This window comes from Triturus cristatus, chromosome 5_1 (assembly GCF_964204655.1).
Source record: "Triturus cristatus chromosome 5_1, aTriCri1.1, whole genome shotgun sequence".
Taxonomy (NCBI): Eukaryota; Metazoa; Chordata; class Amphibia; order Caudata; family Salamandridae; genus Triturus; species Triturus cristatus.
In genome coordinates this window covers 36,162,490-36,302,373 of record NC_140587.1, presented here as the reverse complement: position 1 = coordinate 36,302,373, position 139,884 = coordinate 36,162,490, and the positions used below count along the sequence as shown (strand labels likewise).

The 139,884-nt window shown below is 49.9% G+C and overlaps 14 protein-coding genes and 5 pseudogenes across 18 annotated transcripts; 5 read left to right on the top strand and 14 right to left on the bottom strand.

Annotated features, from left to right (window-relative positions):
- Nucleotides 1–132: 132 nt before the first annotated feature.
- Nucleotides 133–1,915, bottom strand: LOC146830042 (histone H3-like). The gene has a single exon (XM_085604267.1). It carries the CDS (start codon nucleotides 1,583–1,585, stop codon nucleotides 899–901), a length of 687 nt encoding a protein of 228 aa, XP_085460393.1. The 5' UTR covers nucleotides 1,586–1,915; the 3' UTR covers nucleotides 133–898.
- A 116-nt stretch (nucleotides 1,916–2,031) lies between these two features.
- On the bottom strand, nucleotides 2,032–2,959 carry LOC146830041 (histone H1.3-like). Its single transcript, XM_085604269.1, has one exon. It carries the CDS (start codon nucleotides 2,727–2,729, stop codon nucleotides 2,079–2,081), a length of 651 nt encoding a protein of 216 aa, XP_085460395.1. The 5' UTR covers nucleotides 2,730–2,959; the 3' UTR covers nucleotides 2,032–2,078.
- A 12,710-nt stretch (nucleotides 2,960–15,669) lies between these two features.
- Nucleotides 15,670–16,342, bottom strand: LOC146830040 (histone H4). The gene has a single exon (XM_085604266.1). The coding sequence runs from the start codon at nucleotides 16,044–16,046 to the stop codon at nucleotides 15,735–15,737; it is 312 nt and encodes a 103-aa protein (XP_085460392.1). The 5' UTR covers nucleotides 16,047–16,342; the 3' UTR covers nucleotides 15,670–15,734.
- Nucleotides 16,343–17,360: 1,018 nt separating this feature from the next.
- On the top strand, nucleotides 17,361–17,922 carry LOC146830039 (histone H2B 1.2-like; annotated as a pseudogene). The gene has a single exon (XR_014961349.1). The product of XR_014961349.1 is annotated as a histone H2B 1.2-like (transcript).
- Nucleotides 17,923–18,388: 466 nt separating this feature from the next.
- Nucleotides 18,389–19,595, bottom strand: LOC146830038 (histone H3-like). Its single transcript, XM_085604264.1, has one exon. The coding sequence runs from the start codon at nucleotides 19,263–19,265 to the stop codon at nucleotides 18,579–18,581; it is 687 nt and encodes a 228-aa protein (XP_085460390.1). The 5' UTR covers nucleotides 19,266–19,595; the 3' UTR covers nucleotides 18,389–18,578.
- A 116-nt stretch (nucleotides 19,596–19,711) lies between these two features.
- On the bottom strand, nucleotides 19,712–20,639 carry LOC146830037 (histone H1.3-like). Its single transcript, XM_085604265.1, has one exon. It carries the CDS (start codon nucleotides 20,407–20,409, stop codon nucleotides 19,759–19,761), a length of 651 nt encoding a protein of 216 aa, XP_085460391.1. The 5' UTR covers nucleotides 20,410–20,639; the 3' UTR covers nucleotides 19,712–19,758.
- Nucleotides 20,640–33,417: 12,778 nt separating this feature from the next.
- On the bottom strand, nucleotides 33,418–33,729 carry LOC146830036 (histone H4). The gene has a single exon (XM_085603688.1). It carries the CDS (start codon nucleotides 33,727–33,729, stop codon nucleotides 33,418–33,420), a length of 312 nt encoding a protein of 103 aa, XP_085459814.1.
- Nucleotides 33,730–35,043: 1,314 nt separating this feature from the next.
- Nucleotides 35,044–35,605, top strand: LOC146830035 (histone H2B 1.2-like; annotated as a pseudogene). The gene has a single exon (XR_014961348.1). The product of XR_014961348.1 is annotated as a histone H2B 1.2-like (transcript).
- A 466-nt stretch (nucleotides 35,606–36,071) lies between these two features.
- On the bottom strand, nucleotides 36,072–37,278 carry LOC146830034 (histone H3-like). Its single transcript, XM_085604261.1, has one exon. It carries the CDS (start codon nucleotides 36,946–36,948, stop codon nucleotides 36,262–36,264), a length of 687 nt encoding a protein of 228 aa, XP_085460387.1. The 5' UTR covers nucleotides 36,949–37,278; the 3' UTR covers nucleotides 36,072–36,261.
- A 116-nt stretch (nucleotides 37,279–37,394) lies between these two features.
- Nucleotides 37,395–38,322, bottom strand: LOC146830033 (histone H1.3-like). The gene has a single exon (XM_085604262.1). The coding sequence runs from the start codon at nucleotides 38,090–38,092 to the stop codon at nucleotides 37,442–37,444; it is 651 nt and encodes a 216-aa protein (XP_085460388.1). The 5' UTR covers nucleotides 38,093–38,322; the 3' UTR covers nucleotides 37,395–37,441.
- A 12,091-nt stretch (nucleotides 38,323–50,413) lies between these two features.
- On the bottom strand, nucleotides 50,414–50,725 carry LOC146830032 (histone H4). Its single transcript, XM_085603687.1, has one exon. The coding sequence runs from the start codon at nucleotides 50,723–50,725 to the stop codon at nucleotides 50,414–50,416; it is 312 nt and encodes a 103-aa protein (XP_085459813.1).
- Nucleotides 50,726–52,039: 1,314 nt separating this feature from the next.
- On the top strand, nucleotides 52,040–52,601 carry LOC146830031 (histone H2B 1.2-like; annotated as a pseudogene). The gene has a single exon (XR_014961347.1). The product of XR_014961347.1 is annotated as a histone H2B 1.2-like (transcript).
- A 466-nt stretch (nucleotides 52,602–53,067) lies between these two features.
- On the bottom strand, nucleotides 53,068–54,274 carry LOC146830030 (histone H3-like). The gene has a single exon (XM_085604259.1). The coding sequence runs from the start codon at nucleotides 53,942–53,944 to the stop codon at nucleotides 53,258–53,260; it is 687 nt and encodes a 228-aa protein (XP_085460385.1). The 5' UTR covers nucleotides 53,945–54,274; the 3' UTR covers nucleotides 53,068–53,257.
- Nucleotides 54,275–54,390: 116 nt separating this feature from the next.
- LOC146830029 (histone H1.3-like) lies at nucleotides 54,391–55,318 on the bottom strand. The gene has a single exon (XM_085604260.1). It carries the CDS (start codon nucleotides 55,086–55,088, stop codon nucleotides 54,438–54,440), a length of 651 nt encoding a protein of 216 aa, XP_085460386.1. The 5' UTR covers nucleotides 55,089–55,318; the 3' UTR covers nucleotides 54,391–54,437.
- Nucleotides 55,319–70,157: 14,839 nt separating this feature from the next.
- Nucleotides 70,158–70,469, bottom strand: LOC146830028 (histone H4). Its single transcript, XM_085603685.1, has one exon. It carries the CDS (start codon nucleotides 70,467–70,469, stop codon nucleotides 70,158–70,160), a length of 312 nt encoding a protein of 103 aa, XP_085459811.1.
- A 1,314-nt stretch (nucleotides 70,470–71,783) lies between these two features.
- On the top strand, nucleotides 71,784–72,345 carry LOC146830027 (histone H2B 1.2-like; annotated as a pseudogene). Its single transcript, XR_014961346.1, has one exon. The product of XR_014961346.1 is annotated as a histone H2B 1.2-like (transcript).
- Nucleotides 72,346–72,811: 466 nt separating this feature from the next.
- Nucleotides 72,812–74,018, bottom strand: LOC146830026 (histone H3-like). The gene has a single exon (XM_085604257.1). It carries the CDS (start codon nucleotides 73,686–73,688, stop codon nucleotides 73,002–73,004), a length of 687 nt encoding a protein of 228 aa, XP_085460383.1. The 5' UTR covers nucleotides 73,689–74,018; the 3' UTR covers nucleotides 72,812–73,001.
- A 116-nt stretch (nucleotides 74,019–74,134) lies between these two features.
- Nucleotides 74,135–75,062, bottom strand: LOC146830025 (histone H1.3-like). The gene has a single exon (XM_085604258.1). It carries the CDS (start codon nucleotides 74,830–74,832, stop codon nucleotides 74,182–74,184), a length of 651 nt encoding a protein of 216 aa, XP_085460384.1. The 5' UTR covers nucleotides 74,833–75,062; the 3' UTR covers nucleotides 74,135–74,181.
- A 5,678-nt stretch (nucleotides 75,063–80,740) lies between these two features.
- LOC146830024 (GTPase IMAP family member 4-like) lies at nucleotides 80,741–82,410 on the top strand (annotated as a pseudogene).
- Nucleotides 82,411–139,884: the final 57,474 nt, after the last annotated feature.

Genomic DNA, 139,884 nt, shown 5'->3' with positions numbered 1-139,884 from the left:
GAACTCCTTCGTGAACGACATCTTCGAGCGCATCGCCGGGGAAGCTTCCCGCCTGGCCCACTACAACTCGCGGCGCACCATCACCTCCCGGGAGATCCAGACCGCAGTGCGTCTGCTGCTGCCCGGGAGCTGGCCAAGCACGCCGTGTCCGAGGGCACCAAGGCCGTCACCAAGTACACCAGCGCCAAGTAAGGCTTCGAGGCGTATCCCCAACGAACACAACGGCTCTTTTAAGGGCCACTCACGTCCTCCCCTAAGAGCTAATGTGCTTCATTTATGACCGGAGAAAAAAGTGTTTTAAACGGTAATTTTGAGCGCACAAGACCTGCTTTCACGGGGCTTGCTGCAGACCGAGGGACGATGGAGCGGGCAACCCGTTTTAATAAACATGTTTATATGAATGAGCCCTCTTTGGGACCAAGTGTCACACAAGCTCTGTAATGTAACGGTGACGTTAAATAAAGCCCGCGCGGAACTCGCACGGTTGCCCCCGGGCTTATTGTTTTCCATGTTTCGGGTGACCAGTTTTAAGTGTGTGCGTGGGGCCACGTTCTGTTTGTACTGTAAGACCAAGGGCAACGGCTCCCGAAATCGGAGACATGAACCCGATGTACCGGGAGCACAGATGCCCCACAGCGCTGGCTTGTGACCAGCGGATCCCAACACGACCCTCTACCCAAACAAAGCTCTTTATTAATTGAAGAGGTGGCCGTGCACTGTGAACACGGAGTGCCCTGGTCACCCAGTGCCGGTATAAGTTACCCAGTACTCGTGGTACTCCCAGCCAACCCACCCTAACCTGTAGAACATGCCATGGCAGACAAGAGAAGCTCGTAGGTGACAGGGTGGTGGCCCTTAAAAGAGCCGTTGTGGTGGTTGATCGGGTCGGTGTGCCTCCTTAGGCCCTCTCGCCTCGGATACGACGGGCCAGCTGGATGTCCTTGGGCATGATGGTCACCCTCTTGGCGTGGATGGCGCACAGGTTGGTGTCCTCGAAGAGCCCGACCAGGTAGGCCTCGCTGGCCTCTTGCAGGGCCATGACGGCGGAGCTCTGGAAGCGCAGGTCGGTCTTGAAGTCCTGGGCGATCTCCCTCACCAAGCGCTGGAACGGCAGCTTGCGGATGAGGAGCTCGGTGGACTTCTGGTAGCGGCGGATCTCGCGGAGAGCCACGGTGCCCGGTCGGTAGCGGTGAGGCTTCTTGACGCCGCCGGTGGCAGGCGCGCTCTTGCGGGCAGCCTTGGTGGCCAGCTGCTTGCGAGGCGCTTTGCCGCCGGTGGACTTGCGGGCTGTCTGCTTGGTGCGGGCCATGGCGGGAGCGGTCTCTTTCAACGACGAGCGAGGAAGAATGGCGTTCAAGCAGGCAAGAGCCCTATTTATGCACTCGAAGACGGAGGGCTGCTCTGGTTGGCTGAAGCTCCCGCCCCACGTTCGAAAATAGCCCGCGGTGTGCAACGATTGGCTACTCAACCTGAGGCTGCAGACTGTCTCTCCAATGAGCTGTGGAGAAAAGGGAACCCTCCGGATTGGATGATGTACGTTGGAGCCGAAGCCGGCGCTTCGGTCAGCCTTTGTCTCAGTGTCCATCCATTCATTTGTAGTCACAAGAACCCCTCGCCCCCCTTCTCGACCCTGGTCAACTGGGCGAGGAGCCCAGGATGTTATAAGTGTACCGCCCTTGGTCACCCTGGAACACGCCGCCGTTCACTGCGCTCGATTTCACTTTCACAATCGTCTGCTTTATGCAGACACCACTTCGAGTCTGCCCGGTTACAGTGAAAGCACCAAGGCACACGTTATCTCACATTTATTATGAACTGAGGTCTAATAACTCCCAGACCCCCTTCTTTCTTTGTTATAAAGATTCCAATCCACGCAACACCAAAAGAGCCTTTCATATGACCAAGATCACACACGGCACTCGCGTGCGGAAAGGCGCGCTATGGATTTACTGTGCCGTTTATTATCATAGAGAAGGGTGCACGCGGGGTGCAAGGGTGGGGACGAACAAGCTCTCTTCTGGACCGGGTGGATGGCTCTTAAAAGAGCCGTTGTGTTTGCAGTGTCTCGGTGCAAGCCCTTACTTCTTCTTGGGCGCTGCCTTCTTGGGCTTGGCTGCTTTGGGCTTGGCTGCCTTGGGTTTGACTACCTTGGCAGGGCTTTTCTTGGCCACTTTGGGCTTCGCCGCCTTGGCTTTCGCTGGGCTCTTGGCAGCCTTCTTGGCGGGGGCAGCCTTGGGCTTCTTGGGGCTCTTTGCTGCCGCTGGCTTCTTGACCTTCTTCGGGCTCTTCTTGACCCCCGCGGGAGCCTTTTTGGGCTTCTTGGCGGCTGGGGCAGCTTTCTTGGCCGCTGGTTTCTTGGTCTTGGCGGCCGCCTTCTTGGCCGCCTTCTTGCCCTCCAGCTGCTTCTTGTTCACCTTGAAGGATCCGGAGGCCCCGGTGCCCTTCAGCTGGGCCAGGGCGCCTTTGCTGACCAGGCTCTTGACGGAGGCCTTGACCCGGCTCTTGTTCTTGTCCACATCGTAGCCCTCGGCGACCAGCCCCTTCTTCATGGCCGACAGGGAGACTCCCTTCCTCTCGGCAGAGGCGGTCACCACCTTCAGGATCAGATCGGCCACGCTGGGGCCGGAAGGCTTCTTGGCCTTCGAGGCCCCCGCTGTCTTCTTCTGCTGCTTTTTCTTGGGGGCGACCTCAGCGGGAGGCGCCGCGGCGGCTGGAGCGGTTTCGGCCATTGTAATGCGAGTCTCGGCGCGGGCGCTGTCACTGAAAAGAAATGTCCCTCCCAGACCCGAGCCCCGTGATTATATACAGGGAGGAGCCGGCCTCTGATTGGTCCCGAGCAGACAGGGCTGTGCGAGGCACACTCGGCTCTCTGCTCCCAGCTGACTTTTGTGTTTCCTACCTTCGGATTATCCACGTTTTAAAACACAATCAGTTAAACACGCGCTTCCACGCATACATGACCAGGAGCCCAGCTTCGGCCCTCTCCCGCGCCTGCCCCCGTTTCGGATCCACCCCTCGTCCCTGGCTTGTGATCCGCGGGGAGACTCGGCGCTCCCCCGACGGCGGGCGCCTCCATGCCTGAAATCCCGGGCTCCGGGCCCCTTTTCCCCGGTCCACTCTCGACTCCTGCGGCCGGGAGCGGCGGCCCGCGGGAGGGAGGGGGCTCCTGCAGGGAGCGGGCCCTGTGGCGTCACAGTGGGGCTGCGGGGGCCGCGGGGAGCGCGTTCTGGAACGGGCCAAAGTAACACAGGGCTCCGCCGGCCGAGCGCGGGGTGGAAACAATGCCAGGGAGCCCCCGTCCCGGGGGCCAGGGGGCCCTCCCCGCGCGCCTGCACCCTCGGCTGTGGCACCCTCGGCTCGGGGCTTACAAGCAGCGGGGCACGGCCCTGGCTCCAGCCTCGCACGCATCACCAGGCGGCCGTGTGCTGGCAGCTTCACATGCAGGCAGAGGGCATTCACTGCCGAGCGCCGAGCCAGACTCAATACAATAAATACACAGTGACACAATGAAGGAAGGCGGCCGAGTTAGGCCTACATGTTTAAAGACACCCCAAGTGAGAGCAGAGGGTGTGAATGCACCTGAAATGGTGACCCCAGTACCGGCATGGAGGCACTCTGCTGAGCTGATTTTTACAGCTGGAGCTAGGTGTACGTCTGAGGTGACATCTGTAGACAGAGTGAGTTACTGTATGTCAGACGCTGAGCCTATGACCGGGGGAGGCCCACTGCGGAACTGAATAGTACAGTACAGAGTGAGGCCTGTGACTACCACTGTTCTACTCAGCCCTATCGCCGGAGTGGGGACCACTCCTGAATCCAATGGTATGTCACGAGGGAGACCTGAGACCAGAAATCATATTCTGCGCCCTGTAGCCTGATCGAGGCCTGCTGCTAATTTGGATGGAGGTAGGGGAAGGAAACAAAACACTTCCCATAGTCCAGAACGTACATGAACACCATTCACAGTATCATATCTTAGCCTTCAGGATCTCCGGCCCATCCCTAGCTTCCAGGTACATGTTTTAGTAAAATGTGTGACATTTGGAGGTTTACAGCTTAAAGGGGATGAAGTCGCACCTTCTACCCAGGGTTATGGAGCTCCGCGCAGGGTGAGATTTCAGGGTTCACCCCTGGCTGGAGGTGTGAAAACAAAACAATCCACATAGTCACACCTCCAGCCAGGGGTGAACCCTGAAATCTCACCCTGCGCGGAGTTCCATAACCCTGGGTAGAAGGTGCGACTTCATCCCCTTGAAGCCTAACACCTGCAAATGTCACAAGTATCAGTAAAACTGGTGCCAGGAGGCTGGAAGTAGGCCCAAGGCCTTGCAGGCCTTATTCTGATACTGTAAAGGAGTTAAATACACTTTCCTGAGTGTGTGAAGGGTTTTATTTTCACTCCTCCAGCCTGGGGTGAAGCTTGAAATCTTACCCTGCGCGGAGCTCCATGACCCTGGGTAGAAGGTGCGACTTCATCCCCTTGAAGCCTAACACCTGCAAATGTCACAAGTATCAGTAAAACTGGTGCCAGGAGGCCGGAAGTAGGCCCAAGGCCTTGCAGGCCTTATTCTGATGCTGTAAAGCAGCTAAATACACGTTCCTGAGTATGTGAAGTGTTTTATTCTCACACTTCCATCCAGGGGTGAACCCTGAAATCTCACCCTGCGCGGAGTTCCATAACCCTGGGTAGAAGGTGCGACTTCATCCCCTTGAAGCCTAACACCTGCAAATGTCACAAGTATCAGTAAAACTGGTGCCAGGAGGCTGGAAGTAGGCCCAAGGCCTTGCAGGCCTTATTCTGATACTGTAAAGGAGTTAAATACACTTTCCTGAGTGTGTGAAGGGTTTTATTTTCACTCCTCCAGCCTGGGGTGAAGCCTGAAATCTTACCCTGCGCGGAGCTCCATGACCCTGGGTAGAAGGTGCGACTTCATCCCCTTGAAGCCTAACACCTACAAATGTCACAAGTATCAGTAAAACTGGTGCCAGGATGCTGGAAGTAGGCCCAAGGCCTTGCAGGCCTTATTCTGATACTGTAAAGTAGCTAAATACACTTTCCTGAGTATGTGAAGTGTTTTATTTTCACAGCTCAAGCCTGGGGTGGTCCCTGAAATCTTACCCTGCGTGGAGCTCCATGACCCTGGGCAGAAGGTGCGACTTCATGCCCTTGAAGCCTAACACCTACAAATGTCACAAGTATCAGTAAAACTGGTGCCAGGAGGCTGGAAGTAGGCCCAAGGCCTTGCAGGCCTTATTCTGATACTGTAAAGGAGTTAAATACACTTTCCTGAGTGTGTGAAGTGTTTTATTTTCACTCCTCCAGCCTGGGGTGAACCCTGAAATCTTACCCTGCGCGGAGCTCCATGACCCTGGGTAGAAGGTGCGACTTCATGCCCTTGAAGCCTAACACCTACAAATGTCACAAGTATCAGTAAAACTGGTGCCAGGAGGCTGGAAGTAGGCCCAAGGCCTTGCAGGCCTTATTCTGATACTGTAAAGTAGCTAAATACACTTTCCTGAGTATTTGAAGTGTTTTATGTTCACACTTCCATCCAGGGGTGAACCCTGAAATCTCACCCTGCGCGGAGTTCCATAACCCTGGGTAGAAGGTGCGACTTCATCCCCTTGAAGCCTAACACCTGCAAATGTCACAAGTATCAGTAAAACTGGTGCCAGGAGGCTGGAAGTAGGCCCAAGGCCTTGCAGGCCTTATTCTGATACTGTAAAGCAGCTAAATACACTTTCCTGAGTATGTGAAGTGTTTTATGTTCACACTTCCATCCAGGGGTGAACCCTGAAATCTCACCCTGCGCGGAGTTCCATAACCCTGGGTAGAAGGTGCGACTTCATCCCCTTGAAGCCTAACACCTGCAAATGTCACAAGTATCAGTAAAACTGGTGCCAGGAGGCTGGAAGTAGGCCCAAGGCCTTGCAGGCCTTATTCTGATACTGTAAAGGAGTTAAATACACTTTCCTGAGTGTGTGAAGTGTTTTATTTTCACCCCTCCAGCCTGGGGTGAAGCCTGAAATCTTACCCTGCGCGGAGCTCCATGACCCTGGGTAGAAGGTGCGACTTCATCCCCTTGATGCCTAACACCTGCAAATGTCACAAGTATCAGTAAAACTGGTGCCAGGAGGCTGGAAGTAGGCCCAAGGCCTTGCAGGCCTTATTCTGATACTGTAAAGCAGCTAAATACACTTTCCTGAGTATGTGAAGTGTTTTATGTTCACACTTCCATCCAGGGGTGAACCCTGAAATCTCACCCTGCGCGGAGCTCCATAACCCTGGGTAGAAGGTGCGACTTCATCCCCTTGAAGCCTAACACCTGCAAATGTCACAAGTATCAGTAAAACTGGTGCCAAGAGGCTGGAAGTAGGCCCAAGGCCTTGCAGGCCTTATTCTGATACTGTAAAGCAGCTAAATACACTTTCCTGAGTATGTGAAGTGTTTTATTCTCACACTTCCATCCAGGGGTGAACCCTGAAATCTCACCCTGCGCGGAGTTCCATAACCAGGGGTAGAAGGTGCAACTTCATCCCCTTGAAGCCTAACACCTGCAAATGTCACAAGTATCAGTAAAACTGGTGCCAGGAGGCTGGAAGTAGGCCCAGGGCCTTGCAGGCCTTGTTCTGATACTGTAAAGGAGTTAAATACACTTTCCTGAGTATGAGAAGTGTTTTATTTTCACACCTCCAGCCAGGGGTGAACCCTGAAATCTTACCCTGCGCGGAGCTCCATAAACCTGGGTAGAAGGTGCGGCTTCATCCCCTTGAAGCCTAACACCTGCAAATGTCACAAGTATCAGTAAAACTGGTTCCAGGAGGCTGGAAGTAGGCCCAAGGCCTTGCAGGCCCTATTCTGATACTGTAAAGGAGCTAAATACACTTTCCTGAGTATGTGAAGTGTTTTATTTTCACACCTGCAGCCAGGGGTGAAGCCTGAAATCTTACCCTGCGCGGAGCTCCATGACCCTGGGTAGAAGGTGCGACTTCATCCCCTTGAAGCCGAACACCTGCAAATGTCACAAGTATCAGTAAAACTGGTGCCAGGAGGCTGGAAGTAGGCCCAAGGCCTTGCAGGCCTTATTCTGATACTGTAAAGCAGCTAAATACACTTTCCTGAGTATGTGAAGTGTTTTATGTTCACACTTCCATCCAGGGGTGAACCCTGAAATCTCACCCTGCGCGGAGCTCCATAACCCTGGGTAGAAGGTGCGACTTCATCCCCTTGAAGCCTAACACCTGCAAATGTCACAAGTATCAGTAAAACTGGTGCCAGGAGGCCGGAAGTAGGCCCAAGGCCTTGCAGGCCTTATTGTGATACTGTAAAGGAGTTAAATACACTTTCCTGAGTGTGTGAAGTGTTTTATTTTCACAGCTCAAGCCTGGGATGAACCCTGAAATCTCACCCTGCGCGGAGTTCCATAACCCTGGGTAGAAGGTGCGACTTCATCCCCTTGAAGCCTAACACCTACAAATGTCACAAGTATCAGTAAAACTGGTGCCAGGAGGCTGGAAGTAGGCCCAAGGCCTTGCAGGCCTTATTCTGATACTGTAAAGGAGCTAAATACACTTTCCTGAGTATGTGAAGTGTTTTGTTTTCACACCTGCAGCCAGGGGTGAAACCTGAAATCTTACCCTGGGCGGAGCTCCATAACCCTGGGTAGAAGGTGCGACTTCGTCCCCTTGAAGCCTAACACCTGCAAATGTCACAAGTATCAGTACAACTGGTGCCAGGAGGCTGGAAGTAGGCCCAAGGCCTTGCAGGCCTTTTTCTGATACTGTAAAGGGGTTAAATACACTTTACTGAGTATGTGAAGTGTTTTGTTTTCACACCTGCAGCCAGGGGTGAAACCTGAAATCGTATCCTGCGCGGAGCTCCATAACCCTGGGTAGAAGGTTTGACTTTGTTCCCTTGAAGCTTGACACCTCCAAGTGTCACAAGTATCAGTAAAACTGGTGCCTGGAGGCTGGAAACACACCCATGGCCTGGCAGGCCTTGTTCTGATACTGTAAAGGAGTTAAATACACTTTCCTGAGTATGTGAAGTGTTTTATTCTCACACTTCCATCCAGGGGTGAACCCTGAAATCTCACCCTGCGCGGAGTTCCATAATCCTGGGTAGAAGGTGCGACTTCATCCCCTTGAAGCCTAACACCTGCAAATGTCACAAGTATCAGTAAAACTGGTGCCAGGAGGCTGGAAGTAGGCCCAAGGCCTTGCAGGCCTTATTCTGATACTGTAAAGCAGCTAAATACACTTTCCTGAGTATGTGAAGTGTTTTATTCTCACACTTCCATCCAGGGGTGAACCCTGAAATCTCACCCTGCGCGGAGTTCCATAATGCTGGGTAGAAGGTGCGACTTCATCCCCTTGAAGCCTAACACCTGCAAATGTCACAAGTATCAGTAAAACTGGTGCCAGGAGGCTGGGAGTAGGCCCAAGGCCTTGCAGGCCTTATTCTGATACTGTAAAGGAGTTAAATACACTTTCCTGAGTGTGTGAAGTGTTTTATTTTCACTCCTCCAGCCTGGGGTGAAGCCTGAAATCTTACCCTGCGCGGAGCTCCATGACCCTGGGTAGAAGGTGCGACTTCATCCCCTTGAAGCCTAAGACCTGCAAATGTCACAAGTATCAGTAAAACTGGTGCCAGGAGGCTGGAAGTAGGCCCAAGGCCTTGCAGGCCTTATTCTGATACTGTAAAGCAGCTAAATACACTTTCCTGAGTATGTGAAGTGTTTTATTCTCACACTTCCATCCAGGGGTGAACCCTGAAATCTCACCCTGCACGGAGTTCCATAACCCTGGGTAGAAGGTGCGACTTCATCCCCTTGAAGCCTAACACCTGCAAATGTCACAACTTTCAGTAAAACTGGTGCCAGGAGGCTGGAAGTAGGCCCAAGGCCTTGCAGGCCTTATTCTGATACTGTAAATGAGTTAAATACACTTTCCTGAGTGTGTGAAGTGTTTTATTTTCAGTCCTCCAGCCAGGGGTGAAGCCTGAAATCTTACCCTGCGCGGAGCTCCATGACCCTGGGTAGAAGGTGCGACTTCATCCCCTTGAAGCCTAAGACCTGCAAATGTCACAAGTATCAGTAAAACTGGTGCCAGGAGGCTGGAAGTAGGCCCAAGGCCGTGCAGGCCTTATTCTGATACTGTAAAGCAGCTAAATACACTTTCCTGAGTATGTGAAGTGTTTTATTCTCACACTTCCATCCAGGGGTGAACCCTGAAATCTCACCCTGCGCGGAGTTCCATAACCCTGGGTAGAAGGTGCGACTTCATCCCCTTGAAGCCTAACACCTGCAAATGTCACAAGTATCAGTAAAACTGGTGCCAGGAGGCTGGAAGTAGGCCCAAGGCCTTGCAGGCCTTATTCTGATACTGTAAAGGAGTTAAATACACTTTCCTGAGTGTGTGAAGGGTTTTATTTTCACTCCTCCAGCCTGGGGTGAAGCTTGAAATCTTACCCTGCGCGGAGCTCCATGACCCTGGGTAGAAGGTGCGACTTCATCCCCTTGAAGCCTAACACCTGCAAATGTCACAAGTATCAGTAAAACTGGTGCCAGGAGGCTGGAAGTAGGCCCAAGGCCTTGCAGGCCTTATTCTGATGCTGTAAAGCAGCTAAATACACGTTCCTGAGTATGTGAAGTGTTTTATTCTCACACTTCCATCCAGGGGTGAACCCTGAAATCTCACCCTGCGCGGAGTTCCATAACCCTGGGTAGAAGGTGCGACTTCATCCCCTTGAAGCCTAACACCTGCAAATGTCACAAGTATCAGTAAAACTGGTGCCAGGAGGCTGGAAGTAGGCCCAAGGCCTTGCAGGCCTTATTCTGATACTGTAAAGGAGTTAAATACACTTTCCTGAGTGTGTGAAGGGTTTTATTTTCACTCCTCCAGCCTGGGGTGAAGCCTGAAATCTTACCCTGCGCGGAGCTCCATGACCCTGGGTAGAAGGTGCGACTTCATCCCCTTGAAGCCTAACACCTACAAATGTCACAAGTATCAGTAAAACTGGTGCCAGGATGCTGGAAGTAGGCCCAAGGCCTTGCAGGCCTTATTCTGATACTGTAAAGTAGCTAAATACACTTTCCTGAGTATGTGAAGTGTTTTATTTTCACAGCTCAAGCCTGGGGTGGTCCCTGAAATCTTACCCTGCGTGGAGCTCCATGACCCTGGGCAGAAGGTGCGACTTCATGCCCTTGAAGCCTAACACCTACAAATGTCACAAGTATCAGTAAAACTGGTGCCAGGAGGCTGGAAGTAGGCCCAAGGCCTTGCAGGCCTTATTCTGATACTGTAAAGGAGTTAAATACACTTTCCTGAGTGTGTGAAGTGTTTTATTTTCACTCCTCCAGCCTGGGGTGAACCCTGAAATCTTACCCTGCGCGGAGCTCCATGACCCTGGGTAGAAGGTGCGACTTCATGCCCTTGAAGCCTAACACCTACAAATGTCACAAGTATCAGTAAAACTGGTGCCAGGAGGCTGGAAGTAGGCCCAAGGCCTTGCAGGCCTTATTCTGATACTGTAAAGTAGCTAAATACACTTTCCTGAGTATTTGAAGTGTTTTATGTTCACACTTCCATCCAGGGGTGAACCCTGAAATCTCACCCTGCGCGGAGTTCCATAACCCTGGGTAGAAGGTGCGACTTCATCCCCTTGAAGCCTAACACCTGCAAATGTCACAAGTATCAGTAAAACTGGTGCCAGGAGGCTGGAAGTAGGCCCAAGGCCTTGCAGGCCTTATTCTGATACTGTAAAGCAGCTAAATACACTTTCCTGAGTATGTGAAGTGTTTTATGTTCACACTTCCATCCAGGGGTGAACCCTGAAATCTCACCCTGCGCGGAGTTCCATAACCCTGGGTAGAAGGTGCGACTTCATCCCCTTGAAGCCTAACACCTGCAAATGTCACAAGTATCAGTAAAACTGGTGCCAGGAGGCTGGAAGTAGGCCCAAGGCCTTGCAGGCCTTATTCTGATACTGTAAAGGAGTTAAATACACTTTCCTGAGTGTGTGAAGTGTTTTATTTTCACCCCTCCAGCCTGGGGTGAAGCCTGAAATCTTACCCTGCGCGGAGCTCCATGACCCTGGGTAGAAGGTGCGACTTCATCCCCTTGATGCCTAACACCTGCAAATGTCACAAGTATCAGTAAAACTGGTGCCAGGAGGCTGGAAGTAGGCCCAAGGCCTTGCAGGCCTTATTCTGATACTGTAAAGCAGCTAAATACACTTTCCCGAGTATGTGAAGTGTTTTATGTTCACACTTCCATCCAGGGGTGAACCCTGAAATCTCACCCTGCGCGGAGCTCCATAACCCTGGGTAGAAGGTGCGACTTCATCCCCTTGAAGCCTAACACCTGCAAATGTCACAAGTATCAGTAAAACTGGTGCCAAGAGGCTGGAAGTAGGCCCAAGGCCTTGCAGGCCTTATTCTGATACTGTAAAGCAGCTAAATACACTTTCCTGAGTATGTGAAGTGTTTTATTCTCACACTTCCATCCAGGGGTGAACCCTGAAATCTCACCCTGCGCGGAGTTCCATAACCAGGGGTAGAAGGTGCAACTTCATCCCCTTGAAGCCTAACACCTGCAAATGTCACAAGTATCAGTAAAACTGGTGCCAGGAGGCTGGAAGTAGGCCCAGGGCCTTGCAGGCCTTGTTCTGATACTGTAAAGGAGTTAAATACACTTTCCTGAGTATGAGAAGTGTTTTATTTTCACACCTCCAGCCAGGGGTGAACCCTGAAATCTTACCCTGCGCGGAGCTCCATAAACCTGGGTAGAAGGTGCGGCTTCATCCCCTTGAAGCCTAACACCTGCAAATGTCACAAGTATCAGTAAAACTGGTTCCAGGAGGCTGGAAGTAGGCCCAAGGCCTTGCAGGCCCTATTCTGATACTGTAAAGGAGCTAAATACACTTTCCTGAGTATGTGAAGTGTTTTATTTTCACACCTGCAGCCAGGGGTGAAGCCTGAAATCTTACCCTGCGCGGAGCTCCATGACCCTGGGTAGAAGGTGCGACTTCATCCCCTTGAAGCCGAACACCTGCATATGTCACAAGTATCAGTAAAACTGGTGCCAGGAGGCTGGAAGTAGGCCCAAGGCCTTGCAGGCCTTATTCTGATACTGTAAAGCAGCTAAATACACTTTCCTGAGTATGTGAAGTGTTTTATGTTCACACTTCCATCCAGGGGTGAACCCTGAAATCTCACCCTGCGCGGAGCTCCATAACCCTGGGTAGAAGGTGCGACTTCATCCCCTTGAAGCCTAACACCTGCAAATGTCACAAGTATCAGTAAAACTGGTGCCAAGAGGCTGGAAGTAGGCCCAAGGCCTTGCAGGCCTTATTCTGATACTGTAAAGCAGCTAAATATACTTTCCTGAGTATGTGAAGTGTTTTATTCTCACACTTCCATCCAGGGGTGAACCCTGAAATCTCACCCTGCGCGGAGTTCCATAACCCTGGGTAGAAGGTGCAACTTCATCCCCTTGAAGCCTAACACCTGCAAATGTCACAAGTATCAGTAAAACTGGTTCCAGGAGGCTGGAAGTAGGCCCAAGGCCTTGCAGGCCCTATTCTGATACTGTAAAGGAGCTAAATACACTTTCCTGAGTATGTGAAGTGTTTTATTTTCACACCTGCAGCCAGGGGTGAAGCCTGAAATCTTACCCTGCGCGGAGCTCCATGACCCTGGGTAGAAGGTGCGACTTCATCCCCTTGAAGCCGAACACCTGCAAATGTCACAAGTATCAGTAAAACTGGTGCCAGGAGGCTGGAAGTAGGCCCAAGGCCTTGCAGGCCTTATTCTGATACTGTAAAGGAGTTAAATACACTTTCCTGAGTGTGTGAAGTGTTTTATTTTCACTCCTCCAGCCTGGGGTGAAGCCTGAAATCTTACCCTGCGCGGAGCTCCATGACCCTGGGTAGAAGGTGCGACTTCATCCCCTTGATGCCTAACACCTGCAAATGTCACAAGTATCAGTAAAACTGGTGCCAGGAGGCTGGAAGTAGGCCCAAGGCCTTGCAGGCCTTATTCTGATACTGTAAAGGAGTTAAATAAACTTTCCTGAGCATGTGAAGTGTTTTATTTTCTCACCTCCAGCCAAGGGGTGAACCCTGACATCGCACCCTGCGCAGAGCTCCATAACCCTGGGTAGAAGGTGCGACTTCATCCCCTTGAAGCCTAACACCTTTAAATGTCACAAGTATCAGTAAAACTGGTGCCAGGAGGCTGGAAACACACCCAAGGCCTTGCAGGCCCTATTCTGATACTGTAAAGCAGCTAAATACACTTTCCTGAGTATGTGAAGTGTTTTATGTTCACACTTCCATCCAGGGGTGAACCCTGAAATCTCACCCTGCGCGGAGTTCCATAACCCTGGGTGGAAGGTGCGACTTCATCCCCTTGAAGCATGACATCTCCCAGTGTCACAAGTATCAGTACAACTGGTGCCTTGAGGCTGGAAACATACCCACGGCCTTGCAGGCCTTGTTCTGATACTGTAAATGAGTGAAATAAACTTTCCTGAGCATGTGAAGTGTTTTATTTTCTCACCTCCAGCCAAGGGGTGAACCCTGACATCGCACCCTGCGCAGAGCTCCATAACCCTGGGTAGAAGGTGCGACTTCATCCCCTTGAAGCCTTACACCTTTAAATGTCACAAGTATCAGTAAAACTGGTGCCAGGAGGCTGGAAACACACCCAAGGCCTTGCAGGCCCTATTCTGATACTGTAAAGCAGCTAAATACACTTTCCTGAGTATGTGAAGTGTTTTATGTTCACACTTCCATCCAGGGGTGAACCCTGAAATCTCACCCTGCGCGGAGTTCCATAACCCTGGGTGGAAGGTGCGACTTCATCCCCTTGAAGCCTAACACCTGCAAATGTCACAAGTATCAGTAAAACTGGTTCCAGGAGGCTGGAAGTAGGCCCAAGGCCTTGCAGGCCTTATTCTGATACTGTAAAGCAGCTAAATACACTTTCCTGAGTATGTGAAGTGTTTTATCTTCACAGCTCAAGCCTGGGGTGAACCCTGAAATCTTATCCTGCGCGGAGCTCCATGACCCTGGGTAGAAGGTGCGACTTCATCCCCTTGAAGCATGACATCTCCCAGTGTCACAAGTATCAGTACAACTGGTGCCTTGAGGCTGGAAACATACCCAAGGCCTTGCAGGCCTTGTTCTGATACTGTAAATGAGTGAAATAAACTTTCCTGAGCATGTGAAGTGTTTTATTTTCACACCTCCAGCCAGGGGCGAAACCTGAAATCTTACCCTGCGCGGAGCTCCATAGCCCTGGGTAGAAGGAGATACTGTGTCCCCTTAAACCTGTAAATTTCAAAATGTCATATAAAGAATAAAACAAGCGCCTGGAGGCTAGAAATGGGCCCGAGACACTGAAGTCTTGGATCTGATAATGTAAAGGGCTTTGTGTACCTTTTGAGTGAAGTTTTTTTTCCCACCTCCATCCGAGGGGTAAATCCTGAAATATTACCCCAATCGAAGCTCCATAGCCCTGGGTTGAAAAAGTGACTTTGTTCCCTTGGACCTAAAATTTTAGTACATTTTTGTTATTTTTTTATTAAACATTGTTAAAGGGATGACTGGAGGCTAATAAAATGGACCAGATACTGTGAAGGACTTTATTTCATTTTTGGGCGAAAAAAAAAATATTTAAAAAATATGTATGTATTATTATTATTGCAATTTTTTTTTTTTTTTTTTTTTTTGTGGGCCTATCTCTGGCTAAGGGGGAAAACCTGAAATGTTACCCGAAGCGGAGCTCCATTGCCCTGGGTAAAAGTAGTGCCATGGTCCCCTTGAACCAAAATAATAAATAAATAAATAAAAGTACTAAAACAGGTGCTTAAAGGCCCCGAAATCGGTCACGATCGTTCACAAAAAAAAATTAGGATCCCACACCCCATGGGCCTGCATGGGAACTCTATCTTACCGACTATTAAGCCCCCACGAAGTGGGGGCTTACAGCGCCCGAGTGGGAGACAAAAGTTAGAGTTAGCGCGGCCGTTCCGCCGCCCGGCCATCTGGTCGCGCAACCCGGCGACCAGATGGCCGGCGGCGCGCCCGGCGCCGCCAACTCTACCCTTTGTCCCTCATCCGTGTTCTGTAAGCCCCCACTACGTGGGGGCTTAATAGTCGAGGGGAATGGCCGGCACTGAGCTGGGCCGGGCCAAACTCGCCTTGGGTCCCCAGTCCAGGGATCCAGGATGGCGGGCCCCCGGGCCGGGCTATACCCGCCTTATGTCCCCAGTGCAAGGCTCCAGGATGGCGGGCCCCTGGGCCCGGCTATACCCGCCTTATCTCCCCAGTACAAGGCTCCAGGATGGCGGGCCCCTGGGCCGGGCTATACCCGCCTTAGGTCGCCAGTACAAGGCTCCAGGATGGCGGGCCCCTGGGCCGGGCTATACCCGCCTTAGGTCGCCAGTACAGGGCATCAGGACCCCCGTGGGCTGGACTGGGATGAACGCGCCCCTGGACCCCCCCATGCCGGGGCTCCAGGAAGGCGCCCTGGCCCCGGGACAGTGCCTTGCATTGCAGCGAAATCCCCCTGGTGCCCCCCCCTCACCCGACCGGCTGTGGGCCTAGAAAGCAGCCCTGCGGGAACCCTAGCGCATAGACACAGCTCTCCCATGACATCGTGGTCGGCTCTTAAAAGAGCCTTTGGGTTGTGGTGTTTTGTGTTTTTCTCCGTGGGCAAGCCGAGTGTTTAACCGCCGAATCCGTAGAGGGTGCGGCCCTGGCGCTTCAGGGCGTAGACCACATCCATGGCGGTGACGGTCTTCCTCTTGGCGTGCTCGGTGTAGGTGACGGCGTCCCGGATCACGTTCTCCAGGAAAACCTTCAGCACCCCGCGGGTCTCCTCGTAGATGAGGCCGGAGATGCGCTTGACCCCGCCACGGCGCGCCAGGCGGCGGATGGCCGGCTTGGTGATGCCCTGGATGTTGTCCCGGAGCACCTTGCGGTGCCTCTTGGCGCCGCCTTTGCCGAGCCCCTTCCCTCCTTTGCCGCGTCCAGACATGTTCTCCTGTCGGTGCTGTGACTGAGCAGAACTGAGGGCGAGGCCAGCGGCGGCTGCTTATATAGAGGAGCTGCGGCGGACCAGCTAGGGCGCATCAAGCCGCCCACGTGACTGAACGGAAGGCGAGAGGGAGCCCGGCCCCGGCAGGGAGCGGCCGTTGCCGTTTGAAAAAGAGCGCGCTCCCAGCCGCCTCTTTGTCGTGGGCTCAGCAGCTGCCGCCGGGGCACGGATCACAGTCAAGCACACACACACGCCTCCCTTCCCGGCCCCCACTCGTCACCGCGGCCCGCCTAACCCTGGCGCTCGGTGCCCGTTCCCACTATGAACATAAGGCTCTGAAATGCTCTAATGGAGCCATCACATTAACGGCCTCACCGGCACCACCCCGCTGTGTGCGGCCGCCTGCAACCCCGTAACACTGTCCACATGTCACGCCCGGTTGTGGCAAGTCTGTAATCTGCCCCTATAAAAATTTATTTTTTTTAACAAAAACATTATTGTCGGCCTCAAGCTAGGTTTTGGGACGGGGGTGACATTTATGTGTACGTCAGAGGGCTTGGGCATGCCCTCCTATGTAGCGACGGTGCGGGCGCTGCCGCAACTATGAAGCCGCCAGAGTAACATCTTGGCACGGACACGCTCTTTGATGGAGTCTGTGGTTGGCCCTGAAAAGAGCCTTTGTGTTTAGGGTGTGTTTCCACGGTGGTCTGCGGGCCTTTACTTGCTTGCTTTGCCCCCTGCCTTGTGGCTCTCGGTTTTCTTGGGCAGCAGCACGGCCTGGATGTTGGGCAGGACTCCTCCCTGGGCGATGGTGACTCGGCCCAGCAGCTTGTTCAGCTCCTCGTCGTTGCGGATGGCCAGCTGGAGGTGTCTGGGGATGATGCGGGTCTTCTTGTTGTCCCGGGCCGCGTTGCCGGCCAGCTCCAGGATCTCAGCGGTCAGGTACTCCAGGACTGCAGCCAGATAGACTGGGGCACCGGCGCCCACCCTCTCGGCGTAGCTTCCCTTCCGGAGCAGCCTGTGCACACGGCCCACGGGGAACTGGAGCCCGGCTCTTGAAGAGCGTGTCTTGGCCTTAGCGCGGGCCTTTCCTCCTTGCTTTCCGCGTCCAGACATGGCGATCGATGCAGGGGCTCACTCACACAACAGAGAGAATGATACTGCTGTTCTGCGGGACTCCGGCGATATAAAGACTTCGGGTGCGTCTGATTGGTTGACAGCTAGGCGCTGATAGTACTTCTCATTGGAGGGAGGAGGGCTTCTGTTTCACCAATCAGAGTCCCAGAACCGCAGTACACTAGGAGGTGGGGGGCTTGCCTTTGCCTGCCAATGAGAAGGGAGAGCAGAGAAGCAGCTACTTTACACGCCCAGCCTATAAATACAAGTGCCGGGCACGTCTGCCTTATTTCTCTCGGCTCCACAGGAAGCGGTGCAGATTGTCGACCATGCCTGAACCAGCCAAGTCCGCGCCGGCTCCCAAGAAGGGCTCCAAGAAAGCGCTCTCCAAGCCGCCCAAGAAGGACGGGAAGAAGCGCAAGAGGAGCAGGAAGGAAAGCTATGCCATCTACATTTACAAAGTGATGAAGCAGGTGCACCCGGACACCGGCATCTCCTCCAAGGCCATGGGCATCATGAACTCCTTCGTGAACGACATCTTCGAGCGCATCGCCGGGGAAGCTTCCCGCCTGGCCCACTACAACTCGCGGCGCACCATCACCTCCCGGGAGATCCAGACCGCAGTGCGTCTGCTGCTGCCCGGAGAGCTGGCCAAGCACGCCGTGTCCGAGGGCACCAAGGCCGTCACCAAGTACACCAGCGCCAAGTAAGGCTTCGAGGCGTATCCCCAACGAACACAACGGCTCTTTTAAGGGCCACTCACGTCCTCCCCTAAGAGCTAATGTGCTTCATTTATGACCGGAGAAAAAAGTGTTTTAAACGGTAATTTTGAGCGCACAAGACCTGCTTTCACGGGGCTTGCTGCAGACCGAGGGACGATGGAGCGGGCAACCCGTTTTAATAAACATGTTTATATGAATGAGCCCTCTTTGGGACCAAGTGTCACACAAGCTCTGTAATGTAACGGTGACGTTAAATAAAGCCCGCGCGGAACTCGCACGGTTGCCCCCGGGCTTATTGTTTTCCATGTTTCGGGTGACCAGTTTTAAGTGTGTGCGTGGGGCCACGTTCTGTTTGTACTGTAAGACCAAGGGCAACGGCTCCCGAAATCGGAGACATGAACCCGATGTACCGGGAGCACAGATGCCCCACAGCGCTGGCTTGTGACCAGCGGATCCCAACACGACCCTCTACCCAAACAAAGCTCTTTATTAATTGAAGAGGTGGCCGTGCACTGTGAACACGGAGTGCCCTGGTCACCCAGTGCCGGTATAAGTTACCCAGTACTCGTGGTACTCCCAGCCAACCCACCCTAACCTGTAGAACATGCCATGGCAGACAAGAGAAGCTCGTAGGTGACAGGGTGGTGGCCCTTAAAAGAGCCGTTGTGGTGGTTGATCGGGTCGGTGTGCCTCCTTAGGCCCTCTCGCCTCGGATACGACGGGCCAGCTGGATGTCCTTGGGCATGATGGTCACCCTCTTGGCGTGGATGGCGCACAGGTTGGTGTCCTCGAAGAGCCCGACCAGGTAGGCCTCGCTGGCCTCTTGCAGGGCCATGACGGCGGAGCTCTGGAAGCGCAGGTCGGTCTTGAAGTCCTGGGCGATCTCCCTCACCAAGCGCTGGAACGGCAGCTTGCGGATGAGGAGCTCGGTGGACTTCTGGTAGCGGCGGATCTCGCGGAGAGCCACGGTGCCCGGTCGGTAGCGGTGAGGCTTCTTGACGCCGCCGGTGGCAGGCGCGCTCTTGCGGGCAGCCTTGGTGGCCAGCTGCTTGCGAGGCGCTTTGCCGCCGGTGGACTTGCGGGCTGTCTGCTTGGTGCGGGCCATGGCGGGAGCGGTCTCTTTCAACGACGAGCGAGGAAGAATGGCGTTCAAGCAGGCAAGAGCCCTATTTATGCACTCGAAGACGGAGGGCTGCTCTGGTTGGCTGAAGCTCCCGCCCCACGTTCGAAAATAGCCCGCGGTGTGCAACGATTGGCTACTCAACCTGAGGCTGCAGACTGTCTCTCCAATGAGCTGTGGAGAAAAGGGAACCCTCCGGATTGGATGATGTACGTTGGAGCCGAAGCCGGCGCTTCGGTCAGCCTTTGTCTCAGTGTCCATCCATTCATTTGTAGTCACAAGAACCCCTCGCCCCCCTTCTCGACCCTGGTCAACTGGGCGAGGAGCCCAGGATGTTATAAGTGTACCGCCCTTGGTCACCCTGGAACACGCCGCCGTTCACTGCGCTCGATTTCACTTTCACAATCGTCTGCTTTATGCAGACACCACTTCGAGTCTGCCCGGTTACAGTGAAAGCACCAAGGCACACGTTATCTCACATTTATTATGAACTGAGGTCTAATAACTCCCAGACCCCCTTCTTTCTTTGTTATAAAGATTCCAATCCACGCAACACCAAAAGAGCCTTTCATATGACCAAGATCACACACGGCACTCGCGTGCGGAAAGGCGCGCTATGGATTTACTGTGCCGTTTATTATCATAGAGAAGGGTGCACGCGGGGTGCAAGGGTGGGGACGAACAAGCTCTCTTCTGGACCGGGTGGATGGCTCTTAAAAGAGCCGTTGTGTTTGCAGTGTCTCGGTGCAAGCCCTTACTTCTTCTTGGGCGCTGCCTTCTTGGGCTTGGCTGCTTTGGGCTTGGCTGCCTTGGGTTTGACTACCTTGGCAGGGCTTTTCTTGGCCACTTTGGGCTTCGCCGCCTTGGCTTTCGCTGGGCTCTTGGCAGCCTTCTTGGCGGGGGCAGCCTTGGGCTTCTTGGGGCTCTTTGCTGCCGCTGGCTTCTTGACCTTCTTCGGGCTCTTCTTGACCCCCGCGGGAGCCTTTTTGGGCTTCTTGGCGGCTGGGGCAGCTTTCTTGGCCGCTGGTTTCTTGGTCTTGGCGGCCGCCTTCTTGGCCGCCTTCTTGCCCTCCAGCTGCTTCTTGTTCACCTTGAAGGATCCGGAGGCCCCGGTGCCCTTCAGCTGGGCCAGGGCGCCTTTGCTGACCAGGCTCTTGACGGAGGCCTTGACCCGGCTCTTGTTCTTGTCCACATCGTAGCCCTCGGCGACCAGCCCCTTCTTCATGGCCGACAGGGAGACTCCCTTCCTCTCGGCAGAGGCGGTCACCACCTTCAGGATCAGATCGGCCACGCTGGGGCCGGAAGGCTTCTTGGCCTTCGAGGCCCCCGCTGTCTTCTTCTGCTGCTTTTTCTTGGGGGCGACCTCAGCGGGAGGCGCCGCGGCGGCTGGAGCGGTTTCGGCCATTGTAATGCGAGTCTCGGCGCGGGCGCTGTCACTGAAAAGAAATGTCCCTCCCAGACCCGAGCCCCGTGATTATATACAGGGAGGAGCCGGCCTCTGATTGGTCCCGAGCAGACAGGGCTGTGCGAGGCACACTCGGCTCTCTGCTCCCAGCTGACTTTTGTGTTTCCTACCTTCGGATTATCCACGTTTTAAAACACAATCAGTTAAACACGCGCTTCCACGCATACATGACCAGGAGCCCAGCTTCGGCCCTCTCCCGCGCCTGCCCCCGTTTCGGATCCACCCCTCGTCCCTGGCTTGTGATCCGCGGGGAGACTCGGCGCTCCCCCGACGGCGGGCGCCTCCATGCCTGAAATCCCGGGCTCCGGGCCCCTTTTCCCCGGTCCACTCTCGACTCCTGCGGCCGGGAGCGGCGGCCCGCGGGAGGGAGGGGGCTCCTGCAGGGAGCGGGCCCTGTGGCGTCACAGTGGGGCTGCGGGGGCCGCGGGGAGCGCGTTCTGGAACGGGCCAAAGTAACACAGGGCTCCGCCGGCCGAGCGCGGGGTGGAAACAATGCCAGGGAGCCCCCGTCCCGGGGGCCAGGGGGCCCTCCCCGCGCGCCTGCACCCTCGGCTGTGGCACCCTCGGCTCGGGGCTTACAAGCAGCGGGGCACGGCCCTGGCTCCAGCCTCGCACGCATCACCAGGCGGCCGTGTGCTGGCAGCTTCACATGCAGGCAGAGGGCATTCACTGCCGAGCGCCGAGCCAGACTCAATACAATAAATACACAGTGACACAATGAAGGAAGGCGGCCGAGTTAGGCCTACATGTTTAAAGACACCCCAAGTGAGAGCAGAGGGTGTGAATGCACCTGAAATGGTGACCCCAGTACCGGCATGGAGGCACTCTGCTGAGCTGATTTTTACAGCTGGAGCTAGGTGTACGTCTGAGGTGACATCTGTAGACAGAGTGAGTTACTGTATGTCAGACGCTGAGCCTATGACCGGGGGAGGCCCACTGCGGAACTGAATAGTACAGTACAGAGTGAGGCCTGTGACTACCACTGTTCTACTCAGCCCTATCGCCGGAGTGGGGACCACTCCTGAATCCAATGGTATGTCACGAGGGAGACCTGAGACCAGAAATCATATTCTGCGCCCTGTAGCCTGATCGAGGCCTGCTGCTAATTTGGATGGAGGTAGGGGAAGGAAACAAAACACTTCCCATAGTCCAGAACGTACATGAACACCATTCACAGTATCATATCTTAGCCTTCAGGATCTCCGGCCCATCCCTAGCTTCCAGGTACATGTTTTAGTAAAATGTGTGACATTTGGAGGTTTACAGCTTAAAGGGGATGAAGTCGCACCTTCTACCCAGGGTTATGGAGCTCCGCGCAGGGTGAGATTTCAGGGTTCACCCCTGGCTGGAGGTGTGAAAACAAAACAATCCACATAGTCACACCTCCAGCCAGGGGTGAACCCTGAAATCTCACCCTGCGCGGAGTTCCATAACCCTGGGTAGAAGGTGCGACTTCATCCCCTTGAAGCCTAACACCTGCAAATGTCACAAGTATCAGTAAAACTGGTGCCAGGAGGCTGGAAGTAGGCCCAAGGCCTTGCAGGCCTTATTCTGATACTGTAAAGGAGTTAAATACACTTTCCTGAGTGTGTGAAGGGTTTTATTTTCACTCCTCCAGCCTGGGGTGAAGCTTGAAATCTTACCCTGCGCGGAGCTCCATGACCCTGGGTAGAAGGTGCGACTTCATCCCCTTGAAGCCTAACACCTGCAAATGTCACAAGTATCAGTAAAACTGGTGCCAGGAGGCCGGAAGTAGGCCCAAGGCCTTGCAGGCCTTATTCTGATGCTGTAAAGCAGCTAAATACACGTTCCTGAGTATGTGAAGTGTTTTATTCTCACACTTCCATCCAGGGGTGAACCCTGAAATCTCACCCTGCGCGGAGTTCCATAACCCTGGGTAGAAGGTGCGACTTCATCCCCTTGAAGCCTAACACCTGCAAATGTCACAAGTATCAGTAAAACTGGTGCCAGGAGGCTGGAAGTAGGCCCAAGGCCTTGCAGGCCTTATTCTGATACTGTAAAGGAGTTAAATACACTTTCCTGAGTGTGTGAAGGGTTTTATTTTCACTCCTCCAGCCTGGGGTGAAGCCTGAAATCTTACCCTGCGCGGAGCTCCATGACCCTGGGTAGAAGGTGCGACTTCATCCCCTTGAAGCCTAACACCTACAAATGTCACAAGTATCAGTAAAACTGGTGCCAGGATGCTGGAAGTAGGCCCAAGGCCTTGCAGGCCTTATTCTGATACTGTAAAGTAGCTAAATACACTTTCCTGAGTATGTGAAGTGTTTTATTTTCACAGCTCAAGCCTGGGGTGGTCCCTGAAATCTTACCCTGCGTGGAGCTCCATGACCCTGGGCAGAAGGTGCGACTTCATGCCCTTGAAGCCTAACACCTACAAATGTCACAAGTATCAGTAAAACTGGTGCCAGGAGGCTGGAAGTAGGCCCAAGGCCTTGCAGGCCTTATTCTGATACTGTAAAGGAGTTAAATACACTTTCCTGAGTGTGTGAAGTGTTTTATTTTCACTCCTCCAGCCTGGGGTGAACCCTGAAATCTTACCCTGCGCGGAGCTCCATGACCCTGGGTAGAAGGTGCGACTTCATGCCCTTGAAGCCTAACACCTACAAATGTCACAAGTATCAGTAAAACTGGTGCCAGGAGGCTGGAAGTAGGCCCAAGGCCTTGCAGGCCTTATTCTGATACTGTAAAGTAGCTAAATACACTTTCCTGAGTATTTGAAGTGTTTTATGTTCACACTTCCATCCAGGGGTGAACCCTGAAATCTCACCCTGCGCGGAGTTCCATAACCCTGGGTAGAAGGTGCGACTTCATCCCCTTGAAGCCTAACACCTGCAAATGTCACAAGTATCAGTAAAACTGGTGCCAGGAGGCTGGAAGTAGGCCCAAGGCCTTGCAGGCCTTATTCTGATACTGTAAAGCAGCTAAATACACTTTCCTGAGTATGTGAAGTGTTTTATGTTCACACTTCCATCCAGGGGTGAACCCTGAAATCTCACCCTGCGCGGAGTTCCATAACCCTGGGTAGAAGGTGCGACTTCATCCCCTTGAAGCCTAACACCTGCAAATGTCACAAGTATCAGTAAAACTGGTGCCAGGAGGCTGGAAGTAGGCCCAAGGCCTTGCAGGCCTTATTCTGATACTGTAAAGGAGTTAAATACACTTTCCTGAGTGTGTGAAGTGTTTTATTTTCACCCCTCCAGCCTGGGGTGAAGCCTGAAATCTTACCCTGCGCGGAGCTCCATGACCCTGGGTAGAAGGTGCGACTTCATCCCCTTGATGCCTAACACCTGCAAATGTCACAAGTATCAGTAAAACTGGTGCCAGGAGGCTGGAAGTAGGCCCAAGGCCTTGCAGGCCTTATTCTGATACTGTAAAGCAGCTAAATACACTTTCCTGAGTATGTGAAGTGTTTTATGTTCACACTTCCATCCAGGGGTGAACCCTGAAATCTCACCCTGCGCGGAGCTCCATAACCCTGGGTAGAAGGTGCGACTTCATCCCCTTGAAGCCTAACACCTGCAAATGTCACAAGTATCAGTAAAACTGGTGCCAAGAGGCTGGAAGTAGGCCCAAGGCCTTGCAGGCCTTATTCTGATACTGTAAAGCAGCTAAATACACTTTCCTGAGTATGTGAAGTGTTTTATTCTCACACTTCCATCCAGGGGTGAACCCTGAAATCTCACCCTGCGCGGAGTTCCATAACCAGGGGTAGAAGGTGCAACTTCATCCCCTTGAAGCCTAACACCTGCAAATGTCACAAGTATCAGTAAAACTGGTGCCAGGAGGCTGGAAGTAGGCCCAGGGCCTTGCAGGCCTTGTTCTGATACTGTAAAGGAGTTAAATACACTTTCCTGAGTATGAGAAGTGTTTTATTTTCACACCTCCAGCCAGGGGTGAACCCTGAAATCTTACCCTGCGCGGAGCTCCATAAACCTGGGTAGAAGGTGCGGCTTCATCCCCTTGAAGCCTAACACCTGCAAATGTCACAAGTATCAGTAAAACTGGTTCCAGGAGGCTGGAAGTAGGCCCAAGGCCTTGCAGGCCCTATTCTGATACTGTAAAGGAGCTAAATACACTTTCCTGAGTATGTGAAGTGTTTTATTTTCACACCTGCAGCCAGGGGTGAAGCCTGAAATCTTACCCTGCGCGGAGCTCCATGACCCTGGGTAGAAGGTGCGACTTCATCCCCTTGAAGCCGAACACCTGCAAATGTCACAAGTATCAGTAAAACTGGTGCCAGGAGGCTGGAAGTAGGCCCAAGGCCTTGCAGGCCTTATTCTGATACTGTAAAGCAGCTAAATACACTTTCCTGAGTATGTGAAGTGTTTTATGTTCACACTTCCATCCAGGGGTGAACCCTGAAATCTCACCCTGCGCGGAGCTCCATAACCCTGGGTAGAAGGTGCGACTTCATCCCCTTGAAGCCTAACACCTGCAAATGTCACAAGTATCAGTAAAACTGGTGCCAGGAGGCCGGAAGTAGGCCCAAGGCCTTGCAGGCCTTATTGTGATACTGTAAAGGAGTTAAATACACTTTCCTGAGTGTGTGAAGTGTTTTATTTTCACAGCTCAAGCCTGGGATGAACCCTGAAATCTCACCCTGCGCGGAGTTCCATAACCCTGGGTAGAAGGTGCGACTTCATCCCCTTGAAGCCTAACACCTACAAATGTCACAAGTATCAGTAAAACTGGTGCCAGGAGGCTGGAAGTAGGCCCAAGGCCTTGCAGGCCTTATTCTGATACTGTAAAGGAGCTAAATACACTTTCCTGAGTATGTGAAGTGTTTTGTTTTCACACCTGCAGCCAGGGGTGAAACCTGAAATCTTACCCTGGGCGGAGCTCCATAACCCTGGGTAGAAGGTGCGACTTCGTCCCCTTGAAGCCTAACACCTGCAAATGTCACAAGTATCAGTACAACTGGTGCCAGGAGGCTGGAAGTAGGCCCAAGGCCTTGCAGGCCTTTTTCTGATACTGTAAAGGGGTTAAATACACTTTACTGAGTATGTGAAGTGTTTTGTTTTCACACCTGCAGCCAGGGGTGAAACCTGAAATCGTATCCTGCGCGGAGCTCCATAACCCTGGGTAGAAGGTTTGACTTTGTTCCCTTGAAGCTTGACACCTCCAAGTGTCACAAGTATCAGTAAAACTGGTGCCTGGAGGCTGGAAACACACCCATGGCCTGGCAGGCCTTGTTCTGATACTGTAAAGGAGTTAAATACACTTTCCTGAGTATGTGAAGTGTTTTATTCTCACACTTCCATCCAGGGGTGAACCCTGAAATCTCACCCTGCGCGGAGTTCCATAATCCTGGGTAGAAGGTGCGACTTCATCCCCTTGAAGCCTAACACCTGCAAATGTCACAAGTATCAGTAAAACTGGTGCCAGGAGGCTGGAAGTAGGCCCAAGGCCTTGCAGGCCTTATTCTGATACTGTAAAGCAGCTAAATACACTTTCCTGAGTATGTGAAGTGTTTTATTCTCACACTTCCATCCAGGGGTGAACCCTGAAATCTCACCCTGCGCGGAGTTCCATAATGCTGGGTAGAAGGTGCGACTTCATCCCCTTGAAGCCTAACACCTGCAAATGTCACAAGTATCAGTAAAACTGGTGCCAGGAGGCTGGGAGTAGGCCCAAGGCCTTGCAGGCCTTATTCTGATACTGTAAAGGAGTTAAATACACTTTCCTGAGTGTGTGAAGTGTTTTATTTTCACTCCTCCAGCCTGGGGTGAAGCCTGAAATCTTACCCTGCGCGGAGCTCCATGACCCTGGGTAGAAGGTGCGACTTCATCCCCTTGAAGCCTAAGACCTGCAAATGTCACAAGTATCAGTAAAACTGGTGCCAGGAGGCTGGAAGTAGGCCCAAGGCCTTGCAGGCCTTATTCTGATACTGTAAAGCAGCTAAATACACTTTCCTGAGTATGTGAAGTGTTTTATTCTCACACTTCCATCCAGGGGTGAACCCTGAAATCTCACCCTGCACGGAGTTCCATAACCCTGGGTAGAAGGTGCGACTTCATCCCCTTGAAGCCTAACACCTGCAAATGTCACAACTTTCAGTAAAACTGGTGCCAGGAGGCTGGAAGTAGGCCCAAGGCCTTGCAGGCCTTATTCTGATACTGTAAATGAGTTAAATACACTTTCCTGAGTGTGTGAAGTGTTTTATTTTCAGTCCTCCAGCCAGGGGTGAAGCCTGAAATCTTACCCTGCGCGGAGCTCCATGACCCTGGGTAGAAGGTGCGACTTCATCCCCTTGAAGCCTAAGACCTGCAAATGTCACAAGTATCAGTAAAACTGGTGCCAGGAGGCTGGAAGTAGGCCCAAGGCCGTGCAGGCCTTATTCTGATACTGTAAAGCAGCTAAATACACTTTCCTGAGTATGTGAAGTGTTTTATTCTCACACTTCCATCCAGGGGTGAACCCTGAAATCTCACCCTGCGCGGAGTTCCATAACCCTGGGTAGAAGGTGCGACTTCATCCCCTTGAAGCCTAACACCTGCAAATGTCACAAGTATCAGTAAAACTGGTGCCAGGAGGCTGGAAGTAGGCCCAAGGCCTTGCAGGCCTTATTCTGATACTGTAAAGGAGTTAAATACACTTTCCTGAGTGTGTGAAGGGTTTTATTTTCACTCCTCCAGCCTGGGGTGAAGCTTGAAATCTTACCCTGCGCGGAGCTCCATGACCCTGGGTAGAAGGTGCGACTTCATCCCCTTGAAGCCTAACACCTGCAAATGTCACAAGTATCAGTAAAACTGGTGCCAGGAGGCTGGAAGTAGGCCCAAGGCCTTGCAGGCCTTATTCTGATGCTGTAAAGCAGCTAAATACACGTTCCTGAGTATGTGAAGTGTTTTATTCTCACACTTCCATCCAGGGGTGAACCCTGAAATCTCACCCTGCGCGGAGTTCCATAACCCTGGGTAGAAGGTGCGACTTCATCCCCTTGAAGCCTAACACCTGCAAATGTCACAAGTATCAGTAAAACTGGTGCCAGGAGGCTGGAAGTAGGCCCAAGGCCTTGCAGGCCTTATTCTGATACTGTAAAGGAGTTAAATACACTTTCCTGAGTGTGTGAAGGGTTTTATTTTCACTCCTCCAGCCTGGGGTGAAGCCTGAAATCTTACCCTGCGCGGAGCTCCATGACCCTGGGTAGAAGGTGCGACTTCATCCCCTTGAAGCCTAACACCTACAAATGTCACAAGTATCAGTAAAACTGGTGCCAGGATGCTGGAAGTAGGCCCAAGGCCTTGCAGGCCTTATTCTGATACTGTAAAGTAGCTAAATACACTTTCCTGAGTATGTGAAGTGTTTTATTTTCACAGCTCAAGCCTGGGGTGGTCCCTGAAATCTTACCCTGCGTGGAGCTCCATGACCCTGGGCAGAAGGTGCGACTTCATGCCCTTGAAGCCTAACACCTACAAATGTCACAAGTATCAGTAAAACTGGTGCCAGGAGGCTGGAAGTAGGCCCAAGGCCTTGCAGGCCTTATTCTGATACTGTAAAGGAGTTAAATACACTTTCCTGAGTGTGTGAAGTGTTTTATTTTCACTCCTCCAGCCTGGGGTGAACCCTGAAATCTTACCCTGCGCGGAGCTCCATGACCCTGGGTAGAAGGTGCGACTTCATGCCCTTGAAGCCTAACACCTACAAATGTCACAAGTATCAGTAAAACTGGTGCCAGGAGGCTGGAAGTAGGCCCAAGGCCTTGCAGGCCTTATTCTGATACTGTAAAGTAGCTAAATACACTTTCCTGAGTATTTGAAGTGTTTTATGTTCACACTTCCATCCAGGGGTGAACCCTGAAATCTCACCCTGCGCGGAGTTCCATAACCCTGGGTAGAAGGTGCGACTTCATCCCCTTGAAGCCTAACACCTGCAAATGTCACAAGTATCAGTAAAACTGGTGCCAGGAGGCTGGAAGTAGGCCCAAGGCCTTGCAGGCCTTATTCTGATACTGTAAAGCAGCTAAATACACTTTCCTGAGTATGTGAAGTGTTTTATGTTCACACTTCCATCCAGGGGTGAACCCTGAAATCTCACCCTGCGCGGAGTTCCATAACCCTGGGTAGAAGGTGCGACTTCATCCCCTTGAAGCCTAACACCTGCAAATGTCACAAGTATCAGTAAAACTGGTGCCAGGAGGCTGGAAGTAGGCCCAAGGCCTTGCAGGCCTTATTCTGATACTGTAAAGGAGTTAAATACACTTTCCTGAGTGTGTGAAGTGTTTTATTTTCACCCCTCCAGCCTGGGGTGAAGCCTGAAATCTTACCCTGCGCGGAGCTCCATGACCCTGGGTAGAAGGTGCGACTTCATCCCCTTGATGCCTAACACCTGCAAATGTCACAAGTATCAGTAAAACTGGTGCCAGGAGGCTGGAAGTAGGCCCAAGGCCTTGCAGGCCTTATTCTGATACTGTAAAGCAGCTAAATACACTTTCCCGAGTATGTGAAGTGTTTTATGTTCACACTTCCATCCAGGGGTGAACCCTGAAATCTCACCCTGCGCGGAGCTCCATAACCCTGGGTAGAAGGTGCGACTTCATCCCCTTGAAGCCTAACACCTGCAAATGTCACAAGTATCAGTAAAACTGGTGCCAAGAGGCTGGAAGTAGGCCCAAGGCCTTGCAGGCCTTATTCTGATACTGTAAAGCAGCTAAATACACTTTCCTGAGTATGTGAAGTGTTTTATTCTCACACTTCCATCCAGGGGTGAACCCTGAAATCTCACCCTGCGCGGAGTTCCATAACCAGGGGTAGAAGGTGCAACTTCATCCCCTTGAAGCCTAACACCTGCAAATGTCACAAGTATCAGTAAAACTGGTGCCAGGAGGCTGGAAGTAGGCCCAGGGCCTTGCAGGCCTTGTTCTGATACTGTAAAGGAGTTAAATACACTTTCCTGAGTATGAGAAGTGTTTTATTTTCACACCTCCAGCCAGGGGTGAACCCTGAAATCTTACCCTGCGCGGAGCTCCATAAACCTGGGTAGAAGGTGCGGCTTCATCCCCTTGAAGCCTAACACCTGCAAATGTCACAAGTATCAGTAAAACTGGTTCCAGGAGGCTGGAAGTAGGCCCAAGGCCTTGCAGGCCCTATTCTGATACTGTAAAGGAGCTAAATACACTTTCCTGAGTATGTGAAGTGTTTTATTTTCACACCTGCAGCCAGGGGTGAAGCCTGAAATCTTACCCTGCGCGGAGCTCCATGACCCTGGGTAGAAGGTGCGACTTCATCCCCTTGAAGCCGAACACCTGCATATGTCACAAGTATCAGTAAAACTGGTGCCAGGAGGCTGGAAGTAGGCCCAAGGCCTTGCAGGCCTTATTCTGATACTGTAAAGCAGCTAAATACACTTTCCTGAGTATGTGAAGTGTTTTATGTTCACACTTCCATCCAGGGGTGAACCCTGAAATCTCACCCTGCGCGGAGCTCCATAACCCTGGGTAGAAGGTGCGACTTCATCCCCTTGAAGCCTAACACCTGCAAATGTCACAAGTATCAGTAAAACTGGTGCCAAGAGGCTGGAAGTAGGCCCAAGGCCTTGCAGGCCTTATTCTGATACTGTAAAGCAGCTAAATATACTTTCCTGAGTATGTGAAGTGTTTTATTCTCACACTTCCATCCAGGGGTGAACCCTGAAATCTCACCCTGCGCGGAGTTCCATAACCCTGGGTAGAAGGTGCAACTTCATCCCCTTGAAGCCTAACACCTGCAAATGTCACAAGTATCAGTAAAACTGGTTCCAGGAGGCTGGAAGTAGGCCCAAGGCCTTGCAGGCCCTATTCTGATACTGTAAAGGAGCTAAATACACTTTCCTGAGTATGTGAAGTGTTTTATTTTCACACCTGCAGCCAGGGGTGAAGCCTGAAATCTTACCCTGCGCGGAGCTCCATGACCCTGGGTAGAAGGTGCGACTTCATCCCCTTGAAGCCGAACACCTGCAAATGTCACAAGTATCAGTAAAACTGGTGCCAGGAGGCTGGAAGTAGGCCCAAGGCCTTGCAGGCCTTATTCTGATACTGTAAAGGAGTTAAATACACTTTCCTGAGTGTGTGAAGTGTTTTATTTTCACTCCTCCAGCCTGGGGTGAAGCCTGAAATCTTACCCTGCGCGGAGCTCCATGACCCTGGGTAGAAGGTGCGACTTCATCCCCTTGATGCCTAACACCTGCAAATGTCACAAGTATCAGTAAAACTGGTGCCAGGAGGCTGGAAGTAGGCCCAAGGCCTTGCAGGCCTTATTCTGATACTGTAAAGGAGTTAAATAAACTTTCCTGAGCATGTGAAGTGTTTTATTTTCTCACCTCCAGCCAAGGGGTGAACCCTGACATCGCACCCTGCGCAGAGCTCCATAACCCTGGGTAGAAGGTGCGACTTCATCCCCTTGAAGCCTAACACCTTTAAATGTCACAAGTATCAGTAAAACTGGTGCCAGGAGGCTGGAAACACACCCAAGGCCTTGCAGGCCCTATTCTGATACTGTAAAGCAGCTAAATACACTTTCCTGAGTATGTGAAGTGTTTTATGTTCACACTTCCATCCAGGGGTGAACCCTGAAATCTCACCCTGCGCGGAGTTCCATAACCCTGGGTGGAAGGTGCGACTTCATCCCCTTGAAGCATGACATCTCCCAGTGTCACAAGTATCAGTACAACTGGTGCCTTGAGGCTGGAAACATACCCACGGCCTTGCAGGCCTTGTTCTGATACTGTAAATGAGTGAAATAAACTTTCCTGAGCATGTGAAGTGTTTTATTTTCTCACCTCCAGCCAAGGGGTGAACCCTGACATCGCACCCTGCGCAGAGCTCCATAACCCTGGGTAGAAGGTGCGACTTCATCCCCTTGAAGCCTTACACCTTTAAATGTCACAAGTATCAGTAAAACTGGTGCCAGGAGGCTGGAAACACACCCAAGGCCTTGCAGGCCCTATTCTGATACTGTAAAGCAGCTAAATACACTTTCCTGAGTATGTGAAGTGTTTTATGTTCACACTTCCATCCAGGGGTGAACCCTGAAATCTCACCCTGCGCGGAGTTCCATAACCCTGGGTGGAAGGTGCGACTTCATCCCCTTGAAGCCTAACACCTGCAAATGTCACAAGTATCAGTAAAACTGGTTCCAGGAGGCTGGAAGTAGGCCCAAGGCCTTGCAGGCCTTATTCTGATACTGTAAAGCAGCTAAATACACTTTCCTGAGTATGTGAAGTGTTTTATCTTCACAGCTCAAGCCTGGGGTGAACCCTGAAATCTTATCCTGCGCGGAGCTCCATGACCCTGGGTAGAAGGTGCGACTTCATCCCCTTGAAGCATGACATCTCCCAGTGTCACAAGTATCAGTACAACTGGTGCCTTGAGGCTGGAAACATACCCAAGGCCTTGCAGGCCTTGTTCTGATACTGTAAATGAGTGAAATAAACTTTCCTGAGCATGTGAAGTGTTTTATTTTCACACCTCCAGCCAGGGGCGAAACCTGAAATCTTACCCTGCGCGGAGCTCCATAGCCCTGGGTAGAAGGAGATACTGTGTCCCCTTAAACCTGTAAATTTCAAAATGTCATATAAAGAATAAAACAAGCGCCTGGAGGCTAGAAATGGGCCCGAGACACTGAAGTCTTGGATCTGATAATGTAAAGGGCTTTGTGTACCTTTTGAGTGAAGTTTTTTTTCCCACCTCCATCCGAGGGGTAAATCCTGAAATATTACCCCAATCGAAGCTCCATAGCCCTATGTTGAAAAAGTGACTTTGTTCCCTTGGACCTAAAATTTTAGTACATTTTTGTTATTTTTTTATTAAACATTGTTAAAGGGATGACTGGAGGCTAATAAAATGGACCAGATACTGTGAAGGACTTTATTTCATTTTTGGGCGAAAAAAAAAATATTTAAAAAATATGTATGTATTATATTATTATTGCAATTTTTTTTTTTTTTTTTTTTTTTTGTGGGCCTATCTCTGGCTAAGGGGGAAAACCTGAAATGTTACCCGAAGCGGAGCTCCATTGCCCTGGGTAAAAGTAGTGCCATGGTCCCCTTGAACCAAAATAATAAATAAATAAATAAAAGTACTAAAACAGGTGCTTAAAGGCCCCGAAATCGGTCACGATCGTTCACAAAAAAAAATTAGGATCCCACACCCCATGGGCCTGCATGGGAACTCTATCTTACCGACTATTAAGCCCCCACGAAGTGGGGGCTTACAGCGCCCGAGTGGGAGACAAAAGTTAGAGTTAGCGCGGCCGTTCCGCCGCCCGGCCATCTGGTCGCGCAACCCGGCGACCAGATGGCCGGCGGCGCGCCCGGCGCCGCCAACTCTACCCTTTGTCCCTCATCCGTGTTCTGTAAGCCCCCACTACGTGGGGGCTTAATAGTCGAGGGGAATGGCCGGCACTGAGCTGGGCCGGGCCAAACTCGCCTTGGGTCCCCAGTCCAGGGATCCAGGATGGCGGGCCCCCGGGCCGGGCTATACCCGCCTTATGTCCCCAGTGCAAGGCTCCAGGATGGCGGGCCCCTGGGCCCGGCTATACCCGCCTTATCTCCCCAGTACAAGGCTCCAGGATGGCGGGCCCCTGGGCCGGGCTATACCCGCCTTAGGTCGCCAGTACAAGGCTCCAGGATGGCGGGCCCCTGGGCCGGGCTATACCCGCCTTAGGTCGCCAGTACAGGGCATCAGGACCCCCGTGGGCTGGACTGGGATGAACGCGCCCCTGGACCCCCCCATGCCGGGGCTCCAGGAAGGCGCCCTGGCCCCGGGACAGTGCCTTGCATTGCAGCGAAATCCCCCTGGTGCCCCCCCCTCACCCGACCGGCTGTGGGCCTAGAAAGCAGCCCTGCGGGAACCCTAGCGCATAGACACAGCTCTCCCATGACATCGTGGTCGGCTCTTAAAAGAGCCTTTGGGTTGTGGTGTTTTGTGTTTTTCTCCGTGGGCAAGCCGAGTGTTTAACCGCCGAATCCGTAGAGGGTGCGGCCCTGGCGCTTCAGGGCGTAGACCACATCCATGGCGGTGACGGTCTTCCTCTTGGCGTGCTCGGTGTAGGTGACGGCGTCCCGGATCACGTTCTCCAGGAAAACCTTCAGCACCCCGCGGGTCTCCTCGTAGATGAGGCCGGAGATGCGCTTGACCCCGCCACGGCGCGCCAGGCGGCGGATGGCCGGCTTGGTGATGCCCTGGATGTTGTCCCGGAGCACCTTGCGGTGCCTCTTGGCGCCGCCTTTGCCGAGCCCCTTCCCTCCTTTGCCGCGTCCAGACATGTTCTCCTGTCGGTGCTGTGACTGAGCAGAACTGAGGGCGAGGCCAGCGGCGGCTGCTTATATAGAGGAGCTGCGGCGGACCAGCTAGGGCGCATCAAGCCGCCCACGTGACTGAACGGAAGGCGAGAGGGAGCCCGGCCCCGGCAGGGAGCGGCCGTTGCCGTTTGAAAAAGAGCGCGCTCCCAGCCGCCTCTTTGTCGTGGGCTCAGCAGCTGCCGCCGGGGCACGGATCACAGTCAAGCACACACACACGCCTCCCTTCCCGGCCCCCACTCGTCACCGCGGCCCGCCTAACCCTGGCGCTCGGTGCCCGTTCCCACTATGAACATAAGGCTCTGAAATGCTCTAATGGAGCCATCACATTAACGGCCTCACCGGCACCACCCCGCTGTGTGCGGCCGCCTGCAACCCCGTAACACTGTCCACATGTCACGCCCGGTTGTGGCAAGTCTGTAATCTGCCCCTATAAAAATTTATTTTTTTTAACAAAAACATTATTGTCGGCCTCAAGCTAGGTTTTGGGACGGGGGTGACATTTATGTGTACGTCAGAGGGCTTGGGCATGCCCTCCTATGTAGCGACGGTGCGGGCGCTGCCGCAACTATGAAGCCGCCAGAGTAACATCTTGGCACGGACACGCTCTTTGATGGAGTCTGTGGTTGGCCCTGAAAAGAGCCTTTGTGTTTAGGGTGTGTTTCCACGGTGGTCTGCGGGCCTTTACTTGCTTGCTTTGCCCCCTGCCTTGTGGCTCTCGGTTTTCTTGGGCAGCAGCACGGCCTGGATGTTGGGCAGGACTCCTCCCTGGGCGATGGTGACTCGGCCCAGCAGCTTGTTCAGCTCCTCGTCGTTGCGGATGGCCAGCTGGAGGTGTCTGGGGATGATGCGGGTCTTCTTGTTGTCCCGGGCCGCGTTGCCGGCCAGCTCCAGGATCTCAGCGGTCAGGTACTCCAGGACTGCAGCCAGATAGACTGGGGCACCGGCGCCCACCCTCTCGGCGTAGCTTCCCTTCCGGAGCAGCCTGTGCACACGGCCCACGGGGAACTGGAGCCCGGCTCTTGAAGAGCGTGTCTTGGCCTTAGCGCGGGCCTTTCCTCCTTGCTTTCCGCGTCCAGACATGGCGATCGATGCAGGGGCTCACTCACACAACAGAGAGAATGATACTGCTGTTCTGCGGGACTCCGGCGATATAAAGACTTCGGGTGCGTCTGATTGGTTGACAGCTAGGCGCTGATAGTACTTCTCATTGGAGGGAGGAGGGCTTCTGTTTCACCAATCAGAGTCCCAGAACCGCAGTACACTAGGAGGTGGGGGGCTTGCCTTTGCCTGCCAATGAGAAGGGAGAGCAGAGAAGCAGCTACTTTACACGCCCAGCCTATAAATACAAGTGCCGGGCACGTCTGCCTTATTTCTCTCGGCTCCACAGGAAGCGGTGCAGATTGTCGACCATGCCTGAACCAGCCAAGTCCGCGCCGGCTCCCAAGAAGGGCTCCAAGAAAGCGCTCTCCAAGCCGCCCAAGAAGGACGGGAAGAAGCGCAAGAGGAGCAGGAAGGAAAGCTATGCCATCTACATTTACAAAGTGATGAAGCAGGTGCACCCGGACACCGGCATCTCCTCCAAGGCCATGGGCATCATGAACTCCTTCGTGAACGACATCTTCGAGCGCATCGCCGGGGAAGCTTCCCGCCTGGCCCACTACAACTCGCGGCGCACCATCACCTCCCGGGAGATCCAGACCGCAGTGCGTCTGCTGCTGCCCGGAGAGCTGGCCAAGCACGCCGTGTCCGAGGGCACCAAGGCCGTCACCAAGTACACCAGCGCCAAGTAAGGCTTCGAGGCGTATCCCCAACGAACACAACGGCTCTTTTAAGGGCCACTCACGTCCTCCCCTAAGAGCTAATGTGCTTCATTTATGACCGGAGAAAAAAGTGTTTTAAACGGTAATTTTGAGCGCACAAGACCTGCTTTCACGGGGCTTGCTGCAGACCGAGGGACGATGGAGCGGGCAACCCGTTTTAATAAACATGTTTATATGAATGAGCCCTCTTTGGGACCAAGTGTCACACAAGCTCTGTAATGTAACGGTGACGTTAAATAAAGCCCGCGCGGAACTCGCACGGTTGCCCCCGGGCTTATTGTTTTCCATGTTTCGGGTGACCAGTTTTAAGTGTGTGCGTGGGGCCACGTTCTGTTTGTACTGTAAGACCAAGGGCAACGGCTCCCGAAATCGGAGACATGAACCCGATGTACCGGGAGCACAGATGCCCCACAGCGCTGGCTTGTGACCAGCGGATCCCAACACGACCCTCTACCCAAACAAAGCTCTTTATTAATTGAAGAGGTGGCCGTGCACTGTGAACACGGAGTGCCCTGGTCACCCAGTGCCGGTATAAGTTACCCAGTACTCGTGGTACTCCCAGCCAACCCACCCTAACCTGTAGAACATGCCATGGCAGACAAGAGAAGCTCGTAGGTGACAGGGTGGTGGCCCTTAAAAGAGCCGTTGTGGTGGTTGATCGGGTCGGTGTGCCTCCTTAGGCCCTCTCGCCTCGGATACGACGGGCCAGCTGGATGTCCTTGGGCATGATGGTCACCCTCTTGGCGTGGATGGCGCACAGGTTGGTGTCCTCGAAGAGCCCGACCAGGTAGGCCTCGCTGGCCTCTTGCAGGGCCATGACGGCGGAGCTCTGGAAGCGCAGGTCGGTCTTGAAGTCCTGGGCGATCTCCCTCACCAAGCGCTGGAACGGCAGCTTGCGGATGAGGAGCTCGGTGGACTTCTGGTAGCGGCGGATCTCGCGGAGAGCCACGGTGCCCGGTCGGTAGCGGTGAGGCTTCTTGACGCCGCCGGTGGCAGGCGCGCTCTTGCGGGCAGCCTTGGTGGCCAGCTGCTTGCGAGGCGCTTTGCCGCCGGTGGACTTGCGGGCTGTCTGCTTGGTGCGGGCCATGGCGGGAGCGGTCTCTTTCAACGACGAGCGAGGAAGAATGGCGTTCAAGCAGGCAAGAGCCCTATTTATGCACTCGAAGACGGAGGGCTGCTCTGGTTGGCTGAAGCTCCCGCCCCACGTTCGAAAATAGCCCGCGGTGTGCAACGATTGGCTACTCAACCTGAGGCTGCAGACTGTCTCTCCAATGAGCTGTGGAGAAAAGGGAACCCTCCGGATTGGATGATGTACGTTGGAGCCGAAGCCGGCGCTTCGGTCAGCCTTTGTCTCAGTGTCCATCCATTCATTTGTAGTCACAAGAACCCCTCGCCCCCCTTCTCGACCCTGGTCAACTGGGCGAGGAGCCCAGGATGTTATAAGTGTACCGCCCTTGGTCACCCTGGAACACGCCGCCGTTCACTGCGCTCGATTTCACTTTCACAATCGTCTGCTTTATGCAGACACCACTTCGAGTCTGCCCGGTTACAGTGAAAGCACCAAGGCACACGTTATCTCACATTTATTATGAACTGAGGTCTAATAACTCCCAGACCCCCTTCTTTCTTTGTTATAAAGATTCCAATCCACGCAACACCAAAAGAGCCTTTCATATGACCAAGATCACACACGGCACTCGCGTGCGGAAAGGCGCGCTATGGATTTACTGTGCCGTTTATTATCATAGAGAAGGGTGCACGCGGGGTGCAAGGGTGGGGACGAACAAGCTCTCTTCTGGACCGGGTGGATGGCTCTTAAAAGAGCCGTTGTGTTTGCAGTGTCTCGGTGCAAGCCCTTACTTCTTCTTGGGCGCTGCCTTCTTGGGCTTGGCTGCTTTGGGCTTGGCTGCCTTGGGTTTGACTACCTTGGCAGGGCTTTTCTTGGCCACTTTGGGCTTCGCCGCCTTGGCTTTCGCTGGGCTCTTGGCAGCCTTCTTGGCGGGGGCAGCCTTGGGCTTCTTGGGGCTCTTTGCTGCCGCTGGCTTCTTGACCTTCTTCGGGCTCTTCTTGACCCCCGCGGGAGCCTTTTTGGGCTTCTTGGCGGCTGGGGCAGCTTTCTTGGCCGCTGGTTTCTTGGTCTTGGCGGCCGCCTTCTTGGCCGCCTTCTTGCCCTCCAGCTGCTTCTTGTTCACCTTGAAGGATCCGGAGGCCCCGGTGCCCTTCAGCTGGGCCAGGGCGCCTTTGCTGACCAGGCTCTTGACGGAGGCCTTGACCCGGCTCTTGTTCTTGTCCACATCGTAGCCCTCGGCGACCAGCCCCTTCTTCATGGCCGACAGGGAGACTCCCTTCCTCTCGGCAGAGGCGGTCACCACCTTCAGGATCAGATCGGCCACGCTGGGGCCGGAAGGCTTCTTGGCCTTCGAGGCCCCCGCTGTCTTCTTCTGCTGCTTTTTCTTGGGGGCGACCTCAGCGGGAGGCGCCGCGGCGGCTGGAGCGGTTTCGGCCATTGTAATGCGAGTCTCGGCGCGGGCGCTGTCACTGAAAAGAAATGTCCCTCCCAGACCCGAGCCCCGTGATTATATACAGGGAGGAGCCGGCCTCTGATTGGTCCCGAGCAGACAGGGCTGTGCGAGGCACACTCGGCTCTCTGCTCCCAGCTGACTTTTGTGTTTCCTACCTTCGGATTATCCACGTTTTAAAACACAATCAGTTAAACACGCGCTTCCACGCATACATGACCAGGAGCCCAGCTTCGGCCCTCTCCCGCGCCTGCCCCCGTTTCGGATCCACCCCTCGTCCCTGGCTTGTGATCCGCGGGGAGACTCGGCGCTCCCCCGACGGCGGGCGCCTCCATGCCTGAAATCCCGGGCTCCGGGCCCCTTTTCCCCGGTCCACTCTCGACTCCTGCGGCCGGGAGCGGCGGCCCGCGGGAGGGAGGGGGCTCCTGCAGGGAGCGGGCCCTGTGGCGTCACAGTGGGGCTGCGGGGGCCGCGGGGAGCGCGTTCTGGAACGGGCCAAAGTAACACAGGGCTCCGCCGGCCGAGCGCGGGGTGGAAACAATGCCAGGGAGCCCCCGTCCCGGGGGCCAGGGGGCCCTCCCCGCGCGCCTGCACCCTCGGCTGTGGCACCCTCGGCTCGGGGCTTACAAGCAGCGGGGCACGGCCCTGGCTCCAGCCTCGCACGCATCACCAGGCGGCCGTGTGCTGGCAGCTTCACATGCAGGCAGAGGGCATTCACTGCCGAGCGCCGAGCCAGACTCAATACAATAAATACACAGTGACACAATGAAGGAAGGCGGCCGAGTTAGGCCTACATGTTTAAAGACACCCCAAGTGAGAGCAGAGGGTGTGAATGCACCTGAAATGGTGACCCCAGTACCGGCATGGAGGCACTCTGCTGAGCTGATTTTTACAGCTGGAGCTAGGTGTACGTCTGAGGTGACATCTGTAGACAGAGTGAGTTACTGTATGTCAGACGCTGAGCCTATGACCGGGGGAGGCCCACTGCGGAACTGAATAGTACAGTACAGAGTGAGGCCTGTGACTACCACTGTTCTACTCAGCCCTATCGCCGGAGTGGGGACCACTCCTGAATCCAATGGTATGTCACGAGGGAGACCTGAGACCAGAAATCATATTCTGCGCCCTGTAGCCTGATCGAGGCCTGCTGCTAATTTGGATGGAGGTAGGGGAAGGAAACAAAACACTTCCCATAGTCCAGAACGTACATGAACACCATTCACAGTATCATATCTTAGCCTTCAGGATCTCCGGCCCATCCCTAGCTTCCAGGTACATGTTTTAGTAAAATGTGTGACATTTGGAGGTTTACAGCTTAAAGGGGATGAAGTCGCACCTTCTACCCAGGGTTATGGAGCTCCGCGCAGGGTGAGATTTCAGGGTTCACCCCTGGCTGGAGGTGTGAAAACAAAACAATCCACATAGTCACACCTCCAGCCAGGGGTGAACCCTGAAATCTCACCCTGCGCGGAGTTCCATAACCCTGGGTAGAAGGTGCGACTTCATCCCCTTGAAGCCTAACACCTACAAATGTCACAAGTATCAGTAAAACTGGTGCCAGGAGGCTGGAAGTAGGCCCAAGGCCTTGCAGGCCTTATTCTGATACTGTAAAGGAGCTAAATACACTTTCCTGAGTATGTGAAGTGTTTTGTTTTCACACCTGCAGCCAGGGGTGAAACCTGAAATCTTACCCTGGGCGGAGCTCCATAACCCTGGGTAGAAGGTGCGACTTCGTCCCCTTGAAGCCTAACACCTGCAAATGTCACAAGTATCAGTACAACTGGTGCCAGGAGGCTGGAAGTAGGCCCAAGGCCTTGCAGGCCTTTTTCTGATACTGTAAAGGGGTTAAATACACTTTACTGAGTATGTGAAGTGTTTTGTTTTCACACCTGCAGCCAGGGGTGAAACCTGAAATCGTATCCTGCGCGGAGCTCCATAACCCTGGGTAGAAGGTTTGACTTTGTTCCCTTGAAGCTTGACACCTCCAAGTGTCACAAGTATCAGTAAAACTGGTGCCTGGAGGCTGGAAACACACCCATGGCCTGGCAGGCCTTGTTCTGATACTGTAAAGGAGTTAAATACACTTTCCTGAGTATGTGAAGTGTTTTATTCTCACACTTCCATCCAGGGGTGAACCCTGAAATCTCACCCTGCGCGGAGTTCCATAACCCTGGGTAGAAGGTGCGACTTCATCCCCTTGAAGCCTAACACCTGCAAATGTCACAAGTATCAGTAAAACTGGTGCCAGGAGGCTGGAAGTAGGCCCAAGGCCTTGCAGGCCTTATTCTGATACTGTAAAGCAGCTAAATACACTTTCCTGAGTATGTGAAGTGTTTTATTCTCACACTTCCATCCAGGGGTGAACCCTGAAATCTCACCCTGCGCGGAGTTCCATAATGCTGGGTAGAAGGTGCGACTTCATCCCCTTGAAGCCTAACACCTGCAAATGTCACAAGTATCAGTAAAACTGGTGCCAGGAGGCTGGGAGTAGGCCCAAGGCCTTGCAGGCCTTATTCTGATACTGTAAAGGAGTTAAATACACTTTCCTGAGTGTGTGAAGTGTTTTATTTTCACCCCTCCAGCCTGGGGTGAAGCCTGAAATCTTACCCTGCGCGGAGCTCCATGACCCTGGGTAGAAGGTGCGACTTCATCCCCTTGATGCCTAACACCTGCAAATGTCACAAGTATCAGTAAAACTGGTGCCAGGAGGCTGGAAGTAGGCCCAAGGCCTTGCAGGCCTTATTCTGATACTGTAAAGCAGCTAAATACACTTTCCTGAGTATGTGAAGTGTTTTATGTTCACACTTCCATCCAGGGGTGAACCCTGAAATCTCACCCTGCGCGGAGCTCCATAACCCTGGGTAGAAGGTGCGACTTCATCCCCTTGAAGCCTAACACCTGCAAATGTCACAAGTATCAGTAAAACTGGTGCCAAGAGGCTGGAAGTAGGCCCAAGGCCTTGCAGGCCTTATTCTGATACTGTAAAGCAGCTAAATACACTTTCCTGAGTATGTGAAGTGTTTTATTCTCACACTTCCATCCAGGGGTGAACCCTGAAATCTCACCCTGCGCGGAGTTCCATAACCAGGGGTAGAAGGTGCAACTTCATCCCCTTGAAGCCTAACACCTGCAAATGTCACAAGTATCAGTAAAACTGGTGCCAGGAGGCTGGAAGTAGGCCCAGGGCCTTGCAGGCCTTGTTCTGATACTGTAAAGGAGTTAAATACACTTTCCTGAGTATGAGAAGTGTTTTATTTTCACACCTCCAGCCAGGGGTGAACCCTGAAATCTTACCCTGCGCGGAGCTCCATAAACCTGGGTAGAAGGTGCGGCTTCATCCCCTTGAAGCCTAACACCTGCAAATGTCACAAGTATCAGTAAAACTGGTTCCAGGAGGCTGGAAGTAGGCCCAAGGCCTTGCAGGCCCTATTCTGATACTGTAAAGGAGCTAAATACACTTTCCTGAGTATGTGAAGTGTTTTATTTTCACACCTGCAGCCAGGGGTGAAGCCTGAAATCTTACCCTGCGCGGAGCTCCATGACCCTGGGTAGAAGGTGCGACTTCATCCCCTTGAAGCCGAACACCTGCAAATGTCACAAGTATCAGTAAAACTGGTGCCAGGAGGCTGGAAGTAGGCCCAAGGCCTTGCAGGCCTTATTCTGATACTGTAAAGCAGCTAAATACACTTTCCTGAGTATGTGAAGTGTTTTATGTTCACACTTCCATCCAGGGGTGAACCCTGAAATCTCACCCTGCGCGGAGCTCCATAACCCTGGGTAGAAGGTGCGACTTCATCCCCTTGAAGCCTAACACCTGCAAATGTCACAAGTATCAGTAAAACTGGTGCCAGGAGGCCGGAAGTAGGCCCAAGGCCTTGCAGGCCTTATTGTGATACTGTAAAGGAGTTAAATACACTTTCCTGAGTGTGTGAAGTGTTTTATTTTCACAGCTCAAGCCTGGGATGAACCCTGAAATCTCACCCTGCGCGGAGTTCCATAACCCTGGGTAGAAGGTGCGACTTCATCCCCTTGAAGCCTAACACCTACAAATGTCACAAGTATCAGTAAAACTGGTGCCAGGAGGCTGGAAGTAGGCCCAAGGCCTTGCAGGCCTTATTCTGATACTGTAAAGGAGCTAAATACACTTTCCTGAGTATGTGAAGTGTTTTGTTTTCACACCTGCAGCCAGGGGTGAAACCTGAAATCTTACCCTGGGCGGAGCTCCATAACCCTGGGTAGAAGGTGCGACTTCGTCCCCTTGAAGCCTAACACCTGCAAATGTCACAAGTATCAGTACAACTGGTGCCAGGAGGCTGGAAGTAGGCCCAAGGCCTTGCAGGCCTTTTTCTGATACTGTAAAGGGGTTAAATACACTTTACTGAGTATGTGAAGTGTTTTGTTTTCACACCTGCAGCCAGGGGTGAAACCTGAAATCGTATCCTGCGCGGAGCTCCATAACCCTGGGTAGAAGGTTTGACTTTGTTCCCTTGAAGCTTGACACCTCCAAGTGTCACAAGTATCAGTAAAACTGGTGCCTGGAGGCTGGAAACACACCCATGGCCTGGCAGGCCTTGTTCTGATACTGTAAAGGAGTTAAATACACTTTCCTGAGTATGTGAAGTGTTTTATTCTCACACTTCCATCCAGGGGTGAACCCTGAAATCTCACCCTGCGCGGAGTTCCATAATCCTGGGTAGAAGGTGCGACTTCATCCCCTTGAAGCCTAACACCTGCAAATGTCACAAGTATCAGTAAAACTGGTGCCAGGAGGCTGGAAGTAGGCCCAAGGCCTTGCAGGCCTTATTCTGATACTGTAAAGCAGCTAAATACACTTTCCTGAGTATGTGAAGTGTTTTATTCTCACACTTCCATCCAGGGGTGAACCCTGAAATCTCACCCTGCGCGGAGTTCCATAATGCTGGGTAGAAGGTGCGACTTCATCCCCTTGAAGCCTAACACCTGCAAATGTCACAAGTATCAGTAAAACTGGTGCCAGGAGGCTGGGAGTAGGCCCAAGGCCTTGCAGGCCTTATTCTGATACTGTAAAGGAGTTAAATACACTTTCCTGAGTGTGTGAAGTGTTTTATTTTCACTCCTCCAGCCTGGGGTGAAGCCTGAAATCTTACCCTGCGCGGAGCTCCATGACCCTGGGTAGAAGGTGCGACTTCATCCCCTTGAAGCCTAAGACCTGCAAATGTCACAAGTATCAGTAAAACTGGTGCCAGGAGGCTGGAAGTAGGCCCAAGGCCTTGCAGGCCTTATTCTGATACTGTAAAGCAGCTAAATACACTTTCCTGAGTATGTGAAGTGTTTTATTCTCACACTTCCATCCAGGGGTGAACCCTGAAATCTCACCCTGCACGGAGTTCCATAACCCTGGGTAGAAGGTGCGACTTCATCCCCTTGAAGCCTAACACCTGCAAATGTCACAACTTTCAGTAAAACTGGTGCCAGGAGGCTGGAAGTAGGCCCAAGGCCTTGCAGGCCTTATTCTGATACTGTAAATGAGTTAAATACACTTTCCTGAGTGTGTGAAGTGTTTTATTTTCAGTCCTCCAGCCAGGGGTGAAGCCTGAAATCTTACCCTGCGCGGAGCTCCATGACCCTGGGTAGAAGGTGCGACTTCATCCCCTTGAAGCCTAAGACCTGCAAATGTCACAAGTATCAGTAAAACTGGTGCCAGGAGGCTGGAAGTAGGCCCAAGGCCGTGCAGGCCTTATTCTGATACTGTAAAGCAGCTAAATACACTTTCCTGAGTATGTGAAGTGTTTTATTCTCACACTTCCATCCAGGGGTGAACCCTGAAATCTCACCCTGCGCGGAGTTCCATAACCCTGGGTAGAAGGTGCGACTTCATCCCCTTGAAGCCTAACACCTGCAAATGTCACAAGTATCAGTAAAACTGGTGCCAGGAGGCTGGAAGTAGGCCCAAGGCCTTGCAGGCCTTATTCTGATACTGTAAAGGAGTTAAATACACTTTCCTGAGTGTGTGAAGGGTTTTATTTTCACTCCTCCAGCCTGGGGTGAAGCTTGAAATCTTACCCTGCGCGGAGCTCCATGACCCTGGGTAGAAGGTGCGACTTCATCCCCTTGAAGCCTAACACCTGCAAATGTCACAAGTATCAGTAAAACTGGTGCCAGGAGGCTGGAAGTAGGCCCAAGGCCTTGCAGGCCTTATTCTGATGCTGTAAAGCAGCTAAATACACGTTCCTGAGTATGTGAAGTGTTTTATTCTCACACTTCCATCCAGGGGTGAACCCTGAAATCTCACCCTGCGCGGAGTTCCATAACCCTGGGTAGAAGGTGCGACTTCATCCCCTTGAAGCCTAACACCTGCAAATGTCACAAGTATCAGTAAAACTGGTGCCAGGAGGCTGGAAGTAGGCCCAAGGCCTTGCAGGCCTTATTCTGATACTGTAAAGGAGTTAAATACACTTTCCTGAGTGTGTGAAGGGTTTTATTTTCACTCCTCCAGCCTGGGGTGAAGCCTGAAATCTTACCCTGCGCGGAGCTCCATGACCCTGGGTAGAAGGTGCGACTTCATCCCCTTGAAGCCTAACACCTACAAATGTCACAAGTATCAGTAAAACTGGTGCCAGGATGCTGGAAGTAGGCCCAAGGCCTTGCAGGCCTTATTCTGATACTGTAAAGTAGCTAAATACACTTTCCTGAGTATGTGAAGTGTTTTATTTTCACAGCTCAAGCCTGGGGTGGTCCCTGAAATCTTACCCTGCGTGGAGCTCCATGACCCTGGGCAGAAGGTGCGACTTCATGCCCTTGAAGCCTAACACCTACAAATGTCACAAGTATCAGTAAAACTGGTGCCAGGAGGCTGGAAGTAGGCCCAAGGCCTTGCAGGCCTTATTCTGATACTGTAAAGGAGTTAAATACACTTTCCTGAGTGTGTGAAGTGTTTTATTTTCACTCCTCCAGCCTGGGGTGAACCCTGAAATCTTACCCTGCGCGGAGCTCCATGACCCTGGGTAGAAGGTGCGACTTCATGCCCTTGAAGCCTAACACCTACAAATGTCACAAGTATCAGTAAAACTGGTGCCAGGAGGCTGGAAGTAGGCCCAAGGCCTTGCAGGCCTTATTCTGATACTGTAAAGTAGCTAAATACACTTTCCTGAGTATTTGAAGTGTTTTATGTTCACACTTCCATCCAGGGGTGAACCCTGAAATCTCACCCTGCGCGGAGTTCCATAACCCTGGGTAGAAGGTGCGACTTCATCCCCTTGAAGCCTAACACCTGCAAATGTCACAAGTATCAGTAAAACTGGTGCCAGGAGGCTGGAAGTAGGCCCAAGGCCTTGCAGGCCTTATTCTGATACTGTAAAGCAGCTAAATACACTTTCCTGAGTATGTGAAGTGTTTTATGTTCACACTTCCATCCAGGGGTGAACCCTGAAATCTCACCCTGCGCGGAGTTCCATAACCCTGGGTAGAAGGTGCGACTTCATCCCCTTGAAGCCTAACACCTGCAAATGTCACAAGTATCAGTAAAACTGGTGCCAGGAGGCTGGAAGTAGGCCCAAGGCCTTGCAGGCCTTATTCTGATACTGTAAAGGAGTTAAATACACTTTCCTGAGTGTGTGAAGTGTTTTATTTTCACCCCTCCAGCCTGGGGTGAAGCCTGAAATCTTACCCTGCGCGGAGCTCCATGACCCTGGGTAGAAGGTGCGACTTCATCCCCTTGATGCCTAACACCTGCAAATGTCACAAGTATCAGTAAAACTGGTGCCAGGAGGCTGGAAGTAGGCCCAAGGCCTTGCAGGCCTTATTCTGATACTGTAAAGCAGCTAAATACACTTTCCCGAGTATGTGAAGTGTTTTATGTTCACACTTCCATCCAGGGGTGAACCCTGAAATCTCACCCTGCGCGGAGCTCCATAACCCTGGGTAGAAGGTGCGACTTCATCCCCTTGAAGCCTAACACCTGCAAATGTCACAAGTATCAGTAAAACTGGTGCCAAGAGGCTGGAAGTAGGCCCAAGGCCTTGCAGGCCTTATTCTGATACTGTAAAGCAGCTAAATACACTTTCCTGAGTATGTGAAGTGTTTTATTCTCACACTTCCATCCAGGGGTGAACCCTGAAATCTCACCCTGCGCGGAGTTCCATAACCAGGGGTAGAAGGTGCAACTTCATCCCCTTGAAGCCTAACACCTGCAAATGTCACAAGTATCAGTAAAACTGGTGCCAGGAGGCTGGAAGTAGGCCCAGGGCCTTGCAGGCCTTGTTCTGATACTGTAAAGGAGTTAAATACACTTTCCTGAGTATGAGAAGTGTTTTATTTTCACACCTCCAGCCAGGGGTGAACCCTGAAATCTTACCCTGCGCGGAGCTCCATAAACCTGGGTAGAAGGTGCGGCTTCATCCCCTTGAAGCCTAACACCTGCAAATGTCACAAGTATCAGTAAAACTGGTTCCAGGAGGCTGGAAGTAGGCCCAAGGCCTTGCAGGCCCTATTCTGATACTGTAAAGGAGCTAAATACACTTTCCTGAGTATGTGAAGTGTTTTATTTTCACACCTGCAGCCAGGGGTGAAGCCTGAAATCTTACCCTGCGCGGAGCTCCATGACCCTGGGTAGAAGGTGCGACTTCATCCCCTTGAAGCCGAACACCTGCATATGTCACAAGTATCAGTAAAACTGGTGCCAGGAGGCTGGAAGTAGGCCCAAGGCCTTGCAGGCCTTATTCTGATACTGTAAAGCAGCTAAATACACTTTCCTGAGTATGTGAAGTGTTTTATGTTCACACTTCCATCCAGGGGTGAACCCTGAAATCTCACCCTGCGCGGAGCTCCATAACCCTGGGTAGAAGGTGCGACTTCATCCCCTTGAAGCCTAACACCTGCAAATGTCACAAGTATCAGTAAAACTGGTGCCAAGAGGCTGGAAGTAGGCCCAAGGCCTTGCAGGCCTTATTCTGATACTGTAAAGCAGCTAAATATACTTTCCTGAGTATGTGAAGTGTTTTATTCTCACACTTCCATCCAGGGGTGAACCCTGAAATCTCACCCTGCGCGGAGTTCCATAACCCTGGGTAGAAGGTGCAACTTCATCCCCTTGAAGCCTAACACCTGCAAATGTCACAAGTATCAGTAAAACTGGTTCCAGGAGGCTGGAAGTAGGCCCAAGGCCTTGCAGGCCCTATTCTGATACTGTAAAGGAGCTAAATACACTTTCCTGAGTATGTGAAGTGTTTTATTTTCACACCTGCAGCCAGGGGTGAAGCCTGAAATCTTACCCTGCGCGGAGCTCCATGACCCTGGGTAGAAGGTGCGACTTCATCCCCTTGAAGCCGAACACCTGCAAATGTCACAAGTATCAGTAAAACTGGTGCCAGGAGGCTGGAAGTAGGCCCAAGGCCTTGCAGGCCTTATTCTGATACTGTAAAGGAGTTAAATACACTTTCCTGAGTGTGTGAAGTGTTTTATTTTCACTCCTCCAGCCTGGGGTGAAGCCTGAAATCTTACCCTGCGCGGAGCTCCATGACCCTGGGTAGAAGGTGCGACTTCATCCCCTTGATGCCTAACACCTGCAAATGTCACAAGTATCAGTAAAACTGGTGCCAGGAGGCTGGAAGTAGGCCCAAGGCCTTGCAGGCCTTATTCTGATACTGTAAAGGAGTTAAATAAACTTTCCTGAGCATGTGAAGTGTTTTATTTTCTCACCTCCAGCCAAGGGGTGAACCCTGACATCGCACCCTGCGCAGAGCTCCATAACCCTGGGTAGAAGGTGCGACTTCATCCCCTTGAAGCCTAACACCTTTAAATGTCACAAGTATCAGTAAAACTGGTGCCAGGAGGCTGGAAACACACCCAAGGCCTTGCAGGCCCTATTCTGATACTGTAAAGCAGCTAAATACACTTTCCTGAGTATGTGAAGTGTTTTATGTTCACACTTCCATCCAGGGGTGAACCCTGAAATCTCACCCTGCGCGGAGTTCCATAACCCTGGGTGGAAGGTGCGACTTCATCCCCTTGAAGCATGACATCTCCCAGTGTCACAAGTATCAGTACAACTGGTGCCTTGAGGCTGGAAACATACCCACGGCCTTGCAGGCCTTGTTCTGATACTGTAAATGAGTGAAATAAACTTTCCTGAGCATGTGAAGTGTTTTATTTTCTCACCTCCAGCCAAGGGGTGAACCCTGACATCGCACCCTGCGCAGAGCTCCATAACCCTGGGTAGAAGGTGCGACTTCATCCCCTTGAAGCCTTACACCTTTAAATGTCACAAGTATCAGTAAAACTGGTGCCAGGAGGCTGGAAACACACCCAAGGCCTTGCAGGCCCTATTCTGATACTGTAAAGCAGCTAAATACACTTTCCTGAGTATGTGAAGTGTTTTATGTTCACACTTCCATCCAGGGGTGAACCCTGAAATCTCACCCTGCGCGGAGTTCCATAACCCTGGGTGGAAGGTGCGACTTCATCCCCTTGAAGCCTAACACCTGCAAATGTCACAAGTATCAGTAAAACTGGTTCCAGGAGGCTGGAAGTAGGCCCAAGGCCTTGCAGGCCTTATTCTGATACTGTAAAGCAGCTAAATACACTTTCCTGAGTATGTGAAGTGTTTTATCTTCACAGCTCAAGCCTGGGGTGAACCCTGAAATCTTATCCTGCGCGGAGCTCCATGACCCTGGGTAGAAGGTGCGACTTCATCCCCTTGAAGCATGACATCTCCCAGTGTCACAAGTATCAGTACAACTGGTGCCTTGAGGCTGGAAACATACCCAAGGCCTTGCAGGCCTTGTTCTGATACTGTAAATGAGTGAAATAAACTTTCCTGAGCATGTGAAGTGTTTTATTTTCACACCTCCAGCCAGGGGCGAAACCTGAAATCTTACCCTGCGCGGAGCTCCATAGCCCTGGGTAGAAGGAGATACTGTGTCCCCTTAAACCTGTAAATTTCAAAATGTCATATAAAGAATAAAACAAGCGCCTGGAGGCTAGAAATGGGCCCGAGACACTGAAGTCTTGGATCTGATAATGTAAAGGGCTTTGTGTACCTTTTGAGTGAAGTTTTTTTTCCCACCTCCATCCGAGGGGTAAATCCTGAAATATTACCCCAATCGAAGCTCCATAGCCCTATGTTGAAAAAGTGACTTTGTTCCCTTGGACCTAAAATTTTAGTACATTTTTGTTATTTTTTTATTAAACATTGTTAAAGGGATGACTGGAGGCTAATAAAATGGACCAGATACTGTGAAGGACTTTATTTCATTTTTGGGCGAAAAAAAAAATATTTAAAAAATATGTATGTATTATATTATTATTGCAATTTTTTTTTTTTTTTTTTTTTTTTGTGGGCCTATCTCTGGCTAAGGGGGAAAACCTGAAATGTTACCCGAAGCGGAGCTCCATTGCCCTGGGTAAAAGTAGTGCCATGGTCCCCTTGAACCAAAATAATAAATAAATAAATAAAAGTACTAAAACAGGTGCTTAAAGGCCCCGAAATCGGTCACGATCGTTCACAAAAAAAAATTAGGATCCCACACCCCATGGGCCTGCATGGGAACTCTATCTTACCGACTATTAAGCCCCCACGAAGTGGGGGCTTACAGCGCCCGAGTGGGAGACAAAAGTTAGAGTTAGCGCGGCCGTTCCGCCGCCCGGCCATCTGGTCGCGCAACCCGGCGACCAGATGGCCGGCGGCGCGCCCGGCGCCGCCAACTCTACCCTTTGTCCCTCATCCGTGTTCTGTAAGCCCCCACTACGTGGGGGCTTAATAGTCGAGGGGAATGGCCGGCACTGAGCTGGGCCGGGCCAAACTCGCCTTGGGTCCCCAGTCCAGGGATCCAGGATGGCGGGCCCCCGGGCCGGGCTATACCCGCCTTATGTCCCCAGTGCAAGGCTCCAGGATGGCGGGCCCCTGGGCCCGGCTATACCCGCCTTATCTCCCCAGTACAAGGCTCCAGGATGGCGGGCCCCTGGGCCGGGCTATACCCGCCTTAGGTCGCCAGTACAAGGCTCCAGGATGGCGGGCCCCTGGGCCGGGCTATACCCGCCTTAGGTCGCCAGTACAGGGCATCAGGACCCCCGTGGGCTGGACTGGGATGAACGCGCCCCTGGACCCCCCCATGCCGGGGCTCCAGGAAGGCGCCCTGGCCCCGGGACAGTGCCTTGCATTGCAGCGAAATCCCCCTGGTGCCCCCCCCTCACCCGACCGGCTGTGGGCCTAGAAAGCAGCCCTGCGGGAACCCTAGCGCATAGACACAGCTCTCCCATGACATCGTGGTCGGCTCTTAAAAGAGCCTTTGGGTTGTGGTGTTTTGTGTTTTTCTCCGTGGGCAAGCCGAGTGTTTAACCGCCGAATCCGTAGAGGGTGCGGCCCTGGCGCTTCAGGGCGTAGACCACATCCATGGCGGTGACGGTCTTCCTCTTGGCGTGCTCGGTGTAGGTGACGGCGTCCCGGATCACGTTCTCCAGGAAAACCTTCAGCACCCCGCGGGTCTCCTCGTAGATGAGGCCGGAGATGCGCTTGACCCCGCCACGGCGCGCCAGGCGGCGGATGGCCGGCTTGGTGATGCCCTGGATGTTGTCCCGGAGCACCTTGCGGTGCCTCTTGGCGCCGCCTTTGCCGAGCCCCTTCCCTCCTTTGCCGCGTCCAGACATGTTCTCCTGTCGGTGCTGTGACTGAGCAGAACTGAGGGCGAGGCCAGCGGCGGCTGCTTATATAGAGGAGCTGCGGCGGACCAGCTAGGGCGCATCAAGCCGCCCACGTGACTGAACGGAAGGCGAGAGGGAGCCCGGCCCCGGCAGGGAGCGGCCGTTGCCGTTTGAAAAAGAGCGCGCTCCCAGCCGCCTCTTTGTCGTGGGCTCAGCAGCTGCCGCCGGGGCACGGATCACAGTCAAGCACACACACACGCCTCCCTTCCCGGCCCCCACTCGTCACCGCGGCCCGCCTAACCCTGGCGCTCGGTGCCCGTTCCCACTATGAACATAAGGCTCTGAAATGCTCTAATGGAGCCATCACATTAACGGCCTCACCGGCACCACCCCGCTGTGTGCGGCCGCCTGCAACCCCGTAACACTGTCCACATGTCACGCCCGGTTGTGGCAAGTCTGTAATCTGCCCCTATAAAAATTTATTTTTTTTAACAAAAACATTATTGTCGGCCTCAAGCTAGGTTTTGGGACGGGGGTGACATTTATGTGTACGTCAGAGGGCTTGGGCATGCCCTCCTATGTAGCGACGGTGCGGGCGCTGCCGCAACTATGAAGCCGCCAGAGTAACATCTTGGCACGGACACGCTCTTTGATGGAGTCTGTGGTTGGCCCTGAAAAGAGCCTTTGTGTTTAGGGTGTGTTTCCACGGTGGTCTGCGGGCCTTTACTTGCTTGCTTTGCCCCCTGCCTTGTGGCTCTCGGTTTTCTTGGGCAGCAGCACGGCCTGGATGTTGGGCAGGACTCCTCCCTGGGCGATGGTGACTCGGCCCAGCAGCTTGTTCAGCTCCTCGTCGTTGCGGATGGCCAGCTGGAGGTGTCTGGGGATGATGCGGGTCTTCTTGTTGTCCCGGGCCGCGTTGCCGGCCAGCTCCAGGATCTCAGCGGTCAGGTACTCCAGGACTGCAGCCAGATAGACTGGGGCACCGGCGCCCACCCTCTCGGCGTAGCTTCCCTTCCGGAGCAGCCTGTGCACACGGCCCACGGGGAACTGGAGCCCGGCTCTTGAAGAGCGTGTCTTGGCCTTAGCGCGGGCCTTTCCTCCTTGCTTTCCGCGTCCAGACATGGCGATCGATGCAGGGGCTCACTCACACAACAGAGAGAATGATACTGCTGTTCTGCGGGACTCCGGCGATATAAAGACTTCGGGTGCGTCTGATTGGTTGACAGCTAGGCGCTGATAGTACTTCTCATTGGAGGGAGGAGGGCTTCTGTTTCACCAATCAGAGTCCCAGAACCGCAGTACACTAGGAGGTGGGGGGCTTGCCTTTGCCTGCCAATGAGAAGGGAGAGCAGAGAAGCAGCTACTTTACACGCCCAGCCTATAAATACAAGTGCCGGGCACGTCTGCCTTATTTCTCTCGGCTCCACAGGAAGCGGTGCAGATTGTCGACCATGCCTGAACCAGCCAAGTCCGCGCCGGCTCCCAAGAAGGGCTCCAAGAAAGCGCTCTCCAAGCCGCCCAAGAAGGACGGGAAGAAGCGCAAGAGGAGCAGGAAGGAAAGCTATGCCATCTACATTTACAAAGTGATGAAGCAGGTGCACCCGGACACCGGCATCTCCTCCAAGGCCATGGGCATCATGAACTCCTTCGTGAACGACATCTTCGAGCGCATCGCCGGGGAAGCTTCCCGCCTGGCCCACTACAACTCGCGGCGCACCATCACCTCCCGGGAGATCCAGACCGCAGTGCGTCTGCTGCTGCCCGGAGAGCTGGCCAAGCACGCCGTGTCCGAGGGCACCAAGGCCGTCACCAAGTACACCAGCGCCAAGTAAGGCTTCGAGGCGTATCCCCAACGAACACAACGGCTCTTTTAAGGGCCACTCACGTCCTCCCCTAAGAGCTAATGTGCTTCATTTATGACCGGAGAAAAAAGTGTTTTAAACGGTAATTTTGAGCGCACAAGACCTGCTTTCACGGGGCTTGCTGCAGACCGAGGGACGATGGAGCGGGCAACCCGTTTTAATAAACATGTTTATATGAATGAGCCCTCTTTGGGACCAAGTGTCACACAAGCTCTGTAATGTAACGGTGACGTTAAATAAAGCCCGCGCGGAACTCGCACGGTTGCCCCCGGGCTTATTGTTTTCCATGTTTCGGGTGACCAGTTTTAAGTGTGTGCGTGGGGCCACGTTCTGTTTGTACTGTAAGACCAAGGGCAACGGCTCCCGAAATCGGAGACATGAACCCGATGTACCGGGAGCACAGATGCCCCACAGCGCTGGCTTGTGACCAGCGGATCCCAACACGACCCTCTACCCAAACAAAGCTCTTTATTAATTGAAGAGGTGGCCGTGCACTGTGAACACGGAGTGCCCTGGTCACCCAGTGCCGGTATAAGTTACCCAGTACTCGTGGTACTCCCAGCCAACCCACCCTAACCTGTAGAACATGCCATGGCAGACAAGAGAAGCTCGTAGGTGACAGGGTGGTGGCCCTTAAAAGAGCCGTTGTGGTGGTTGATCGGGTCGGTGTGCCTCCTTAGGCCCTCTCGCCTCGGATACGACGGGCCAGCTGGATGTCCTTGGGCATGATGGTCACCCTCTTGGCGTGGATGGCGCACAGGTTGGTGTCCTCGAAGAGCCCGACCAGGTAGGCCTCGCTGGCCTCTTGCAGGGCCATGACGGCGGAGCTCTGGAAGCGCAGGTCGGTCTTGAAGTCCTGGGCGATCTCCCTCACCAAGCGCTGGAACGGCAGCTTGCGGATGAGGAGCTCGGTGGACTTCTGGTAGCGGCGGATCTCGCGGAGAGCCACGGTGCCCGGTCGGTAGCGGTGAGGCTTCTTGACGCCGCCGGTGGCAGGCGCGCTCTTGCGGGCAGCCTTGGTGGCCAGCTGCTTGCGAGGCGCTTTGCCGCCGGTGGACTTGCGGGCTGTCTGCTTGGTGCGGGCCATGGCGGGAGCGGTCTCTTTCAACGACGAGCGAGGAAGAATGGCGTTCAAGCAGGCAAGAGCCCTATTTATGCACTCGAAGACGGAGGGCTGCTCTGGTTGGCTGAAGCTCCCGCCCCACGTTCGAAAATAGCCCGCGGTGTGCAACGATTGGCTACTCAACCTGAGGCTGCAGACTGTCTCTCCAATGAGCTGTGGAGAAAAGGGAACCCTCCGGATTGGATGATGTACGTTGGAGCCGAAGCCGGCGCTTCGGTCAGCCTTTGTCTCAGTGTCCATCCATTCATTTGTAGTCACAAGAACCCCTCGCCCCCCTTCTCGACCCTGGTCAACTGGGCGAGGAGCCCAGGATGTTATAAGTGTACCGCCCTTGGTCACCCTGGAACACGCCGCCGTTCACTGCGCTCGATTTCACTTTCACAATCGTCTGCTTTATGCAGACACCACTTCGAGTCTGCCCGGTTACAGTGAAAGCACCAAGGCACACGTTATCTCACATTTATTATGAACTGAGGTCTAATAACTCCCAGACCCCCTTCTTTCTTTGTTATAAAGATTCCAATCCACGCAACACCAAAAGAGCCTTTCATATGACCAAGATCACACACGGCACTCGCGTGCGGAAAGGCGCGCTATGGATTTACTGTGCCGTTTATTATCATAGAGAAGGGTGCACGCGGGGTGCAAGGGTGGGGACGAACAAGCTCTCTTCTGGACCGGGTGGATGGCTCTTAAAAGAGCCGTTGTGTTTGCAGTGTCTCGGTGCAAGCCCTTACTTCTTCTTGGGCGCTGCCTTCTTGGGCTTGGCTGCTTTGGGCTTGGCTGCCTTGGGTTTGACTACCTTGGCAGGGCTTTTCTTGGCCACTTTGGGCTTCGCCGCCTTGGCTTTCGCTGGGCTCTTGGCAGCCTTCTTGGCGGGGGCAGCCTTGGGCTTCTTGGGGCTCTTTGCTGCCGCTGGCTTCTTGACCTTCTTCGGGCTCTTCTTGACCCCCGCGGGAGCCTTTTTGGGCTTCTTGGCGGCTGGGGCAGCTTTCTTGGCCGCTGGTTTCTTGGTCTTGGCGGCCGCCTTCTTGGCCGCCTTCTTGCCCTCCAGCTGCTTCTTGTTCACCTTGAAGGATCCGGAGGCCCCGGTGCCCTTCAGCTGGGCCAGGGCGCCTTTGCTGACCAGGCTCTTGACGGAGGCCTTGACCCGGCTCTTGTTCTTGTCCACATCGTAGCCCTCGGCGACCAGCCCCTTCTTCATGGCCGACAGGGAGACTCCCTTCCTCTCGGCAGAGGCGGTCACCACCTTCAGGATCAGATCGGCCACGCTGGGGCCGGAAGGCTTCTTGGCCTTCGAGGCCCCCGCTGTCTTCTTCTGCTGCTTTTTCTTGGGGGCGACCTCAGCGGGAGGCGCCGCGGCGGCTGGAGCGGTTTCGGCCATTGTAATGCGAGTCTCGGCGCGGGCGCTGTCACTGAAAAGAAATGTCCCTCCCAGACCCGAGCCCCGTGATTATATACAGGGAGGAGCCGGCCTCTGATTGGTCCCGAGCAGACAGGGCTGTGCGAGGCACACTCGGCTCTCTGCTCCCAGCTGACTTTTGTGTTTCCTACCTTCGGATTATCCACGTTTTAAAACACAATCAGTTAAACACGCGCTTCCACGCATACATGACCAGGAGCCCAGCTTCGGCCCTCTCCCGCGCCTGCCCCCGTTTCGGATCCACCCCTCGTCCCTGGCTTGTGATCCGCGGGGAGACTCGGCGCTCCCCCGACGGCGGGCGCCTCCATGCCTGAAATCCCGGGCTCCGGGCCCCTTTTCCCCGGTCCACTCTCGACTCCTGCGGCCGGGAGCGGCGGCCCGCGGGAGGGAGGGGGCTCCTGCAGGGAGCGGGCCCTGTGGCGTCACAGTGGGGCTGCGGGGGCCGCGGGGAGCGCGTTCTGGAACGGGCCAAAGTAACACAGGGCTCCGCCGGCCGAGCGCGGGGTGGAAACAATGCCAGGGAGCCCCCGTCCCGGGGGCCAGGGGGCCCTCCCCGCGCGCCTGCACCCTCGGCTGTGGCACCCTCGGCTCGGGGCTTACAAGCAGCGGGGCACGGCCCTGGCTCCAGCCTCGCACGCATCACCAGGCGGCCGTGTGCTGGCAGCTTCACATGCAGGCAGAGGGCATTCACTGCCGAGCGCCGAGCCAGACTCAATACAATAAATACACAGTGACACAATGAAGGAAGGCGGCCGAGTTAGGCCTACATGTTTAAAGACACCCCAAGTGAGAGCAGAGGGTGTGAATGCACCTGAAATGGTGACCCCAGTACCGGCATGGAGGCACTCTGCTGAGCTGATTTTTACAGCTGGAGCTAGGTGTACGTCTGAGGTGACATCTGTAGACAGAGTGAGTTACTGTATGTCAGACGCTGAGCCTATGACCGGGGGAGGCCCACTGCGGAACTGAATAGTACAGTACAGAGTGAGGCCTGTGACTACCACTGTTCTACTCAGCCCTATCGCCGGAGTGGGGACCACTCCTGAATCCAATGGTATGTCACGAGGGAGACCTGAGACCAGAAATCATATTCTGCGCCCTGTAGCCTGATCGAGGCCTGCTGCTAATTTGGATGGAGGTAGGGGAAGGAAACAAAACACTTCCCATAGTCCAGAACGTACATGAACACCATTCACAGTATCATATCTTAGCCTTCAGGATCTCCGGCCCATCCCTAGCTTCCAGGTACATGTTTTAGTAAAATGTGTGACATTTGGAGGTTTACAGCTTAAAGGGGATGAAGTCGCACCTTCTACCCAGGGTTATGGAGCTCCGCGCAGGGTGAGATTTCAGGGTTCACCCCTGGCTGGAGGTGTGAAAACAAAACAATCCACATAGTCACACCTCCAGCCAGGGGTGAACCCTGAAATCTCACCCTGCGCGGAGTTCCATAACCCTGGGTAGAAGGTGCGACTTCATCCCCTTGAAGCCTAACACCTACAAATGTCACAAGTATCAGTAAAACTGGTGCCAGGAGGCTGGAAGTAGGCCCAAGGCCTTGCAGGCCTTATTCTGATACTGTAAAGGAGCTAAATACACTTTCCTGAGTATGTGAAGTGTTTTGTTTTCACACCTGCAGCCAGGGGTGAAACCTGAAATCTTACCCTGGGCGGAGCTCCATAACCCTGGGTAGAAGGTGCGACTTCGTCCCCTTGAAGCCTAACACCTGCAAATGTCACAAGTATCAGTACAACTGGTGCCAGGAGGCTGGAAGTAGGCCCAAGGCCTTGCAGGCCTTTTTCTGATACTGTAAAGGGGTTAAATACACTTTACTGAGTATGTGAAGTGTTTTGTTTTCACACCTGCAGCCAGGGGTGAAACCTGAAATCGTATCCTGCGCGGAGCTCCATAACCCTGGGTAGAAGGTTTGACTTTGTTCCCTTGAAGCTTGACACCTCCAAGTGTCACAAGTATCAGTAAAACTGGTGCCTGGAGGCTGGAAACACACCCATGGCCTGGCAGGCCTTGTTCTGATACTGTAAAGGAGTTAAATACACTTTCCTGAGTATGTGAAGTGTTTTATTCTCACACTTCCATCCAGGGGTGAACCCTGAAATCTCACCCTGCGCGGAGTTCCATAACCCTGGGTAGAAGGTGCGACTTCATCCCCTTGAAGCCTAACACCTGCAAATGTCACAAGTATCAGTAAAACTGGTGCCAGGAGGCTGGAAGTAGGCCCAAGGCCTTGCAGGCCTTATTCTGATACTGTAAAGCAGCTAAATACACTTTCCTGAGTATGTGAAGTGTTTTATTCTCACACTTCCATCCAGGGGTGAACCCTGAAATCTCACCCTGCGCGGAGTTCCATAATGCTGGGTAGAAGGTGCGACTTCATCCCCTTGAAGCCTAACACCTGCAAATGTCACAAGTATCAGTAAAACTGGTGCCAGGAGGCTGGGAGTAGGCCCAAGGCCTTGCAGGCCTTATTCTGATACTGTAAAGGAGTTAAATACACTTTCCTGAGTGTGTGAAGTGTTTTATTTTCACTCCTCCAGCCTGGGGTGAAGCCTGAAATCTTACCCTGCGCGGAGCTCCATGACCCTGGGTAGAAGGTGCGACTTCATCCCCTTGAAGCCTAAGACCTGCAAATGTCACAAGTATCAGTAAAACTGGTGCCAGGAGGCTGGAAGTAGGCCCAAGGCCTTGCAGGCCTTATTCTGATACTGTAAAGCAGCTAAATACACTTTCCTGAGTATGTGAAGTGTTTTATTCTCACACTTCCATCCAGGGGTGAACCCTGAAATCTCACCCTGCACGGAGTTCCATAACCCTGGGTAGAAGGTGCGACTTCATCCCCTTGAAGCCTAACACCTGCAAATGTCACAACTTTCAGTAAAACTGGTGCCAGGAGGCTGGAAGTAGGCCCAAGGCCTTGCAGGCCTTATTCTGATACTGTAAATGAGTTAAATACACTTTCCTGAGTGTGTGAAGTGTTTTATTTTCAGTCCTCCAGCCAGGGGTGAAGCCTGAAATCTTACCCTGCGCGGAGCTCCATGACCCTGGGTAGAAGGTGCGACTTCATCCCCTTGAAGCCTAACACCTGCAAATGTCACAAGTATCAGTAAAACTGGTGCCAGGAGGCTGGAAGTAGGCCCAAGGCCTTGCAGGCCTTATTCTGATACTGTAAAGGAGTTAAATACACTTTCCTGAGTGTGTGAAGTGTTTTATTTTCACTCCTCCAGCCTGGGGTGAAGCCTGAAATCTTACCCTGCGCGGAGCTCCATGACCCTGGGTAGAAGGTGCGACTTCATCCCCTTGAAGCCTAAGACCTGCAAATGTCACAAGTATCAGTAAAACTGGTGCCAGGAGGCTGGAAGTAGGCCCAAGGCCGTGCAGGCCTTATTCTGATACTGTAAAGCAGCTAAATACACTTTCCTGAGTATGTGAAGTGTTTTATTCTCACACTTCCATCCAGGGGTGAACCCTGAAATCTCACCCTGCGCGGAGTTCCATAACCCTGGGTAGAAGGTGCGACTTCATCCCCTTGAAGCCTAACACCTGCAAATGTCACAAGTATCAGTAAAACTGGTGCCAGGAGGCTGGAAGTAGGCCCAAGGCCTTGCAGGCCTTATTCTGATACTGTAAAGGAGTTAAATACACTTTCCTGAGTGTGTGAAGGGTTTTATTTTCACTCCTCCAGCCTGGGGTGAAGCTTGAAATCTTACCCTGCGCGGAGCTCCATGACCCTGGGTAGAAGGTGCGACTTCATCCCCTTGAAGCCTAACACCTGCAAATGTCACAAGTATCAGTAAAACTGGTGCCAGGAGGCCGGAAGTAGGCCCAAGGCCTTGCAGGCCTTATTCTGATGCTGTAAAGCAGCTAAATACACGTTCCTGAGTATGTGAAGTGTTTTATTCTCACACTTCCATCCAGGGGTGAACCCTGAAATCTCACCCTGCGCGGAGTTCCATAACCCTGGGTAGAAGGTGCGACTTCATCCCCTTGAAGCCTAACACCTGCAAATGTCACAAGTATCAGTAAAACTGGTGCCAGGAGGCTGGAAGTAGGCCCAAGGCCTTGCAGGCCTTATTCTGATACTGTAAAGGAGTTAAATACACTTTCCTGAGTGTGTGAAGGGTTTTATTTTCACTCCTCCAGCCTGGGGTGAAGCCTGAAATCTTACCCTGCGCGGAGCTCCATGACCCTGGGTAGAAGGTGCGACTTCATCCCCTTGAAGCCTAACACCTACAAATGTCACAAGTATCAGTAAAACTGGTGCCAGGATGCTGGAAGTAGGCCCAAGGCCTTGCAGGCCTTATTCTGATACTGTAAAGTAGCTAAATACACTTTCCTGAGTATGTGAAGTGTTTTATTTTCACAGCTCAAGCCTGGGGTGGTCCCTGAAATCTTACCCTGCGTGGAGCTCCATGACCCTGGGCAGAAGGTGCGACTTCATGCCCTTGAAGCCTAACACCTACAAATGTCACAAGTATCAGTAAAACTGGTGCCAGGAGGCTGGAAGTAGGCCCAAGGCCTTGCAGGCCTTATTCTGATACTGTAAAGGAGTTAAATACACTTTCCTGAGTGTGTGAAGTGTTTTATTTTCACTCCTCCAGCCTGGGGTGAACCCTGAAATCTTACCCTGCGCGGAGCTCCATGACCCTGGGTAGAAGGTGCGACTTCATGCCCTTGAAGCCTAACACCTACAAATGTCACAAGTATCAGTAAAACTGGTGCCAGGAGGCTGGAAGTAGGCCCAAGGCCTTGCAGGCCTTATTCTGATACTGTAAAGTAGCTAAATACACTTTCCTGAGTATTTGAAGTGTTTTATGTTCACACTTCCATCCAGGGGTGAACCCTGAAATCTCACCCTGCGCGGAGTTCCATAACCCTGGGTAGAAGGTGCGACTTCATCCCCTTGAAGCCTAACACCTGCAAATGTCACAAGTATCAGTAAAACTGGTGCCAGGAGGCTGGAAGTAGGCCCAAGGCCTTGCAGGCCTTATTCTGATACTGTAAAGCAGCTAAATACACTTTCCTGAGTATGTGAAGTGTTTTATGTTCACACTTCCATCCAGGGGTGAACCCTGAAATCTCACCCTGCGCGGAGTTCCATAACCCTGGGTAGAAGGTGCGACTTCATCCCCTTGAAGCCTAACACCTGCAAATGTCACAAGTATCAGTAAAACTGGTGCCAGGAGGCTGGAAGTAGGCCCAAGGCCTTGCAGGCCTTATTCTGATACTGTAAAGGAGTTAAATACACTTTCCTGAGTGTGTGAAGTGTTTTATTTTCACCCCTCCAGCCTGGGGTGAAGCCTGAAATCTTACCCTGCGCGGAGCTCCATGACCCTGGGTAGAAGGTGCGACTTCATCCCCTTGATGCCTAACACCTGCAAATGTCACAAGTATCAGTAAAACTGGTGCCAGGAGGCTGGAAGTAGGCCCAAGGCCTTGCAGGCCTTATTCTGATACTGTAAAGCAGCTAAATACACTTTCCTGAGTATGTGAAGTGTTTTATGTTCACACTTCCATCCAGGGGTGAACCCTGAAATCTCACCCTGCGCGGAGCTCCATAACCCTGGGTAGAAGGTGCGACTTCATCCCCTTGAAGCCTAACACCTGCAAATGTCACAAGTATCAGTAAAACTGGTGCCAAGAGGCTGGAAGTAGGCCCAAGGCCTTGCAGGCCTTATTCTGATACTGTAAAGCAGCTAAATACACTTTCCTGAGTATGTGAAGTGTTTTATTCTCACACTTCCATCCAGGGGTGAACCCTGAAATCTCACCCTGCGCGGAGTTCCATAACCAGGGGTAGAAGGTGCAACTTCATCCCCTTGAAGCCTAACACCTGCAAATGTCACAAGTATCAGTAAAACTGGTGCCAGGAGGCTGGAAGTAGGCCCAGGGCCTTGCAGGCCTTGTTCTGATACTGTAAAGGAGTTAAATACACTTTCCTGAGTATGAGAAGTGTTTTATTTTCACACCTCCAGCCAGGGGTGAACCCTGAAATCTTACCCTGCGCGGAGCTCCATAAACCTGGGTAGAAGGTGCGGCTTCATCCCCTTGAAGCCTAACACCTGCAAATGTCACAAGTATCAGTAAAACTGGTTCCAGGAGGCTGGAAGTAGGCCCAAGGCCTTGCAGGCCCTATTCTGATACTGTAAAGGAGCTAAATACACTTTCCTGAGTATGTGAAGTGTTTTATTTTCACACCTGCAGCCAGGGGTGAAGCCTGAAATCTTACCCTGCGCGGAGCTCCATGACCCTGGGTAGAAGGTGCGACTTCATCCCCTTGAAGCCGAACACCTGCAAATGTCACAAGTATCAGTAAAACTGGTGCCAGGAGGCTGGAAGTAGGCCCAAGGCCTTGCAGGCCTTATTCTGATACTGTAAAGCAGCTAAATACACTTTCCTGAGTATGTGAAGTGTTTTATGTTCACACTTCCATCCAGGGGTGAACCCTGAAATCTCACCCTGCGCGGAGCTCCATAACCCTGGGTAGAAGGTGCGACTTCATCCCCTTGAAGCCTAACACCTGCAAATGTCACAAGTATCAGTAAAACTGGTGCCAGGAGGCCGGAAGTAGGCCCAAGGCCTTGCAGGCCTTATTGTGATACTGTAAAGGAGTTAAATACACTTTCCTGAGTGTGTGAAGTGTTTTATTTTCACAGCTCAAGCCTGGGATGAACCCTGAAATCTCACCCTGCGCGGAGTTCCATAACCCTGGGTAGAAGGTGCGACTTCATCCCCTTGAAGCCTAACACCTACAAATGTCACAAGTATCAGTAAAACTGGTGCCAGGAGGCTGGAAGTAGGCCCAAGGCCTTGCAGGCCTTATTCTGATACTGTAAAGGAGCTAAATACACTTTCCTGAGTATGTGAAGTGTTTTGTTTTCACACCTGCAGCCAGGGGTGAAACCTGAAATCTTACCCTGGGCGGAGCTCCATAACCCTGGGTAGAAGGTGCGACTTCGTCCCCTTGAAGCCTAACACCTGCAAATGTCACAAGTATCAGTACAACTGGTGCCAGGAGGCTGGAAGTAGGCCCAAGGCCTTGCAGGCCTTTTTCTGATACTGTAAAGGGGTTAAATACACTTTACTGAGTATGTGAAGTGTTTTGTTTTCACACCTGCAGCCAGGGGTGAAACCTGAAATCGTATCCTGCGCGGAGCTCCATAACCCTGGGTAGAAGGTTTGACTTTGTTCCCTTGAAGCTTGACACCTCCAAGTGTCACAAGTATCAGTAAAACTGGTGCCTGGAGGCTGGAAACACACCCATGGCCTGGCAGGCCTTGTTCTGATACTGTAAAGGAGTTAAATACACTTTCCTGAGTATGTGAAGTGTTTTATTCTCACACTTCCATCCAGGGGTGAACCCTGAAATCTCACCCTGCGCGGAGTTCCATAATCCTGGGTAGAAGGTGCGACTTCATCCCCTTGAAGCCTAACACCTGCAAATGTCACAAGTATCAGTAAAACTGGTGCCAGGAGGCTGGAAGTAGGCCCAAGGCCTTGCAGGCCTTATTCTGATACTGTAAAGCAGCTAAATACACTTTCCTGAGTATGTGAAGTGTTTTATTCTCACACTTCCATCCAGGGGTGAACCCTGAAATCTCACCCTGCGCGGAGTTCCATAATGCTGGGTAGAAGGTGCGACTTCATCCCCTTGAAGCCTAACACCTGCAAATGTCACAAGTATCAGTAAAACTGGTGCCAGGAGGCTGGGAGTAGGCCCAAGGCCTTGCAGGCCTTATTCTGATACTGTAAAGGAGTTAAATACACTTTCCTGAGTGTGTGAAGTGTTTTATTTTCACTCCTCCAGCCTGGGGTGAAGCCTGAAATCTTACCCTGCGCGGAGCTCCATGACCCTGGGTAGAAGGTGCGACTTCATCCCCTTGAAGCCTAAGACCTGCAAATGTCACAAGTATCAGTAAAACTGGTGCCAGGAGGCTGGAAGTAGGCCCAAGGCCTTGCAGGCCTTATTCTGATACTGTAAAGCAGCTAAATACACTTTCCTGAGTATGTGAAGTGTTTTATTCTCACACTTCCATCCAGGGGTGAACCCTGAAATCTCACCCTGCACGGAGTTCCATAACCCTGGGTAGAAGGTGCGACTTCATCCCCTTGAAGCCTAACACCTGCAAATGTCACAACTTTCAGTAAAACTGGTGCCAGGAGGCTGGAAGTAGGCCCAAGGCCTTGCAGGCCTTATTCTGATACTGTAAATGAGTTAAATACACTTTCCTGAGTGTGTGAAGTGTTTTATTTTCAGTCCTCCAGCCAGGGGTGAAGCCTGAAATCTTACCCTGCGCGGAGCTCCATGACCCTGGGTAGAAGGTGCGACTTCATCCCCTTGAAGCCTAAGACCTGCAAATGTCACAAGTATCAGTAAAACTGGTGCCAGGAGGCTGGAAGTAGGCCCAAGGCCGTGCAGGCCTTATTCTGATACTGTAAAGCAGCTAAATACACTTTCCTGAGTATGTGAAGTGTTTTATTCTCACACTTCCATCCAGGGGTGAACCCTGAAATCTCACCCTGCGCGGAGTTCCATAACCCTGGGTAGAAGGTGCGACTTCATCCCCTTGAAGCCTAACACCTGCAAATGTCACAAGTATCAGTAAAACTGGTGCCAGGAGGCTGGAAGTAGGCCCAAGGCCTTGCAGGCCTTATTCTGATACTGTAAAGGAGTTAAATACACTTTCCTGAGTGTGTGAAGGGTTTTATTTTCACTCCTCCAGCCTGGGGTGAAGCTTGAAATCTTACCCTGCGCGGAGCTCCATGACCCTGGGTAGAAGGTGCGACTTCATCCCCTTGAAGCCTAACACCTGCAAATGTCACAAGTATCAGTAAAACTGGTGCCAGGAGGCTGGAAGTAGGCCCAAGGCCTTGCAGGCCTTATTCTGATGCTGTAAAGCAGCTAAATACACGTTCCTGAGTATGTGAAGTGTTTTATTCTCACACTTCCATCCAGGGGTGAACCCTGAAATCTCACCCTGCGCGGAGTTCCATAACCCTGGGTAGAAGGTGCGACTTCATCCCCTTGAAGCCTAACACCTGCAAATGTCACAAGTATCAGTAAAACTGGTGCCAGGAGGCTGGAAGTAGGCCCAAGGCCTTGCAGGCCTTATTCTGATACTGTAAAGGAGTTAAATACACTTTCCTGAGTGTGTGAAGGGTTTTATTTTCACTCCTCCAGCCTGGGGTGAAGCCTGAAATCTTACCCTGCGCGGAGCTCCATGACCCTGGGTAGAAGGTGCGACTTCATCCCCTTGAAGCCTAACACCTACAAATGTCACAAGTATCAGTAAAACTGGTGCCAGGATGCTGGAAGTAGGCCCAAGGCCTTGCAGGCCTTATTCTGATACTGTAAAGTAGCTAAATACACTTTCCTGAGTATGTGAAGTGTTTTATTTTCACAGCTCAAGCCTGGGGTGGTCCCTGAAATCTTACCCTGCGTGGAGCTCCATGACCCTGGGCAGAAGGTGCGACTTCATGCCCTTGAAGCCTAACACCTACAAATGTCACAAGTATCAGTAAAACTGGTGCCAGGAGGCTGGAAGTAGGCCCAAGGCCTTGCAGGCCTTATTCTGATACTGTAAAGGAGTTAAATACACTTTCCTGAGTGTGTGAAGTGTTTTATTTTCACTCCTCCAGCCTGGGGTGAACCCTGAAATCTTACCCTGCGCGGAGCTCCATGACCCTGGGTAGAAGGTGCGACTTCATGCCCTTGAAGCCTAACACCTACAAATGTCACAAGTATCAGTAAAACTGGTGCCAGGAGGCTGGAAGTAGGCCCAAGGCCTTGCAGGCCTTATTCTGATACTGTAAAGTAGCTAAATACACTTTCCTGAGTATTTGAAGTGTTTTATGTTCACACTTCCATCCAGGGGTGAACCCTGAAATCTCACCCTGCGCGGAGTTCCATAACCCTGGGTAGAAGGTGCGACTTCATCCCCTTGAAGCCTAACACCTGCAAATGTCACAAGTATCAGTAAAACTGGTGCCAGGAGGCTGGAAGTAGGCCCAAGGCCTTGCAGGCCTTATTCTGATACTGTAAAGCAGCTAAATACACTTTCCTGAGTATGTGAAGTGTTTTATGTTCACACTTCCATCCAGGGGTGAACCCTGAAATCTCACCCTGCGCGGAGTTCCATAACCCTGGGTAGAAGGTGCGACTTCATCCCCTTGAAGCCTAACACCTGCAAATGTCACAAGTATCAGTAAAACTGGTGCCAGGAGGCTGGAAGTAGGCCCAAGGCCTTGCAGGCCTTATTCTGATACTGTAAAGGAGTTAAATACACTTTCCTGAGTGTGTGAAGTGTTTTATTTTCACCCCTCCAGCCTGGGGTGAACCCTGAAATCTTACCCTGCGCGGAGCTCCATGACCCTGGGTAGAAGGTGCGACTTCATCCCCTTGATGCCTAACACCTGCAAATGTCACAAGTATCAGTAAAACTGGTGCCAGGAGGCTGGAAGTAGGCCCAAGGCCTTGCAGGCCTTATTCTGATACTGTAAAGCAGCTAAATACACTTTCCCGAGTATGTGAAGTGTTTTATGTTCACACTTCCATCCAGGGGTGAACCCTGAAATCTCACCCTGCGCGGAGCTCCATAACCCTGGGTAGAAGGTGCGACTTCATCCCCTTGAAGCCTAACACCTGCAAATGTCACAAGTATCAGTAAAACTGGTGCCAAGAGGCTGGAAGTAGGCCCAAGGCCTTGCAGGCCTTATTCTGATACTGTAAAGCAGCTAAATACACTTTCCTGAGTATGTGAAGTGTTTTATTCTCACACTTCCATCCAGGGGTGAACCCTGAAATCTCACCCTGCGCGGAGTTCCATAACCAGGGGTAGAAGGTGCAACTTCATCCCCTTGAAGCCTAACACCTGCAAATGTCACAAGTATCAGTAAAACTGGTGCCAGGAGGCTGGAAGTAGGCCCAGGGCCTTGCAGGCCTTGTTCTGATACTGTAAAGGAGTTAAATACACTTTCCTGAGTATGAGAAGTGTTTTATTTTCACACCTCCAGCCAGGGGTGAACCCTGAAATCTTACCCTGCGCGGAGCTCCATAAACCTGGGTAGAAGGTGCGGCTTCATCCCCTTGAAGCCTAACACCTGCAAATGTCACAAGTATCAGTAAAACTGGTTCCAGGAGGCTGGAAGTAGGCCCAAGGCCTTGCAGGCCCTATTCTGATACTGTAAAGGAGCTAAATACACTTTCCTGAGTATGTGAAGTGTTTTATTTTCACACCTGCAGCCAGGGGTGAAGCCTGAAATCTTACCCTGCGCGGAGCTCCATGACCCTGGGTAGAAGGTGCGACTTCATCCCCTTGAAGCCGAACACCTGCATATGTCACAAGTATCAGTAAAACTGGTGCCAGGAGGCTGGAAGTAGGCCCAAGGCCTTGCAGGCCTTATTCTGATACTGTAAAGCAGCTAAATACACTTTCCTGAGTATGTGAAGTGTTTTATGTTCACACTTCCATCCAGGGGTGAACCCTGAAATCTCACCCTGCGCGGAGCTCCATAACCCTGGGTAGAAGGTGCGACTTCATCCCCTTGAAGCCTAACACCTGCAAATGTCACAAGTATCAGTAAAACTGGTGCCAAGAGGCTGGAAGTAGGCCCAAGGCCTTGCAGGCCTTATTCTGATACTGTAAAGCAGCTAAATATACTTTCCTGAGTATGTGAAGTGTTTTATTCTCACACTTCCATCCAGGGGTGAACCCTGAAATCTCACCCTGCGCGGAGTTCCATAACCCTGGGTAGAAGGTGCAACTTCATCCCCTTGAAGCCTAACACCTGCAAATGTCACAAGTATCAGTAAAACTGGTTCCAGGAGGCTGGAAGTAGGCCCAAGGCCTTGCAGGCCCTATTCTGATACTGTAAAGGAGCTAAATACACTTTCCTGAGTATGTGAAGTGTTTTATTTTCACACCTGCAGCCAGGGGTGAAGCCTGAAATCTTACCCTGCGCGGAGCTCCATGACCCTGGGTAGAAGGTGCGACTTCATCCCCTTGAAGCCGAACACCTGCAAATGTCACAAGTATCAGTAAAACTGGTGCCAGGAGGCTGGAAGTAGGCCCAAGGCCTTGCAGGCCTTATTCTGATACTGTAAAGGAGTTAAATACACTTTCCTGAGTGTGTGAAGTGTTTTATTTTCACTCCTCCAGCCTGGGGTGAAGCCTGAAATCTTACCCTGCGCGGAGCTCCATGACCCTGGGTAGAAGGTGCGACTTCATCCCCTTGATGCCTAACACCTGCAAATGTCACAAGTATCAGTAAAACTGGTGCCAGGAGGCTGGAAGTAGGCCCAAGGCCTTGCAGGCCTTATTCTGATACTGTAAAGGAGTTAAATAAACTTTCCTGAGCATGTGAAGTGTTTTATTTTCTCACCTCCAGCCAAGGGGTGAACCCTGACATCGCACCCTGCGCAGAGCTCCATAACCCTGGGTAGAAGGTGCGACTTCATCCCCTTGAAGCCTAACACCTTTAAATGTCACAAGTATCAGTAAAACTGGTGCCAGGAGGCTGGAAACACACCCAAGGCCTTGCAGGCCCTATTCTGATACTGTAAAGCAGCTAAATACACTTTCCTGAGTATGTGAAGTGTTTTATGTTCACACTTCCATCCAGGGGTGAACCCTGAAATCTCACCCTGCGCGGAGTTCCATAACCCTGGGTGGAAGGTGCGACTTCATCCCCTTGAAGCATGACATCTCCCAGTGTCACAAGTATCAGTACAACTGGTGCCTTGAGGCTGGAAACATACCCACGGCCTTGCAGGCCTTGTTCTGATACTGTAAATGAGTGAAATAAACTTTCCTGAGCATGTGAAGTGTTTTATTTTCTCACCTCCAGCCAAGGGGTGAACCCTGACATCGCACCCTGCGCAGAGCTCCATAACCCTGGGTAGAAGGTGCGACTTCATCCCCTTGAAGCCTTACACCTTTAAATGTCACAAGTATCAGTAAAACTGGTGCCAGGAGGCTGGAAACACACCCAAGGCCTTGCAGGCCCTATTCTGATACTGTAAAGCAGCTAAATACACTTTCCTGAGTATGTGAAGTGTTTTATGTTCACACTTCCATCCAGGGGTGAACCCTGAAATCTCACCCTGCGCGGAGTTCCATAACCCTGGGTGGAAGGTGCGACTTCATCCCCTTGAAGCCTAACACCTGCAAATGTCACAAGTATCAGTAAAACTGGTTCCAGGAGGCTGGAAGTAGGCCCAAGGCCTTGCAGGCCTTATTCTGATACTGTAAAGCAGCTAAATACACTTTCCTGAGTATGTGAAGTGTTTTATCTTCACAGCTCAAGCCTGGGGTGAACCCTGAAATCTTATCCTGCGCGGAGCTCCATGACCCTGGGTAGAAGGTGCGACTTCATCCCCTTGAAGCATGACATCTCCCAGTGTCACAAGTATCAGTACAACTGGTGCCTTGAGGCTGGAAACATACCCAAGGCCTTGCAGGCCTTGTTCTGATACTGTAAATGAGTGAAATAAACTTTCCTGAGCATGTGAAGTGTTTTATTTTCACACCTCCAGCCAGGGGCGAAACCTGAAATCTTACCCTGCGCGGAGCTCCATAGCCCTGGGTAGAAGGAGATACTGTGTCCCCTTAAACCTGTAAATTTCAAAATGTCATATAAAGAATAAAACAAGCGCCTGGAGGCTAGAAATGGGCCCGAGACACTGAAGTCTTGGATCTGATAATGTAAAGGGCTTTGTGTACCTTTTGAGTGAAGTTTTTTTTCCCACCTCCATCCGAGGGGTAAATCCTGAAATATTACCCCAATCGAAGCTCCATAGCCCTGGGTTGAAAAAGTGACTTTGTTCCCTTGGACCTAAAATTTTAGTACATTTTTGTTATTTTTTTATTAAACATTGTTAAAGGGATGACTGGAGGCTAATAAAATGGACCAGATACTGTGAAGGACTTTATTTCATTTTTGGGCGAAAAAAAAAATATTTAAAAAATATGTATGTATTATATTATTATTGCAATTTTTTTTTTTTTTTTTTTTTTTTGTGGGCCTATCTCTGGCTAAGGGGGAAAACCTGAAATGTTACCCGAAGCGGAGCTCCATTGCCCTGGGTAAAAGTAGTGCCATGGTCCCCTTGAACCAAAATAATAAATAAATAAATAAAAGTACTAAAACAGGTGCTTAAAGGCCCCGAAATCGGTCACGATCGTTCACAAAAAAAAATTAGGATCCCACACCCCATGGGCCTGCATGGGAACTCTATCTTACCGACTATTAAGCCCCCACGAAGTGGGGGCTTACAGCGCCCGAGTGGGAGACAAAAGTTAGAGTTAGCGCGGCCGTTCCGCCGCCCGGCCATCTGGTCGCGCAACCCGGCGACCAGATGGCCGGCGGCGCGCCCGGCGCCGCCAACTCTACCCTTTGTCCCTCATCCGTGTTCTGTAAGCCCCCACTACGTGGGGGCTTAATAGTCGAGGGGAATGGCCGGCACTGAGCTGGGCCGGGCCAAACTCGCCTTGGGTCCCCAGTCCAGGGATCCAGGATGGCGGGCCCCCGGGCCGGGCTATACCCGCCTTATGTCCCCAGTGCAAGGCTCCAGGATGGCGGGCCCCTGGGCCCGGCTATACCCGCCTTATCTCCCCAGTACAAGGCTCCAGGATGGCGGGCCCCTGGGCCGGGCTATACCCGCCTTAGGTCGCCAGTACAAGGCTCCAGGATGGCGGGCCCCTGGGCCGGGCTATACCCGCCTTAGGTCGCCAGTACAGGGCATCAGGACCCCCGTGGGCTGGACTGGGATGAACGCGCCCCTGGACCCCCCCATGCCGGGGCTCCAGGAAGGCGCCCTGGCCCCGGGACAGTGCCTTGCATTGCAGCGAAATCCCCCTGGTGCCCCCCCCTCACCCGACCGGCTGTGGGCCTAGAAAGCAGCCCTGCGGGAACCCTAGCGCATAGACACAGCTCTCCCATGACATCGTGGTCGGCTCTTAAAAGAGCCTTTGGGTTGTGGTGTTTTGTGTTTTTCTCCGTGGGCAAGCCGAGTGTTTAACCGCCGAATCCGTAGAGGGTGCGGCCCTGGCGCTTCAGGGCGTAGACCACATCCATGGCGGTGACGGTCTTCCTCTTGGCGTGCTCGGTGTAGGTGACGGCGTCCCGGATCACGTTCTCCAGGAAAACCTTCAGCACCCCGCGGGTCTCCTCGTAGATGAGGCCGGAGATGCGCTTGACCCCGCCACGGCGCGCCAGGCGGCGGATGGCCGGCTTGGTGATGCCCTGGATGTTGTCCCGGAGCACCTTGCGGTGCCTCTTGGCGCCGCCTTTGCCGAGCCCCTTCCCTCCTTTGCCGCGTCCAGACATGTTCTCCTGTCGGTGCTGTGACTGAGCAGAACTGAGGGCGAGGCCAGCGGCGGCTGCTTATATAGAGGAGCTGCGGCGGACCAGCTAGGGCGCATCAAGCCGCCCACGTGACTGAACGGAAGGCGAGAGGGAGCCCGGCCCCGGCAGGGAGCGGCCGTTGCCGTTTGAAAAAGAGCGCGCTCCCAGCCGCCTCTTTGTCGTGGGCTCAGCAGCTGCCGCCGGGGCACGGATCACAGTCAAGCACACACACACGCCTCCCTTCCCGGCCCCCACTCGTCACCGCGGCCCGCCTAACCCTGGCGCTCGGTGCCCGTTCCCACTATGAACATAAGGCTCTGAAATGCTCTAATGGAGCCATCACATTAACGGCCTCACCGGCACCACCCCGCTGTGTGCGGCCGCCTGCAACCCCGTAACACTGTCCACATGTCACGCCCGGTTGTGGCAAGTCTGTAATCTGCCCCTATAAAAATTTATTTTTTTTAACAAAAACATTATTGTCGGCCTCAAGCTAGGTTTTGGGACGGGGGTGACATTTATGTGTACGTCAGAGGGCTTGGGCATGCCCTCCTATGTAGCGACGGTGCGGGCGCTGCCGCAACTATGAAGCCGCCAGAGTAACATCTTGGCACGGACACGCTCTTTGATGGAGTCTGTGGTTGGCCCTGAAAAGAGCCTTTGTGTTTAGGGTGTGTTTCCACGGTGGTCTGCGGGCCTTTACTTGCTTGCTTTGCCCCCTGCCTTGTGGCTCTCGGTTTTCTTGGGCAGCAGCACGGCCTGGATGTTGGGCAGGACTCCTCCCTGGGCGATGGTGACTCGGCCCAGCAGCTTGTTCAGCTCCTCGTCGTTGCGGATGGCCAGCTGGAGGTGTCTGGGGATGATGCGGGTCTTCTTGTTGTCCCGGGCCGCGTTGCCGGCCAGCTCCAGGATCTCAGCGGTCAGGTACTCCAGGACTGCAGCCAGATAGACTGGGGCACCGGCGCCCACCCTCTCGGCGTAGCTTCCCTTCCGGAGCAGCCTGTGCACACGGCCCACGGGGAACTGGAGCCCGGCTCTTGAAGAGCGTGTCTTGGCCTTAGCGCGGGCCTTTCCTCCTTGCTTTCCGCGTCCAGACATGGCGATCGATGCAGGGGCTCACTCACACAACAGAGAGAATGATACTGCTGTTCTGCGGGACTCCGGCGATATAAAGACTTCGGGTGCGTCTGATTGGTTGACAGCTAGGCGCTGATAGTACTTCTCATTGGAGGGAGGAGGGCTTCTGTTTCACCAATCAGAGTCCCAGAACCGCAGTACACTAGGAGGTGGGGGGCTTGCCTTTGCCTGCCAATGAGAAGGGAGAGCAGAGAAGCAGCTACTTTACACGCCCAGCCTATAAATACAAGTGCCGGGCACGTCTGCCTTATTTCTCTCGGCTCCACAGGAAGCGGTGCAGATTGTCGACCATGCCTGAACCAGCCAAGTCCGCGCCGGCTCCCAAGAAGGGCTCCAAGAAAGCGCTCTCCAAGCCGCCCAAGAAGGACGGGAAGAAGCGCAAGAGGAGCAGGAAGGAAAGCTATGCCATCTACATTTACAAAGTGATGAAGCAGGTGCACCCGGACACCGGCATCTCCTCCAAGGCCATGGGCATCATGAACTCCTTCGTGAACGACATCTTCGAGCGCATCGCCGGGGAAGCTTCCCGCCTGGCCCACTACAACTCGCGGCGCACCATCACCTCCCGGGAGATCCAGACCGCAGTGCGTCTGCTGCTGCCCGGAGAGCTGGCCAAGCACGCCGTGTCCGAGGGCACCAAGGCCGTCACCAAGTACACCAGCGCCAAGTAAGGCTTCGAGGCGTATCCCCAACGAACACAACGGCTCTTTTAAGGGCCACTCACGTCCTCCCCTAAGAGCTAATGTGCTTCATTTATGACCGGAGAAAAAAGTGTTTTAAACGGTAATTTTGAGCGCACAAGACCTGCTTTCACGGGGCTTGCTGCAGACCGAGGGACGATGGAGCGGGCAACCCGTTTTAATAAACATGTTTATATGAATGAGCCCTCTTTGGGACCAAGTGTCACACAAGCTCTGTAATGTAACGGTGACGTTAAATAAAGCCCGCGCGGAACTCGCACGGTTGCCCCCGGGCTTATTGTTTTCCATGTTTCGGGTGACCAGTTTTAAGTGTGTGCGTGGGGCCACGTTCTGTTTGTACTGTAAGACCAAGGGCAACGGCTCCCGAAATCGGAGACATGAACCCGATGTACCGGGAGCACAGATGCCCCACAGCGCTGGCTTGTGACCAGCGGATCCCAACACGACCCTCTACCCAAACAAAGCTCTTTATTAATTGAAGAGGTGGCCGTGCACTGTGAACACGGAGTGCCCTGGTCACCCAGTGCCGGTATAAGTTACCCAGTACTCGTGGTACTCCCAGCCAACCCACCCTAACCTGTAGAACATGCCATGGCAGACAAGAGAAGCTCGTAGGTGACAGGGTGGTGGCCCTTAAAAGAGCCGTTGTGGTGGTTGATCGGGTCGGTGTGCCTCCTTAGGCCCTCTCGCCTCGGATACGACGGGCCAGCTGGATGTCCTTGGGCATGATGGTCACCCTCTTGGCGTGGATGGCGCACAGGTTGGTGTCCTCGAAGAGCCCGACCAGGTAGGCCTCGCTGGCCTCTTGCAGGGCCATGACGGCGGAGCTCTGGAAGCGCAGGTCGGTCTTGAAGTCCTGGGCGATCTCCCTCACCAAGCGCTGGAACGGCAGCTTGCGGATGAGGAGCTCGGTGGACTTCTGGTAGCGGCGGATCTCGCGGAGAGCCACGGTGCCCGGTCGGTAGCGGTGAGGCTTCTTGACGCCGCCGGTGGCAGGCGCGCTCTTGCGGGCAGCCTTGGTGGCCAGCTGCTTGCGAGGCGCTTTGCCGCCGGTGGACTTGCGGGCTGTCTGCTTGGTGCGGGCCATGGCGGGAGCGGTCTCTTTCAACGACGAGCGAGGAAGAATGGCGTTCAAGCAGGCAAGAGCCCTATTTATGCACTCGAAGACGGAGGGCTGCTCTGGTTGGCTGAAGCTCCCGCCCCACGTTCGAAAATAGCCCGCGGTGTGCAACGATTGGCTACTCAACCTGAGGCTGCAGACTGTCTCTCCAATGAGCTGTGGAGAAAAGGGAACCCTCCGGATTGGATGATGTACGTTGGAGCCGAAGCCGGCGCTTCGGTCAGCCTTTGTCTCAGTGTCCATCCATTCATTTGTAGTCACAAGAACCCCTCGCCCCCCTTCTCGACCCTGGTCAACTGGGCGAGGAGCCCAGGATGTTATAAGTGTACCGCCCTTGGTCACCCTGGAACACGCCGCCGTTCACTGCGCTCGATTTCACTTTCACAATCGTCTGCTTTATGCAGACACCACTTCGAGTCTGCCCGGTTACAGTGAAAGCACCAAGGCACACGTTATCTCACATTTATTATGAACTGAGGTCTAATAACTCCCAGACCCCCTTCTTTCTTTGTTATAAAGATTCCAATCCACGCAACACCAAAAGAGCCTTTCATATGACCAAGATCACACACGGCACTCGCGTGCGGAAAGGCGCGCTATGGATTTACTGTGCCGTTTATTATCATAGAGAAGGGTGCACGCGGGGTGCAAGGGTGGGGACGAACAAGCTCTCTTCTGGACCGGGTGGATGGCTCTTAAAAGAGCCGTTGTGTTTGCAGTGTCTCGGTGCAAGCCCTTACTTCTTCTTGGGCGCTGCCTTCTTGGGCTTGGCTGCTTTGGGCTTGGCTGCCTTGGGTTTGACTACCTTGGCAGGGCTTTTCTTGGCCACTTTGGGCTTCGCCGCCTTGGCTTTCGCTGGGCTCTTGGCAGCCTTCTTGGCGGGGGCAGCCTTGGGCTTCTTGGGGCTCTTTGCTGCCGCTGGCTTCTTGACCTTCTTCGGGCTCTTCTTGACCCCCGCGGGAGCCTTTTTGGGCTTCTTGGCGGCTGGGGCAGCTTTCTTGGCCGCTGGTTTCTTGGTCTTGGCGGCCGCCTTCTTGGCCGCCTTCTTGCCCTCCAGCTGCTTCTTGTTCACCTTGAAGGATCCGGAGGCCCCGGTGCCCTTCAGCTGGGCCAGGGCGCCTTTGCTGACCAGGCTCTTGACGGAGGCCTTGACCCGGCTCTTGTTCTTGTCCACATCGTAGCCCTCGGCGACCAGCCCCTTCTTCATGGCCGACAGGGAGACTCCCTTCCTCTCGGCAGAGGCGGTCACCACCTTCAGGATCAGATCGGCCACGCTGGGGCCGGAAGGCTTCTTGGCCTTCGAGGCCCCCGCTGTCTTCTTCTGCTGCTTTTTCTTGGGGGCGACCTCAGCGGGAGGCGCCGCGGCGGCTGGAGCGGTTTCGGCCATTGTAATGCGAGTCTCGGCGCGGGCGCTGTCACTGAAAAGAAATGTCCCTCCCAGACCCGAGCCCCGTGATTATATACAGGGAGGAGCCGGCCTCTGATTGGTCCCGAGCAGACAGGGCTGTGCGAGGCACACTCGGCTCTCTGCTCCCAGCTGACTTTTGTGTTTCCTACCTTCGGATTATCCACGTTTTAAAACACAATCAGTTAAACACGCGCTTCCACGCATACATGACCAGGAGCCCAGCTTCGGCCCTCTCCCGCGCCTGCCCCCGTTTCGGATCCACCCCTCGTCCCTGGCTTGTGATCCGCGGGGAGACTCGGCGCTCCCCCGACGGCGGGCGCCTCCATGCCTGAAATCCCGGGCTCCGGGCCCCTTTTCCCCGGTCCACTCTCGACTCCTGCGGCCGGGAGCGGCGGCCCGCGGGAGGGAGGGGGCTCCTGCAGGGAGCGGGCCCTGTGGCGTCACAGTGGGGCTGCGGGGGCCGCGGGGAGCGCGTTCTGGAACGGGCCAAAGTAACACAGGGCTCCGCCGGCCGAGCGCGGGGTGGAAACAATGCCAGGGAGCCCCCGGCCCGGGGGCCAGGGGGCCCTCCCCGCGCGCCTGCACCCTCGGCTGTGGCACCCTCGGCTCGGGGCTTACAAGCAGCGGGGCACGGCCCTGGCTCCAGCCTCGCACGCATCACCAGGCGGCCGTGTGCTGGCAGCTTCACATGCAGGCAGAGGGCATTCACTGCCGAGCGCCGAGCCAGACTCAATACAATAAATACACAGTGACACAATGAAGGAAGGCGGCCGAGTTAGGCCTACATGTTTAAAGACACCCCAAGTGAGAGCAGAGGGTGTGAATGCACCTGAAATGGTGACCCCAGTACCGGCATGGAGGCACTCTGCTGAGCTGATTTTTACAGCTGGAGCTAGGTGTACGTCTGAGGTGACATCTGTAGACAGAGTGAGTTACTGTATGTCAGACGCTGAGCCTATGACCGGGGGAGGCCCACTGCGGAACTGAATAGTACAGTACAGAGTGAGGCCTGTGACTACCACTGTTCTACTCAGCCCTATCGCCGGAGTGGGGACCACTCCTGAATCCAATGGTATGTCACGAGGGAGACCTGAGACCAGAAATCATATTCTGCGCCCTGTAGCCTGATCGAGGCCTGCTGCTAATTTGGATGGAGGTAGGGGAAGGAAACAAAACACTTCCCATAGTCCAGAACGTACATGAACACCATTCACAGTATCATATCTTAGCCTTCAGGATCTCCGGCCCATCCCTAGCTTCCAGGTACATGTTTTAGTAAAATGTGTGACATTTGGAGGTTTACAGCTTAAAGGGGATGAAGTCGCACCTTCTACCCAGGGTTATGGAGCTCCGCGCAGGGTGAGATTTCAGGGTTCACCCCTGGCTGGAGGTGTGAAAACAAAACAATCCACATAGTCACACCTCCAGCCAGGGGTGAACCCTGAAATCTCACCCTGCGCGGAGTTCCATAACCCTGGGTAGAAGGTGCGACTTCATCCCCTTGAAGCCTAACACCTGCAAATGTCACAAGTATCAGTAAAACTGGTGCCAGGAGGCTGGAAGTAGGCCCAAGGCCTTGCAGGCCTTATTCTGATACTGTAAAGGAGTTAAATACACTTTCCTGAGTGTGTGAAGGGTTTTATTTTCACTCCTCCAGCCTGGGGTGAAGCTTGAAATCTTACCCTGCGCGGAGCTCCATGACCCTGGGTAGAAGGTGCGACTTCATCCCCTTGAAGCCTAACACCTGCAAATGTCACAAGTATCAGTAAAACTGGTGCCAGGAGGCCGGAAGTAGGCCCAAGGCCTTGCAGGCCTTATTCTGATGCTGTAAAGCAGCTAAATACACGTTCCTGAGTATGTGAAGTGTTTTATTCTCACACTTCCATCCAGGGGTGAACCCTGAAATCTCACCCTGCGCGGAGTTCCATGACCCTGGGTAGAAGGTGCCCCCTCCTCCCCCCGAAGTAGTCTCCCAGGAAGGGGGCACCTCCACAGAAAACAAGCATTTGCAATGCAATAGGTCTCGCATTTACGTGAGTTTGAGCTATGGGCAATGTAAACGACAGTGCCTTTTATTTATGTTTTGGTTTTTAAAACATAAATAAAAGACATTGTCATTTACAATGCCAATATCTTCAACTCGTGTAAATTCGAGACCTTTTGCATTGCAAATGCTTGTTTTCCTGCTATAGTCTTGTTTTACTTCCTCTGAACTAATTGCACTATCACCCATGAAATCAATGATTTGTAGGTGAAAGGTTCTGCTTTGGAGTGCGTGTTCAGAAGGGCCTGGAGTGATAAGTGAACACTGAAAAGCGCGTCTTTTTAGGCAATAGAGTTAGAAAATATGCCTGAAAGTTACAATTCATAAGATAAAAGTTCGTAGACTATTGTTCCTCGTAATATTCACTTAGAAATGATACCTTGCTCCCTCTGCTTATTTCAGCGTGCTGCTGTGCACACAGCAATGCCCGTGTGCACACAAACTTTGCATTTCAGTGCACAGAAGAAAAATACGAGAGGGTGCATTTCAGGTAAGTACCTTTGTGAATCGGGCCTTATGGTGCAGTATACACTGGCTGCCTCTTGGGCGCGGGCGGGAGGAGCTGTTCGACGTATTTAATGCACAAGGCTAAGCTTGCTACTACCACAGAAGGGTGAACCTGCCATACATCACTCACCCTTGGTTTTCGGTAAATATATCATCCTTGGCGGTGGAACACGTTTCTTGTGGTAGAAATCCTTTTGCCATGGAAAGGGGCCTCGCAATGAGCAGCAGAACACATTCATTGACGTTAGTAATCTGTAGACGCAGTCTTGAGATCGCAGTCATGTACAAACCCCCTGCCGTGTTGGAAGCTCCGGGCGTTCACCGCCTCGGTTACCGCAGTTCCCGGTTGTGGAGCCGGGTGAGCGCAGGGGTTGCTGCTGCTTGGTTTGAGTGACAGGGCGTCGGCTCATCTCAGCTCATGAAGGGGACATGCTGGGCGGGAGGGAGCTTGGTGGGCAGAGCAAAACCAATTCAGCAGCCTTTGCACCTCAGAATTAGTTTCCAGCAAGTATGCTGGCACCCATGCCCGCTTACATGCCCTACAGAAGGGAAATATGGATCAGGAGTGGGAGGCTCAAAGCAAAGCAGATGCTGCTTGCAGACAGAAAGAGAAACTGTGTTTTTTGTTGTTCCACTTTTATCCTGAAATTCTATAATCATTGCAGCTGTTAACTAGAGAGCTGGGCTCGGGGTGGCCATAGCGTTGCCACATCAGTATTGATGCGCTCTGCTGCTACGGCCTGCGCTCTTAAAGGGGCAGGTGCCCCCGTACGGTGAGAGCCGGTAGCATTGCCCTTCAGCATCCTTAGCAAACGCATAGGTCTTTAACCATAAGGTCACTGGGTCCGGTGCCGCTGCACCGGCTGCACTGTTACCAGCTAAGCCTCTGGGATAATTATTTGCTTTTTCTGTAGTGATATAGCTAACAACACTATCAATCATGTCTGTCAGCCAACTGCACAAAGCATGCTGGAACTTGTAGTTTCAGTTACCCCGATGACCATCAGCTGAAACTGGATCAAACGTTGGGGTCTTACAACCGCCAAGACTGAAAAGTGTGCTGTTGATGCATTTTAGAGCATCATTTTTTATCAGCAGCTGTCTGCGTGGATGGGGGATCGGCACGCGGCCTTGACAAGTGAGGACGGACTTCAGAGAAAACAATTGTTGGATGAAAACTGCGAGACAGTCTGCACAGCACCTGGCTGCATCTGATGTGTAGGTGCCTAGTGGGCTGGCAAAGACAGCAGGTGTGATGTGTCCTAAATATCTCATTTATTTATGAAGCACCACGAAAAACCCTTGGGACACACTGGATCCAACGATGGGTTAAGATATTTCCATGTCCGACCAGGCTTCGAAAATACTTGTCTATTTAGTACCCACCCGCACCGATTTTCAAAACTAAGACCTTGGCCATAGGCGAGACCTATTGGCTTTGTCAATGATTGCTAAAGTTAGTCACTTCATGAAACGTGGTAGGTAAATTTTTATAGCAAACAGCACAACTTGCTGCTGTTTTTTCAACATTTCGTTGCTGAATATTTCAAGCGAGCAAACGGCTGATGTTGGTTATGTAATAAAAAGCATCGTCTCAACATGGATACTTGATGCAGAGAAGTGAGGCAGCTAATCACAGGGAGGCAAAGATTTCCAACTTATTGTGCCAAGCGCCACACGGCCGTGACCTAAAAAGTGTCAAGTGACAAGGATCAAACCCTAATACTGGACGCATTGGTGCGCGTAGACTCCCCGCGCATCTTAATGCAGAGGGGAAGCTGAGCCAGAACGTCAGGACGAATTTGGCAATTTAACATTGGGTTTGTTACAGCGCTTTCCCCAAAGTGCCAAAACTTATTTGGAAATGCTTTGCACAAATGCAATACGAAAGCACGAGGCGCCCGAGGAGAACAACTGACGACATACCTAATGATGCTAGGCAGAATATGACTGAGAACACAGCATTTTAGTGCAACGGCAATCGGTCGTGTCAGCATCAATGCTGGTATTTCTGTTTCAAAAAGACTATCGCTCTCTTGTGCACACTGCATATCGAATCCTTCCTTATAGGCTATACATTCTTGGCAGTTTTTGAAGACCTACGTTCCTATTATTTACATCAGTCATTTTACAGTACACTGAACTTTAAATATAAGAACTATGAAAAGATGGACCCCGTTAGAAAGTATTTGTTTTAGAAGTTACGCATGCCATTTAAAATGAAGCTCTATACTTAGCAGGAACTGCGCAAACATAGCTTGTAACTGGGAAAGCGCCATGATTTTTCAGAGTTAATTCACGTCATTTACCTAAGTTAATAAGGGTCACACATAGGAACGTTGTGCGAAAACCCCACCACCGCGGCATCTTGGCTCTTTCTGTGGCTGCACCCGTGCTGTATGTTAGCGGTACATTTGTTTACCACCGCTGCCTCTCTTCAGAGCAGTTTACGGCATTCAGGATTAGAGACGCTGCAAAGAGGAACAGTTGCAGTTGGCTCCATCACTGTAAAATCAATGAAGTGTACCTTGCAATGCCTCCGTTGTTATCGCAGCCCACACGCCTGGTCAGCTTCCCTGGGTCCTAAACTCAGCAGAGTTCGATGCGCATAGCAGGGACCGTTACGCACGCGTCACCAATGCAAGAAAGCATCAGTTACATAACAACTGCACATTTAAGCTGAGAACGTTTGATGTACTTCTCCAGGGACCAACAACTCTAGTGTGGAGCATTCTTCGTTTATATGCGGCAAAAGCACCTTTTACCAGTTACTCTGCCAGAGGCCACTCTGTTTATGAACAAACCAGCTTGCGCTCTCCTCCTCTCTCTCAATCGCACGCGCCTGTAAAACGAGCTTCACGTCACAGGAATGTGCAGAAAAAAGCGGGAAGAGAAACAAGCGGCCACACGGAACGAGGGAGAGGAGGGGGGCCACACCCCCAACCAGATGGCTGCACGCAATTAAGTGCGAGCGGAGCGAAACTGTAGTTAGGCGCCGCTGCCTCGGGACTACACGGAAGTTACAATAGGGCCAACAGAAATCAAGAAAACAACAGCAATTCCAGACTTAAAGCAATCACGAGGGGCAGGAGAAATTACACGGAGTTGAAGCCAATATACAGATTACTTTAAGTCTCGCTGAGACAGCGCATGCAGCGCATGCGCTACCAAGGCGAGACCTAAAAATGTGCGGCTGCCGGTGGCAAGTAGGACAGCCTCCGCTCTGAGAGTGGGGCGGCGAGTGGAGGGGCCGCGGGGGTACCTGATATTACACATCAGCCGCCGGTGCGGGGGCGCACGTGCTGTGAATGTCTCTCCAGCGCCCGTGTCTGACTCTCTCCTCTCTCCCTTTCAGATCCTGTTCACTGGATTCCGCTCCGAGAGCTGAGGCTGATGCTCGTCGGTAGCGTCGGAGTCGGGAAGAGCGCCGCCGCCAACAGCATCCTGGGGAGGAGAGAGTTTAAGTCCAGACACCCAGTACGGCCAGTGGCGGCGGCGTGTCAGAGGGCGAGCTGTGAGTACGGGGGCAGACACGTCAGAGTCATCGACACTCGGGGGTTCTTTGACACAGAAGACTATAACGAGGAGATCATTAAAAAGGTGGCCCGGAGCCTCGCCCTCTGCGCCCCGGGGCCCCACGCCATCCTCCTGGTGGTGCCGCTGGGGATGTTCACCCGGGATGACGAGGTCGCGGTCAAGAGACTGCGGGACCTCTTCGGGCCCGGGGCCGAGAAGTACCTGATGGTCCTGTTTACACGGAAAGACGAGGCGGGAGAAGATTACCCCATACAGGACTTTGTAAATAATCATTATGGGGAGATCGTAAACGCTGGGAGGCCTTACTGCGCCCTCAACAACAAAGCAAGAGGAGAAGAGGCGGAGCAGCAGAGGCGGGAACTGTTTGACCTCATTAAAGGCCTGGTGGAAAGGAATAACGGGGGGTTTCTACACAAATTAGATGTATGAGATGATGCAGCGGGGACTGCAGGAAAGAGAGGAAGAGAAAAGGAAAAGAATCCGAGAAGAAGTAGAAAGGAAGAAAGCTCAAATACTGCGTGGGAAGAAAATGTAATTGAATCGAAAGAAAGAAAACAAGGGTGAAATAACAGCAGAAGGAGAAGGAAAATAAAATAACAAACTGAGAGGAAATTGGCAGAAAATGAACAACTGTTGAATGTTAAACTAGAAAACACTCAAAAGAAGTCCGAGGCTGGTGTCCTGCAGTGGACAGAAGAGAGCGCTAGAAGCGGGAGGGGCTGGGGCGGTGCCACTGTGACTGCATTCTTGAATAACCCGTTTGTCTATAGCGCTGTGTGTCAGAGGCGAACTCCTTCTGGGCGCTCTTTCTTCAAACTCACTTTTAGTAATTGCGTGTTCTTCTCATGACACCCTAAATGTTTCCCATTCCAGCCATGGGCTGCAGCACCAGCGCCTTGATACCGAGATTGCAAGTTCACCCAGCGCTTAATTGGTGCCGGTGCGGCCTACCGCCTCTCGGAATCCAGCGCTCATTTGTCCCCGTCAGACGAGCATCCTGTCCTTCAATTGCACCGGCCTCCGGCTTCGGGCCCCATCACTTCTTTTCCTCCCTGTGTTACCCAAGTCTCCGGCTCCACCTTTGCACTGTTAATATTGTCTCCCAAAGTATAAAATGGATTCTTAAGTGCTGGTAATGACTTCCACTTTTCCTCTCCTGCAGAAAACCCGCGCCATACATTACTATTATAATTTCATTATTTCTAATTGCCACGTCCAGCACCAGACGCATTTTTCTTGCTTCATAGCATTATTCAACCATGTAAATGGAGAGAGATGACACATTGTGTTTCTTAGTCTCACGATCCATGTTTTTACCACATTTATGTGAGATCGATTATTCTATCAAGCTCCACATTATATCTGAATTATTGCATTTAGTTATTTGCACGGAGCAAATAGTTTTGCCTAACGTGTTTTTTAAGGAATCTGTTTTCTGTGTACATGAAATAAACTCAAATTGAAATGGAGTCTTTCCTGCTACCACTAATGAATGAATGAATGGTTTGCACGTGTGAAAAAGGCCCTCTGTGCTGGTTTCAGGGCCAGCACCTCACGTGCTATAGACTGCTGGTCCCTGCTGAGTACCAGCACTTGTGCTCAGCAGCCCTCCTCACTCAAACAGATAACGCTTCTTCACTCTCATGCTGAGCTCAGATAGATTGAGAGAAGAAGTGACCGTCTGTTGTAAGTGACCATCTTCTGCGAGGGCCGCCCCCCCCTGCCTCTGCTCTCCCTTTCAAAATGCTGAAATGTGTATACACCTGGGGACCTATTAAACAGAGTGTCTCGGGGGCCAATGCGCACGTGCGCCTGCTTTCTGCACCCGCTGAGCAAACGCTAGTGTGGCCCCTTCTGTAATACAGATAGCGCTTGAGCACATGTAGCGCCAACTTATTCATTAGAGGGCATTTCCTCATATACATGGGGGCGTGACCCAATGCAAATGAGTGAACCAGTTTGCCTCAGCGCCCGCGCCCTATTATAGACACAGGATCAGAGGCAAACATGCCTTTCGGAGGCGCAAAGAAAGTGGGCCGCCAGAAGATGGCAAACTTTCATTGCACCTCCTAAAGGCAGCCCTATGTAGGAGGAAAAGGTTTTTTGGGGATTCCAAGAGTAAAATTAAACCTGTCTAATATTGGGTAAAAAAGTCTGTTTTCCTTCGTTGCTCTGTTATATAATCCCAGAATGCCCTCCCTTACAGGGCCAGAGTGAATTGCGATCATCTCATTCATGAAAAACCCCACAGAAAGCAAACATCACTTCCGTGCTCCAGCTTATGAATTAAAAGTGCTACATTCCCTGCACTCAAAGTGCCCCTCCTCTCCCTTCAACATGGCATTCTGTTCATGTGCAGTTGGCGTCCACAGGTCACCGAAAAGGCCCCTCATCACTTTAGCCCCAGGTGAGGAGCCACCCAACAGGCCATCTCTGATTGTATATCCTGGAAGTCCATCCTATCTGACTCCAGACCCCCTATGGCAGAAGGTGGTCCGCTTTCGCTTCAATGTCCAATAGAATCCCCTCCAAACCACGAGTTGATTCTGTACTTGCTCCGCATCCCATCATGACGCACAAAGGGGCTTATTTATGAGCCCTTGCGTCAATTTTGTGCCACTGGTGCGTCACTTTATGTGACGCACCAGTGGCATAAAAAATGTGCCCTGTTGCACCATATTTACAAAGTGACGCATTTAGGCAGATGCGTCACTTTGTAAACCCCTGCGCCACATTACACCTGGGCCAAGTATAAGGTATGGAGGGGGGCGTTCCCATGCAAGAAAGGGTCGTAGAAGTGACACAGTGAAATCTATAAGATTTCAGTGCGCCACTTCTAGGACGCAAATGCGTCAATATCTTACGCCTGCCTCACAGCAGGCGTAAGACTGACGCAGGCACATTTCACATGACTTACCCATGTGTAATGACCCATTGCTAAAGTTGCGTCACTTTTGTGACACACTCCAGCAATGTGTCATTTTTGCTCCTACAGACACGTCCGAAATACTGACTTATCTGTAACTCCTTGCGATATGATACGTCATAATGTAAATATGATAGATCCTTGGTGTCGCAAGGAGGGCGCAATGAAAAGTGACGCATCACTGTTTTCTCGCAGCGATGCGTCACTTTCCATTTCTGTACATCTTTAAGCCAAGCAACCCTCCCTGATGTTGCACGTGACTTCGATCCAAAGCTATGTTAGCTACTCTCATCCAATATCATAGATAAATCTATACATCGGCAAACATAATTTTGAGCACTGGGGCATTGGATGTGCCCTAATAAACACACCACAATGTCGAGAGGAAGTAGCCCACCTGCGATTCCGGCTAATAAGGACCAGAACCCCGTGGATCTTAGGGCAGCTCCAGAACACTTGATAAAACCAGCCTGCATCTGCCCACATCTGGGACAAGAATCAGAAGTATCTGGGAACAGCCCGGTGACTCTGAGGGCAGAGGAGGCCGGAAGTAGATAGATTATCTGAGTGCATTTGAATCAGGGATTTCATGTATCAATCTTGGGATAGCCCGCGGCACCGGCCCATTCGACCTTGGAGTATTCTCTTCCTGTATCTTCACTGTAGGTATCTAGATGTAAAAGGCAGGTGCCATCTGCATCTGGGGGATCATCACAGCTTGCCTACGGTTACCCAGGATCAGTATATTAATGAGAGATACAGACTTATTGGATCCCAAATCCTCCTCTTCCGATGTGCATCTCATGGTCCTCACCAAACCGGCATGAGTTCTGAAGTGTTCAACCGGAATCCGAGTATACTCTCTTAGATCCTCAAAGGAGATTAGTACCCCCTGGTATAGGTAACCTAGAAACCTGATCGCAGCCTTTGCCAGTGGACGGTCTCTGGTCATATTCAGGTGCCAGATCCAGGAAGCTTGGTAGAAGCCACACTGATAGTTAAGGTGCATATAATACTCCATCACCCACCAGGCCCATATATTTATTCCATCAGTGTTTTGCCACTCATATGGCCCTAGTGTTTCGTGTCACCTTTCTTAGGGGCATATCAGCAACAACCGGCGATAATTATTGCTAAGCGTTCCTAGTGTGAGGATAATTATCGCCAGCTAGCGTGGAATTTTATCGCTGAGATAGCGTGCTATTAGCAAAGCTTATCTCAAAAGCGATAAAAATCCTTGCACTAAGTGCCAAACGTGAGATTATCGCTGGAAATCCAGCGATAATCTCACGCAATGTGGCGTAAACTTGTTGATAGGGACTCACAATCTTAGCCATGATATCCACCTTCCATAGGATATTTTTGTTAAGTCAGTCCTGAAGCAGGCGTAAGGAAAGTAGCGATAACAGAAGTTATCGCTACTTTTCCTGCCGCTATGCTTCATAGCGTGGGGCTTGATAGGAGAAATGTCGCTTAGCGACATTTCTCCTGTCATGTCAGGGCAGGAACGCCCACTTTGCATCTCATTAGAGATGCAAAGGTGGGCGTTAAGATTTTGCGCGCTAAAGCAAGGTTTCACGTGCTTGCTAATTAGGTGATAAAATTATCGCCGCCTTGTAAATATGCCCCTTAGTGCACAGCAATGCTCCTTTCATACCTCTCTCCCCAACTACAGCACAGATCATCAAATTCTCCTATTCCGTCTGGAAAGCAATCCATCACATTGTCCAAATCAGTTGTGCCACGCTGTAGTACACATCTAAATTGGGCACCCATGCCATCCTCAGTTAGATGCCTCATTGCCTTTGTTTTACGCAGTCGTTTTCTTCCAGATGCCTGTAACATGCCCATATCGGGGGTTTTTGGTTGGAATTTTTTTATACACCAACTCAACCTGAAGGTATTGGACTGCTGTATATGAACACTAATTACATTACACAAGGTCACATTCATTTGTGGTAGGCACGGGGAGATGAAAGTGTTTTGCCCAGAATCACAGGCTGTTGAGCTGACGCCGAGTCTCCATAGTCTGCAGCTGTGGCCATTACGCCACATGCCACAAAGCTCTGTGAAAAATACCTTTTTTTGAAGTACCGGGACGTCAACATGATCATTTTAACAATGGCCAATTGTCCATAAGAGCATGGATGACAATGACCCAGAGAAAATCTTTCCAAAGTTCCTAGCAACTCTCAGTACTATTATAAATGTACCCCAAGATATCTAAAGATGTCAGGGTCCCATTGTACGAGAGTGCTCATAGGAAGTAGGGCACCCGCTCTAGCCATCGAAAACACCAAAAACACACAGGGCATCCAGATTTACTTGTAACCCATAGCGACCCCAAATTTACTTGCAACCCAATGTCATCAAGTATAGTGTAGACTGCTTTGCACAGATACAACACAGCATCTTCTGCATATAGGGAGACCATGTGTGTCCTACTCTGTAACTCAGTTCTCTATTGTTGTGCCCTTTTCTGCAAAATTCAGCCAAAAGGCTCTATTGCTAAAGCAAAAGACAACAAGTAGAGGGGACATTCCTGTCTCCTATCCCTCTAAGTCATCGATGGTTGGAAAAATTAACTCTCCCTTATGGACTCTGGCTTTCAGATGCTTGACCAACAGATGCACCCATTTACTAATAATAAGCCCAAATCCCACTTTCTGGCACACCATGAACAGGAAAGGTACATGATGGTTTTGAAGGCCTTCTCTATATCGAGACACCACCACTAAGCACATATATGTGCAAGGGCCCCTATTCAGTATCAGAAAGATTCAGATGTTTACTGCACCCAGGTTTAAAGCCACATTAACCAGATGCACAAGTGTCACGTGGCCTGGATAGAAACAATGCCATTTTCATGCTCACGTTTCTTACGTTGCCTTCTTTCTTCAACACTAACTTCTGCTTACATTTCAACTTGGTAGGCACACTATCATGACCCCTTGACCATTCAGTGCGATGTATAACGTTCACTGCACAAATGTCATTGCTTATTATTGCCTGGAAGGCGACAACGCTATCTGGCTAACATCAACAATTGCAGCACAACTGAGACCTCGGCATCGCAGCATGGAACTGTTTATTTTACATATAAATCCACTTGCTTGTTTAAATCAGAGAAGCACAATGCTGACACTTCAAGGTTGCGGCACGTCCGAATTCCAGCAGAGCGGATTCCGGTCACCTTCACAAGGGATGTCCAGCTGTATACCAAGACAGACAGCTTGATGACGTTTGCCCGCAGATAATGGTGAGAAGATCAGTCGGCGTGGATTTCTTTGGTAGATCACCCATCCTCGTCAAAACCAGGTTAGGGAGCACTGGGTGGGAGCACACTATATTACACCAAATATATGCCAGCATATATTCATTGTTTTAGAACAATGGTGGAATTATTAATCGTATCCAGCGGTCTTGTATTGCTAATAATGCTAATATGTTTCATTCTATTAGTAATTGCGTCACATATTTTACTCAAGAATCTCATTGCTTTATTAAATATTCAAATTGCAGTTCATTCATTTCTTCTGTACTTTCTTTGGGTATGCATGAGAGTGCAAACAAAAAGGTTGTTACCATGATTTCCTTGGGGAGTCCATGTTGTCAGGTTCTGAGGTTGCACACATATTTGTTACCCTGAACGGTAGGGGTGCAGATAGTGCACTGCGGGCTAGCAGGAGTATAGGCCAACATCTCCTGAGGAGGAAAGAAGAATCAGACTTGCACCATCCCAAAGTTAATGGGCACAGTTTTATTGATGAAGTTTAAGCTGTACAACCTGGCGCTGCCAATGTTATAGCTTGGGCTCTTACTTAATAGATCACCTGAGTAGTTTTCTTTTGTTTTCCCAAAGAACCCTTCTCACCCACTAAATGGAGACATATGAGGTGTCAGGGTAAAATACTCCTCAGATGAGTAGTGAAGTACTGGGTTTTTCAGAACCAACCCAGCGGTGCAGGGGACACACCCGAAGACTTCGAGTTCTTCCTGTTTCAGACTACAGAAACAGAGTCTTCTAGGTGAAGTCAAAGATCGTATTTATTGACTGCAGACCAATGACAGGTATCCGAGAAGTACAGCACGGTGTATGTTCTCAGGAGACTGCTCCCAACCAAAAACCAGTCTTTTCTTATATACAAAATATTACGCTCTGGTCAACACCGCCCCTATTTTACAAGTGGTCATTCACATATTTTCGCTTTAAAGAAACAGCAAAGTCATGATGATGATCCCACATTTCAGCTCGGTCAGCCCACAATTATTTACCCAGCGAGGCTCAGAACCCTCATCAGATTTCATCAGACCCCAATAAAAACGGGCACCTCCTCCTCGTAAAGCAAGCCATAAAGTAGGAAACAGTCGGGTATGAAAGAGATTAGTCAGGGTTCGTGTGGGAAGAACGACTTTATGGTGTGTCAAGCCCTGATGCTAATCCCATTTGGCCGCAGTAAAAGGAACCGGCCGAACAGGACTGACCTCGGGCAGTGGAGTCAGGTTGCACAGGTCACAAAGAAGGCACAGAAGGTGTGCGTGTCCTTTAGGCCTAGGCATGGCCTTAAAGCGCAGCCTATATGAGGGCAACCACAGAATGGTTACCGTTCTAAAATGGAACCCGAGGGTTCGATATGTAGTATCGTATACACGGTGAATTCATCGGTGAAACATGACGAAAACACTCATACATACCGCATTAGTCATTTGCGGTTCGCTGATACCAAAATCGGCATGGTGGGACCATGCCTCCAACAGGGTTCCGAAATTTACAGTACCACAGACCCTCCTTTTGCCCTTACATAGGCAATAACTATACTAATCTGAGTCCAGGTCTATATTCATAAAGTCATGGAGATGTTGCTGTAGCATCATTCTATTGCTTAGCTCGTCCCTTGATACAGGTCTCCTTACACATGATGTAACACAGAGGCTACACATTACAGGAGCACACTGTATACATAGACAGAACAGGAAAAGAATGGCTAAGATCGTCCCAGTGACTATTAGAATCTTCCATCCCCAAGCTGATATCAGTCCCCAGAACCATCCCATCATCGACCAATCTCCTTTATCCACGTGAATGGATTCGGAAATCTTATGCAGTTTGGAGATGGCCTGATAGACTGTCGGAGCGTTATCTGGTATGAAAATACAGCAGCTTGATTGGATAACCTTACATACCCCACCACAGTTTGCAAGTATGACATCTAGAACCATACGGTTCTGCAACGTCATGAGGCGATCCGCTTAGAGCTCAGCTGTCAGGTTACCAAGGGCACCGGCCGTTACATTAACAGTGGATTCAACTACACGAGTCAGTTGTCTCAGGTTCCTACTATTGACCATTGGTCCCCAAAACGGCAGGAAACCCATGAAGAAGTCTCCCGCTTCCTGACCGGCAGTATCCTCCTTACTAACAACGCCTCTCACAACTCTGGTCTTGTGATAATCAGAGGCAGAAGTAAATGTCAGCGGTAGCAAATTTGCAACATAACACATGCCCGAGAAATCAGGGGGCAACCATGTATATGCTCGGTCATTACAAAGTATGTACCCTTGGCAGCCAAAAACGCAGGGGAAAACTGTGATGAAAAAATGTAAGTTTCAGTACAGTCACTCTTCCCTAGTTGAGCTCTTGGATTCTGACCATTGCCTTGTAAACAAAAACGTCCTATGTGGGGTACGACCCAAATCGGAGATGAACTTTTACGCTGTTTCTCGCCCAGACTAATGCTATTCCCCGTCGCGTTCCAACCCACATAAGCTCGCAACTCATCCTTGGGAATAGATGAATATGCATCGATATCTCTGCTCATATCTGCAACGGCTCTCATCAAGGCTTTATTGTTCGTGCTAGGTCTACTGGAACGCGGTGGTCGTGGGGAATAGGTTTCAAGTGCAAAAAGAAACATAGTCTGGAATGCCCATGATGACCCATTATAGCTAAACGGCAGCACTAGATACGGGATACCCTTATCAATGGTATGCGGCATCAAACCACACACCCAGCAATTTGTTGTATTCATAACTAGTTGGTGCTGGTGCAGGAGTTGAAAAAACGAATTGTTTACAAACTCAGAACGTCTAGCTTGTTCGTGTTCAGGCAGAGGGTGGAAAGAGTGTGAGGAAACAGTAGGAGGAGGTATGGGCTGTATAGTGGGTGCAAATGACACTTGAAAAGACAATGATACATAACCTACAGAAAACATCACCATACTAAATAGTACAAACAGACATAATATTACAGAACGTTTGCTATTCATTACTTTACATATTCTGATCTTAAAATGTATTTCCTCAACGGGTCTCTCCATCTCGAAAAACTCCATCCTCTAATCGTGCTGTTCGCGGCGGATGAGTGTCTTCTGCTAAGGAGTACACTTGTCAGCCCAGGGAACGCCCTAGACCAACCAGAACCGTTGACCTAACGTCTCCGGCTTGTACCCCAAAGTCTTGGCACCGCGACCCTACAGCTGAACCCGGATGGTGGTTCGAAAAACAAAAAATAAAAAGTTTCTTAGATGAGAGAGCTGCACTATCTAAAAAAATATCAAAGGAAAGGAATTTTTATTTGTCCATAGGCCTTGACCTCAAATTATAACAGCTTTTTCCAGGTACTGTCTGGTCTTGAAACAAGAGTTCAGGCCCTGTGGTGTCCAATAGATTTGATGGTGGCACAGCTTCTTGCAGAATGTTGTCGTTTCCTTGTTCTGAAATTGTTCTTTTTACACGTGCATCGCTAAATGGCACGAAACGGGGCACAGTGTCAGTCTCAGAATCAGCCATACCCTCCTGGACCCACCGGTCATACGGCAGAGGCAAAGGGACCCTTTTACAATGTACTCCGTGAATCCAGTTCTTTTTCCCTTTCACTCGAACAGCTGATCTTGTCGAGAGAAGGACGAGATGGGGGCCGGTCCAACGGGGCTCATCATTTTTCGTCCTTTTGAAATTTTTGACCAGTACCCATGATCCAGGATTGATAGGATGTCCTGGAGCTTCAGAGGCCTGAGGCAGAGTATCGTGGACCTGTTGGTGTAAGACACGCAATTTAGCCGTCAATTCATACAGATAATCAAGCAGTACTGGATGTTCGATCTCACTGAATTTTGTCGGACTTGGCACTCCCCATATTTTGGCCGGGCGGCCAAACACAATCTCGTATGGACTAAGTCCCACTCGTGAATGCACAGTCGTTCTTGTTGATAGGAGTGCTAAGGGCAGAGCGTCAGGCCATTTAAGACCAGAACTCGCTTGGATCTTGGCTAATTTGAGCTTCAATGTGCCATTATAGCACTCTATTAGTCCAGCTGATTGGGGGTGATTTGCAGCGTGAAATTTTTGCTTAATACCTAGTCCCTCACATACATTCTTCATCACTCGACCCACAAATTCACTCCCATTATCACTCCAGACCATTCTCGGCATTCCAAACCTAGGGAAGAATTCTTTGACAAGGGCTTTAGCTGTGGATAAGGTCGTATTGTCTTTTAGGGGCTATGCTTCTATCCACCTTGAAAAAGCGCAAACAACAACAAGTACATATTTCAACTTGTTGCACCTTTCCATGTGGATGAAGTCTAGCTGCAAAACCTCGAACGGATACGTTGGAGGCGCAAAATGACCAGCTGGAGTTGGGGTTCCCCTACCAGGATTGTATTTCAAACATACCATGCAATTTTTGACCACATTCTCCGCACACTTGGGAATTCCAGCATTCTGCCAAACTGGAGCTAACAACTTACAAATCCCTTTCACACTGATATGCGCCATTCCATGTGCCATCGTAACCACTGGAAGCACATATGCATCAGGTAACAACCATCGCCGGTGTTCTGACAAATCAACCCAACAACCATTTTCATCCAATTTACCCTTACTTTCTTTCCACATACTCAATTCTTTCTCTGTGGCTTCAGCTTGAAGGGACTTCACACTCTCTATCGTGTCTTCACACATTCCAACATCACCAACCCATCTTGCAGGGCCTGCAACATACATTCGATTCGTCACATCGTTTGCTGTTTCTTTCGCGATTTCGTCAGAAAATGCATTACCACGACCAACATCATAAATAACCTTCTTGTGTGCACTGCATTTCACAATCGCGACTTGTAACGGTAAGGTCAGTGATTCAAGGAGATCATTCACCAACTGACCATTCTGAATCTTAGTTCCATGCGAAGTCAGGAACCCACGTTCTTTCCACAAGCGCCCAAAACTATGGGCCACGCCAAAGGCATACTGACTGTCAGTATATATGTTCACTTTCATTCCTTTCGACAACACGCATGCTCTTGTAAGTGCAATTAATTCTGCTGCTTGAGCCGAATTATGTGGTATACGTGCAGTTTCAACAACCGTGTGCAGAGTCGTGATAGCATATGCAGCAGTCATATCACCATTTGGAAGCTTGAAGCACGAACCATCCACCCATAAGGTACCATCGCACTCAACCAGGGGAGTATCTTTAAGATCCACTCTCCCTTTTGTTTCTTCTTCTGTTCTGAACAGACAATCATGCTGTTCAATCTCATCTGTGTCTGCTGAAATCGGTAATAATGTAGTTGGATTCAACGTATTTCACCTCTTTATGTGCACATGACTCGCTAGCAGTGTCAACTCGTACCCTGACAATCGAGCACTAGTTAAGTGCTGTGTCTTGGTCCTGTTTAACAATGTGTCCACTGCATGTGGAACCATTACAATCAACGTGTTATTCATTACTAACCCAGCAGACTGTCGAATAGACACAGCTGCTGCCTCTGTGGCTCTCAAGCAACTTGGCAATGCCTTAGCTACTGGATCCAAAGTCGACAAAATACGCGCATGGACGCTGTTTGTCTCCAAAAGACTGTGTCAACACTGACAATGCGCAACCTTCCTTTTCATGAACATACAATGTAAAAGGTTTACTGTAGTCGGGGGTACCCAACACAGGAGCTGAACATAATGCATTACGCAATTCTGAAAAACCTTTCTGACACTCTTCAGACCACGGGAAGGGATTTGGTGTATCTTTGCATGTTAATGCTATCAAAGGTTTTGCCAGCAAAGAAAAACTCGGGATCCACTGCCTACAGTATGAAGTAATACCCAAGAAAGCACGCACTTTTCTCTGTGTTCTTGGCACGCTCAATTGTGCAATGGCCAGAATTCTTTCTGGGGTCAGTTTCCTTCCCTCCTTCGATAAGAGATGACCTAAGTAGGTCACTTCTTGTCGACAATATTGCAGTTTTGAGAGAGACACTTTGTGATGAAAGATAGACAGATGACGCAACAATGACAATGTAGTTTCTTTACAAATCTCCTCAGTATCCGCGGCGATTAGTAAATCGTCAACATACTGAATAAGGGTAGCACCACTAGGTAAAACAATTGCATCAAGCTGCGCTTTTAAAGCCTGACTGTATATTGATGGACTTTCACAGTAGCCCTGTGGAGCGCGTTTAAAACGGAAGCTGCGACCTCCTAAACTAAAACCAAAAATATCCCTGCTTTCCTCTGCAATCGGGATGCTAAAGAAAGCATTCTTTAAATCTATCACTGAGAACCAAGCAGCGGAAGCTGGGATCATAGTTAACAAGGCAGTTATATCAGGGCCAACTGGAAACTGTGGCACAACTATCTTATTGACCTCCCTAAGATCGATCACAAACCTGTAAACAGGTGGCTGAGAGGGGTCAGTACGTTTTAAAACAGGCAAAACAGGACTATTGCAAACGTTGCCTCTTGTCTCTTCAATTACATCCTTTTCAATCAAATCATAGATGATTGCTAACAATGCTTTCTCACCTTCATTAGAGATCTTGTACTGGGGAATGCGTGGCAATTTAACATTGGCTTTCAAAGTGACCACGTATGGCGGTATTTCCAAGAGACCCACATCATTAAGACCAGTAGCCCAAAGGACATCCGGAAGAGACGACAATTCAGCTGCCAGTTTATTCTTCGACAAATACATTGGAGAAATCACTTCCCTACCCAGTGTAAGTTGTACTCCCGAGGGGGAACAATATAATGTCGCATGTAATCTCTTTAACAAATCCAATCCTAACAGATTTTCACCACAACCTGTCGTTAGGGTGAGGGGTGCTTTCAGCTCACAAGGTCCAACAGAAAGGGGCATAGGACTAGAGATCGGGTTCCTAACCGTGGCGCCAGAAAAACCTACTGAAACATTCATTTCGCCAGACAAAGGCGCGCCAGGGAGTTTTGAGTGCATAATTGAACTCTTTGCAGCACCAGTATCCAACAGAAAGGGCTCTTACACACCCGCTGCAGTCACCTTAACATACGGTCCACTCTGATCCACTGGTACTGAAACAACTCCCTCTCTCTGTCTATGGCTGTCCCAGTAATCATTACCTTCCGCATTTTCATCTTCTGCATAATAGTCATTATTATAGTACTGAGTTGTTCTACCAGTTACATTGGCCTGCTGATCAAAACTGTTCATCGTATTTTGAGGCGGAAGAGGACGCGCATTCTGGGGAACATTTCCACGCCCTCTACCTCTAGGAGCTTGCTGACCACCTCTACCTCTCGCACCATAAGCATTATTCGTGCGCTGCAACAATATAGGACAACTATACATAAAATGACCTTCTTCTTTACAATACGAACATTGATTGGGACCTACAGGAACACGCGGTTGTGAATACTCGAACCTTTGCATGTTTCTCTGAAATTGTTGAGGTTGCTGATAGTTACTCTGACCTTGCTTATAGTTATTCTGATCTCCACATGGCGGGTAAGCCTGCTGTAAGAGAACCTTCGTCTTTAATTCTTTTGTTTTCTTGTCTGCTCTATCCTTCTCATCTTTATCCCTATTTTCGTAATACTGTGCAGTAGCCAGTATTTGTGCTGATGAGGAAACAGCCCAAGAACTCTCTGAATCTTTCAATTTCTTGCACAACTCGGGAAGCAAATTATGCACAAATTTATCAACAAATAACCGTTGACCACCTTCCGTACTCATGTCTTGACCACTGTGGTCGATAAATGTTTCTTCAAACCTGGTGAAGAAATCAGACACCGTTTCATCTTTCTTTTGTTTGCATGCGGATAATTTATCCCAATTCACACGCATCGCCGGCATTAAAGTTTTCATATAGGTAATAATTCTACCAGGGAGTTCTGCTACTAAGGGCTCAGGTTTCGCACCACCAACTTGTCTAGTGTCTGTAACAATGATATTAGCCCATGTGCCACCCAGTTCCGCAGCATGATCTGTATTACGAATCAATCCCCACAAAGGCTGCGGAACAACATTCCCGAACAACATATCTGTCAGCTAGGTTCATGACACACGATTCTGCAGTCTGTGATAACTCCTTATAATATCCTGCAGGGTTTTTACGGGGGTCAGGCAATGTCTGCTTAAGGGCAAAATCTTCTGATCGCTTCCAAGGAGCATGTACCCAAACACGCTGAAAATGAGCTGGCATAGCAGCAATACCTTGAGCGGCATCAGCTGCAACAGCGTCCTTCCATACTGGAGGGACTTCTCTCATAGGGTATTGTTTAACCTTCCTATCAGAGGAGTCATGTTCAAACAGTAACTGAGAAGGACCCTCGATCCTAAAAGACAATAACGTCGCAACTGCTTTCTCAACATCGGGACCCACAATCGTACCTTTTCCAAATTCAAACCGTACATGACACAACTCCTGCGGGCTTAAGTCTAAACCATGATCTTCCAATTCCTCACAGAGGAATTCACACATTTTCTCAAAAACTTATCTGTTTTGGTGCTTCCCATTGATGAAAAACATTTACAACAGACTCTACATCATATCTTGAAGGATAAACAATCCATCTACGTGCCATGCGGTCTAATACTTCTTTCTCTCCAGAACCAGGCAGCTGACTACGCAACTGCTTACGTTGTGAACCAGGGGTCGTACTAGATGACCCAAAGAGAGGCGATATAAGGCTAGTGACCACACTAGCTATTCGTTGTCGTGTAGAAGGAGAAGTTGAGGCAAGAACAGGGGGCAAGACAGAGGGAAGAAAAACGGGTGCAGATACAGGGGTCGTATCAGGAAGAGCGCCGAGGGAGGCAGCTGATGTACTAGGAAGCGCGGAAGAGATAGGCAGCGAAATCGGCGGCCCTTGAGAGGGCTGCACCGTAGGGATGGGAGCCGGCTGAGGAGGAGCTGGCGGCTGCGGGATGGCTTGCGGCAAACTAACTGGAGGCTGTACATTTAAAGGTTGCGGAGGTGCTGTAGCACTCTGCGCATACGGGGGTGGCGAACTCAGCAAATGTGACAGGGGATCTTTCTCCTTTTCTTTTGACGCATCTTGCTGAAGGGGCGGCAAAACTGGGTAACATTTATCAATCACTAGTTCACGTTGCCTGCGCAACTGCTCATTCATTTGTTCGTCTTCATTATCTTTAAACTGCAAAGCTGCTTGCATTATCGACATACCTTTCTCTCTTTTATTTTTCTTTGCTAATTTAATTTCTTTCTGTTTGGCTTCCTTTCGCCATAGGCGGAAAGAATCAAACATCGCCGGCCGGGCTTTCTTTTTAAATAATTTAACTTCTAAGTTATCTAGGATTTCTGTGTCGAAACTACCATTTTGGGGCCATTTTAAAACACCATCCTTCCTGGTGTATCGGATCCATACTTCATTATACGCAATGGGGCCCACGCCATGTTTCACATAAAGCTCATAAGTTGGAGTTCCAATTGGAGGAACCGGACACGAATCCTCTAATCGGGAGTCCCTATTACAACCCAAACAAAACAAATTTTCAAATATACTAGAACCAGGCATCGTCGCTCACTAGTCTAGTTTCAAACTTCAAAGGATTATCGAGTACGATAGTCTTGTGAATACACAAGTCCTTCGGTTTTGGCACTTGCAAGTTCCAAATCAAAGCGATCCCAAAGGGATACCAAACTAAGAACTGGGAGACGCTCCACTTATACTTAATCTGAGGTATCGATGACGTCACCAGAAGACTCGTTTATCGTTTCGCTCTACCAAATCATCAAGGGTCCAAAACAGGGCGATAGTCAGGGCAGCAGTCCTTTGTAGCCGTCGGGACGCGGAGAACCTCGCAGTAAAGACTTTCGGACCACGTCGACATGCAGGGGTCGATGAAGTGGCGGCCTTCCTCCAGAATTTTCACACGAAGCTCCTCACGAACCTCTGGCTTGGACCGGTACCGCTGAAATCGCCCCACGTTGGGTGCCAACTGAAGTACTGGGTTTTTCAGAACCAACCCAGCGGTGCCAGGGGACACACCCGAAGACTTCGAGTTCTTCCTGTTTCAGACTACAGAAACAGTCTTCTAGGTGAAGTCAAAGATCGTATTTATTGGCTGCAGACCAATGACAGGTATCCGAGAAGTACAGCACGGTGTATGTTCTCAGGAGACTGCTCCCAACCAAAAAACAGTCTTTTCTTATATACAAAATATTACGCTCTGGGCAACACCGCCCCTATTTTACAAGTGGTCATTCACATATTTTCTCTTCAAAGAAACAGCAAAGTCATGATGATAATCCCACATTTCAGCTCGGTCAGCCCACAATTATTTACCCAGCGAGGCTCAGAACCCTCATCAGATTTCAGCAGACCCCAATAAAAACGGGCACCTTCTCCTCGTAAAGCAAGCCATAAAGTAGGAAACAGTCAGGTATGAAAGAGATTAGTCAGGGTTCGTGTGGGAAGAACGACTTTATGGTGTGTCCAGCCCTGATGCTAATCCCATTTGGCCGCAGTAAAAGGAACCGGCCGAACAGGACTGACCTCGGGCAGTGGAGTCAGGTTGCACAGGTCACAAAGAAGGCATAGAAGGTGTGCGTGTCCTTTAGGCCTAGGCATGGCCTTAAAGCGCAGCCTATGTGAGGGCAACCACAGAATGGTTACCGTTCTAAAATGGAACCCGAGGGTTCGATATGTAGTATCGTATACACGGTGAATTCATCGGTGAAACATGACAAAAACACTCATACATACCGCATTAGTCATTTGCGGTTCGCCGATACCAAAATCGGCATGGTGGGACCATGCCTCCAACATGGTTCCGAAATTTACAGTACCACAGTAGGGGCACCATATGTATTGTCCCATAGCGGTACCCTCTCTGATTTTAACATATTCTGATTGCTGAACCAGCAGCAATAAATAGAACTGAAAACAGTAGACATGCAGCTACTCAGATGCTGCAACAATATCATCTCACACTCACAGGTGGAGACGTTACCTTTGTGGTTGAGGTTTATGAAGCATTTAGGACAGCGGCATTCTGTTCATTGGTTAAATTCCAAGTAGCAGATGAGCACTCAAAATTGTTTCACACTTACACTGCACGTGAGGTTCCACATTATTATACAGCTTACCAAAATCTACAAATACCACTGTCTTACCAAGAACACCAAATTTGGTTTAATGGTTCCCTACCACACACTATAGAAGGAGTTAGACTAGGTCCCCTTAGCAATGAGTGAGCAACGTGGCCAGTGTTAGCTGGCTATTCACCACATCCAAGCATAGCTACTATGACAGCACCGCTATTACGTAGATGGTATAACAGTCTAGTAAAAATATATAGAAACCTGACACAGTTCGTTATGAGAACAATGATAGTAAATCCTATGAGAGCTGTTCAAGCTTCACAACCACAATTGGCTACACTAGGCATCAGCCCAAAAACGATGAATGCAGTCATGGGTAAAGTTCTCTTCAGGCTGGAGGGAACTCCATTTTGGATTGCACAAAATACTAGTCATCTTGAAGCAGCGTTTCCCCATATGGGACAGCAGGGAAAACACAGGATTCTTACAATATGCTTGCCAATGGGTATGCCTCCTCTGGTGGAGGATTGTACCACTTGGAGTATAGTCTTCACTGTGATATATACTAGAACTCATGGTACACCCTCATCAGATTTACCAGTGGTGCGAAAACAGATCCAAAGTAAGTACAGGGCAGCTCCTGCCTTGGGAATGAAACTGATGAGCAATTTTGCTGCTGTGTCCGCCATAATGTTAAGTAACGATAGAGGGGAAGCAGCAGCACCAGCGCCTAAAGGATTTGCCTCCAGTAAAACAACTTGCGTCATAGTAGGTAGAGATGATTTAGGAGCCATACCTAGAAAACTGCAATTTAAGAGTAATTCTGAAAAGGATAACTAAAAGCAAGCACCCAATTTTTTGACTACGAAGAAACGGAATATGAACAAATTCAAAGAAAAGACTAAGCCAAGAGGTGGGTCTCCTCAACAGGAAGACATTAAAAATCGCTATTGTCTGCACAACCTTGAAACTTTTAAAATGCCTGACAGGAATTGGGATACGGATAAATGTTCATTGAGTTTCTTTCAGAATTCATCTGAAAATGGCTTGGAGAGAGGAGGATGGTCAGAGTGCAGACTACATCATAAAAAAGAAAGAAATCTAAACAGTCCAAGCCTCAGTTTAAACCGAAGTAAGGGGTAGGCATTAAAGTGAAGAATGCCACGGATATTAAGGACATTGCTTCTGAACGGGGAATGAGCTCTGACCATGCTGGACACTGCAGCAGAAGTCTTGATAGTTCACAAGAACTGGATGGATTTTCTGGTGTAGCAGCATTGAGTGACTGAATCTAGGTGGAAACACTGGATAAAAGAGTGAGCATTGCACATTGTTTATACTAGCTGGAGCTCCAGATCAAAGGGGATATACAATGTCCAATAAAGGTTCTCTTTTGCAAGAACTTGTCATGCAGCTACAACATTCTCTTGGCTGAAAAGGATTGACGAAAGAGCGTGTCATGGACTGCCCAAAAGGAGAAATGGTTAGTTTACCAACTTTTTCCAACCTCTTTCCGGAATCAGTGAAAAATGCTTATGTCAGAGTGGGCTTATGTCCCATGTGGAGCAGGATGATGAGTCCCCTTATGTAATACCAGTGAGGTCAACCCTACAGCCTCAAAAGCAATACCCCATCAAAATGATGCCAAAACACAGGTTAGAGAAATTTGCACACAACTTGAATACCAAGGTGTAATCGAAAGTTGCACCTCTTCTATGAATAATCTCTTGTTTCCAGTAATGAAACCGGACCATTCAAATCGTCTAGTATTAGATCACAGACACCTATACATAAATGCACATTTGCTGTACTAAACGCGCATCGCAAAGCCATAATGAACAACATAGTGCTAAAAAAATACAAAACAACACTGGATACCTCAAATGGATTTTGCTGCCAAAATATAGTGCATGAAAGCAGGAATGTTACCACATTTAGAGATCTGGGCTCTCAGAGGCAGTTCTGTCATTTGCTCCAGGGGTCTAACAATAGCCCTAGGCTGTTTTCAGCACAGGCCACTAAACTTTTACTAACTTTTGACAACCAGGCGTTGTCCTACGTCAATGACATATATTTGACAGACCTTTCTACACACTTGATGAGAGTGGATCACGTAATTTTGAGATCCGCTCACATGGGCTACAAATTTAATTTTAAGACATAAAAAATTGCCCAACTCACCCTCTTATTTCTGGGATATGAGCTTTGAAGTGAAGTGAAGGCAAAAGCCTTACAACACATTTTCTAGAAACATGTGTGCTCTTACAGCCACCAAGCCAAGAAACTTCAGTCCATATTGGGATTCCTACATTTTGGCAGAACTTGCATTCCAGATTATGCAGAGTGGATAAAACCAATCAATGACTTGATACACCAGACATCTCAAGTACACATTGAACAACTGAACTCATACACATTTTACACTCAGTTCAAGTTGACATGCTGGCTTCAAAACACTTACACACATGTAAACACCATAAACCTAGTGATACGAATAATCGCGGGGGCATCAGGGTACACCTACATTACATTTAATGAAGGTGACACAGTTCCAATTGCATATAAACTGCATCTATATACCAATGATGAAATGTGTTCTTCATTGGCAGAAAAAATATTTATAGTGCTACTACTGCTGTGGTGAGAGAGAGAGCATTGGCGCAGGGGAAATAAATAATTGTTGTGACTCCAGTTCCATCCTTCGAGACTGTGACAAAGACCAGCTTTCCAAATGCAAAAGCTTTACATCCGTGACTGATACAGTGGGTCAACTCTCACCGCAAAATATGTAGACTACGTCTTTGGCTCTACATTACAAACGCAAGCCTTCTTACAATACAAACATGAATAGCCTCTGCCTAATGAAGTAATTCCTCTTGATCAGTATGGTAATATCTTCTATACTGATGGCACTGCCCAGCTGGCCGTAGGTACAAAGTATCAATTTTTAGCAGCGTGCACCATCATAAAAGGGCACATGCAGGATGGAGAGTTCCATCCTGAAAAAACCTACACACAGTCACTGCGAGACTGCACAGCGAAGCTGACAGAACCCAGAGCTTTACTTCTGGCCCTGGAGAAAGTGGATTATGTATTCCCCACACTCATAGCGTGTGATTTGTATTACTGTTTTAAATCACACAATGAATACCTACACTACTGGAGCCAGAATGGATTGGGAGATACTAAAGGGTACACAATAAAGCAAAAAACCCTGTGGGGACAAGTAGCCATACTGAAAGCAAGGTTTCCACGGACTCGTGATTTGCACCTTGAGTCACAAATGTGTAGGCATACACGTTGCAAGGCATTCAATGACTGATGAATCAGCAAATTCGACAGTGCAAACTGTTGCAGTTACTGCTATAACTCGTTCCAGTACAACTATAGATTAAGCCAGTATGGTGGCTGTCAACTTTGCAAGCAACAGCACCCACCTGCTGAAAGGCTTTCACACAAAGTGCTCCTATCAGTTAAGTGTCAAAACATTCAATGTTCACAGATTCCTGGAGTGGGGGACGCAGGATAGGTTTAGTTCTTAACAGCTTGGAAAGAAAAGATGCATAATAAATCAGCTTGGTGACTGTGAACATATTTTTCATTGCTTGTGATGGTGTATAGTTACCCGTCTCCTCTAACTACCATACAGAAAATCCTGTTGGAAGCTTTGTTCATTAATAAAGCTTCACCTCCCAGGCGTGGGTTAGATACCAATGAAGTATCCCTTTTACCTGCTACAACCGCCATGCAAACAACTTGTACGGAAACACAGATTTCAGTTCTGAAACCCAAAATGGATTTTTTGATGTCAACATACCACAGTCCAACTAAGTTCCAAGCTCCAGAGCTGCCAAGAATAGATCGAACAGCATCAGGCAATTTTAATGACTATGATGAATTCTCTTTGGATGCATCGGATCGACCTCCACCACAACTTCTACCTTTTCTACATTTGTCTGAAGAACACATACTTTGTTACTCTTTGGCTTTACCTTTAGATTACAATTTTGTTACTTTTTCTACTCCTTTGTATTGGGTTTGTGACAATATTTTTCTTGTTTCCAAATGGACACTATCTCCCAGAAAGCTCTGCTTTTGAACTTGTGAATTTGGCTTTTCACCCCGTTCTTCATCACACAAAGGGCAAAGAGACCTTTGCCTGGAGTACATTTTAGCTGTTCTGGTTCCTTATGGAATTGTATGGGATAGGCTATTGCATGATAGATTTGGGCCTACTGAACTTTTACAAATTCCATATTTGTTTAAAATTTCTTGAAATAACTTTCTTTCCCCTAGTTCTATCTCTGATGATTGCGACATTGATACAGTGCATGAAATGCTAGAAGATCTAGAGCAGTCTACTGTTTACAATTCCGATGAACTGTATTTTTGTAGTGCCAACTATGATGAAATGTTCTGTTTTCAACATTATGGTCATCATTTCCTGCTTAGAGCAAGTACTTCATGTGCAGTTTTTAATTGCACACAATGGGAACACTGCCCTATACCACCAGGGAGTAGCGCAAACACGTTTGCACAGAAGTATGCATATTTTTCAAGTCATGATGCAACTCACCCAGGGTCTTATTATAAGAGGCTCACACCATTACCAGCAATGAAAAATATGTTCACAGACACCAAGCTGATTTATTATGCATCTTTTCTTTCTCAACCGTTCACAAAAGGGTTTGACTTTTGTAGAGACACGGTTGCTGTTTAATCAGTTTTGGGAATGAAGGATTGGCAGGTTCAGGGAACCGAGGCTTAGTTTAGAGCACTCTTGATACCACATCAAATGATTCTCCTGAACAAATCTGTGCAGCAAGCATCATGTCTTGGCCTGACTAAGATAAAGGATTTAACCATACCTAAAATTCCCAAATGTGCACCTTTTTCGGGCTGGCACAAACGACACAGAGGAAACATTAAACACAGTGTTTCACAGTGGCACAAACAATGCATCAGGTTACAATCATGAGGGATGGGTAGTGTGGCCGTTAGACAGTAACAGATGTCAGGCACATTTTGTGGGTGACACCAAAGGGTTTAAAATCAACATCCTTGACACACATTATCAACAGATACACCACTCGGGGGGGTGGTAACAACATACAGTGTTGGGAAATTGTGCCATGATTGCCTAAAAACCTAAATATTGTCACAGGTGAAACAATACTTGTCCCTTCTTTCTGATGACATGAGACTACAGGACTTTCTCTTAGGTCCTCGAAAACCACGTCAAAAGCACTTCTTGCATGAAATTTACAATGAAGTTTGGAAAGTATCCCAGTAGGAGGCTGCTGAGACTACGCGACATTGACAGGGTGTATTTACCAAGGGCTCTGGTAGTAATTGATAATAGTATGACCACCATGCCCACTTGAATTTACTCTCTGGGTGACCTTGTCTTGTTTGCAATAGACATCATACAGGGTTACATGTCTAATCTACAATATGGACAGTGACGGCTCAGAGCTTTCATGTTACTGAGCTGGACTCTTCAGAAATTTTGCACCAGTCGCGTACCATGGCGACACCTTCATGCCACTAATCTATTTTTACCTGAAAATCTCACACTACAGCAAAATATCTTGGCAAGGAAAGATGCAACATACACTATGTTACACATAGATAAGTTGGATAAATTACCTTTCACTGTTGCTGAGACACCTTCCATGGATTGGAAAATGCACAGCTTTATTCCTCTGCCAATTTCAACATTCCACTTCAAATACTGTTTACAGCCTTACTAAGTAGGCAGATATGAAGCGCTAAGGGGAGAGTATGCACATGAGTCATGTATTTTACCTTTTAGATACCGCTGGAGGAATGGCGAAACTGAAAGTTTCTTAGCGGCACTGACTGTGAGATTACGATAGGTCATTCCTTAGTATATGGAGAAGTTTTGTGGCATCAATCAATCAGCGAATTTTTAGGGCACTACTCACCTGTGAGGTTCTCAAGTCACTGGGGAGGGAGGGGAAAACAGCTCCGGTCAGTCGAAGAGCCAGGTCTTGAGGGCCCTCCTGAAAATGTGCAGGGTGGGGGCGCATCTGATGTCGTCTGGGGAGCTCGTTCCAGGTCTTGGCCATGATGTAGGCGAAGGTTCTTCTACCTGTTCTTGCTATGGGGATGCACAAGGGTTCAGTGAGGGCAAGGTCGGCAGATCGGAGGTTCCTTTTGGGTACGTGGAAGGAGATTCTATTGTTGAGATATTGGGGTAAGGTATTGTGGATGCATTTGTAGGTGTAGGTGAGTATCTTGAAAGTTACTCTCTTCTCCACTGGGAGCCAGTAGTGGCTGCACAGGTGTTGGGTGATGGTTTCATGTCGAGGGATTCCGAGGACGAGTCTGGCTGGGTGTTCTGTATGGTCTGGAGTTTGCGGAGCAGAGACTTGTTGATCCCGGCATAGAGGGTGTTTCCATAGTCCAGTCTGCTGGTTATGAGTGCGTGGGTGACAGTCTTCTTGGATTCGGGGGGGGGGGTCCATTTGATGTCTTTTGGAGGATCCGCAGGGTGTTGAAACAGGCGGAGGCGATGGCATTTGACCTGTCGGGTCATGGAGAGGAGGAGTCGAGTACGATGCAGAGGTATGATGCAGACAATGCATGGTCCTTAGGGGTGGTGATTTTCCAAGGGCAGTGGGCCACCAGGTGTTGTCCCATGCAGAGAGGGAGGGTCCGAGGATGAGGGCGTCTGTCTTCTGCTAGTGGAGCTTCAGGCAGCTGCTGCTCATCCAGGATGCGACGTCCTTCATTCCTTCCTGGAAGTTGATTCTGATGGTTATGGAGTCCTTTGTGAGGGAGAGGATGAGCTAGGTGTCTTTAGTGTAAAATACTATGCTGAGTCTGTGCTGTCTGACAATAGTGGCTAGGGGGGCCATGTAGATGTTGAAGAGCGTAGGGCTGAGCGATGATTCTTGGGGTACTCCGCAGTTGATTTCTATGGGTTTGGAGAGAAAGGGTGGCAGCCGGATTCTTTGGGTTCTGCCGGTGAGGAAGGAGCGGAGCCAGTTGAGGGCAGTTCCTTGTATGCCGGCAATGTGGAGTCTGGTGGTGAGAGTGCGGTGGGAGACGGTGTCAAAGGCTGCGGAGAGGTCGAGTAGGATTAGGGCTGCGGTGTGTCCTTGGTCGAGGAGGGTACGGATGTTGTCTGTGGTGGCGAGTAGGGCGATCTCGGTGCTGTGGTTGCTGCAGAATCTGAATTAGGAGGGGCAGAGGATGGAGTTTTCTTTGATTTAATTTAGTTAGTTGGACGTTGACAGTCTTCTCAATGACTTTGGCCGTGAAGGGGAGATGAGACATGGGTCGGTAGTTCTTGAGGTCCGTGGGGTCTGCTGAGTGCTTCTTGAGTAGGGGTCTGACTTCAGCGCATTTCCAGTCATCGGGAAAGATGCCATCATAGTTCAGGAGCGATGGCGGTGGCTCTGCAGAAGATGCGCAGGAGCAGAGGTCCTTATTGGACATCTTTCATGGTTTATGCGGTGTCTTCGGTGGTGACTGGGGTCCAGGAGGAGATGGTGGGCTGGCTCTCATTGCTGGAGGAGGGACTGGTTTTGGCATCGGGTGTCTGTTCGATTAATTTATCGAAGAGGCCCTTACTTTTCAGATGGGAGTTGCATGGCACCTGTAATGTGTCTGTGGCTAATCTGTACTGCTATCTGAAGGGTTCTCCAGCTACTGCGATTCAGCTGGCCTTCAGATTACTACTGAATGGGAGTTGTTTGATGCTGAACGATCAGAGCTGCTGCAGAATTAAACTGGGATTCGCCTATCTGGGATGGTTTCTGCAGTCATGATCTGTTGTACACACGTACTGTTTCCACCTGCCAACACAGTTCAGAGGCAACGCTGTGGACTTTGAATAAGCTTTCGAATATGTGCATTGATGCCTTAAGCAGACTGAAAGCCTCATCGTTCCAGATGGATGTGGCCTTAACATCTACACGGGAGACATTTGATCTTCAAGTTGCAAGGTTGTCTTCTGAGATACAGTTGTTACTATGCACTAATTTTGCACACCATTTTGGGAAGATGGTGGACCGCATTTCAAATATGTCTAATGTAGTCGGAGTAGCACATTTTTTTTAAGTTCGGTTAGTACCTTCCAGACAGTCTTCGGAGTTATTCCATCATTCACACACCCGTGCTGGGAAGCATTTTTGGAGGTCTTCCGCTCGTCATGCTACTGATTGTTGGGACTTTGCTTTTATTTTTTCTGCTCTGCAACTGATGTGCCATCACAAGGCCAATTGGAACTGGCACTTCAGATTCAGATCTACATTATTTCCAAGAAATATATTCTTATAGAAATATTACACACATTTCAAATTCCTAAAATTGACCATTTGAATACCCTAAAGCAACAATGCATGGTTGCATCATTCAACCACACCTACTTATAAATTATACAATTATAACTCAAACATTAAGATTATTCTCTACCCAGACCCAATAGACTCCACCACCCAAGGTCTCATATGTATTTAAAACATTTTTTTAAAATTAATATTAAGAATGTGACAAATAGAAAAACAATTAATTCTGCCTCGATCAGCGTTTTAAGTGCAATATGTGTTTAACCAATAGCAAACAATACATTTTACCCCAACCAGGATTCTAAAGTGCATAACAAATAATAGCTGATCATAACCTTTCTGTTCGGACATCCTCCCATTTACTTGGCATCACCTTATTAACTATAAACACACCCATGCTGACTTTGATCTTAAACACTAATGGGAAGAGGGATCCAAGTGAGTCTTTGTGATTTTACGCACACATTGGCCAACTGCAATAGCTGCATCTTGGAATCTAAGACGATAAATCAGCTCCAACCCCCTTTCCCTAGTTTGAATCCTGTATTTTTAAACACAGGCTGAAGTCCCTTTTTCCTTGTCTCAATAGAAAATGCACAGTCCAAAAATTAGTGGCTCGCTGAATATTTCCTACCTCTATTGCAGGGGCACTGATTATTGTTCTTGGCAACCTCTGTTTTTAATCTCTTTATGCACCACCCAGGGTCAATTCCCGTCCTCAAGTGCAGAACGTAATTACGCAGGCCCTTATCTGAAATATTATAAAGATATGGGAACAAATCCATGCTTTCCTTTGATGTTAGGAAATTACATACTGAACTCCTAGTTTGACGGTAGAAGAAATCCCCTGTACAACTAGTTTCTGAGGCACTTTGCCTAAGTGTACTCTTTATTTTGTTAATGGTAACCACGTACCCTCCTTCTGCGCACATATCTTGGACATTCAAGCATTTTAACAGTATTGTCACCGGGTTCCTATTACCAGAGAAAGTTGACATTATCTCCGGCAAGATTTCCTCCGCCAATTTATCGCCAGGGCTCCCATCTTTAGTAGACAAAAAAAGCACAGGGTTCTGGCATTGGCCAGCACAACCATAAACAACAGTTGATGGACAGAATGCAGAACAATGTCATACATTCACCCCAGTACAGAGATCTGTGCCTAAATCCATCGTTTTTTTGCTCACCATGCTATTCCAGTTTGAACCCAGCCAAATGCAAATCAGTCTTGACCCTGTGCCTCATGGGAATAGTCCAGCCCGAACTGCCAAGCCAGGTCCCTCCTGGACTGGAAACAAGCATCCTAGGACTGGTTTCGGGGTTTCACCCCTCTTCAGCCAGGATAGCTTGATTCCAGTGGCATGGAGAGCACGGGACCCATGTCTGGGCATACCCGTCACACTCGGGGTGACAAATGCATAAACAACAGTTGATGGACAGAATGCAGAACAATGTCATACATTCACCCCAGGACAGAGATCTGGGCCTAAATCCATCGTTTTTTGGCTTACCATGCCATTTCAGTTTGAACCCTGCCATTTGCAAATCAGTCTTGACCCTGTGCCTCATGAAAACAGTCCAGCCCGAACTGCCAAGCCAGGTCCCCCCTGGACTGGAAACAAACATCCTAGGACAGGTTTTGGGCTTGGTAGTTCTGGCTGGACTGTTCCCATGAGGCACAGAGTCAAGACTGATTTGCATATGGTCAGGTCTAAACTGGGGTGGCATGGTTAGCAAAAGAATGGTGGATTTAACCCAGATCTCTTGACTGGGGGTTAATGTTTTGATTTGTTCTGCATTCCGTCCATGTGTCTTTTGCTTACTGGCCAGCACACTCCAGGTATGGTTCTCAACTCCCGCCTTACAGCTTAAATCATACCATTTTTAGAGAGATCAAGAAGCAGTTTTAGGGAATTACTTTCTAGCACTTCCTACAACTCGCCTATACTAAGCCAGTACCTTTGCTCCATATGGGGCCTTTGCGATTAGCTTACCCTGTATATCTTTTCTTAGCAGCTCAAAGGTATGACTACCAAACTTATGGTCAAACCTTTCCACCCCATTCACTACTGCAGATAGGTCAATCTTCTAAATAGTCATTTGTTTAGCCCACCTCAAATCGTAAGGTAAGCCCCAAAAACTCATACTCTTTAACCTGCTCCAATCTTACGTTACCTAGGAACCACCAATTTTCCTTTTCCTCCTAGCAAAAGACATTGCTTTTGTCTTATTGACATTTATCATTAATTTATTTTCTCGACAGTAAGCATTTAGGGCATTTAATTTCCTTTGCATCCCTATAGGTGTAAGATCCATCACCACATGATCATCAACTAATGTGCCAACCTCCATCTTTTGGTGAAAAACTGTGTTGCACGCAGCGTCTGGGGAAGGTCTGCAATGTACAGGCTAAACAGCAGGGGTGCTAAAACACACTCCTGCAGCAAGCTATTCTCAAGCTGAATTTTCTTAGTCAGGTTCCTAAGTCCATCAAGATAAATCTTGACCCAGTTACCACTGTAGAGCTCCATTACCTAGCCCAACAATGCCCCAGATATCCTCCACTGCTGTAATTTGCACCAAAGTGTCTCTCTATGCACCCTGTCGAAAGCCGCTCGGAATTCTACAAAGCAGCCAACTCCATTGACTTCCATGCGGCTCCCCACAACGTGGAACAGTGGTCTGTTGTAGAATGCTTCAGCCTAAAGCCTCCTTGCTCCACTGGGACCAATCCAGTATCAAAAGCCCAGGCCACTAGATGCCTTACAATGGTTGGGCGTAGAGTTTGGATGGGATATCCAAAAACGAAATGAAACCGTAGTTAGCTGGCTGATCCATTGTGCCCTTTTTGAGGATGGGCTTTACTATAGACTCCGGTAGGCAGCCAGTTAGTGTTACCCGTTGAAAAACCCCACACAAGATGGATCCCCATTTCCTTGGATCTTTTTTAAATATCACTGATGGACGACCATCTGGGCCTCCTGCCCTAGATGCTTTTATGTTACTAATTATCCCTGACATAATTTCTGCTGACCGTGCATTAACTATCACTCCAATATCCAACTCTGAACTGGCATGCACCACTAGCCTGTTCTCCATGTTTCCACCCCTTGTAAAGAGGAGATATAAGTTAATCAATCCTCTTCACTTATTTGAGCCTCTAGACCGGATGGTGAAGAGTGGGTTACAGAGTTCACTAATCGCAAGAACCGTTTACTATCTTTGTCAGCCATTGTCGCTAACATTGCCTCCCAGTTTAACCTACAGAATTCTCTCTTTTTACGAGCACATAAGTTCTGAGGCAATTATTGCTGTCCTTAGTCGAGTGGCGAAGTCTCCTATTTGACACCCTTTGCCCTCCAGACATTCATCATCGAACCAAGAGCTCCCCTTAACTCTCAGACTATTACTTAAGTGAGGACCCCCTTCTAACAGCTTGAATTGAGCTAGTAACTGGCACTTACACCTGTGTTCCTTTGTCGTGAAAGCATCATACAGTGTTTGGCGCATTCTTGCTTCAGGAACTGAATAAACATTGGTTCTTCTCCTTCCGGCCAGTGTGGCTACACTGCGTGCAGCCCTTATTCCACTGTCTTCTATGAGTTTTAGAGTGTGCTTTGGATGTCTGCCTAGGAATACAGCTGGTTCGGCCCCAGGACATTACCCAAGTGGTTAGTCTCTTAACGGCCCACCTGTACTGTTGTTCATGGTGCTTTCCATTGCACCTTAATGCATTCTACGAGCCCTTCTAGGATGCTCCTGGTGAGCTGGATTTTGGCTCGACTTCTGCAGGTTTTGCACTAGCTGTTCCCCCTTTGGCGGCTGTTGAGGGGACTGGATGGAAACATGTTTGCTCCATGGATCTGGTTCGATGGGTGACTGTGGGAACAATGTCTGTGGTAGCTGGGAACAGCAATGTTTCATCTACTTCTCTGAACATTTAAACAATGGGACTTTTAGAGTCATGGGACTTTTTAATTTGGCTTTGTTTTTATTGCTACAATTTGCTTTTATATGCTTCAACTACTACTACAGTTTCTCTGATTTTTTTAAATTTCGAATGTGGCTTTCACTATGCTTTTAGTGTTAAAGAGACAGATCTGACTTTTTACTTTTAGGGTTTTTTAAATGTCATGGCTATTATGTTTTAGTATCACTTGGCATCTCGTAGAGATAGCTTTTTTTTGGCTTCTATGCAAGGAGTGGGTGTCCCGTGGCCCGATAAGAAACAACGTCATTTTCATGCTCACATTTCTTAAGTTGCATTCGTTCTGCAACACAGTGGCTTTTGACATACATTTGTGTACGTGTCAGTGCAGGTTAGTATTTCTTGAAGTTACATCTGCTTACATTTCAACTTTGTAGGCACACTATCATGACACCTTGAACATTCAGTCTGATGTATAGATTTACCTGCACAAATGTCATGGATATTATTGCCCGGTAGGCGATGATCCTATCTGTATAACATCAACAATTGTAGCATGATTGAGACTTCGGCATAGCAGCAGGGGGCTGTTTATTATGCATACAAATCTACTTATTCGTATAACCTCTTCCATGCGCGTGACGGCCGGGAGCCATCACGTGTCACGGTGGGCGTGTGCGCACGACTGCTCCCGGCCGTCCGAATCCCTGCCCACTAATGGAAACGCCTGCACAGCGCAGGAATTCCGTGCGCATGGAAGGGGTTAGATGAGAGGAGCACTCTGCTGACAATCCAAGGTCACTGCACTTTGGAATTCCAGCGGAGCTGATTCCTGTCTCCTCCACGAGGGATGTCCCACTCTACACCAATATGGCCAGCCTGATGACATTTGCCTGCAGAATATGAGGAGTTTGATCATTGGGCGGGGAAATCTTTGGCCAAATCAGTTGTGCCACACAGTAATACAGATCTAAATTGGGCACCCATGCATTCTCAGTTAGATGCCTCATTGCCTTCGTTTTACGCACTCATTTTCTTCCTGATGCCTGTAACTTGCCCATGTCTGTTTTTTTTTGTTGCAGTTTTTATATATGCAAACTTAACCTGAAGGTATTGGAGCGCTGTATGTGAGCACTAAATACATTACACAAGGTCACATTCATTTGTGGTAGGCACGGGGAGATGACGTGTTTTGCCCAGAATCCCAGGCTGTTGAGCTGACGCCGAGGCTCCATAGTCTACAGCTCTGGTCATTACGCCACATGCCACAAAGCTCTGTGAAAAATACCTTTTTTTTTAAGTACCGGGATGTCAACAAAAGGATCCCAGGGACACGGTATAATGATCATTTTAACAATGGCCAATTGTCCAGAAGAGGAGGGATGACACTGCCGTAGAGAAAATCTTTCCAAAGTTCCTAGCAACTCTCAATACTATTATAAATGTACCCCTAGATATCTAAAGGTGTCAGGGTCCCATTGTACGAGAGTGCTCATAGGAAGTAGGGCACCCGCTCTAGCCATCGAAAACACCAAAAACACACAGAGCCTCCAGATTTACTTGTAACCCAATGTCTTCCAGTATTTTATGGTAACTTGTAGACTCTGCTTAGGCGTCCAGAGATATAACAAGGCATCATCTGCGTATAAGGAGACCATGTGTGTACTACTCTGATACTCAGTTCTCTATTGCTGTGCCCTTTTCCGCAACATTCCGCCAAAAGGCTCTATTGCTAAAGCAAAAGACAACAAGTAGAGGGGACATTCCTGTCTCGTATCCCTCTAACTCATCCATGATTGGGAAAATAACTCTCCCTTATGGACTCTGGCTTTTAGATGCATGTACAACAGATGCACCCATTTACTAATATTGAGCCCAAATCCCACTTTTTGGAACACCATGAACCGAAATGGTACATGATGGTGTTGAAGGCCTTCTCTATATCGAGAGACACCAACACTAAGCACATATTTGCACAAGGTCCTCTATTGAGTGCTGTTGGACTTAAGCCTTTTTGCAGGGTCATCCCTGAACTTTTTGCCTCCCTCCTAGCCTTTTGTCTGCCATGGTGTTGGTGGTTTTAGGAATCTGGGCACTTTAGCACTGCTGTCCAGTGTAAAGTGCATGTGCTCTCTGTGGTAATCATGGTAAGATTGGTCTACACATATTTGGCATATTTAATTTACCGGTCAGTCCCTTGTAAAGTGCTATCTCAGATACCCAGGGCCGGTAAATTAAATGCTATTGGTGGGCTTGCAGAGCTGATTGCGCCATCTACCAAAGTAGTCTTTCAAACCTATCTCAGGCCTCTGCCATTTCAAGGCCTGTGCGCGCAGTGTTACTGCCACTGTGACGTGGCACCTAAAGTGTGTGCCTTTTCTGTGACCCCCTTTTACTACATGTCAGTCACCCCTAAGGTAGGCCCTAGCTCGCCCTATGGGCAGAGTACATTGTGGGTGAAAGGTAGGACATATACTTTAAGTGTGTGACATGTCCTGGTAGTGACAAACTCACTGCTGTGAGGCTGTCCTCCCATAGGAATGCATTGGGGATTCCATGATAAGTGTTTCAATGGTAATTCCTGATATGAGAGGAGCAGCGTGGTCAAGTTTGGTATGGTTGGAATAATAATAATAAATGCTGCACAATGGTGTGCACAGATTTATTATACCTATTTTAGAAATTCCACTTCTAGAAGTTGGCATTTATGAGTGCTATGTGTCTGCCTGCCTGATGTGATTTGCTTGTCTGGCTTTGGAGTGACAGGGGCTGGTGAGGTGTGTGTGGCTCCAGGGAGGGCAGGGTGATTCAGCGCTAGACTGAATGGGAGATCTGAATTTGGAGTAGTGGGAGGAGTAGTCCTGTGACCCTGAATAAGTCTGTGCCTGCTTAGGTGAATGCTGGCTCCACCCCCCTGTGGTGTGTCTGATGAAATAGCCCCAACCTGACAAAGGAGAGTTGGAGCCCTGTAAAAGTGCTCCACCTCCCCCCCCCCCCCCCCCCCCCCCCCAGAACCAGTTGAGGCTGGATTTCCCCAAGCCCTGTGCCAGGGGAGACAAAGAAAATGTTGTATAAATAATGGGGCTGTGACCCCATGAAAATTGTGTGCTTGTGCTTACTTGGACTTGCTGGGCCCCAGGAGCAACCACCACGAGGGACTGCCTCCCTGCTGGAGGGCCCTGTGTGCTGGCCTGCCTGGGCCCAGCTTTGCCTTACTGAACATTCCTGGTGTAGCGCCTCGTGAGCGCTATCTTTGCATTGCTGGGAAAGCGGAGCGCGTGTGTCCTGCAGCACTGGTCTGCGACATGCTCCAAGGGAATCTCGGCGTGTGGGATTCCCCTGCGCTGCCTGCCAGAGGAGCCGGAGCCCACCCTGCATTTCTGCTTATTTTAGGAGGGAGCCCACCCCTCCTTTGCGTGCTGCTGAGGAGCTAAGCCGGAGCCTACCCCGCATTGTGGGTACTTCTGCGACAGAGCGGGAGCTCACCCCACCCTGCCGAGGCGATGTGAAGACGGGAGCCTACCCTGCACTTTGATCCCAAGAAGGAGGGCTCCAGCGCCGCTCGAGCAACGCGACAAGGAAGACAGGCATCTGGTGCCTGACTGGGGAGGGCTACCATGGTGACCATCCAGAGTCGGTGCCCCAAGGAGACCGGAGCAGCCAAAGGAGAGTCCCGGTGAGTGGGGCTCCCATTGGTCATCGTGTAGCCAGTGCATTTGCTGCATGTCCCAGCTGCACCGCAAAAGCACGTGCAGCTGCAACGGAGGGGCCCCTTTGATTTTGCTGAGTCCCGAAGTTGGGCTACCAAGGCACAGTGGTGCCTAATTATCCACAGCTGCACCCCAGTTGCAGGCAGCTGCAACGTTGGGGCAATTTGGTGTTCGGAGTCCCGGAGTGGGGCTCCCCAGGCACAGTGGTGCCAGAGCCAGTTTCCTACAGCTGCCCCACCGGATAGAGAGCAGCTGCAACAAAGGGGGCATTTTTGATTTCTGCAAATGAGAAAGGAGTGAGATACACTCCTCTGCCCCAGCGTGTTGAACACTTGGCTTCTGTTGCATTGGCAGCCAGAGGGCCAGTGAAAGGCCCTACCTTAAGCCCTGCCATTCTGGACAAAAGGCATTAGGCCCCCTAGAGAAGTCCAGTGGCCTGGGGGTCATTTTAGTGTGTATGTTAAGGTGCTGTGTGCACTTTATCTGTGGCACTGGGTGCAGTACTCATGTTCTAGGCATAACGTGTTCCTCATCTATTCCTAATGTGGTTTATTGCTAATGTGTCTATGCTTACTGTGATGCCTATGACATAATGTGTTTATGCTTAGGATATTTATTCATAATGTGTTTATGCCTAATGTGATGCAGACATAATGCGTTTATGTTGCGAGTTCATTATCGTGCCAGTAGTTACTGGTTGTGTTTTGCTACTGGTGCTTTTTAAAGATTCTGACAGTTTCCCGATTGGCCCTGTCTTGTATATAATCCCCTGTGAATATTGCCCAGTGCCAGTTGGCATAGTGTATATTGTGTGATTATGATTCTAATGTGTTTTGGATAATTCAAAGGCTATTTTTATATAACCTTGTGTGGAGTTTCTTTTATAGTGTACCTAGTGTGTTGCTGCTGTGTGTGTTGCGCAAACGCTTTACACATTGCCTCTGGGATAAGCCTGACTGCTCGTGCCAAACTACCAAGGGGGTGAGCAGGGGTTATCTTCAGTGTGTAACTCCCTTGCCCTGACTAGAGTGGTGGTTTCTGCCTAGCTTAGGCACAAGCCCTAGTCAACCAGAAATCCCATTTCTAACAAGTACCAGAAAGAATCGTCTAAGATGCCGATGTTTTCTGCATCCAGGATGAAAGCCACATTAATCCAGATGCATGTGTCACGTGGCCTGGTTAGAAACAATGCCATTTTCATGCTCACATTTCTGTAGATTCCTTCTTTCTTCATCACTGTGACTTTTGCCTACATTTCAACTTTATAGGCACACTATCATGACACCTTGACCATTCAGTGTGATGTATAACGTTCACTGCACAAATGTCATGGATATTATTATTGCCCGGTAGGCGACTACGCTATCTGGCTAACATCAACATTGTGCACACAACTGAGACCTCGGCAAGGCAGCATGGGCCTGTTCATTATACATATAAATACACTTGCTTGTTTAAATCAGAGGAGAACTCTGCTGATGCTTCAAGTTTGTTGCACGTTGGAATCCCAGCAGAGGGGATTCCTGTCACCTCATCGAGGGATGTCACACTCTACAGCAAGACGGACAGCTTGATGACATTTGCCCATGGGTAATGATGAGTTAGGTCAGCTGGTGGGGATTTCATTGGTGGATCACCCACCCTAGTCAAAACTAGGTTATGGAGCGCTAGGTAAGAGCACACTATATTACGCAAAGAGTGTGGGACCCCATCCTGGTGTCGAATTGAACACCCCGTAAGGGATGGTTCACAACGCTGTCAGCTGGAGCGACTGCATGCATGAGTCTCAGCGTCTCTGGTCAGTGTGTTGGCCTGGAAGTCTCGCTTCCCTCCAGCTAGTATTAGCGAGAGGTGCTGTATCCATACAGAAAAGTATATTGGGTGCATTTGTCCTTTGTTCATTATTTTGGTCATTGTTGGGTATTAGAATGACGATGGGATGAACCTTGTGGGTAGATATTATGCAGGTGGATGTAGCCACTGCCTGGCTTCCAAAAACCCTTATGAATATTCATTCATACTGTGTCAGTCTAAAGATGAAGTCATGGAGCATTATTGTTCTGAGAAACCCTTCGTCTGCGCTCAGGCCTAGAACTAGGTAATGGTTCTTTCCTAAAAGGCCTGTTACTGTGTAGTATGGGGGTTGATGTAGGTGAAAGGGTATGATGTTACCCGGGCCTATATTAGGGTACCAATATGAGACATGACACTACCTGGCCTTGTGTAGAAGGATCCCCCTGATTCTGGACGACGATGAACAGCAGAAGCCCCCGCTCCCAACCCACACATGCCCCGCGACGATGACAGTGGTGAGGAAGAAGGCCTTGACCAGCGTCAACAGCCCTTCGTCAACTAATTCCGTTGAGTGTAAGTGAACAATGAGCGACTATGACTGTGATTGCGTGCCTTGCTGTGTCTCACAAACTTTGAGAATTGTTGCTGGCATTTTGTACTCATACAGGGCTATGCTGAGGATTAGAGAGCTTGGCCTGGCAGGGACCGAGTATCCAGAAGCGCAGGACCCAACTGCTATAGTGCCCCACTAGCTCTCCTACTTAGTCACAGGTATTCAGGCGCGTGTCGACAAGTAGATACGTTGAAGACAAGAAACACTTTGAAATGAGGCTTTCTTCGAACATAAGCCCTTTTGTAAATTGGAGGCATACCTTGACTTCATCCAGTCTCCACTGGACAGATCCCTGTATGTACGTTTCAGATTAGGGTCCCTCCTCCTTAATTGTGTGACTGCTGGCTGGAAGGGATCCTTACCTGCATCTGCTGGTTGTCCGAGCTGCACAGCACCTAGCGAGTCCATTCCTCACTTCTTATTTGCTTGCTACCATTATCTAAGGCCAAGAGCCAAATGGTTGCGTCCGATCTGTAGAATGTTGGGATGCCGTGACTATCGTACTGTGCTACGCATTCTGCAGACTGATACCTCGTCCCTTACTACTGTCTGCGGCATTGCCAAGTACTTGGGCTGTGCTTGGCTATTGCGTATTTCATCGCAACCGCATTGATCCACTTTTGTGATTGATCACTATCTGCACTTTAACGAACCCTAAGTCACTAAGCACTTTGTCTTTGTTTCTCATATGCTGTTCTTAACCTTTTGTATAACTTTTTTAGATGTATTCACGATCATTGTTGTTGTTTTTATGTCTATCTTGATCCTTTTTATCATTGTATGTTGTGCTTTTATGATATTTTATATCGAAGAAAGCTTTACCTACCTACCTACCTACTTTGAAATATGCATTTCTTACTACATTGTCAAAACATGCAACATACATGCCACAACAAGTTGAGGCTGAATGAGTACAAAAACTGTTACCATAGTGACACATCCATATCACATGAGCCAATATGTCATATCAATAATCCCTCTGGACTAAGACCCACGAGCATATCCCCCCCACCCCTGCTGGGAGGAGTTGCATGAGATGTCCCAGGCCTATGGGCTTCTTCAGCGAACCCCATTCCTCAGCCAATACATGGTGAAATGTACATCCCATGTGCTGTGTCGCTCTCATCACTGGATGGATCACTCTCCAAGTGTGGGGCAACTAGCACGCCTCCCCATGACATCTAACAGGCACCGTGTCCTCTAGCAGCTGTGACACTTTGTTGAGTCGGGGTGCTAGGGCCTAACCAGGACAGAATGACAACGGACAATGTCTTCCGACCACGCACAGAATGTTCAGGCAGTAATCCTGGACCGCGCAGAGAACAAGTTCTGCGGACTCTTCTCATGTGACAGAGATATACTAAGGTACTTGCAAAACTACTACGCCATGTACATTTAGTGCACTACAGCTGCATGATGAAAGCCGGGCTCATGCCAGTCGACATTGTCCATGACGGTCAGATGACAGCCTCCCCTCGCTCAGGTCTGTCGTACCAAGCGAAGCAGACCACGGAGGTCAAAGCCAATGCAGACCGGTCAGTAGGCGTGGAAAAGGCAAAGGTTTATTGAATTAGTGACCAACCGTTCCTGTTGCTGTTAAGTAGTTACGAATCCAAGAAGGCACAGGCAGCTTCGAAGGCAATCAGTTCCAAAAGACGATCCAAATCATCTTTAGCAAAAAGGAGCCTTTATGCTTTGTGATAATGGGACTTGCACATTGGCTTTTTGCCACTGCGTTATTGGGTTTTGCCTTGCAGTTACATGTGACTTCATCAATGACACTGTGATTCATCTGAAATCTAAATGTGATTTTTTGTGTGCAGAATACAAGATTAAAGTGTACAACTGTTAATAAAAATGATATTTTTTACTCAAATACTTCGAAAGCAATGTAAAACTACATTATTTCATGTTACAACGTTTACATAACTGAAGCTAACACTTTACCAATGTTAAAACCATTTGTTTACATAATTATTATATGTAAAAGTATACATATGTACCAAATATTTTCTGTCTGTAAAAAATAAATAATATTGTTTTTTCTCTATGTGCATTAATTTATATTATATGCACTTAATAAAATATATATTTTTGACCAATACTATATTATTAACAATAAATAAACATCAATTCAAAAATAAAACGTCTGTTTTTATGTATCATTTTATTAATGTTGTATTCAATATAAAAAATGTTTTTTAATTAAATGTACTGTATTAAATATTTTGTTTTTATTAAATATATATGTATAATTTTTATTAATTATCATTTATAACTGTTATCATTAATACAAATTGCTACTAAAAACTATATTAATTTTTTAAGGTTACAAAACTGTACATATACATTATTTACTATTCCCACTCCAGATAGTATTAAATCGGGGTAGGTTCTGCACACTAAACTTAATTAATTTATTATTCCCACTCCAGTTAGTATCAATTCAGTGTAGGTGCTGCACACTAAACTTAATTAATTTAATATTCTCACGCCAGTTAGTATTAAATCAGGGTAGGTGCTGGACACTAAACCTAATTATTTTACTATTCCCATTCCAGTTAGTATTAAATCCGGGTAGGTGCTGCACACTCAACTTAATTAATTTACTATTCCCACTCCAATTAGTATTAAATCAGGGTAGGTGCTGGACACTAAACTTAATTATTGTACTATTCCCATTCCAGTTGGTATTAAATCAGGGTAGGTGCTGGACACTAAACTTAATTAATTTACTATTCCCACTCCAGTTAGTTGTAAGTCATGGAATGTGCTGAACACTAAACTTAATTATTTAATATTCCCACTCCAGTTAGTATCAATTCAGGGTAGGTGCTGGACACTAAACTTAATTAATTTAATATTCTCACTCCAGTTAGTATTAAGCCAGGGCAGGTGCTGGACACTAAACTTAATTAATTTTCAATTCCCACTCCAGTTAGTATTAAGTCAGGCTAGGTGTTGGACAATAAACATAATTATTTTACTATTCCCACTCCAATTAGTATTAAATCAGGGTAGGTGCTGGACACTAAACTTAATTAATGTAATATTCCCACTCTAGTTAGTATTAAATCAGGGTAGGTGCTGCACACTAAACTTAATTAATTTACTATTCCCACTCTGGTTAGTTGTAAGTCAGGGAATGTGCTGAACACTAAACTTAATTAATTTAATATTCCCACTCCAGTTAGTATTAAATCAGGGTAGGTGCTGGACACTAAACTTAATTAATTTAATAGTCCCACTCCAGTTAGTATCAATTCAGGGTAGGTGATGGACACTAAAATTAATAATTTACTATTCCCACTCGAGTTATTATTAAGTCAGGGAAGGTGCTGGACACTAAACATATATAAATTACATTTCCCAATCCAATTAATATAACATCACAAACTATACTATACATAATACCTATGTCCTTTAATATTCACTATAACAATTAATTAAACTATATAATTTGATTACTCAATTTATTTATAAACCTATAATATTAATAAAATGATATTCAACAAATTGTTAAATATAATATTTATTCCTAAATACTATATTTACATATAAATAATACATTTTCTAATTACTATATATAATACTTAATTATATATTCAATATTTTAACAAAGTAATTAATATTTATTAACTTTTTAACTTGTTATACATTTGAAATAATATTAAATATTTATAACATATATTCATAAAAAAAACAATGTAATGTAAAAGAGTACTTGTAAAGCGCATGGCTACTCCACAGAGTGTCTCGGTGCTACGGACCACAAGACCGGAAAAAATAGAGAAAAAACCAATCCTGTTACGGAAAAGTACTATCAACTGTTATTGCTGGAACAACCGGGTCTTCAACTGTTTTGGCGGGAAAACTTAGGAATCTTCATAAGAAGCTGTAAGGATAGCTCTAGCTGTCGCATTTTGAACCACCTGCAGACGGTTCAATAAGTACTCAGGGAGGCCCAGGTACATGACGTTAACATAATCAAGCCGTGACACAATCGGGGCCTGAACTACAGTTTTCGTGTGGGCATCCGACAGCAGGGGAAGAACGTTTTTAAACATTTTTACCAGGCCCAAGCAGGTGCCAGCCACTGTTGGTCCCTAGGCCTTCATTTTTGGGGTGCTGCTAACATTACTTGGGGTAACTTTTAAAAGATTTATGTGCTGCTGACATTACTTGCTGCTGACATTACTTGTGGGAACCTTTTTTAAATCTTACTATTGCTGCTAGGTGTCTGCGTTCCTGCACATGCGCGTTGATACACCCGGTCGCCATCTTAGGAAGGCGGGCAGCGGGCTAGTCACTGAAGATCAGTGTCATTATAAAAAGCGGAGACAGGCGCGTGCAGCGGGGGCGCGCCCAAGGCGCACCTAAGGCAACCCCGTCTGCGCCCGTCCGCGTCCAGATCGCGTCCAGCGCCAGCCATGCTGCCTGTAGCTCTCCCCACGTCAGAATTGTTTGGACGAGAGAGCAGCTATGCGCGCTCTAAAAGTCAGATTGTTTAGAGCCTACATGTTTTGAACCAGGTCTAGAGGAGGAGGAAGAATGTGGCCACAATGAGTTTCATTGCAGGTAATATGAATGCGTTTGTTTGGAAAGGGGAGGTAGATATTTATAATCCAGCGGACACACTACCTTCAGGATACTCGCGTAGACCCAGCTTCAGGCGGCCTATTAAGGCATAACTGATTAACTGCAGGTCTCTTCCTAAACATGCTGCAGATATTTGGCTCTCGCTAAAGACCTATGATTGGGATATTATGTTTATTACGGAAACTTGGCTGAGAGAGAGCTCAAATCCAGATATTTTCCTATCCATCCCCATAAGCTATAGAATAGCTAAGGTTGATAGGGCAGGTAATAGGCTCGGTGGCGGCCTGGCCGTAATTATGAGGGAAGGCTGGGAAGTTTCATATAAGAAAATTGAAGACATTTGACCTATAGAGGCCATGTCTTTTTGCATTAAATTTTCCATAATCTCCTCTATGGCAGGACTCTTGGTCTATAGACCTCCCAACACTGGTGCCGATTCCGATCCTGGAAAAACCGGGTACAAATCGTCGTACGGAGCGTTTTCTCCGTACGACTCGTACCCGGTAAAGAAACCGTACAAACTAGCAAGTACGATTCGGACGGAAAGAGGATCTCCGTACGAATCGTACAAAAGACCGTCCGGTGAAAAAACATGTACAAGTCTGATCTGGGACAGCGCGAACGCGACGTCTGGACGGAGTATGGCAACATTTTACAGAACAGCAAGTACGATTCGTGCCCACAGCACTCCGCACGGAAATATTTTTACGGGACTCACGATGCACGAGGAAATGGGGGGCCGCTACGCGATGTACACGCCATCACCCACCTTGTACGTGTCATCATATACGGTGCATACCCCTACATGCATATGTACACACCGCACCCCCACCCCAATCCTCGCTTATGTACGCACCGTCATGCTGGCGTACGGTGCGTACATACGGGGGTGGGGGGGTGGTGGTGCGGTGCGTACATACGGGGTTGGGTGCGGTGCGTACATACGGGGGTGGGGGTGCGGTGCGTACATACGCGGGTGGGGTGAGGGGCTGGGGTGGCCATACGACTCGTACCCCGGGCACAAGTGTACTCGGGGTAGGTCTCGTACACAGTTCGCTCCGTACGGAGCCTTTTCCATACGAATGTGTGTTCGGACGGGCAGGACGAATTGTACTTGCACGCTCGGACTTCAGTTTTACGATTCGTATGGAAAACTGTCCGGGGACGTCTCGGACACTTTTCCCGAGATGATTCGTATGTAAGTTTTTCTGTGCGAATCGTACTTCGAAGTTCGTACGGGACTTGTACGATTCGTACGGAAAAATATACGGATACGAGTCGTACGGGAAAAAAAAAAACAGGATCAGAATCGACACCAATGTGTTAATAGTGGATAACTTTAATTAAAGTATCATTAAAAATAATGGTTTATTATTACTTATAAATATTCATTTTTAAATTTGTTATCTATTAATTAACAGATATCCCTCCCTTTGCAGTCCTCATTCCTGCTATGAAGGTTGGGGTCCCACTAGGATATATCTTAAGCCCATCACTCTTTAATGAGTATTTGGCTCCCCTTGCACTGCTACCAGAGACACACAGCGTGAAAATAGTATCATATGCAGATGATACTCAACTGTTCACCTGCAATAAAGGCACCGATTTCAGAGGTGGAGAAATCAACACTTGCCTGACGGAGGTTTTCTCTTGGTTGAATCAAAAACAATTAAAATGTAATCCTGAAAAAACCGAGATCATTTTGTTTGGCCCCCCTTCGTGCGAAGTATGGCATCAGTGGTGGTAGTGCAACAGGTCTCCCCCGGCAGTTTCAGTGAGCATTGTTAAAAACTTGGGGGTAAAGTTAGATGCCCGACTATTTATTATTATTATTAAAGCTTGCAGAGCGCACAGCTACCTCCATTGGAAGTGTCCCGGCGCTAGCATCCTACCTAAGAGAAGAAGAAACCAGGGAAGACCACCGTATCTAGGGCAGGCCGAAAAGCCAAGTCTTGAGAGCTCTCCTAAAGGGGATTTCCGCATCTATTTTTCTCAGGTGATTGGGCATAGTATTCCACAGGGTAGCAGTTTTTACAGAGAGCGCACGGCCACCGGTCATTGGCTTCATGAAGCGAGGAATGACCAGAAGATCTGAGTGCCCTTGCTTGGTGGTATTTCTGAAGTCTCCGCTTCAGATATTGAGGACCCGTCCCTCTTAGTGCTCTGTGTGCAAGTACTAGGGCTTTGAACTGTACTCTTCTCCTCACTGGGAGCCAATGTAGGCTGCGTAGATGGGGGGTAATATGAAGTCGCAGTGGCACATTCCTGATCAGCCTAGCTGCCGCATTTTGAATGAGCTGTAGTCTCCTCATCAGATACTCAGGAAGACCAATATAAAGGCTGTTGGTATAGTCGAGTTGTAAGGTAATTAAGGCATACACAACTGACTTCCTGCACTCCATCGGCAGGAAGTGAAGAAATCTGCGCAAAGCCATAAGTTTCCAAAAACACTCAGAGGAGACATGTGTAATTTGTGCCTTGCCAGTGAGTTGGGTGTCAAACTTGAAACCCAAATTCCTAGCAGAGGACACAGGTAGCGGGGGCGGATTTAACTCTGCGGGCCACCACAGCGCAGTGCACGGAGGAGTCGGTTGATTAAAAAATAAAACCTCCGTCTTATCAGTGTTCACTTTTAGGCAGCTGTCCGTCATCCATGATGAAATATTTAAGAGACACTGTCTAAAATTGATGAAGGCTGTCTCGTTGTGTTCTTTAAAGGAGAACACAAGTTGAGTATCATCTGCGTCCGAGACAACCTTCTCCCCACATTTTTCTACAATTGCCACAAGGGGAGTCAAATAAACATTAAAAAGCATGGGGCTTAAAGCAGAACCCTGAGGAACCCCATGAGGCATAGGGCAGTAACTGGACACATAGGGGTGCAGAAATACTTGTTGCGACCGACCCTCAAGAAATGAACAAAACCATGTCAAAACAGTTCCTGTAACTCCTAAATGGAGTAGTCTATTCAGGAGGATCCTGTGGGAAACCGTGTCAAAGGCTGGGGACAAATCCAGCAGCACCAACATTGCACGGCTTCCTAGGTCTAAGGTTTCCCGGATCGATTTGGCCACCTCCAGAAGGGCTGTCTCCGTACTGTATCCTGTCCTAAACCCAGACTGAGAATAGTGAAGATGGTTATTCGATTCTAAGAAGTCTGAAAGTTGTCTCTGGACCTCTTTTTCTAAACTTTTGGCAGGTGCCGGAAGGAGAGAGATAGGCCTGCAATCTTTTGGCTCTGCTGGATCAGCATCCTCTTTCTTGAGGATAGGCCGGACATAGGCCTTTTTCCAGCTGGTTGGAAAAATCCCAGTCTCCAAAGAGGTATTCCTAATTGGATTCAGGATACCATTAAGCCAAGGTGATAATAGCTTAAAAAATCTGGCTGGACAGGGGTCCAGTGGAGAGCCTGGTTTTATTTTCATTAGTTCCCTCAGTGACACCTCTATCTCAAATGGGCAAAAGGCTGACCATTTATCTGACATAGAATAAGTTGCAATATCAGACATACCTGATACAGGAAAGGAAGAATAAATGGTTGAAATTTTATTCTGGAAGACAATAGCTAGTTCTTCACAGAGAGCCACAGATGGGGGAATAGTGCTCTTCAAGGCCTGAGGTTTCATAAAGCCTTCCACTATCTTAAAAATTTCTTTAGGGGAATTGTCCGAGTCCTTAATCTGCTTTGCAACATAGTCCCTAATGATCTTACGCTTCAAACTGTGAAATTTCCTCTGTGCTGCCTTGTATTCACACTTGGCTGAAGGTTCATAATTATTTCTCCAGACACGCTCGAGCCTCTTACAAAGGCTTTTCTCCATACGAAGCTCCGTGTTAAACCAGGGGGCCGAGGGTTTGTTCCTAGATAATTTAACCGTCTTAATAGGGGCTAATTTGTCAAGGGCTAAGTTGACCCAAACGTTAAAAAGAGGAGCATCGAGGTTGGGATCGCCACAGAGTTCGGGCGAAGTGTGATGTAATTCGCCACCCATAGCTTCAGGTGTGACCTTCCTCCAGTCCCTCCTATTCTCCGTAATAGACCTCATATGGCTGTCACAGACCTTCCAAGTCAGCCTGGACGTGACCAACATGTGGTCCGACCAGGTCACCGGTGAGGGCTCTTCCACCTGAATGATGCGATCATTAGTAAAAAGAAGGTCTAAAGTATGGCCAGCTATAGGAGTGGGACGTGATACCTTTTGAGTCAGGTTTAGCCCTTTAAGGGTATCTCCTAATTGAACTGCTAAAGGGCAGTTCACATTATCCATGTGGACATTAAAATCACCAAGAACGGTGAAATTAGTATGCCTCAGGGAAAGGTTGGCAATACAGTCATACAGTTTCTGCCAGTAGGTGGACACAGTGGTGCCAATTCTGATCCTGTAAAGCCCGGGTACGAATGGTCGTACGGAGCGTATTCTCCATACGACTCGTACACAGGAAATTCACCGTACAATCCAGCAAGTACGGTTTGCACAGAAATACCATTTCCGTACGAATCGTACAAAAGACCGTACGGTGAAAAAATACATACAAGTCTGATCCTGGACAGCGCGTACGCGACGTCCAGACGGAGTCAGGCAGCGTTCTACGGACCAGCAAGTACAATCCGTCACAACGTCACTCCGTACAGCTATTTTTTTACGGGAGCACAAAACTCGCGGAAAACTGAGTACGATGAGAAAAAGGAGCCCCGGTACGCGACGGACAGCCATGGACCCCGTCCTACTTGTCATCCCGGCACTCATAGCCTACGACCTGGTGCAACGAGCCCGACGCAGACGCCACAGAAGGTCAGAACCACACCCAGGGGTCAAGGGGGGGGTGAGGGGCAGGAAACATATCCCATACCTAAATCAAAACCTACTTTAAATAATCGGGACATACATCACCTCCAGGGTCTGGTCACTTCGGGGGGCGTGGCCACCAATCTCAGTGTCCGGCAACAACGGAAGTGGACGTGGACACGTACCCCTAAGGCCCCAATGCAATCGTCATACGGCCCGTACCCACGCTCTGTGGGCGTGGGTACGATCCATACAGGGGCCTTAGGGGAACACGTGGTACGGATCGTACCCACGCACACAGAGCGGGGGTACGGGCCGTACAGGGGACATAGATGAACGCATGGTACGGCCCATACCCTCGCTCTGAGGGCGTGTGTACGGCCCGTAGCACTGGAGTATTGTTGGCGTAGGAGTACACCTGGTAGGGGCCCTACACACGCTTCCAGAGCAGGGGTACGGGCAGTACCACGGGTACCCCTACGGCCCCTGTACGGACCGTACCCACGCCCACAGAGCGTGTGTACGGGCCATACCAGGCGTCCCCCTATGGACCGTACACACGCCCTCAGAGTGGGGGTACGGGCCATACCACGCATACTCATACGCCAACACTACATTTGTGGTACAATGCGTACACATGCCACGAAGGTTGCCTTACGGCCTGGTGAAGCATGTTACACACATATTGGGGTGTGTTCATGTCCCGGACAGCAGTGTACTGCACCAAGGGGGTGGGTAGGGGGTGGGTGGGTGGCTGCAGAGGAATACCAGCAGTGCACAGAGACATGGGGGTGGCTACAGAGTAAAACCAGCAGTGCCCAGAGACATGGGGGTGGCTGCAGAGGAATACCAGCAGTGGGCAGACCCATGTGGGTGGGTGCAGAGGAATACCTACAGTGCCCAGAGACGTGGGGTGGCTACAGAGTAAAACCAGCAGCGCCCAGAGACATGGGGGTGGCTGCAGAGGAATACCAGCAGTGCCCAGAGTCATGGGGGTGGGTGCAGAGGAATACCAGCAGTGCCCAGAGACATGGGGGTGGGTGCAGAGGAATACCAGCAGTGGGCAGAGACATGTGAGGGGTGGGTACATATCACTACCAGCAGTGGGCAGACACATGTGGGTGGGTGCAGAGGAATACCAGCAGTGCCCAGAGACATGGGGGTGGCTGCAGAGGAATACCAGCAGTGCCCAGAGACATGGGGGTGGGTGCAGAGGAATACCAACAGTGCCCAGAGACATGGGGGTGGGTGCAGAGGAATACCAGCAGTGCCCAGAGACATGGGGGTGGGTGCAGAGGAATACCAGCAGTGCCCAGAGACATGGGTAGGTGTACATCATTATCAGATGCACACAACTCCATGTGTGTATGTACGCATCCCTAAGTTTGGACTATGCTGATTGTTAGACCTGTCAGCCCTAGGGTGGTCTTTCCCTGAGTTTTTTTTGCCCTTGCCTCATTTTTTCCACCCTCTTTTTCGTTGGCCTTAGGTCTCCGAGCACCTTCCCATTGCTAATCAATGCTAAGGTGCAGGTGCTCTCTTCTCCCAACATGGCTGCCACAGGCCCCTGCTACTGCGGAGTGGTCTTTTTAGTAGCACCATAGTTGCCAGGAGCTGGCTGGGACCCTACCACTTTGTTGCCACACCAGCCCGCCTTTTTCTCCCCTAGCTAGAGTAGGGAAGCTCCTGGAACCTGCTGGAACATTCTAGAATAAGGGCGGGGTCTGCCTTTGCTGCCTTAGAGAGTGGTCACCTGACCTGGGCATACTTAAGGAAAGGAGGGAACCTTTTTAGTCAGTTGGGGCGACGCTGACCTGGGGGAACCTACGCAGGAGATTTAGGCGGTAGGGCCTAGTCAGGGACCTATACCACTGTGAGTGACAGGGCTTAGGTGCTGCCTTCTAAGTTGCGTAAGGAACACTGAACTAGCCCACTGATCTGGCCCAGCAGGAGGGGAACCCAGGGACGACCTGCAGAGACTGACTAAAAACTCTCTTCAGTCACCAACTCAACCTACCCCTCCCCCAAGAAACTAACTCTAAAGGGCGCAGGCTCCAGCAAGCGCCGAAGAAGACCTTGCAAATTCACCACAGAACTGCTGGGGGATATACCAGGTATCAGCGCTGTGACACGCCCCGCGCTCCCTGACTTTACCTGGGTCCCCTGCACTGCACTGCCACTGTCGTGTGGCCTGCCCCATTCCAGCCTGCCCTGCCCTTAGCTGTGGCGCTCCCCTGTGGGCGTAGGGGGCGCTGGGCATCAATTAAATTGCCCCCAAGCTGCTGGCCGGGCCTTAAATCCCCCCACCCCTGCTGGGCTGCCTTAGAATCACTCACCGCTGCGGCCCGCGCCGCGATGACCGAACCCTGACATCCTCGGGGCCCGCTGAGAAGACCGGGGCCCCGCCACTGCCGTCGCTGCCTGACCCTCGCGGCCCTCGGTGAGGAGAGGGCCGCCGGAATTTGATGTAGGCCGCGCTAGGCCCTGAAGCCGAGACCAGCGTCACCTGATAGGGCGGTCTTCTGAACGCCGCCCCCGCCGCTTCCTCATTTGCTGTGAAGGCCGCGCCCCCGCAGGCCGCGTTGCCATTGGCGGCTGTGGGCACGCCGAGGCTGAGGCCACCATCGCCAGTCTCCGGGCCCCAGGAGCCCCGGAGGGCCCGGGACCGGCCCCTCAACGGTGCAGGGCTCACTGGCCGACCGGGAGACCTGCCGGAGGCCCCACCGCACTCTGCTTTCTGGCCATCCACGTTGGGCCTTCCAAGATGCCCCCTCTGGACCCGGACAGCGCCGGGAAGCACACTCGACTGGCGGGAGGGGCTCCGAGGAGAGTGAGACCCCCACCCGCCTGAAACCGCCGCAAGGGCCTGCGAGAGGCCGAAGACCCAGGTAACCCCCGGGGAAGAGGGTGAGAGGCCATTGAGAGGCCCGGAGCTTGCCCCTCCCCCGGGGAAGGTTATCGTTGGGCCCTGTAGGCCCCCTCACTGCCCCGGACCAGGGACCCTTGGCCCCAGTAACTCTCTCGCCCAAGGAAGGGCTTAGTGATTGTTTTATGCGCAGGATATCTCGGGGGCATAGGGATATCGCCCAAACTACTCCGGTTGGGGAAACTGTTTACCCCTATTTGACAGAAGGTCTTATTCCGACTTAACTGATGAATAGCTGCCTCAAGGGTCATGTTGAATGCTCTAAGGAAAAGACCATGATTAATGCCCGGATGAAATACCATGCTGAATGCTCTAATGGAATGCTCTGATCAAATGCTACGTTTCGTGTGCTAATGCCAATACCATGTTTAGCGCTCTGACTTAAATGCTACGCTTAGTGTGCTAATGCAAATGCCATGTCTAGCTCGCTGATTAAACGCTATGTTTAGTGCTCTAATGCCCTTGTCATATTGAGCCCTCTAATGACATGTTATGTTGAGCGGTCTAGGGAAATGCTTTACTGGGATGACAGGGTTAATCCTGATGAAACGATCTAATGAAATACTTTGAGGAATATCTGACTCTGATCCAGATAAAAGCTGTTTGATTTTTGCTCAATCTCACTGGTGTGGTGTCAGTCATTGCGTGCGTTTCCTGTCTCAGCGGATGTGTGTGCTGTATGGTCACTTTACACGTCAGCCTTTGGGTGCCTACCTGCTCGCGCCAAGCTACCCCCCTGGGGAACTGGTGATCCCAGTTCCTACACTGATAGTGCCGTAACAACACATCACTGACAGCAGGGTCCCACTCCCAGGAAGATGGATGTCTTTCACCCAATGCATGACACACCACATGTGGGTGTGAGGACAAATAACACATGCATACCCACCCATGGTAGATGCAGCACAATACACACCCTGAGATCAGGACACAAGACTGTATAGTCATGTAAATGCACACCAAAATAAGAGAGCCAAAGGGAACACACACTGTCAGGCACATCCCAGGTCCTATAGGAATGTACAGGTGCTGGGCCAGCCACCAAGATTTTGTCTCTCATGGAAGGAATAGGGTGGAATTACCACAGATACAATGCCCACAATAGTCAGTCAGGTGCCCAAATACCCTGCAGAACAATTACTATTTGTGTGCTATGCCAGGATTACACACATGCATAGTGCTGAAAATGGAGAATCTCACAATGAATGCATTTACACATACTCAATACACAAGTACAGTGACTACCAAGGATGTCACAGACGATGCAGCCGGAGACATCGGTGAGCAGGCATAGCCATAGTTGAAGGGATCCGTCATCCAACAAAGGAAATGTAGACACCGGTCAGCACAACAATTGGGCAACTCTTTGCAGGGAAGATGTCAGGTGCCACAGAGGAAGGAACACTCCTTGGGACAATGTCTCCAATCCAAAGTAACACACACTAACAATGATTCTTAGCAGAGACATTGTAATGGCACGCAGATACCATGGTCCACCTCATGACCATCAGACTAAAACATTTCTCGGAACCATAACACATCACCACAACCCCAATTCATGGAGCCTCAGCACCAACATTAATTACCTGCAATGCAATAGTGTCCAAATGAAAATAAAATGCTTTATTCATCGGAAACAAACGTGGCTTTAAATAACAATATTTACAAATGCCATATGGCAAGTCCATCACAGAAGTCCATGGGGGGACACATGGGAGACTTTCCCCCTAGCTTGCCTGCACACTGGAACCCTCAGGTTCGTCGAGCGTGGGGGGGGGGCATCATGTTGGGAAGGCACAGGCACCGCAGGGGCTGGAGGGGAAAGGGTAGGTGTGGTGGGTGCAGGGGTGGACGTATCCAACACAGGGGGGGGTGGCAGCGCCAAAGGTGGTGGCCAGCTCTGCGCTGCACACCGCAGTCAGTGCGTCCAGGGGAGCCCCTGCACCACAGGATTGCCCAGGGTCAAGGGAGGGTGTGGTGGGCGCAGGATGGCGCACAGCGCTCATGGGGAGGTGGTTGAGGTGGTGGTGGACTCAACTCCCCTGCCTGGGGACTTCCTCGCCCGCTTGTGTGGTGGTGGCTCAGCAGGGGCGAGGTCCAGCCCAGTCAGAAACAGCTGCTGGGGTGACCGGTTGGCAGGGGAGCCAAGGGGAGTTGTTGTGGAGGGACAGGGTTGTGAGGCCTGCGGACTCCGACATGGGCCCACTGAGCTATGGATGACTTGACACCGTTACTTTTGTATCACCACCAACAAAGGACGTACACAAAATCCATAACACTATAGGAACATGAATATGGATAATCAGCAAAACCTTTTTTTTTGGACTGTGGCGTCTATCAAAATGTGCCAGTGTGTTACATGAAAGTGTCAAAGGGGATTGGTGTGCACCTCCATTGGAGACATCTGTCATGCAGGCACATTCTTGTGCAGAACCACAAAACATCAAAGTCAAGCATTTTAAACATGGAGAGATGTTTACGAGTGTAGGGATTGGCAAGGGACAATCCTTTCTGACTAACTACGTCAATTATGTCTGTTGGCACATGGGCATCTGTTACCTGATGACACAGTTGTCGACACATAAGACACAATGCCTGTCATGTGGAGTGGAACACCTGTCCAAATCCCAGACAATGCATAACATAATGGGCCTGCAATAGTGATGTAAAATAGCATAGCTGTAGTGTGGAGACACCCTCATGGCAAGGCAGAATGTCCACACAGATGAACGCACACAAAGACAAAACTCCCTTGCACCATAAACGCACACAGGTACCAAAAATGCATGAGCATGAATCATGTACTTAAAAAAATGACACATCCTGCAAAACACAAACAATTACCCCAGCACCAACATCACTGGGTCACTGCACGGTGATTCACTGCCGTGCAAATTTGCACACACAGGTCAGACCTGGGAAGGATAAATCCGGGTAGTCCATGTAGGCCTCTCCCGCACAAACCCACCATAAATGAGACAATGTGATTGAGACAGATCAAGAAGTGACACCTCTTAACCATGGATAATTAAAATGTGCTGCTACAATTCACAAACTCCTGAGTCTGGCATTACATTTTTGTGACATACAACCAGCAACAGAGTCTTGTGAATAGCCATACAGGCAATGCACAGTGTGAGTATGCACACGACAAATGGTGTATCTTTGTACAGGGGACACATGTATCACACATTGGATAAGTACAAATGAGCACAGTGAAAAATGCTCAGAGGAAGAACTAGGCTGAACACACAGAGAATGGGCAACCTGTTGGGTGACACACATGATTGTGAGGCCAGGGTGTCTCAGGGGACTGTGGTGGGCACACTGATCCATGGGCATGGTATTAATTGACTGTAACCTGAGCAACCGCCATAGCACTATGCATACCTCCCACTCATGCACATCATGTCTGAGCCCACAACATGGTCATGCATGCTGCAAGGGTGTTTGGTAGAAACCTCACACTCCTATGTTGAGACTCATCATGAGTGCAAAAGAATATGGACCCACAACATAGTGAACAGGTCAGGGCACAGGCAAGGTACCAACACATGTCACACTCCACCCTCCCACATGATGCAGAAAGCAATGTGCAATGGATTAACTGGCAGCCTAGATGACCATGTGCTAATCTGATGACACAGACAGGGGACACATGTCAAGGAGGGGAAGGGAAGAATCAGAGCAGCGGTTGACATTGGGGAACTGTAAATGCAATGCACATATTAACTACGGCAGTGGATCCAGGCTACAGAGCACTGCCAAAAGCTGGTGACACACAACACAACAAACAGCCATGTACCTACCCCCTCCTTGCTGCAGTCTCTCCTGTAACTGCCTATCCAGGTCAGGGAAGACCACCACCAGGACACGCATCATGTGGGGGGTCAGGCGTCGGCGCCCTCCGTGGGGGCGTGGGGGTGATAGTTGCAGCTGGACCTGGGTGATCTGCCGGGTCCAGCACCGGATTTCCTGCCATCTTTTCCTCACTTGTGAAAAGCGCCAACTGCGATCCCCCGCCGATCTCATGGCCCTGACGATCCGCTTCCAGATCTGACCCTTCTCGTAGGCAGTTACCTGTGAGGATGACAAAGTGAAACAACATCACTACACCAGCTCCATGTCTCATAGACACACTTTTTAACATCTTTGCAATGTTGAACTGGGCAGAGGATGCTGCAAAAGAATTTCTGTAATCTCATATACACATTGTCCTCTGTGGAAGCCCAAATGCACTACATGGCATTGAAAGTACACAGGTGGCAGAAGGGGTGCGACACACTCCATGATCATGGCACACACTGTGCTTCACATGCAGCAGCAGGCTGATGGACAGCACCTCCAAGCAGACATATGCCATAGTCCACTGATGCAACACCAGCAGAGTACACAGACACACAGGCACTGAGCAAGCACCTGCCCTTCACAACAGCAGATACAACCCTCACTCTGCACATGTGCCACTTGCCTGTGGGGTGTCACAGGTGTCGTGCTAGCTCAGCAAGTCAGAAACACACCACAGCTTAATTCTCACATCAAATGTCGTAAATAAAGTATTACGCACTCATAATTTCTCTATGTATCAATTTGATCATGCATAAAGCAAGAGGCTGAGTCTGTGGTATCCGGTTCAAAAGGGCTTTATTCCGATAACTCGAGTTATAGGGAGAATAGTTCCATCACCACAAGGGATCAGGAAGGGTCTTCTGATCAGAATTCTCAAAATATTCTCAAACTTTATTCACAGAGTACAGTATATATACATTTCATTAATATACGTAAGCAGGAGTGCTTCAGGCGGAGCAAGAGAGAATGAGATAAGAGCATGTGGGTGTGTAGGTAGGCGTGAAGGTGGGCGTCCACTTGATGATAATAGGTGAGTGTCATAGGTGGGTGGATGCCTGGAGGGGGTTGCGTGATCAGCTGGAATTTTACTGGAACTTTGCCTTACTTGTGCTCAACTCGAGCATGACGTGTAACTGACGTGGGGAAGGGTTGCTGTGCAACCGGGGAGTCTGGAAGTGAAGCCTTCAGTGTCAGGACGACCAGCACATCTTGTATTATCTGATATCTGAAGTCTGGAGCAGGGACTGATTTGTGACATAGGTTGCCCATCACCAAGAGCCAATGTGGCATCTATTTCTTCATTTACTGCGTAGGCCTTACATGAGGGCTATGGGCTTTTCACTGACGTGAGCTTTGTAATCACATGAAAAGAGACAGAAAGGCTAGGCTCTTTCCTTCGCAGACGGGTCGTGTTTATTCCTCCTTCTCCAGGCAGGAATGTGGTTCAGTAGGAGTAAGCAGATAACCGTCTCGGCACCTCGGACAGGGCCCCTTTGGCTGAGGCCCAAGTGTGCAAGGCCAAGGATACGCAGCTGCAGCCCTCAGAGCGTCTGAGGCCGGAAACCTCTTTTCGGCTCTGGCTGAGCCACAAAACATGGGTTTTCATGAAAATGCAGGAAAACATGATGCAAAACGTGTAGGCCTCAGTGCAGATTTGTCGTTTCTCTCATGGGAGACTGGATGATGGCAGGCCACGTTATAGCATAAGCATCATGATAGACAGGCCATGGAGGGGAAATGCATAGGATACATGCATGTGCACATAAGCGGCGGGGGACACACGGGGACACATAGGCCTCATAATTTTTATTTCCTCATTCCCTCCTTGTCCCCTAGTGGACCCTTCATGTCACATCTATTCTCATGAGACAGTCAATCTGTTCTTGCAGCATTATTTTTCAATTTTCAATGCTCTGTAAATGGGGATGTGGAACACATGCAGTAGCACACAGACCGCAAACGGCCGGGCCACACTGCAGACATAGACAACAACTGAATGTCATTAGTAGTATTAATCCACAGACGGTCAACACTTTCCATCCCCATGCCGATATTATTCCCCAGAGCCAACTGGACCAAGTCCACATGCCTGGGTCTTGATGTATGTTTTGGGCAATCTTGTGGAGCCTTGTTATTGCTTTGTATACAGACGGTGCGTTATAAGGAATGAAAACGCAACAGCCTGAACCGATGACCCTACAAGCCCCGCCCCTATCCGCCAGGATGACGTCAAGAACAAGACGATTCTGAAGAACGACCATTCTCATGGCAGACTGTTCCTGGGTCAAGTTCCCCAGGGCTGATGCAGTCTCCTTAGCAACTGTTTCTAGAATCCTTGTTAGCCTGCGGATGAGTTTACTATTCTGGACGGGACCTATGAAGAAAAAGAATCCTTTGTTGAAATCTGTATATTGCTCCCAAGCTGTTTCAGTCTGGTCAATGCCAGAGGCATCGAGCCCTCGTCTGTGTCTGATAAGTGCTAGTCGGAGATCTTGATGATAGTTCGAAGGGGCCAAGAAAACGGGTGGTAAAAGAAATGATATGTAGCACGTCCCACCCCAGTCTAAGGGCAGTTGCGCATAGGCTGTCTGGCCACAAATAAAGTAGGTGTGTCGTGATGCTCTGAAATAGGACTTTCCTTTGTCTTTAAACTCTATTATAGTATTACACTTGCTGTGCCCCAAATGTACTGAGCCTTCTTTTCTGACGCACAAGTTCCTTTTTACTGGCAGGACTGTAATTGAGGATGGACCTAAATCGTGTATGGGCTTGACATTCAACACTATAAAGTCGAGGGTCGCATTTCCTTGCAGATACTCTTCATTTTCTAGATCTGTACCTTTCCTTTGGGTAAGACCTTCTTCATCTGGAAAACATGCTTCATTCATGACTTTATTCAAGTTACCCCATACCCAGTCGCCCCTACACTCTTTGTCTTGACATTCTTTGGCATCACCTTTGATAGATGTCATTAAGGCAAACCATGCTCCGCAAGAACCATTATGGGAGAACGGAAAAGGGAAAAGAGGCAACACTCCCTTCACCTTCTGATACGGGGGAAGTCGGCCACAGACCCAGCAGTCTGTAGCATTGCTAGTCTGATGTGAATGGTGCAGCATCTGAATAAAGGTATTGTTGCGTAAGGCAAGTCGATATGACAACTCATGGGATGGCAGATCACTAAATGTGTGCATTATGGTATCATTAGTGGAGGAGTGTAAGAGTGAGGCAATAGGAGGAAAAATAGCATGTAGTATTAAGCTGATATATATTATCGTGATGCACAGAAGAGATAGAAAAATCACAGTCACTATACATCTACCACGTAATATTTTACAGTATTTGCTTTTCATCTTGCTCTTTTTATCATTATTAGTGTCCAAGATCTTATGCAAGCCAGAATACATGTTCAACCGCTTCACTACCTAGTGGACTTAATTGATCAAACGGGTTCTGACTTTTTAGATCTAAGTTTAGCTTTGTACTCCTGCTGGGGAGTCTCCTCTAGTAAAGGGGGCTCAAAGTCTGAAAAGTTTGTGTCCTTTTTAAAAGAATCGTTATTCCCGTAGTAGCGTTTACAATGATGAAGATGCACCCATCCTTTCCGTCCTTCGACTTTAACGGCTGTCCTCGTTGTTAATAACAGTAACTTCGGCGCCTTCCACCTTGTCTCAAGAGGGCTCGATCTATCAAAGTTCCTTATTAGGACATAATCCCCAGGAGCGATGGAGTGTTCCTTGACCTGGGTGTTGTCAGGGAAGGCGGAAGCAACCTGCGAACGACAAGAGAGTAGTGCAGACATCAAGGAAGCCAGGTAATCTGTCAGCATGTTACTATCAACATCAGTAATCTTTTTAGGCATTGGAGTGCCCCACATATTCGGTGGTCTACCAAAGACCACTTCATAGGGAGATAAGCCTGTTCTAGAATGGGCTACCATTCGCATGTAAAAGAGGGCAACCGGCAGGGCTACCATCCAATCTACACCTTTGTCTGCGCAAATCTTTGCTAGTTTTATCTTTAGGGTCTGATTGTGTCTTTCTACAAGGCCTGCTGCCTCAGGATGTCGTACACAATGGAACTTACAGGTATACCCTAACAGAAGGGACACCTGTTTCATGAGTTCAGAGGAGAAAGGCTGACCGTTGTCGGAATATACGACACGCGGTAATCCATAACGTGGGAAAAACTCTCGCACCAATTGTCTGGCGGTAGTTACAGCAGTATAATCAGGGACTGGATAAGCTTCTGTCCACCGTGTCAGTGAACATACTACTACCAGGACATATTTGTAACCTCTACATCTGTCCATTTGGATATAATCCATTTGGAGGACTTCAAAAGGATGGTCAGGTGGATGGAATCCACCTTGTTCCATCGGAATGCCTTTACCTGGATTGAATTGGCAACAGATCATACATGTTCTGACCTTTTGTTTCGCTGCTGCACGCAGGTGCTTGTTGAACCATATATTCTGTAAGCTGTCTAGCATTGCTTTCTCTCCTAAGTGTGCAGGACTATGTGCGGTATTTATGATCACTTGTACCATCGAATCAGGAAGAAACCATGTTGTTTTGCCCTTAGTCATCCAACCCTGATCAGTCAGTACCCCTCCTTGTTCCGACCATTTCTTTAATTAGTCTAGAGTAGCATGTGTCTGTATGTCTTGTACATCCCTGGAAGGATCCCTGACTGTCATGGCTTTGGTCACTGATGGTATCTGTGAGTTTGTCATGTCTAGTGGGGTCTGAGCTGTCTGTTTAGCAGTTCGGTCTGCCAGATCATTGCCTTGAGAAATGGTATCTGTGGCTTTAGTATTTGCTTTGCATTTCAGGATAGCTATGGCTGTTGGTAAATGTATAGCTTCCAGAAGGGCTTGAATAAGGGGGCCATGCTGTATCTTGGCCCCGTGAGAGGTCAAGAAACCTCTTTCTCTCCACAGTACTCCGAAGTCATGAACTACCCCATATGCGTATTGTGAGTCGGTGTAAATGTTTACTCTCAAGTGCTTAGCTCTTATGCACGCTTGTGTCAGGGCGATGAGCTCTGCTGCTTGTGCTGACAGTATGTCTATTCTTTTAGTCTCTATGATTTCAGTAGCAGTGGTCACTGCATACGCTGCCACTAATTCTCCCGCCCCCGTCCTCATGCATGAGCCGTCAACATATAGTGTTAGGTCAGGGTCTGGGAGTGCAACATCTGTCAAGTCTTGTCTTGGTTTAGTCACGGTATGTATTACTTCAACACAGTCATGTGGGGAAACGCTTTCTGTACTGGAGGGCAAAAGAGTAGCAGGATTCAGTATGTTGCATCGTCTGATCTCTATGTGTGGTTGAAATAACGTCAGCTCATAACCTGTCAGTCTCGCTACAGTCAGGTGTTGTGTTTGTGTCCGGTTCAAGAGAACCTCCACTGCGTGCGGTACTTGTACTGTCAGGGGGTGGCCCAGCACTATTGAGTCACTTTGTCTTATGGCTAAGGCCATTGCTGCAACAGATTTTAGGCACGCAGGCAAAGCCTGTGCTACTGGGTCCAATGTACTAGAAAAATAAGCACAGGGCTTGTGTTTTCCTGCATGATCTTGTGTTAGGACAGAGAGTGCTGTTCCATCCCGCTCTGTCACAAAAAGCATAAAAGATTTGTTGTAATCAGGGATTGCCAAAACTGGTGCTTGACATAAAGCTCTTTTTAATTCTTCAAATGCCACAGTGTGTTCTTGTGTCCAAGGGAGGACATTAGTAGAAGCTGCCTCCTGCGTCGTCAACTGTATTAGGGGCTTGGCTATGTAAGCATACTGGGGAATCCACTGCCTGCAATATGAAGTGAGGCCAATAAATGCTCGTACCTCCTTTTGTGTCTTGGGCTGTGAAAGGCCAGAAATCAATTGAATACGTTCTGGTGTCAGTCGCCTACCCTCCTTAGATAGCAAGTGCCCAAGGTACGCCACTTGCTGTTCACAGAATTGTAGCTTCGAAGGGGACACTTTGTGCCCCTTGTCAGCCAGGAAGTGTAAAACCGTGAGTGATGCATTTTCACAGTCACTTTCCGATCTTGCAGTGATGAGAATGTCATCTACATACTGTATCAGTGCTGTAGTGGTAGGCATATGAATACTGTCTAGTTGTCTTTTGAGTGCCTGACTGTAGATGCTAGGACTTTCCGTGAAGCCCTGTGGTGCTCTTGTGAATCTGAAGCTGCGGCCTTTTAAACTGAAACCGAAAAGATATTGGCTGTCTGGATGTATTGGGATACTGAAAAATGCGTTCTTCAGATCGATAACTGTAAAGAACGTAGCCTTCGCATCAATGGCAGTCAATAATGAAGAAATGTCCGGGACCGCAGGGTACTGTGGCACCACACATTTGTTTAATTCTCGCAGGTCCACAACTAATCTATAGACAGGTGATGTATTGGGATCAGTTCTTTTAAGAATAGGAAGAACAGGTGAATTGCATATGTTTGAATCTGTCTCTATCACCACCCCTTGTGCGATGAGTTCATCTATTATTTCCAGTAACCCTACTTCAGCCTCAGGTGCGATTTTGTATTGTCTAATCCGTGGCAGCACTACTCCTTCCTTGAGGGTGACCTGGTGTGGTGTAATGTTCATGAAACCTACGTCAGTCGGGCCTTGTGCCCATAGGTACTGTGGTACATTTTGGAGCCTGATGTCAATATCTTTCATTACAAAATGTCCCTTAAAATCACGTAAATACAGTCGCACTCCTTCTGGCGAGCAACAGATAATTGCTCCCAGTTCCTTTAATGTTTTTATACCAAGTAAGTTTTCTGGACATGATTTAGTGAGCAGTAAGTCTGTTGTATGTATTAGTGGACCAACTCCTAAAGAGACTGGTTCTGAAACCTCATTAATAATAGGCTTTCCTGAAAAGCCCAGGGATATACTCTTTGAGCCCGAGAGGGGTGCCCCTGGAACCTCGGAATGACTGATGGTAGTTCTACTCGCCCCAGTGTCAATCAAAAACTTTTTATTTTGTCCTAGTAAACGTGCATGTACATAGGGACCCGCTTGGTCCACAGGAACTGGAATAAGGGGCAAGTCGAATTCCCTCTCTGGGCTGCTTCATGAATATGCTTGGTATTCTGGATAGTTAGTTTGAGCATGCTCATACATTTGTGTTGTGGCGTGGGCTGGTGCAGGTGCATGGACAGGC

Bases quoted from the DNA above. Each gene is read 5' to 3' on its own strand.
- LOC146830042 (XM_085604267.1), bottom strand. From the start codon at position 1,585: ATGGACACTGAGACAAAGGCTGACCGAAGCGCCGGCTTCGGCTCCAAC.
- LOC146830041 (XM_085604269.1), bottom strand. From the start codon at position 2,729: ATGGCCGAAACCGCTCCAGCCGCCGCGGCGCCTCCCGCTGAGGTCGCC.
- LOC146830040 (XM_085604266.1), bottom strand. From the start codon at position 16,046: ATGTCTGGACGCGGCAAAGGAGGGAAGGGGCTCGGCAAAGGCGGCGCC.
- LOC146830038 (XM_085604264.1), bottom strand. From the start codon at position 19,265: ATGGACACTGAGACAAAGGCTGACCGAAGCGCCGGCTTCGGCTCCAAC.
- LOC146830037 (XM_085604265.1), bottom strand. From the start codon at position 20,409: ATGGCCGAAACCGCTCCAGCCGCCGCGGCGCCTCCCGCTGAGGTCGCC.
- LOC146830036 (XM_085603688.1), bottom strand. From the start codon at position 33,729: ATGTCTGGACGCGGCAAAGGAGGGAAGGGGCTCGGCAAAGGCGGCGCC.
- LOC146830034 (XM_085604261.1), bottom strand. From the start codon at position 36,948: ATGGACACTGAGACAAAGGCTGACCGAAGCGCCGGCTTCGGCTCCAAC.
- LOC146830033 (XM_085604262.1), bottom strand. From the start codon at position 38,092: ATGGCCGAAACCGCTCCAGCCGCCGCGGCGCCTCCCGCTGAGGTCGCC.
- LOC146830032 (XM_085603687.1), bottom strand. From the start codon at position 50,725: ATGTCTGGACGCGGCAAAGGAGGGAAGGGGCTCGGCAAAGGCGGCGCC.
- LOC146830030 (XM_085604259.1), bottom strand. From the start codon at position 53,944: ATGGACACTGAGACAAAGGCTGACCGAAGCGCCGGCTTCGGCTCCAAC.
- LOC146830029 (XM_085604260.1), bottom strand. From the start codon at position 55,088: ATGGCCGAAACCGCTCCAGCCGCCGCGGCGCCTCCCGCTGAGGTCGCC.
- LOC146830028 (XM_085603685.1), bottom strand. From the start codon at position 70,469: ATGTCTGGACGCGGCAAAGGAGGGAAGGGGCTCGGCAAAGGCGGCGCC.
- LOC146830026 (XM_085604257.1), bottom strand. From the start codon at position 73,688: ATGGACACTGAGACAAAGGCTGACCGAAGCGCCGGCTTCGGCTCCAAC.
- LOC146830025 (XM_085604258.1), bottom strand. From the start codon at position 74,832: ATGGCCGAAACCGCTCCAGCCGCCGCGGCGCCTCCCGCTGAGGTCGCC.